This window comes from Mytilus californianus, unplaced genomic scaffold, assembly GCF_021869535.1.
Source record: "Mytilus californianus isolate M0D057914Y unplaced genomic scaffold, xbMytCali1.0.p SCAF_8, whole genome shotgun sequence".
NCBI lineage: Eukaryota > Metazoa > Mollusca > Bivalvia > Mytilida > Mytilidae > Mytilus > Mytilus californianus.
In genome coordinates, this window is record NW_026262734.1 from 110,356,194 (window position 1) to 110,479,971 (window position 123,778).

At 32.2% G+C, this 123,778-nt stretch overlaps 2 protein-coding genes across 2 annotated transcripts in view; both read left to right on the forward strand.

Moving 5' to 3' along the window:
• The window catches only part of LOC127710820 (uncharacterized), an 18,100-nt gene extending 7,029 nt beyond the window's left edge, over positions 1 to 11,071 (forward strand). The window contains exons 2-4 of the mRNA XM_052216781.1: positions 6,207 to 6,257; positions 7,525 to 7,553; positions 10,091 to 11,071. Of these exons, the coding sequence (XP_052072741.1) occupies positions 6,209 to 6,257; positions 7,525 to 7,553; positions 10,091 to 10,615 (603 nt within the window). The 5' untranslated portion in view covers positions 6,207 to 6,208 and the 3' untranslated portion in view covers positions 10,616 to 11,071. The remainder of the gene's footprint in view (positions 1 to 6,206; positions 6,258 to 7,524; positions 7,554 to 10,090) is intronic.
• A 35,779-nt stretch (positions 11,072 to 46,850) lies between these two features.
• LOC127712974 (triadin-like) lies at positions 46,851 to 100,944 on the forward strand. The gene is made up of 15 exons (XM_052219556.1): positions 46,851 to 46,908; positions 61,923 to 62,084; positions 64,043 to 64,138; positions 66,145 to 66,675; positions 67,577 to 67,633; positions 68,876 to 69,023; positions 69,851 to 69,993; positions 70,633 to 71,974; positions 74,458 to 74,637; positions 75,985 to 76,160; positions 78,456 to 78,546; positions 79,931 to 80,002; positions 80,566 to 80,592; positions 83,643 to 83,689; positions 96,751 to 100,944. The coding sequence occupies exons 1-14, from the start codon at positions 46,879 to 46,881 to the stop codon at positions 83,675 to 83,677; spliced, it is 3,090 nt and encodes a 1,029-aa protein (XP_052075516.1). The 5' UTR covers positions 46,851 to 46,878; the 3' UTR covers positions 83,678 to 83,689; positions 96,751 to 100,944.
• Positions 100,945 to 123,778: the final 22,834 nt, after the last annotated feature.

Consider the following 123,778-nt stretch of genomic DNA (forward strand, 5'->3'; position numbering starts at 1 on the left):
AATTTTATTATACATTATTTTGCATACTCAAAAGCAGACGTCCATAAACACTGACAAGATCAAACGTTACCAATAAACGGAACGAGTGCAAAATTTAATCTTAATCAGAACTTTTTTTATATTTTGGGAAATTTTTTTTGGAATTTTTTCTTTGAAAATATAACAATTTCACTAATACTCACTTAAATAACATTTTCAAGATGTAAAAGACCATATGAGCTTTTCAAATCACTTGGCGTCCGTCGTAAGGTGTAATACCACCAAATCATAGTACGTAACATCCGGATGCATACGAAAAAGGATCGGGAAAAAATATTCCCTTGAATTTGACAGTTGTAGGAAATTAATACTACATTTCATTGCAGTAAAAAATTTCGGGGTCATAAACATATATCTTGGGTGTTTCAAAGCACCATTATTTTTTTATTTGGTGTTTTTATAGATTATTTTGGAAACTTGAGGTTACATGTATACTAAAGCTGGTACATAGGTAAAAAAAGAGGTGAACATTTGATTAGTTAACTTCCAGTGATGGTTATTTTCTTATATGCAATGAAACGTTATTTAAAATTTGATCTATAGTACTGGACAGGATAAAATTTTACTCATGCCAAGTATTTTTTTTATTTGAAACAAAGATAAATTCTGCACAAATTTTTAAAAAGTGCAAATTTAACAAAGAAAATCAATGGTGGTATTACACCTCGTAAACCTATTCGAAGTTCTTCTCCTCTAAAACTTCTGTAACCATTTCAAACAAACTTATGGTGAATGATCCTGAGATAATCGATGACAAAGTGTGTGTTTTTGTATTCCAGCCAGTCAACAAACATAGCCGCCATGAATAAAATAGAACATATATTAAAAATTTAGTTTTGTCCGATTATTTGCAAAAGTCATAGAATTGGTAAAAATGCTCAGGTTGTTTAGATCTGCTTTTTTTTCAATTGACTTTAAATGAGAATGTTTGACTATTCTTTGTCCGTTCGTCGTTGACCTTTTCAAATATGTTCTCTTCTGAAACTGCTGAACCTTTTTAATTTTAACCTAAGTTAATTACTAGACAAACTCATTATATATACTAGGATTTAAATTTTGTACGCCAGACGCGTTTCTCCTACAAAAGACGCTCGAACCACAAAGTTAAAAAGGACAAACAAAATAAGAAGTTGAAGAGCATAGTACACACATGTAAATGTAGGCTTCGATCAACTTTAAACAATATTAAACAAGTGTTTTGGTGTGTGGCAACCATATCGATTATCGATAAATACTTGTTCTGCATGGAAGTACAGGTTTACAAAAGTAATACATAGATTAAAAGCAACACTATTCAGGAAAGAGTTGACGTGTTAAAACTTTTTGAGTTAAATTTGAGGTTAGTATTTTTTAACTTATTTGTATTACTATGTTTAGTTTTCAGTTAACTTTTTTGTACATAATGATAGTCTAAATGATGTATTTAAGTAAAGAATATTACAGACACCATTTCGAATGTTTTAGTGGACAAAATTTGAAAATTTTTTATAGAATATTTTGGAAACTTGAGGTTACATGGTTACTAAAGCTTGTACACAGGTAAAAAAGAGGTGAAAATTTGATTGGTTAACTTCCAGTGATGGTTATGTTCTTATATGCAATGAAATGTTTTGTGAAATTTTGTCTATAGTACTGGACAGGATAAAACTTTACTCATGCCAAGTATTTCGTTATTTGAAACAAAGATAAATTCTGCACAATTTTTTGAAAAGTGCAAATTTAACAAAGACTAATAGGGGAAAATCAATGGGGGTATTACACCTAATATGGGAAGCTGCACATGCACCTTTGTGCTCTCTTTCGGGAAATGTAATATAACCTTGTTGTAATGAAGTAAGTATGAAATTTGTCAAAGAAAGCTTTTAATTCTTTTTTTTTTAATTTGTTTTTTAACTTGAATTTATGATGCATGTCTCTACACCACATAGCATGCGAAGCGTAACAGTTGGTAAGGAGTAGTTCACAAAATAAAATCTCATTTATGCATTTGATACAGTACATTTATTATGATATATTTAAGATTCTGTTGACAGAGGAAAACCTATTGAGCAGTGATCTTTTTATATATATTTAATATGTAGATTCTAATATTTTTCACTTCAAACGATAACGTAGTTGCCAGCGAATAAAGAAGCCAAGGTAAATGGTTAATCTTTTTCTTCACAAATACTTCGAAATGCCACTTTAACATTATTCAATTAAAGCTTTCTTTGACAAATTTTATAACACCATAGCAACAAGTTTAATTTCCTTTTTTGAAAATGAGCAAAGAACTGTGTTTCTTGTAAATTAAATGCTTTTGAAATTTCTATTCACATACGCTATTCATATGTTGGTAAACACATATGATGTTCTCACTTTGTATCACATTCAATGAAGCTTTCTCCATGCAGGTTGCTGAATTGTTAATTATATTCATTGGTCTAACGCTCACATAATCTTACGATACCCAGATGGAACCGACTTCATTTATATATTTTAAGTTTGAAACATTTTAAACTAGACCTTAATTAATGTATTTAAAATTTCATCTACGAATTACTACTTGGTTATTTTAAACTGTTTCTTCAGCAAGACATTTTACACTGATCAAAAAGTTTCTTACAACGTTGAGTTGTTCCTAAAGAATATTGTAAGGATAGGCACCTCACGGACCAATTCTCACTTCTGACGCTCTCTTACCTGCACATTTTTAGAAAAAAACGAGTGTTTTCTCGAGACAAACAATCTTTTAAATTTAAATTAAAAACAATTAAAAGTAGAAGAGAGGCGAAAGATACCAACGGGGCATTCAAACTCGCAAGTCAAAAATAAACTGACAACCTCATGTCTAAAACCATGTCTAAAAAGACCAACAGACAAACAACAGTAAACAAAATACAACATAGAAAACTAAAGACTGAGCAACACGAACCCCACCAAAAACTGGGGTGATCACAGGTGCTCAAGAAGGGTAATCAGATCCTACTCCACATGTGGCATCCCTCGTGTTGCTCATGTTATTACAAACCCGGTAATAAGTCTTAATTCGGTAGGTCACATTCGGGGAAATGGGGACGGGATTGTAGTTACGACCAAATAAACATATCTGCTATTATTGGTGAAACGGTCAACCAACTCGTGATGGCGTCCGTAAAATTTAAATATCATAAGGAAACCAGAGTTTTCAAAAAAAAATCAATGTTAATTATTGGACGTATCGGATGAAGTCCAAAACCGGCTTATAGTATTGTGATATTCGTCGGTAAAGCAAATGCGGTTGTGGGCGGACGGGCTATAAAATGGATACCTAATTTTTTTTTAATTAATTTTTTCTACAGTTTGTAACCCATGTAATCGATATCGCACAAGATAAATGCATACACGTTGAAATTGTGCACGTGCGATTATGAAATTGTTTGAGGATTTGTTTTCTCATTTTTCCAGACTTTATAAACATATCACATTTACCTTCCTTTTGTAAAATACGCTCCAACAAAAGATGGTCATTGCCTCAATGTTAAGAAAAGATATTGAAACATTGACTATAAGAAACAATAAGAATGCTAACAACTTCCGACTATTTATCTATGGTTTGTACAAGATTGATCTTTCTATTAATCTGTTCCTACTAGTTGGTTAAGGAGGTCGATGACTTCTAACCAACAAAAACAAGAACAAAAAAATTTATGAATAGTGACAACCTTCAAGTGTTCTGACTTCTATTCCTGTTTAAAATAAAAATAAAAAATTATACTTCTACTACTAACTTTACTAGTATTCAATTTATCAAGCATCGTGCATTATGATTAATCATTATCACAAACTACAAACGATCAGTTATAACATAAACAAAGATCAAGATTGATCAATTATACCTTGATATGGATCACGATAGATCAGTTATAACATTATATGGATATGGATCACGACTGGTTAATAATACAATAGCACGGATGAAGATTGATATGTTATACTTAAACCATTGTCCAGCCTATGCATTTACCGTGAATTCTTTTCTAGAATCTACGCTTTCTAAATCTGTCGGTGAAATTGAATTAATTATATACAATTGTTTCTTTTGTGTGCCTAATTTCTTTAATACAATTGAGAATGGAAATGGGAATGTGTCAAAGAGACAACAACCCGACCAAACAGCAGAAAACAGCCGACGGCCACCAATGGGTCTTCAACACAGCGAGAAAATCCCGCACCCGGAGGCGGGCTTCAGCTGGCCCCTAATCAAAATGTATACTAGTTAAATGAAAATGAACGTCACATTAAACTCCAAAACATATAAATGAACTAAAATTAAAAAACATACAAGACTAACAAAGGCCAGAGGCTCCTGATTTGGGACGGGCGCAAAAATGCGGCGGGGTTTAACATGTTTTGTGAGATCTCAACCCTCCCGCTATATCTCAAGCCAAAGTTTAAGTTTGAATTTGCTAATTTACTGATTTCTGTTCACTAAAGAAATTAATTGAAAAACTAATTGAACTTTTGCAATTTGTACATGTCTTCAGTGGGAATCAAACCCCTTCTTGAAATCTGAATTTTGTACCTGACATCAACACATTGACGAAACATCTCTGCTGCCAATGGGTTGCAATTTAAATGTGTATTTTATATATATAAATGAACATATGATACATATCGGTACAACGAACACACAGGGCTTGTAACTTTATAAATACATATTATACAACAGTTTAGTATTAATTGGTAGCTGCGAGGTTAAGATCAATGAGTTATAGAGTCAATTTAGAAGCAGAGACGTGTCGGTTTAGATTCTAATCTCTGTTTTCTCTCTGTTGTCAATTTTCTTGAGTTTTTCTGTTTTTATTATTTTGTATGTTATTGTGGATTTTTATAAGAATAACTGGTTTTCCCATTTATTTTTCAAATTGGAATATTATTGGCTATTTCAGTTATATGAAAAGAAAGTATTACATTCAATTTGTCCATTTTTGTTTTATATATATAGTATGATTACATCTGTCTTACTACATTTCTTTACATGTGTTAATTCGCAAATCACTATGCGAGCAAATCGCCTAGAATTAGTTTTCTTGCTAGAAATTTCGGGAACATACTTGTCATATACACTCAGAAATAAGTTCGACATGTTCGAATATGTCTTATTGTGTAAATAACGGATAATACTCAGATGCATAATAATTTAAAATCAGACGTTTATTGACTAAATTAAAATCCATAGAATTTTTATTTCAAAATATAATAAAAAGAATTGGACACCGGGCGTTATTTCATGCTACGGGTTGTGCAATATTGTCAGATTTTGTATAAATTATGAATGGAAAACCCAATTTTGTGTGATAGTAAGAAAACTACACCACATAATTTAAAGATAAAATATGAGAAGATCGTTTTTATAATATGCTTTCAGATAAGGAAAGAAAAATTGGGCCACCGGACTCGTTTTCTTGCTACACAATAAAATAGGCAAAATCACAACACATTCTATAATAAAAATTATTTTATCTGAGTTATCTACCCTTATATCTTAGTTGCCTCTCCTTACGTGACAGCGTTGAAAAAAAGTAAATCAAACAAAAAAATCAGGTTTTTTTTTGTAAGATACAAACGTAAATACGATAAAACACATGATTTTCTATATTAACACGAAAATTGTTACACATGAATTACATACTACTCTCGAAATTTTCCCATTTCAGTAAAGATCGATCTAGCCCGATTGTTATCTACTTTTCAAAATCCAAGATGGAGCAAGACATCCCTGCCACCCTGATGCACACCGACTGTGCGATGGCTTTATAGCCAGTCGAGGTCGTTAAAAACCCAAATAAGTAAGCACCTTAATGCATCGTCGAATATGATAACATGGTTATTTCAACTCCCTTACAATACCTTCTAATTAAGAAAAGGCTTTTATTGTGAAAAGACATCAACACAATAGTTTAAGTTATGGACGCAATGGAAGAGTTCGTTGTATTTTTTCAATAATCAACGCTTATTTATTGTATCTATAATACATAAACATGGATCCATTCGCGAGAAATGTACAAATGAATACTTTATCATTACAGTTCACGATTTTTTATTTCATTTAAGTGTTTAGATTTGAAGGATATGAAAAGAAAATCATAAACAGTTTAGCTAATGTTTTATGCTTTTAATCTTAATTTACTTTATACATTAATTAGGTATGGAAGAAGGAGAAGAAGAATATGATTTATCCATTCAACAATCCGAAGGTAATAACTTCATATGTCAAGAACGATTAAAATAGAATTAAAAATATTATAACTGTCATTTTAAATTTCAAGTATGTTGAAGTACTCTTGCGGAGGCGGATAAAGATGTGTCACTGGTCAACGTGACACCATTGAGGTTGGCTAAAAATGGTGCATCATAAAGATTAAATTTTAAAATTTTGATTAATTTATCAATAGCTATCACTAGTAATTAATTTGTCCTTATGATTCAAATATAATTGATGATGCATGTTATCCCGGCTTTGGCTATACTTCATGTATTTTTTTATATATAAGCTCTCCATTTTTAATAAGATTTTTGTTTTTTAAATCTTTTGACCTCGCGCATCACTAGGGAGACATTTATTGTCAAAATGCGCATCCGGTGCTGAAAAATTGGTACTGTATATGTTATCTCAACATGTAATAAAAATTTCCTTTTAAATCGAAGTCTATTACATGAAGAAAATACAGTAGATATACAATCATTTATTGATAAAGCCATGAGCGAAGCAAATTCAACACAAGTATGTTTTAAAGTCGATCTGTAAATATTTTTTGCTATAAGGTTAGCTAAAGATTCCAATTATAAACAGGGATCATGCAAAACATGTAGCGGATATATAGTGGTTTCAATTCTAGCAACTTGCAATCAGTTATTGAAATCTAATTGAAACACAGACCGTGGACACAGGATCTACATCGTTATCAGATTATTTTAATGTTCGTGTTGATTCTGTGATTTCTTTTATCGGATGTTATCTGAATAAGCCCCCTCTCCCAAAGAACTGTACTTCTAGATCCAAAACTACCAAAAGTAAAACTGTCCCCGTTACAAATTACTGGAAGCACCCCTGCTCACTAATAAACATTTCTCAAACTTTAAATTTGTTTTCTGTTTTCCACTAACAAAACATCCCTGAAGTATTCGATAATGTATGTCATGAGGCCTAAATATTTCCAATGTGGACTTTCACTTTGAAAATTGGTGTCGGCGGGATATATTTTCAATTTTGTTTTATCAGATCGTCTTTTGTATGAATGTTCCTACTCATCAAAACAGATGATCAGTTGATATGAACCCTTTTAAATGTTGGACCTTGATTTCGTGAATGGTACTTACAGAGCAACCAAAAATATAATTATGTTGGCATGTGGTTTGTGATGTTACTCGTTAAAGTTCATTATCATCATTAATCATATTAGATGTATTGTTATCATTCTATGCTGTATTTTCCGCTATTTATTGTAATTACTTCATTTACAGTTCCTAGAAGACGAAAGTACGAAGAAGAGGTGAGATGTTTACACCTATCAATACGAAACGAATTGTTGCTTAATCATACACTTACATTAGAGCTGTCTGTTAAATCATTACAATTTCACACATGTAGAAAGATTCTCAATCTAGAGACTTTAGAGAAGTAGTTTGTAAAGCGCTGTTTCCATTTTTGAATTTTCACTCAACAAGTGGTGAGCTTGTCGTGTTGCTTATGACATGTACATATACAATGGTGAATCGATTTGTCTGTATTGTATAGGAATGAAGACAGGGATGTGGCTACGACAAATAGAACATAGCAGTGGTCAGCTTATACAAACATAATACATAACGATAAACTAAGTCGTAAAGGCGTCCAATAAATTTCATGATTTATAATAGGAAAAATAAGATCGCAGGAATCCATTTAAGGGCATATGAGACAATTACAGGGATGGTTATGACGTTGCTAACGTAAAATGATATTTTTCACGACGTCAAACTGTGACATGTCAGAAAAAGATGCATTTCACAAGTGATTTCAATCATTAGCTTAAAAACGAGGACAAAGGCCATTGTTTTTTGAAATAACATTTACCTTGACTATGTATGAAATATATTTGTTCATATTTTTATGAACAAATCACCGAAGTTTTTTTTTTTAATAAGTTAAATACATTCAATAAAAAATGCCGGTTTTTTTTTATAAAAGTATGTAAATTTGCTAGCAATAAATAATTTCCAAAGAACTGTTGCCTTGAAGCATACTTTTCTAAAGAAGATATTTTTTATCTTTGATAAAAAATCTGCATGTGTTTATCTTTTGAAACATTAAAATTAAAGTATGTTTGTCTGTCTAAACGATAGAAATATCAAAGAAAACGAAATCTTTAGTAAATGTCAAAAATTTCTAGCTCATCTATCTAAATGTAGCCCATGAAAGTTTTTATTGTTACTTATAAATAAGAAGATGCTTGAATTGACTAGATGAATAATAGCTTGTACGCAAATTTTCGTAAAAAAATCACCGTGAGATCATTATTGCATCGTATGCCATTAAGTGATAGATGTTTACTCTATGTGTTGGTTCCGCTAGACCTTTTCTATATAAAAACGGAAAGTTCACAACAGGAAAAGAACTAAGCTCTTTTGTCGAAACTATTACCCACATTTTCAATGTCTAGATTTGATTAGAGACAACAGTGGTACACCAATTTTAAAATCATTCAAAAAACAAATCAATGTAAAAACATATACCGAGGGAATCGCGTGAACTTCAAAAAAGCGAATCCGGATGCGTCGTTATGTTAGGCGTATCCTGCAATGAATGCATCAAGCCCAATCTGAATCTCCACTTAGCGAGAATGTTAAATTCGCGAAAAGGACATATTTGGATCATTTACAGATCAGAAACTTTTCTTGTATCTTAAGATAATAATCGTGAAAATATGTCAATACTGAGTTGAGGCACATGGTATCAGTCAGCCATTCATGTTAATGACCGTAAAACTTAAAAGTTGTTGATTTCGGACGTTCGACTCTGTTAAAGCATGTTCGCTTTTATCTACTCTTTTGTCGGGTTGTTGTCTATTTGACATATTCTCAATTTCCATTCTCAATTTTATTGTGTCAAGAGTACACCAATATTTATATTGTGTGAATATGTATAATTTGTTAAGATATGTAAACGCAATGGTGCAGTTGGAATGTATTTACTTATGAATTGGAAGATAACCGTTGGAAAGTTGAAATCATCATATTTGCCTTGGACTTGTGAGTTTGAATGTCCATTTGGTATCTTTCGCCTCTCTTTTAGAGTAAATCATTATGAGTTTCCTTCCACACACTAAATTTAGGTAAAATCTTAATGCATTTCACAAGTTCATCAAAAGTTATAATTATTAAGAAAAATCATCACATGTCTTGTTTAATTTAGACGAGAGAGAAAATCGATATTCCTGAGTAGTGTTTGAAACTCTTTTGAAATATTGGCTTTTGCATGTTGTACATTCCTATAATTAATTTTTTGTCTACGTTTACTTTTATTTATGATTTCTTTTTTCGTTATCATAACCATAGAAACATATATAATCAAAACAATGAGGTGATTAAACCTTCTATAAATATGCATATTGTCTTGATTTCAATACATATTCTATTCGCGTTGGAGTAATATTCGTGAATCGCACAGTAAAGTACACCTTTTGTATCACTATTGGTTAAACGCTATTCGCGCGGGTATATTTTCGCGGATTTTAAATGAACATGGTTTGAGCAAAAATTTCCATGGCTACAACATATTTTTCATTTTAAACGTTTTCAAAATCGTTCTGGCTATAAACCCGACGATGAAAGGCATACACCTCGCCGGTTTTCGTCTTCTGCTAAATTGATCTATTATAGTGTGCTAGATATTTTGCAATTGTTAAAGTCTCGGGACTATACAGACTTGATATATTGAATAGGAAATTGTCCATTGTTGAATATCTTTTTATTAACTTTGAACAAATATAAAACACTCCTCCAACTGAAAATGAATACCAATGATACTAATAAAACGAACCTGTTTTAGGAAGAGAATTCTCGTGCATATGAAAGAAAAATCAGAATAATATTAGTTGGAAGAACTGGGAATGGAAAACGCGCAGTTGGTAACTCAATAATAGGATATACCGGCTTTGGATCATGGCTAAGTCCGTCATCAATAACTCAAAAAGGGGGTCTAGCACAAATGATGTGGGATGACACAACTGTGATTGAAGTTGTTGATACACCAGGTTTTTTTGACACAGATCCAAAGAAGTTGGTTGAGAAAGTTGCACTTGAAATAGTTGAATCGTTTGGGATGATAGCGCCTGGTCCACACGTGATTCTTTACGTCCTAAGTTGTAGAGAAAAATATACAAAGGAAGAAGAACAGACGCTGAGGGATTTTCATGACATTTTCACTGGTGATGCGCTTAAACATGTGATAGCATGTTTTACTGGAAAAGACAGCTTAGTTACAAAAACCACAGCTGAGTTTATATGTGAAGTTCCAAAATGGATGAGAGATTTTCTTTACCAAATAGATAATAGATGGTTTTTTTATCGATAATACATTACAGGAAAACGAAAACCAGTGGATAGAGCTCTTAGAGATGGTTGAGAAATTGCTTACCAAAAACAAAACTGAATACTATTCAAATGAAATACTCCGCGATGTTACAGATCAACTGCAATTGAAGTGCATTGAGGCAGACACAAATTCGTCTATGGGAAATAGGAAGTGGGCAATGATCAAACGTAATATCGCTTGCCAAGGAAGTAACTTGGATTATTTGAAAGCAACATTTGTAGGAGGAGGAATCGGGTCTACAGTTGGAGCAATTGGTGGATTATTTTTTGGAAATCCTGTATTTGGAGCAATTGTAGGCGGGGCTGGAAGTTGTGTCATGAGCAATGCATCAAAGGGTGTTATAAGATTAAAGCGTAAAAACAAATGTGTCCTATCCTGAAATTGTTGAACTCAATTATCCTATTTGTAATCATGTAGTATTATGGATACAACATAATAAAAAAATCGTTCCTTTAGTATGTTTCCTCTTGATTGTATGTATGTCACGATTCCTTTTATTTCTAAATAAGCGTACGTTTTGTAATAAGTGGTAAGATTGTAAGAAGCAATGAAAGAGTCATTCGTGTTTAAATTAGTTTGAAGATTTTGATAGACTTATTGACGGCTTGTACACTTTTGAGTTTGATCCCCTTGTCATTCACATCCGTGAGTTTATTATGAAAACATTTTTTAACTTGAACCGCCGCTTCTAAACATCGCTGTGTTTTGAACGAGAAGGATCGTCACTGGAATATTATATATATATAGTAAGGTCGAAGTACAAAGGTAGAAGTAAACCCAGAAGCTTTAATCAGTAAACTTGTTCTGTTACAAAATCAAAATAGCACTTTATATACATGTGGTTCTTTCGACGTATATTTCAGCCCAGTATTCAGCACTTTTGGCATGAAATATCCTTGACGTAAATACTGTTCATAAAACGTTGAATTATTTGAATCACTAAAGTCTGCCCCTAGGTATAGTCTCTGGCATTTTTTGTTTTAAATGATCTTCAACTTCGTATTGATTTCATTACTGGTTTGATTCGGGCGTCACTGATGAATCTGATGTAGACAAAATACGCATCTGACGAACACAATCATATGACAGGTACCTTTAATGAGGTTTTACAACCATTGCGTCTAGGCAACTGCTATTTGAAATTAAGTCCCAAAGGTTAACACTAGCCCAGTAGTCAGCACTTTCGTGTTGACAGGAAATATCAAAATAAGTCTGGAATCTTTGATGGGTTTTGTCACCTTATTAGCAGCGCTTTAAACCAAGAAATTTGAAAGCAATTGATACATATATTTTGAAATTTGAGGTGGTATATGACATAAAGGGATATAAAAAAGATTTTTATTTCTTATCTTAATTCTCGAGTCCCATTGCCAAATAAAAATGTACAAAAAATGAGCAAAACTCATAAATATATGGTAAATAATAATTGTCTCAATAAATCAGTCAATAATACAAAGATGAATACATCTTTAAGACTTTTTTATATAATATTACAAATGTTTGATCATTTTTCTTTTTTTTATTTGCTATATTTGTCGAGCACAAACTTATATGGGCCATGCTAATCCTATAATAAAGACCATTCCATTGCTTCAAAAACAGTTGGAATTTCAATTTTAACTCGGCTTAAGTAAACATGACTTATCAACATAAAAAAAAAACAAGAATATCTCTTTAAATACATGATAATTAACACTTAAGCTTATAATTGATACAGTTGGTTGAAAACTTATACAACATATCTCTTCCAAATTTTGAAGACAAAAAATTAGCCAGAAAGTACGAAAATATCTACATTCAAAAAAGAGATGCTTATATGTTTCTTCTGTTTCCGTACAAGACGTGCACAGTACCTTTTCACTATATTTATCTTTCATTGGAAAAGTATTTATTCCTAGTATGACTAGTATTCTACGGTGTAATCCATATTGAAATGCCCTTAGTGGAAGAATAAGAATAAAAGAGGAACTATATCCTTCAGCCAAAATATATATCGATTCCCAGTTTTGTTTTCAATTTTCTTGTATACGAGATGGGTTTTCCTCTATTTAGTCTAGACAATTTTATAACAATGTGTTGTTACTGTATCTACTGTTTTATAGCGTTAACATTTTTTGTGACAAAATGTATTTAGTATGATAGTGACTTATGAATGAATAACATATGCAATATATATTTCTCTTTATCCAAGTATTGAAAAAAGTTGTTTTCCCACTAATCATAATATTATCATTAAAAATCAATGGTTGAGACAAGATATCAAAGAAGGCTGTGAACAGAGGTTTACAATTATATTTTGAGTTAAATATTTTTAATTCATTTTAATTTTGTTGAGTACTAATTTTGATATTAACCAAACATTTTCTTCTCCTTTCACAAGTACCATTTTAGGATGATCTGTCAATAACACCCGCCATGAAGAATAATTTAAAGGGTCTATAACTTGTTTTATTCATAGCATCTTATGTGATTCTTTAATAACTACATTTTATGTATGTTTCATACGTTATTTTGATTGGCTAACAGCTTCTCTCGTCATTCTGAAATTAACCTTCATTACATAACGAAATGTAACATTCATGGTGACACGAGCTTCCACATTGAAGTACATGCATATATATCATAAAGTTAGTCTTCTGTGCCTGATTTTATCATTTTTTACGCATCTATTTCGTAAAATCGTCCAAAAAATAGTTCACTCGGTCAGTGTTGTTGTGAAAATATGGCAGCTAATTAATGGTCGTGTTTTGAAGCCGAAATTTGCTTTTGGTAATTTTATAAGGTTGTAAAAACGTTGACCGTGCGCACATTTTAAAAATACAAAAAGTACTTCGGTTTAACACACCAATAAATTTACAAAAAGAAGCATTCAGTTCTTAAATAAACACATCATCATTATAAAGGATTCTAAATGTAGCATCTTTACACCACCATCCTTAAAATTTGAGTATATTATTTTTTATTTTAATTCTACATCTTTACTGTCCCACACAACTAAGTATAGAATGGCTTGTACTTCATTTAATACATCTAGGGATATATCTGCTAAAACAGTAGAATATTTAATTGGAATTTGCACGAGAGTTCACAACTTTAATTTTCCCATTTATTATAGGTTGCATTTTTGTAAATATAGACAATGCAATTTCCCATAGGAACTCCCTTTGCGGCTAAAACTGTGCCACTTTTACTATGAAGTTTCGTAAAAAAATATATTCTAGAATGGAAAGTTGAAATGCACTACTATTTTATTCAAAGGTCAAAACATAGGGCTGTGCGGCATATTTTCAACATCTATATGCCCCGAACTTTTTAGAGTTTAAACTTATACTTATTCTGTTCTACCCCTACCTTTACTTTGTGCCTACTTCAGAATTCAATTTTTACCGCAACAATATATTTTTATACTGGTAACATTCCCAAGTTATGTCTCTATGAGATGTAACATAGAGATCATATCTGGGAACCATTACGTAAACAAAACGAAATATCTATGAATATTATATTTCCCTCCATACATAATTACGAGAGGATATTCACAACAAAAACTTCGGCATCAAAAACAATGAATAACGTAGAGAATTATTAGCCAAAGACCATAAACATTAAATTCCTAATCCCATCATCGGAAAAACATCAGGTCACTGTTCGGTCATGCATTTAGAAGCGCATTCAAAACCTACAATGTACAATAACCTCACGGGTTTCTACCCTTTCATTTAGTCCGGGGTTGTGGATGCTTTATCTTCTCTACTCGACGATTATTATGTTATTCCGACTGACAAAGCCTCATTAGATCTATATGCATAAACTAAGCCTCGTTAGTTTTATATGCATACATTATTACTTGGAATGATTTATTATAGAATAGATCATTAATCATTAATGGAAGAGGGGTTCATTTGGTCTCTAAAAAAAGGACGATGTCAATCATTCTTTCCGCAATGAAAGATGGTCTTCAGAAATATCGAAACGATGTTTATTTAACCAGCGTTGTCAATCCTTAACAATTATAACGATTAACTCCGACATCTTCAATTACAATCTCACAGGAATATCAAAACCTTTGATTTTGTTACACCTTACACTACTATTCCTTTTGCTCTATTAAAAAGTCGACTACATAGTCTCATAAAACAGAGCTTAAAAAATGGGAAACATAGATGCAAATTCGTTGTTTTGGTCATGAAAAATCTTACTTTGTGAAGAACCACACTGATTCCATAAAACGAATACACCAAAGGTGATATCGTAAAGATTCTGAATATTTTATTTTACCTCATATATGATGAGTTTGGTGAATTGATATTTCAGTAGGTATTCCAATGAATAAGAATTGTGCACCACAATCGACTGACCGATCTTCTCAGACACATCAAGTAAGCCATTTTGCACATTTTTAAATTTCACTTTTAGATAAAAATGATGATTCTCTATCACTCAATAAGTTACATTTTAATGATTGCTGTTATCTTATATACATGTATCTTCGTTAATTTGAGATTAAGGATACAACCTGAAAAAATGTCTGTTTTATATCGTAATATTTTTGTCGAAATTGACACATATGGACGAATTTAAACTAGAATGAATATATGATAAACGTGATTTCAACTCTTAAATTGACAACGTAAAATAGAGAATGGTAATGAAAAATTTGTCAAAGAGACAACAACCCTACAAAAGAGTAAAAAACAACCGAATACCACCAATGAGTCTTCAACACAGGGAGAAAATCCAGCATTCCTTTTCTCATACCGTCTGCATCATCGTTTGCCGTTTACATATCCCAGTAAATATATTACACTCATACATTCTTACACTATTCGGACTGCAATATCAGGGGTGTTACGCTTAACATAAATAAAATGCCCAAACAGAGTTATGAGATGGAACAACTAAAATCGACACTACATAAGCTTTGCAGTCATTGTCACGAATCGGTTGATGGATACGATGTGTCGGTGTCTCAACTCACATAGTTCCCTGTCCTATACCTTTAGAGACCAGTATAGTCGTTTAATCTGTAATTTTACCAAGTTTGTTCTTTTCCCAACTGCATTAATTGTATTTGCCTAAATGTTTCGGACTTTTTGTTTATCAATGCTATTCAGCTTTGTAGTATTTTATTTGACATGACAGCTGTTTGGATTTGAGTGCCACGTATGACTCTTATGTAGACATAACGATAGTCTTGCTAATAAAATGATCAGCCTGATATATTATATGAAATTATTATGACTGAGTTTGAATTCGCATGATGGGTGATGTATGCAAAACAGAAGACGATAACACTGCGACGCATAAGGTATAGCACCTTTGGAGTTCATGCGATTCCTTCATGTTTTCTTTGTTAACTTGAATTGTGTCTTACTAATCGATTTAAAAGGTTTGAACATAAGTAAAAAGTAAAATAAAAAAAAAATACCTCCATGATAAATTCAGAACGGAAAGCCCTTTATCAATTGGAAACATCAAAAACTCAAACACATTAAACACATCAAACGAATGAAACTCAATTGTCATATTCCTGACTTTTGCAGGCATTTTCATATGTAGAAAATGGTGGATTAAACCTAGTTTTATAGCTATCTTAACTACTTCGCCTCTTACCTTTGGAACTAGTACGTTAAATATCTGGCTAGGTGTGTCGATCGAAGACAAAGCATGATTAATATTCATATATCATCAACATGCTCTCTTCGTGATATACATGTAACATCTGATACTGAATAACTGAAATTCATCGTCATCTTCAGATACTCACAAAATAATAAAGTATGTTTGTTTGAATAAAACAATATGCATATACGTCATGTACGTATATAGATCCTTTAGTACAGATAACTTGGCTAATCTTCAATCAATTCCATCTTCATGTCTACTTTATCATATACTGTGTTACAACTCAAAATTCTACTGACGAGAAAAGGTAACACTAGGCCACCGAAAGCTGAATTTTAGTTCAGTCTAGGTGGCCGAGTGGTCTAGAGCGCTGAACACAGTGCAGGAGGTGTTGTCTCGATGACCCAATAGCATGAGTTGGAATCCCGGCGAGGGAAGAACAAAAATTTGCTTCCGCAGATTTGATTTCGGACATTTTCAATTCGATGAGATCAAGAAGAACCGGAAGGACCGGTTAATCGGTATACAGATTATCTGAGTAACCGATTAGGCAAAACTACTCAATTTAACAACACTAATATAATTATATATAATGTGTTAGATTTGGTGATAATTATGCAGGTAGTGAAACGGATTCAAGCTATTGGACTGTGCCCCGTTTTTTTACATTTAGTCACGATTAGTGTGATTTATTTTTACTTACTTTACATCCAGTGAAAATAATGAGGACAAGGTTCAGAAATATGATCTAAAGAATTTGGCTTTTTATAGATTTATTTCATTTTTTATTATTATTAATATCAATCATTCGTATATAAACGAAGTTACTGCAGATTTCTGTTCGATAGATACAAACACTGATCATTGATTAATATAATGTTACCTGAAATAACGCCTATACCATTGTTAATTCCAGGACACGCTAAGAATTCTTTTAGTTGGAAAAACAGGCTCAGGGAAAAGTTCAACTGGTAATACAATAGTGGGGAAACACATTTTTGAGACTGTTGTTTCAGCATCTTCAATCACAGAATATTGCAGGGAGGACAAGATACGACGCAGAGGTAAAGATATACAAGTGGTGGATACACCTGGTTTTTTTAAAACAGATATGTCAACTGAACAAGTTAAAACGAAGATCTTAGACTGCATTTCGATGGTAGCCCCTGGTCCTCATGTTATCTTGTATGTCTCAAAGATCGGCAGATGCACAGACGAAGAGATCCAATCACTGCAACATTTTCGTCAACTATTTCCTGGAAATCCATATCCATATACCATAATGCTGTTTACTGGGAGTGATTATCTCCAGAAGACAAACGATACAAAAAAAACAGAAATTGAAGAGAAGGAAACATTGGAAATGGCATATGTAGGAAAACTGCCACAAGAATTAAAAAAAATCTTAGAAAAATGCAATCAAAGAAAAATGTTTTTTAACAACAAATTACGCGATCCCTGTAGCATTGAAAAGCAGACGGAATCCTTATTAGACCTTATTGATCAGATGAGGGAGGAAAATGACTATACATTCTACCCAAACGACAATCCTGACGATATAAAAAGAGGCACAAAGAAATGTTCTGGTGATGAAACATTGAAATTAATTGAGTACACCAGCAACTTGTCAATTGTTGTTGGGATTGCCTTGATGATAAGTGGATACGTGGAACATAGTTGGGAATTATATGGAATCCTTATTGGAATACGTGCACTGGTTGAAGTAATCAAAAGAAGAAGAAAAAAACACAAGGAAAGTAAACTTGCAAGGGTCCGTAAAATACTTAAAAAGGATCATTCTGTTTGTGTTGTTTCATAAACTAGAACGCATGATAATAACTGTATGAAATATCATGAATAACAGTTTGGTTTGAAAGAAGTTCAATGTGATTGATAAAACACTTGTATAACTATACAAAAAACTTTATTGTTAAAAATGTAATATATTTATTCGTTTATATTTTTCTGTAACAAAATTATAACTGTTGCAACATAATTCAGATAAAAAAAACACATGTATATACATGTAGGTCTTTTGATTGAGTTAAGACATTTCAATTGATATTTTATAGTGTGTCTTTCTATGTTGTGATGTTACACTATTGTTTCAGATAAGGGTGAAGGTTGGTACCTATTAAAACGTTCAAACCTGCTGCATTTGTTTGCACCTGTCCTAAGTCAGGAATCTGATGTTCGGTAGTTTTGTTTCTTGATGTGGTTCAGCCTTTTTCAACTGATTTTTATAGTTCGTTCTTATGTTGTACTGTTACACCACTATCCCAGGTTAGGGGAGGGTCGGGATCCCGCTAACATGTTTAACCCCGCCACATTCTCTATGTATGTGCCTGTCCCAAGTCAGGAGCCTGTAATTCAGTGGTTGTCGTCTATGTAATTGTTACATAATTGTTTTTCGTTCATTTTTTGTACATAAATTAGGCCGTTAGTTTTCTCGTTTGAATTGTTTTACATTGTCATTTCGGGGCCTTTTATAGCTGACTATGCGGTATGGGTTTTGCTCATTGTTGAAGGCCGTACGGTGACCCATAGTTGTTAATTTCTGTGTCATTTTGGTCTCTTGTGAAGAGTTGTCTCATTGGCAATCATACCACATCTTTTTTTATATTCATAAGTGTTTCTCGTTTCTCTTTTTTTTAATGGTATTTCACTATTCATTTTGGGGCCCTTTATAGCTTACTGTTCGGTGTGAGCCAAGGCTCCGTGTAGAAGACCTATAATGGTTTACTTTTACAAATTGGATGGAGAGTTGTCCCATTGGTACTCATACCACATCTGCTTATATCTATATAGGTACTTAAATGCATTATGGTAGGAGGCTTGCATAATTTATTATATAAATATATTTCTTTCGGAGCATTGTATTCATTCTCTATTTTTAATGTAAAGCATTATATAGTAAGTGGTCAAGATGGACGTTCCGAGAGAAAACTAGTTAGCGATGCACAGAGAAAAATGTGTGCAGCAAAAATCACAACAAATGGTGTAAGTAAGTAAGTAAGTAAGTAAGTAATTTTATTGAAATAAAATCCAGACATTGAACTATCATCAAATGAACATATACATACATGTGTTTACACAATTGAACAAAATCATTAAACAACATTACATTGAACAGATCAATTAACAATGATTCTACGGCTGAGTTCATAAAATATATTTATAAAATCTTAGTTATTTCAAAAAATTAACAGGTTATTTCCCTTATTACACAACAATGAAAATACTTTAATTCAGTATAATGTATACAGTGAATGATTATTTATTATACTTCTTCTTTTAAAAACAGATTCATATCATACATCTTGTTGACACCTAAAATACATATTTTGCATATATCTAAGTCATTACTGCTGACTATAAATTTAAATTTCTCAAATCGATCAGAAAAATCAGAATATGTTGTAATCTCACGTAGAACATTGGACCATATTTATCCCATAGCATGGCACTTGTCTCGGGTTTTGTTAATCTATCTGCCATTATCTAACACATATAAAATTATACAGATTTCACAAATCTAAGAGACAAGTATATCTACATGTGAATTCCACAAAATCTTGAGCGATAAATATTAAGGCCTACATGCAAAAGAAAAGCAACAGATACAATTTTATAAAAGCCGTCGAAGATCATTTTATTAGAGCAAGTACTGATATAGGGCATATTTGCGCAAATGAAATGTTTTTACTCATTTTCTATATAGAATTCAGACCTGTTATAATTAAAAATCTGATGTTTTACGTGAAAAGAGTCAATAAAAGAAACCTTTTTAAATTGTGTGTTTCAGTAGCGCTCTTCTTGATTCACCATGAACGCTCAAACCCCAAAATTGTAAATCTATATGACCAAAAGAGATCTTAGATAGACAGGTTCATCTAATGTCAACTTTGCACGAGAAATTTTGAAACTTATTTTCTTAATAATTTCTTAATTTATCAACGGAGGATGAGAACATGCTTAAAATAATGCTCTTCATTTTCATCCAAAACTATTCTTAAATTGATTAAACAAAACCATAAAAACATTGGAATACATTGAAAGTGGAACCATATATGTAAGTGTACAAAACATGCAATTAGTGAGATTCCAAGACACTTTCTAAGTGCTTCAATACATGTATACAAGCATTTTCAAATAACTGAGTTAGTCAGATATAAGGCCATTTGAATCTTTTAGAATAACCGTCTATACTGTTATTGTACACGAGACGCACTTGCCAAACTTGGTACATGTAAAACCCCGCCATATTCTGTATGTGCCTGTCCCATGTCAGAAGCCTGTCATTCAGCGGATGTCGATTGTTGCTGTGTATCGTTTATTATTTTGTACATAAATTATGCTGTTTTTTCTCATTTGAATTGTTTTACATTTGTCATTTCCGGGCCTTTCTTAGCTGACTATGTGGTATGGGCTTTCTTCATTGTTAAAGGCCGTACGGTGACCTATAGTTGTTAATTTCTGTGTTATTAAGTCTCTTGTGGAGAATTGTCGCATTGGCAATCATACCACATCTTCTTATTTTTATATACAAGTATAAGCCCAGAACCGTTCCGGATTAACTCTTAGGCTAAGAGAGGTTCTTTGCATTTTTCAAAACATGCATGTCTTCGTGGTTTTGTTATACCGGGGGCATATGACGCAGTTGATGCATAGGTGTCTGTAACGTTGATTTAAAACAGATAGTTGTTCGGACTATGTAAGTGCTGGGATCGTAAAACTAATCCATAAATACTAGTGCACTTTATGCAACGTTTTAAGTGGATAAGTTTTGATGTCTTTGTTAATGATGTATGATCATGAACATGAAAGCATCCACGTTTCAAGTAATAATACGTAAGAGGATGGTCTTCATCAAGGCAAACATATTGCAGTTCGATCTCTATAGGTCAACTCACTTCAGTTAAACAAGTAAAGGTGTGCTAAATTCGCGCCATTGGTAGTATAATATTTTTTAAGACAGAAAATTCAAAGACGGCAACCAAAAATCATGATTCATAAAAAAATGACAACAATATTGCAAACATTTCCACATGAGGACAAAAATCAATAACAAAACACTACACAGGAAATTCTGAGCAACACAACCCTAATAAAAAAAATACGTCAAGCGTGAGTCTATCAACAGCTATATGCGGCTAGCTTCATGTAGAAGCGATAACATGTTGGCCTTTTTTTCATTGTAAATGTCATTTGTATTTCCTTGTTTAAATACAGTAAATAGCTGTACTGTTTGGGTTTTTATGTGTGCTTTAATTATACATTAAGACAAAATGGCCGAGATGGACAAAAGGTAGGTAATTAAATGAGCAAGTACAACTGATTTTACCTCATCTCTTGCTTGCCCGTAAAAAGTCAGGCTATCTGAACCAGCCATATTTGTTCGTTGTTGTTTTTCTTTGTGTGTACCATTATTTTTTCAGAAGAATCTGGTGTTTGTGTTTGCTGTGGTATAACTACAGCAACCTATTTTATAATTTACTATCACCATACTGTTTCTATACGTCCTTTGTAAATTTAGAAGTCACATTAAGCATTTGACATTACAATTCAAGAGCATGCATGGGCGGCATAACTTGACAAGGAAATTAGAGACTTGATGGACAATTGCAACCTTCAAATACAGACTTGTTTTTGTATTGCTATACATCACAGTTCATTGCTTAATTCATGCAGTTCTGATACTTCTTAATTCTATTTAATCTATAAATTGAACTATTCTTACCAGTACAAAGGTTCTGTTTTGTGATAACTTATCAAAACTTATGGGGTTCATTCCACGAAAAGTCTTTATAATGAAATGTTCTCAAGTACAATAGACGCCTCGTTTATTTACAGGTTCCAGTATTCAATTTTGAACCATTGAATTATTTGTTTAACAGTTTATTTTTACAAACATCTATACGTATATTTATAATGCCCTGTATACTATCCACATACGTGCACTTTAAAAATTGGTTCGAATTAGATTGGGAATTACAAAAATATACGATGGTGAAATATTGATTCCAGGACCGACTTCTTGTGGTCATGTTGGCATCCAGTAAGCTGTGTATTATGCAGGTCAACACAGGTAAACATGATAAGAAATTAAAACAACTAAACCTCCAAATATTATCGCTGTTCTTTTGTTGAAACATCTAAGGGAACAAAGAGGTATAACAATTGATATAAAACCATGAAAACGAAAATTAGCAGTTACACATTCATAAGGTATGACGAAAAAAAATTAACAGTCAGAAACATAGAGTAACTAAAGACTGTAAATTTTTGTCAGATAATCCAGTTTTGCCGACTCTACTTTATGTTTTATGACATCATGCACGGACAAACAGACGCCCAACATAAGCAAGGATTTAATTGTTGGTACCGCAGGAGTACACGAATTACAATATTTCTAACCCCTAGTCATCGCATGGTGATATCTTGCAGTTAGTGGCCTTCTTAATGCGTGGAAGTTAAGTGTTGTACCAATGAAAACCAATATGTAAAAAGTAGAATAACATAAATTCCGAACACCAAGTAAAATCTAAATCGGAAGGTCCCTTATCAAATGGCAAAATCAAAAGCTCAAATACATCAAACAAATGGAAAACAACTGTCATATTCCTGACTTGGTACAGGTATTTCCTCATGTATAAAATGATTGATTAAACCTGGTTTTATAATAGCTCTATAAACCTGGCACTTTGCTTATTCGTCTTTATCTCTTTCAAATATATATAAAATATCAAAAGAAATGGTAAAAAAAAAGAAAAGCTTAAGATATCAAAGAGATATTAGAACTCATAAGTAGAAGACAGACTTACAACGCCAATGCAAAACTGTAAACACAACCAAAAGACAATAACAGTCTACGAAACACAACGTAGAAAAAAAAACACGAACGCAACCAAAACCCATGAGTAATCTCGTGTGCTAAAGAAAGGTAAGCAAATCCTATTCAGTAGTGTCGCATTCGAGGAAAAGAGGACGGTAGCGTGTTTGTCTCAAGGGCGGGATGTCGTGGGTTGGAACCACGGTCGTGTCAAACCAAAGAATTTAAAATTGATATTACTGCTTCTCCGATAAGAACGTGACATTAGGGAATACAAGCAAAGTCGACAAGTAGAGGAGCACAGTAGATTTCAATTAAAATGCCCATTGTTTGTTGAAAGGCACGCCTTCCAAACGTAACAAATATGTTCTTGTTGATAAAACAAAAAACAAGCATTTGGTTAATGTCAGAGTCAGAGAATAACTTGTTTGAATCCGAGTGGTGTTTACAAAGTATGATTGATCCCTCCCTAAAACAAAATATTGTTTATCTACGATGGTCATTTGTTTTACAATACAAAGTAAGGTCATTTCAATCAATTTGTCCTTCAGATTGAAATTAAGAATACTTGTATGAAGGGTAGAAAGTGTAAGTGTTAACAAATGAATAAAGAACAAATAGTTTAAACGAAGACGAGGGGATGGGAGTTAACAACCTTGACTACCTATGAGGGTCTTGCACGGTCAGTTCTAAATTTTAAAAATGTCTATTAGACCTTATGAAGTATAATAAAAAAGCATATATTTTAAATGCAGACAAGTATTATACATTGATTTGTGTTATACTATTGCAAGAGGAAGAGACTTATCTTGTATGAACTCTAACATAATTCTTTTTTTAGTTTCTAAATCGCTTGTAGAGAAGGTAGTTTCGCAATAATTCAATAGCTCGGTTTTTATTGATGAGACAAATTTAGTTAATATAAAAATAAGAAGATTTGCTATGATTGTTAATGAGATATCTCTCCACAAGAGACTAAAGGACACAGAAATTAAAAACTATAGGTCAACGTACGGCCTTCAACAATGACCAAAATCAATAGTTTAAAAAAATGTTTAGTTGAGCACTTGGATCATCCATCAATATACGTTGTTTGTATGGATACTTATACAATTTAGGTATCCAATACAGTGAACGACGATCCAGTTCTTCATCTTGAAATATCCAGTTGATTGAGTAATGCATGCTCACGATATGTTTGGCTTTTGGATAATATTTGATGCAGAGAAGTGTTATTTAAAGGTTCTGGTCACCAATAATAACGTTGCGAGACGGATAATATGTGAATTGGGAACTATCACATATGCCAATTGGTGTAGAAATTGTTATTATAGATGTCCTGCAACAAGTATTTGAGAATTTGAGTCAAATCGGTGAGCATGAATTTTATAGCATTTTGTTCCGTGAAAGGTTGAAGACTGTATGGTGCCCTCCCGATATCGTTTGGTTAGTTTTGTAGTTGGGTTACTGTATCATAGGCGTATACCCCCTCCCTCAGTTTCCTGTTATTCATCGTAGACATAATATGGTCCAAATAAATCAACAGGTGTATAGTTTGCTAGAAAAAATGTAAAACGAAGATTATTTTTTTACTAGCTGCTACGTTTTGCAACTCTAAGTATAGACGTCTTTAATCATTTGACTAATGACGCCGCTCACGATATCCCCGGCAGACTCCTTCATGAGCATATGGAGATAAGAGTCTAGGTGAAACAGAAGAAACGCTGTTTTTTGTAATTTATTTTATCGAATGCCAGTTAAAAAGAGCAGTGGCTATATAAATGATATCTTAGGAACACAGCTAAAGTAAAAAATGTACGGTTTGCCGATTACGCCCACCAAATTTGGTTAAAAAGGTTTTTTTTTTCTTCTTCTTAGTCAATTGGTAAATTGTGTAACTTCCTTTTTTCACAAGCGCCTTCAAAAAAACTATCAATGTTAAGGTGAAACAAATATGTATTAATTTGGATCTAAACCTTGACAAAGTTGATCAAAACCATGACGAATTTCTAGACGCTTAACTGAACCATGTCAACCGCTTAACCAAACCATACCAATTTCATTATTTTTGTTTTCCTGCGTTAATTTCTTAAAAACAATCATTTCAATTTAGATCGTTTGACTTACAATATAGATTCAAACATGTTATTTGCTTTTTATTTGCTCATTTGAAAAGAACCGAGGCAATTGTTCTGGAAAGTAACATAACTAATCCATGGCCAACTTAACAAACTATGACAAAATCACTGTACTAAACGCTCCTCGATATGACGACTTACTACCAGTGGTGTGGGTCTATAGTACAAAACAGCGTATATCCATATACATGTAAGTGCATTTTAAAATTCAGGGTTTAAATTCATGCAGTGACACTGCTTATAGTCTAAAAGTATGAAAACCATATGTGTACTGTCATGCTGACTTATTTAAAAAAAATATCTTAAAAGGCGCCATTTTAAACAAGCCAGCTCAGGTCAACTTTAAATCTTATTTTAATGTCTTTATAAATACTGATTAATTTTAACCAATATGCATGTCTCTAACATATTATCACATACCTGCCAACTTTTCAAAATGCCCATGGGGGTTTTGTGTGCAAGATGGTTCTTATAGTCCTACAAAACCTTCAAGGGGGGCTTCAAATGTATTTAAATGTTATTTTTCTGCTTCTTCATACTTTTAAAAACCTATAGCCATGGTAAAATTGATTGTTTTGTTTTAAATTGTTGACAAAATTTCAAAATTTCCATTTGGGAGCTTTCATGGGGGAAATCCCCCCGCAAATAGTGACAGTTGGTAGGTATGTTATATCATATTGGGTGGACGGCATTATCGGAGTCAGGAGAACGGGCGTAGAGGATCAAAAAACGATATCGTTATGATCGGTATTATTTCAAACGTCACGCCCTTTTTAAATTTTTGGCGAAATGCGTCCCTGCCAACAAGGGTAGCAAGCAAAAATATTACTACAAATATATTCAGACCAATTTATAACATTTTGACACGAAGAATCTTTCGGAAATGTTGTACAACAATTTAAACTTCTTTTCGAAAATTTTGTTTGGCTCTTACAAGAGCCTTTCGTTGCAAATTTGCATTGAAATTCAGAACACAGTCTTTAAACGTGTCATTTGCATTTAGGTTTCATTCATGTCAGTCTCCATCATCGTTCCTTCCATTTGCTCCGCCTTCTCAATACTGTTAAGCAGTTCTAACATTGTGTCGGCCTCTTCTCTCTTTGCTGATGCATATTCAAAGTAGACTCGACGGAGAGCATCGACAATGGCTATTCTTAGACGTAAATTGTAGCGTAAACTACGATGTCCGGCTCTCTCCGCTCGGTTGTAACGTTCCATCAATAAGTGCATCTTTTCGTTAAGCAGAATCATTTGTTTACAGGCTTTGTTGAAACAAATCTTCTTGGTCGCGATTTCCTCTTCGATGTAGTCTTTCTCCATTGCGTTATTAAACTGACAGATATCGGAAAGGAGGGACATTTTATATCATCTTCTTACCTTAATGAATTCCTTTGATCTTTATCAGGTAATGATGATTTAATTGATAGTGTTATAAATCGCTTTAGGGGTAATTTTTCACACGATAGATTAAAGGTAGTTGTTTTGACAACTCTAGACGGTTGTCTATATAAGTGTAAAAATACTATATGTAATATTGGTCCCAGATGTAATTTCTAATATGTTTGAATAAGATAGCATTATAAAGATATGATATTTGTTTTTACAGTAATTAAAATTCTCATATCATATGGCTTGGATCAAATTATTAATTGATAACAAATTATAGAAAGATACCGACAAACATATGGCATAATTAGCTAAAATGTCGATTGAATTGAGTCATAATCATCATTTCAGTAAAATATATATGTATAAATAAAATAAATTTTATTTTATTATTGTGTCACATACTGATTGAACATTATACAATGACATAATAAAAATATACATTAAAACAATCAGTACCCAGCCATAAGATTGGCTTATGAGACACATATCTACAAAACATTTCACATTTAAATATATGTAAATATAACATTTCCTAAAATTTGTTTTTTGTACAATTTCAAAAAGATTTATCATTTAAATAATTACAAATTCAATTAAAAATTCATTTAATAAATTAAATTATAAATTATATAGATAAAAATTATTATTTATTTCATTTAAATATCACATGACTTTAAAAGTAGTAAAATTTAAAGGTTACTAAAACTATAAAAATTAGTATCTCAAACTAAAAATAACTTTCGTCTCATAAAAAAGTTAAAAATACTCTTGCTTAAAAATGCTTGAATTTCAGGACAATTCATCATTTCAACTAATTTCTGATCATCGTCTAAAATAGCAAAATTTTCAATATAATTTGAACATTCAGAAAATAAAAGCCATCTCAAGTCATCATAAAGAGAACAATTTAAAAGGAAGTGTTTTTCAGTTTCAACACAATTGTTCGTACAAAGCACACAAAGTCTGTTATGAACTGGAATTGGCGGCCTGGCATACCTTCCGGTTTCGATGGCTAGCGGTAGCGATCCGGCACGGAACAGAGCCATAACGCGTTTATGTTGTCTAGGTATTAACATTGCAACATATAGTTCAGTATTTCGTTCCTGTTTAAATTGTCTATAAGTACGTAGTTTATTACCGTTTTGGTGTCCACGGTCATTAAAAAGTTCGTTATACCATTCATCATTGTCAAGAAGGTTGATCTTCTCGGTTACAGTTTTCATAACATATTTAGTATTCAAAGTAACATTACCCACTTCATCGTTTACATTTAATAAATTTACAGTTTTATTCACTTCACTTGTATAAAGTGTTATTATTTGTAAATTTTAAAATGCAAACTATTAATTATTTTACGTAATTAAACAAACAGTTCAGTTCTAGAGCAGAGTTCGAGAGTGAATATAAATAAAAAAGACCAGGATAGATCAATATAGAAAATATGTTGTTAAAATGTACTAATTAAAACAATCAAAATATAGATTAATAAAAGGAGGATTAAAAATAATATTTTGAGATTGATTAATTTTATATTTGCTATAGATAGAACAGGTGAATTAAAAAAATGTGCAAGAAAACACAAAAACAATAAATCGAAGAAAAAAACAAACAAGAAAACCAGAGATTTAAGTTTCAACAAATCAGGAAAATGCATATTACGTTTCATGCACAAATATATGGCCTTCTTTGCGGCAAATACATGGCTCTCTTTTCCTGAATGATTTTCAATAGTATTTTAAAACAATTGTCTTGCATGTAACTGTTTTGTTGTACATATATTGAAAAAAAGTATATTTTCAAAAAATTAACTGTTTAGTTGTCAATTAAGAAGGCGTTATGAAATTAATCATTCTGGCAAACACAAAACGCCAATAGCGTTTCATATTAAAAAAAAAATCAAAAAAATTCCGTGGACTTTGTCGTAAATGAAATACTAACAAACCATTAAAAGAACATTAGAACTTTATTATATAATAACGCATTATTATTATCATTAAATAAACTCAGACGCAGTAACTGCTACAAATTCTGTTTCACTCTTTAGACGTTAATATCTTTAGTAGTTTATTAAATAAACTCAGACACAGTAACTGTGCCAAAGAGCATCAATTATGATTAATACATTATAATTGCAGCAACCATTAAAATGAATTGAGACAAAATTGAAATGTAACAGGGTTTACTCCTTTACATTCTTTTCCTTTTGTCAGTTTGGGGAAAAATTATCTTATTGGCAATTATATCGAGGACTTATACATCTTACAATATACAAATCCTTGATCATACCACATCTATTTATCTTTATAGTCTTGATTTTTTGAAGGATCCGATAACCAATACAGTTTTGTTTTTTTGTTTGTTTTTTGCGGAAAAGTAAAAACTGTAGATTTAAAAAATTGATTATTGAATATGAGTTTAATCCAAATCAATTAATCTTTAAATGAAGATAGTATTATCATGATTACTGCAAATGAATATAACTTGCTTAAAATCTCAATAAGAAGGGGAAAATAGGGATACTATCGAAGTGTTTCGAATTTTTATGCGCATTTGCTTTAATTTGTATGGAAATAAATAAATGTCTAAGGTTTTAAAGAAGTTGATTCAAATAGCTGTATGATCTATTTCATAAAAAAATGATACATGCCATAAACACAAAACTGATGATCTAAAGCTACACATTAAGCGATGAATTTATACTTTTATAACCTCGCAGAAGATATCGGATTATAAACAAACAGAATTATAGACAACGAAGGAAACATCTGAAGATGAGACGAGTTCAGAATAAAACCACAGGGTCATGCTATACTGATAGGATGGCCCATCATACTAAACCACTTTTTAAGTTGTCTGTCGTAAAAGGTAAAAAATAATCAAAACATTATGAGATATGACAGCAATGACTAACGAGTTTCCTGACTAGGACAGACACATACACATGTGGCGGGGTCAAACTAGTTAGTCCACTTTAGTATAAATTCTCAGCATTTATCAAATCTTTCAAATGACCATTTTGAATTATTTTTATGCATTTAAAATGTTTTCTCATGTACAGAGATATGCCAATATGTTGTAAGACTCTCAGTTTATACACATAAAGCAGTGTTATTGTAATTTTAGTAAAATTGAAACACTTTTTCAAATGGCCCTGGCGTGAAATAAATTCAGAGGGAAATTGATCCTACCTCTTAAACAATTTTGCTGTACTTCAATGAATACAGACTGGTTTATTTTTAAAGTCTAATTAATTAAGAAGAGAAACGTTGGTCCAGAAATTTCAGCCTGGGGTTATATAGGATGGACTAGACTTTTATATTTCTCGTTTGAATTGTTCACATTGTTCATGTCGGGGTCTGTTATTGCCGACTATACGGTATGGGTTTTTCTTATTGTTGAAGGCCGTACGGTTGCCGATAATTGCTTACATACACTTGACTTGAATTTGCTTACATCCACTTCATTTGAATTCTGGTGGATAGTTGTCTTGATTTGCAATCATATCACATCTCCTAATTTTCATACGTATTGTGTTAAAACATTGGACTTCTCCTCTAACTGCACGAATTGTCTCATTTAAAACTTGCAGACAGATTTAAGAATAGTGCAGGATGGAACAATTAACATTTCTTAATTCATTCAAACATTTTTTTTCTTCTGAAAATAATATAAAGGTGTTTGAGCGCTCTCAAACATGTTTAACCCGCCACATTCTATATGTGCCTGATTCAAGCCTGGAACATATAAATCAGTAGTTGTAGTTGATTGTTGTGTGTTATATTTGTTTTTCGTTTATTGTTTTGTAAAAATTCAGACCGTTTGTATTTTTCGTTTGAATTGTTACACTTTTTGTCATATCGGGGCTTTTTATATTGCCGAATATACGGTATGGGTTTTACTCATTGTTAAAGGCTATACGTTGACATAGTTGATAAAATCTGCTTCATTTTGACTGTGTTGAATAATTATTTCATAGGCATTTATACCAGATCTCCTTATTTTATATTCATACTTTTTACTAGCTGTCACTATATTTGTTTATCGGGTGGACGTGTTTATCAACAGACACTATACACATTCATTCGATACAATGCATGAAAAGCAACCGCATGCTTCTAACTTCGATGACTTGTTACCTTGTTCACACGAAGCATACTTTAACCAAAGTCTTCTCAAGAAGAGTGGAAAGAAGCTACTATTATCCTTTAACTTCACAATCGGCAACTTAGTTGGTGTCCTGTCACTTTAGTGATTATATTGATCGCACTGACTATCCAATTGAACTTGAAGTAAAGAATACCACAGATGTACAATTATATCTGCTTCACACATTGACTTATACATTTAAATTATCAGTGGGGCCCAGCTGCAGATGAGAACTCTTTCGATAATAGATATAACTTTTAATTTTCCCATTGCGAACTTTCCATTTTTAGTTAGTAATATTCACAGTCTGAGTCATCATCTGTATTTTGACAAAACATATTGATTTAATACGACATACATGCATTCCTGAGCATGCGATTCATATAAGGGTTTCGTTGTTTAAGGATTATTTTTTAAATAGGAGGTCTTAACCAAGAGTTCTTCTTGTTAAGTTGAAGTGATTTTTTCAATACCTTAATTTACAGACGCAATCCTGACTTGCTTAACTTTTACGGAAAACATGTGTCACAGACACATTTTTAAAGACAGTAAAAAGTAGTGCATTAAAACAAACACATTTACATTAAATGGTTAAGGTCTACTACATATAATAACCTAACTTTGTAAAGTATATTTTTAACAATAGCTGATGATTTTTATGATAAAACTATAACTTCTATTTTCTACCAAAAAATCTATAAGTTCTGACAACATTAAAATGATTGAGAAAAAGATTTTGGACTTTAAAGACCGTCTTCCAAGCTCAGTATGACAACCAACATCTATAGATTTGCAGTGTGTATACCTAAATTTTTTTTTATGAATTTCATTGTGAATACTCAAATGTGGGTCGGTGGTTCTTTTCACAAAAATGTGATGACTACAATTGATCGTAAGTTATCCTGAAAGGTTCATGTCTTACGAGTATTTTTCCTGCAAGAGTTTTGTGATAATAGTACTTGCTGCATGAATCCTTGAAACATTCCCCATACTTTACAACAGCATGATAGAATCAGTGGCGGATCCAGAAATGTTCCAAAGGGGGGCCCACTGACAGCCACAAGAGGGGGAACGCTCCAGTCATGCTTCAGTTGTCCCTAAATAATAAAAAAAAATCTTCCCACAAAAGGGGGGGGGGGGGCTGGCCCCCCTCTTAATCCGCCTCTGAGAATGAATATTGTGGGCTTTGTGTTTCTTTCTTCTATTTAGAATGCTACGACAATTGAAACATGCAGAAGCTGATGAAATTGTTGTAAAAGTTTTTTGATTACTTGTAGAAAATCTATCAATAGTCTTGAGGGTGCAATATCATATATAATTGGATTTACCTAACATTGTCTAATTTATCACTGAACTAATTGAGCGATTAAACAGAGTCTCGTAAGGTTTCATATTTTGTCTGTTTGTCTGTCTGTTACAGTTATGGGTATTGAACTTTAAAATCCTACAATCGCCGCAAAGCGATTATGCCTTTTGCCGGTAACATACAAAAAAAAACCACAAATCAATCAATCAATCAATCAATCAATCAATCAATCAATCAATCAATCAATCAATCAATCAATCAATCAATCAATCAATCAATCAATCAATCAATCAATCAAATCAATCAATCAATCAAATCAATCAATCAATATAAGTATTCTATTATATGTATTGTCTGGTTTTTATCAACTTACGATATTTTTTCTGTTGGAATCTTTTCCTTTTTTTACATTTTTCATACCTTTTATCCATTCACGGAAATTTGCGCACATTATTTAGAACGTTCGAACAAAATTTAAAAAGCGTCGCCTACTTCCGGTAAATTGATTTTTCGGCTTCCAAGTTGTCAGGTAAAATATACAGGTGATAAAACGAAATTAGATATATGAAAACTAAAGCTAACTTACTCATTTTATGCGTTACTCTTTTCCGTCCTATTTTTTCACATGCAAGAACACCATTGGTTGACAATGTCACATTTACAAAACATTTATTGAGACACCTCGTCGTGTTTAGGTTCAGGACCCCTTCTGAGTTCTGTAGGCCTGTATTACGAAATTTTCAAGGTGCAAAATATCCAAAACAGCAAAAATACTGAATACTAGAGGCTTGCAATTTCGTACATATACGAAAGGGGAAAGTCCTCACAGCAATAATATTTATTGTTTCATTATTTGCATTTATTAGAAAATGGGGATTTTGTGGCAAATCAAGAAAAGATTTTTACAGAAAATCCACAAACATTATTACAGAGATTTTTCATTATAACATTTAAAGAATAGATAACTCGTTTGTTTGTCCATGTTGTTTTAGCATTTATAATTTATACAATTAAGGTCCTAAACAATCTTTACAATCCAAAAAACCTTGAGCTGAGTCCCTAGAATCAAGTGCACCCTAGAAGTAGAATAGAGAATGGAAAAAGGGAATGTAAGAGCCTAAAACAGCCCAAGGCCACCAATGGTCTTCAAAGCAGCAAGAAAATCCCACCCCCGAAGGCAGGCTTCAGCTGGCCCCTAAACAAAAAAAAAATGTTCCTTAGCCATGTTTGCTTTTTGTGTTTTTTTTTTTTCTTTTTTGCTGTGCAAGTACTGATTTTGTATCATGGATGGATACCCCATATCCTTTGTTTTTCTATTAGTTTAGCAAAATGGATGATTAAAAGTGGTGCTTGAATAGGTCCATATTTGTACTGATTTTAACTATTATCCTTATTTAAAAACTTGTTTTAGGGTAATTATTGATAGTACTGCATGCAGTAATCCCCTATCTATATAGTACCTACGGAATAGCAAGAAAGTTAAGCAAAAACTAAGAGAAAAATTTGATTTTGTGAGTTTAAGTTCCGCCATGTTTGTTATTGAAATAATTCTAGGGAGCCCTTATACATGTTACATGATGTTAAAAAAAATACAGTGATCCAGCTCAGTGATTTTGCTAGCGCTCGTCACTTTCGTAATTTACGAAACTGTTTTCAAAATGACGAAAGTATTTCAAATCAATTTCGTCACTTAAATTTGGAAAGTGTAAAAATATTTTCGCATGAAAATAATATAATTCTACCTGTCTACATGTTTCTGACAAGTTTATTACCCTCAGCTAATTAACATTTACAGGTGTTAAAAGTTGTGATTACAGCTAATCCGCTTATCGTCATCGGATGGGTCACTAATCCGGTTAATTATTTTCCCCAGTAAAATTAGTCAGTCTGCATTTTAATTTCAATATTTCTCAAGGCCAACGACCACAATTTGCAGTTGGTTTGTCATAGTTTTGTCATTTGAACAAAATTGTTTCCCCCCCCCCGGACAGTTCGCTTTTTAATTTCAATATTTCTTAAACGATCATATTTTGCAGTACGTTTGACTTAGTTTCGTCAAATGATCGTATTTTCGTCATCTTTGATATAAAACGTTCAATTTCGATTAAAAAGATAGAACTTTATTCAAAACGTTCAAAAATGTTTTCACGTTAAAAACTTCCATCATCATCAACGAGTCAAACAGGTGCTTCCTTTACGATATACTGCGCATGCCTGAAAGTATTCCTATGAATTTAAAGACACTAAAACGTAAAATACGAAATAAATTTAGTGCCAAAATAAATGAGAGAGACAAATATAGTTCTTACTAAGCAAATTGAAATATAAAAATGATAATTTCCTGCCTTTTTTTAAACACGAACCAATCCGTAGATGAATCCGGATTCATTCTGAATTTATAATCTACTTGTCACTTCCCGTTTACATTTCAATTGAAATCGAAAGTAAACGTGATCAATTTTAGATTAATTTACAATTTACTGTTATTGGAATCGTTCCATGTGAATTTGTACAAATCCTTGGTTCCAACTTTATAGAAATTAATTCAAAATATCGATTTAAACGTTTTATAAGGATAATGATTATGCAGTGTAATAGTCTTACAAAGTTCAACAAGTTCATTTATACTGTGATTCTTGGTTTTAAAAAAAAGGAACCCAACTTTTGTTGATCAGGAATGTCCCCTGAAACTAATTGAAGTAAAATTTTGAACTAGATTTTCAGATTTTATATCCTAATATTCATATTTAAGTGACACATCAGTCAAATCATGCAATTACTGCCTAGTACATTAATGCCTTAGTCCTGCAAAGTATAACAAAGATGTATAGCTTGTAATATAAATACATCCTTGGTTCCTTGCTGTTACCCAAAATAATGTTGATTTTCATGTCGCGCAAAAGTGACTAAAGCCCTCAAAATCCTAGCTTAAACCCTGAAGCTAGGTCGTTTTCATAGGGCGGTCCGCCCGCCCTTTCCCGAGTGCCGCCCTGTGCCCTTTTTCTGACGCCCTGTGCCCCTTTTAAGACGCCCTGCCCTTTTTCGTAAGTCCATGCCTTTATTGCCATAATATTTTGATGAAAATACAATTATTCTACCTGTCTTCATTATTATGAAAAGTTTATGACCCTCAGCTAATTAACATTTACAGCAGGTGTAATAAGTTGTGATTACAAATAATCCGCTTATCGACATCGGATGGGTCATTAATCCGTTAATTAAACTTCATAATTTACCATTGTAATAATTTTTCTCATTAAATTCGGTCAGTCAGCATTTCAATTTCAATATTTCTCAAAAGATGACAATTTGCGTTTGATGTATCCGTAGATCATCTGTTGTTATGTCAAAGATTTTTTTTTTTAAATTGATCTTTTAAACTAGGTTTAATCCAGAAGAAAGTAAAAACAATGCTTGACTGTACCTTTCATTGAATATCTATATCCAACTTAAATTAATTAAAGCTGTAATCCATGATCACAAATTGACTGCTTTGTTAACATTTGTTGAAAGCCATGTGCTTTTTTGGCGGGGAAAATTTGAAAAAAAAAACCCATTAACAAGAAACAGTTACATTTCATTGTTATTTATAGACAGTAAGATTTTCATTTTGCTTAACTGCTAAGATTATTTCATTAAAAATAAATACTTTCTTGGGGTGATACTGATAATACTTTAATACTCTACATCTAGGAGTGTGTAAAATGGAAAAAAAAGGGGGGGTTATATATTTTTTATATGTAATATTACAAATATAAGTTGAACAGTCTGAAAAGACATGGTTAAATGGATTTTAATTCTGAAAAACTCAATGTGGTTTATTATAATTCATTTATTATTTCTATCATAATCAGAAACACTGGGCTGACATGTATTAGGCATTTCAAACATATATTATTGCCTTTATAAGAACATTCAAGACTATTAATAAGTATGTACCTGTAGTAAAAATACCCTGGTAGGGCCTTAAAATTTCTACTGGGCCCTTGGAAAAAAGTTTTGGGATCCAGGTTGGCCCCGGAAGAAAATGTAAGGTATTGCTCCTGACTGTATTGCAGATCTAGTGTAGTATTTTAACTGACATGCACAATTCATTTCACTACTGAAATAAAAATAATTCTACAAAACGCTGCTGCGTAATATACGTCCTTGAATGGTCCCTTTAATACTGTTACCCAAAATAAGGTTGATTTTCATCTAGCGTAAAAGTGACTAAACCCCTTCAAAACTCCAAGCTGAAACCCCTGCAGTTAACATAAGACAATGTTTGACATGCCCTTTTTGAAATATCAACCATCGTGCTAAAGTGCCCTTTTCATGATTGGCTCCCTGCCCTTTTGAAATCCTAGCTGGAACACTGGTTCAAAACTAATAATTAACCTAGACATGCTAGATATCAAAATTAAATGCTTCAGTACAAATTTCTTGTTTCTTTTCATAGCATTGTATAACATAAACTGGAATCCACTTGTATGTAATGGAATGAAAAAAGTGTACAATATAAAAATAAGGAGATGTGGTATGATTGCCAATGAGACAATTATCCACCCAAGCCCAAATGAAGTGGATGTAAGCAATTATAAGCAACCGTATGGCCTTCAACAATGAGAAAACCCATACCATAAAGTAGGCTATAAAAGGTCCGACATGAAAAATATGAAACAATTTAATTGAGAAAATGATAATTCGCTCAGTTTTGGTTTTTTATACTGACGCACATGATTTGCTATAGCTAAAGATCATTCAAACATTAATGTGATGGATATATTTTACAGTATTTTACTAAAGGACAGAACTGTTTTACTTTCAAAGTTGTTTTCTAGTCAATCTATTAGGTACAGATTTTCTACACACTCTCACCGTATTTATTTTTGATTTACATGTGCTATTCTTACTACTGGTTAATGTCAAATACAACTTTCCCAATTTGACTTATCTAAACACTTCTGAAGTGTTTTAGAATCATTAACAAGTATTTTCAACATCTAGTTGATGGAAAATACTGCAAACTATCACACATGATTTGAAATTACTGGAGTTTCAATTGATGTTTCCAACAAGTTACAAAAAGTTTTTTTTTCCTGAATTTTTAGTGGCGAAAAGTGAGTGCGGACAATGTACCAGTACAGACTTTATTAGGCTGATTACAGAAAATGTCAAATATTAGAGTACAAGGCTGTGGATATTCTATAAAATTTCCAATTATGTTAAACATTGAATGAAACCACAGAAGTGTACACATTATCAACATGATCAAGAACTTAAGGGGTGATAAAAAAAAGTATTATTAATAGTACTGGCTATATTGGGTCTGCATACAGGCAGCTATTTTGTTACATAATAATAACCTCTTAATATTTTTGACTGACTCGGATCATTGACCGTGTCAAGTTTTCATGTACACACACAACTTTAATTTATTTCTTAATTTTTTCGGGTTATATGGTTATCATGGTTATCCTCAACTTTAAAGTGCCTTTTAGCATTACCGTATTTGAAGTGTATTTTTACCAACTTGAAATCAACTACTTGCATAGTATTGTATCATGTGTACATGGTGTATGAGGCATATTGACATGATTGACTTTCATTTTGTCATTTATAAATCTTATTTAATTCTTTTGACAGAAATTGTATATTCTAAGACTAAAGCAAGATAAAATATTGCTTTGACTCTTAAAAGGGTAATTTTTTCCAAAATGGAGGACCCATGTCCCCACTTGTGTATCTTCCAACGACATGATTAATTTACAGAAAATTGAGCACTTCCCCATTATGAATGGATCAAACAAAATGGAGTTTTTGAAAATGAAGTAAAAACATTTGTATGATTGAGATATCAGCAGTATCTTGTTTTTATGTAACACTTCATTTATTGCGTAAAATGGCAGGTGATGGTAAATGGTTACTGTTACTAGATCAGTAGCCTCCATATATAGATATAGGAAGATGTGGTATGAGTGCCAATGAGACAACTCTCCATCCATATGTTTACTGAACTGTATGCAGAATAACTTAAATAATTAATCTCAAGATCTTATGGTACATAGTAACATACATGTATAAGCCTAAAATGTTGTGTTTTCATAGCATTGCTTCTCTTTAAATGTATCTGTTGAAATTACCAAATGTTTTTGAATGATTACTGTCAAGCAGATTTAAGTTGAAGATGGTCAAGTTTCTCAAACCGTTCTGTAGAATGTAAAGTCAATGAAATTTTGACATTTCCAACTGCTTGATCACCACGGGCAGCCCACTCCTATAAACTCAAACTTCACCTCAGATTTCTTGTGACAGCCTAGTGATACAGTTGATGAGAACCACTTAAACCACTTGGCCACTAAGACCCCATGTATGAAATGCATCGGAAGAAAATAATGTCAAACTTTAAAAAAGTTTGATAGAAATGACCAGAACTTTAATCTTGTTATCAGAAGTGTGTTGGAGATGTGGAACCCTGTGTCTCATCTGTTTGTTTATGTCTTACACTTTATCAATTGAAAAGCCTTCATTTATGAAAATGCTGTTATGTTGTATTTCATGTATTTCAGAAGCCAACATCCTCAATTCCTTAAATTTTTTGTTGCAATCCATAACTAAAATGTACTTGTAAAATACTTGTTTGTACATTCTTCTGTTTAGATTTAAAAAAAGGATGGAACAATTTAGGAAAATTGGACTAACGAATTTGACCAATTATTTTATTTAGCTTGATGCAGGAAACAACATTTGTTTGCCTTAGATCTAACATGCTTATAAACATGTTAAACAGAAGTGTTACCCACTTATCACTATAAATACTTTTTCCTTCCGATCTATGTTTCCTGCTTAGACTAAATAAAATACAATACATATATATATATTTATACTCGTGAGTCTTGACTGATTGAGTTCAATAGTAAGTTGGAACATTTATAAATCTATATATATATATATATACAAATATTCTAACATATAATTGTAAATTAGAAATTTATACATTTTAATTAAGTTTTTAAATTGAAAAGTGAATTACAAGTATTTAACTGTGTTTATTTTCTTCCTTACTAAAACTAATTATTAATGTTGATACTGACAAGACTGAACTGCTACTGATAGATATACATGTATGTATACTTTTTTACTAATTTACCTAAAACTCCTTTTTATTCACCTCAGTTGTCTTTTGGTACATGCCTACTTTAGATGTTGGAGGTTGAGTGTTTATTACCCCGGTGGGTCTCTGGGCAAAGACTGATTGACTTTTGTTTGTATAATGTGTCTGAGTAGGGTGAAATATCCTCCTGGTGAACCCCTACCTTGTCATGCTGGTGTTGGTCTTGTACAAAGTAGTCCAGGTTTCTTGCTCTGCATCCGTGTAGATGTACCATCCAGACCTTGCAGAAACTTATGTATTGTACAGGTGCTCTCCCCATAGCCTTATAGCAGCATGATACCATGGTGCTATATTTATTAACATGGTCCTATCTGAATATAATTAATAATTGAATGTATTATAAATGTGGTGCTATTATATTAAGAAAACAGTGCTAATTCATATCCCATGGTGCTATTGTATTAGTCAAACAATGCTAATTCATGTCCCATGGTGCTACTATATTAGGAAAACAGTGCTAATTCATGTCCCATGCTGCTATTGTATTAGGCAAACAGTGCTAATTCATGTCCCATGGTGCTACTATATTAGGCAAACAGTGCTAATTCATGTCCCATGGTGCTACTATATTAGGCAAACAGTGCTAATTCATGTCCCATGCTGCTGCTGTATTAGGCAAACATTGCTAATTCATGTCCCATGGTGCTACTATATTAGGAAAACAGTGCTAATTCATGTCCCATGCTGCTGCTGTATTAGGCAAACATTGCTAATTCATGTCCCATGGTGCTACTATATTAGGCAAACAGTGCTAATTTATGTCCCATGCTGCTGCTGTATTAGGAAAACAGTGCTAATTCATGTCCCATGCTGCTACTGTATTAGGAAAACAGTGCTAATTCATGTCCAATGGTGCTATTGTATTAGACAAACTGCTAATTCATGTCCCATGGTGCTATTATATAAAGAAAACAGTGCTAATTCAAGTCCCATGGTGCTATTACGTGTATATTAGGAAAACAGTGCTAATTCATGTTCCATGGTGCTATTATATTAGAAAAACGATGCTAATTCATGTCCCATGGTGCTATTATATTAATAAAACAGTACTAATTCAAGTCCCATGGTGCTATTACATGTATATTAGGAAAGCAGTGCTAATTCATGTTCCATGGTGCTATTATATTAGAAAAACGATGCTAATTCATGTCCAATGGTGCTATTGTATTAGGCAAACTGCTAATTCATGTCCCATGGTGCTATTATATAAAGAAAACAGTGCTAATTCAAGTCCCATGGTGCTATTACATGTATATTAGGAAAACAGTACTAATTCATGTTCCATGGTGCTATTATATTAGAAAAACGATGCTAATTCATGTCCCATGGTGCTATTATATTAATAAAACAGTGCTAATTCAAGTCCCATGGTGCTATTACATGTATATTAGGAAAACAGTGCTAATTCATGTTCCATGGTGCTATTATATTAGAAAAACGATGCTAATTCATGTCCCATGGTGCTATTATATTAGGAAAACAGTGCTAATTCAAGTCCCATGGTGCTATTATCTTAGGAAAACAGTGCTAACTGAAGTCCCATGGTGCTATTATATTAGGAAAACGGTGCTAATTCAAGTCCCATGGTGTTATGATATTAGGAAAATAGAGCTAATTCAAGTCCCATGGTGCAACTATATTAGGAAAACAGTGCTAATTCATGTCCCATGGTGCTATTATATTAGGAAAACAGTGCTTATTTAAGTCCCATGGTACTATAGAAATTAGGAAAACAGTGCAAATTCATGTCTAATGGTGCAATTGTATTAGGAAAACGGTGCTTATTCATGTCTCATGATGCAATTATATTAGGAAAATGATGCTAATTCATGTCCCATGGTTCTTCTTTATTAGGAAAACAGTGCTCATTCATGTCCAATGGTGCTATTATATAAGGAAAACAGTGCTTATTCAAGTCCCATGGTGCTATAAAAATTAGGAAAACAGTGCAAATTCATGTCTCATGCCATGATGGTGCAATTGTATTAGGAAAACAGTGCTAATTCAAGTCCCATGGTTCTATTATATTAGGAAAATGGTGCTAATTCATGTCCCATGGTGCTATTATATTAGGAAAACAGTGCTTATTTAAGTCCCATGGTGCTATAGAAATTAGGAAAACAGTGCAAATTCATGTCTCATGGTGCAATTGTTTTAGGAAAACGGTGCTTATTCATGTCTCATGATGCAATTATATTAGGAAAACGATGCTAATTCATGTCCCATGGTTCTTCTTTATTAGGAAAACAGTGCTAATTCATGTCCAATGGTGCTATTATATTAGGAAAACAGTGCTTATTCAAGTCCCATGGTGCTATAAAAATTAGGAAAACAGTGCAAATTCATGTCTCATGCCATGATGGTGCAATTGTATTAGGAAAACAGTGCTAATTCAAGCCCCATGGTTCTATTATATGAGGAAAATGGTGCTAATTCATGTCCCATGGTGCTATTATATTAGGAAAACAGTGCTAATTCAAGTCCCATGGTGCTACTATATTAGGAAAACAGTGCTAATTCAAATCCCATGGTGCTAATTCATGTCTCATGGTACAATTATATTAGGAAAACGGTGCTAATTCATGTCCCATCGGCATGGTGCTACTATATTAGGAAAACAGTGCTAATTTAAGTCTCATGGTGCTAATTCATGTCTCATGGTACAATTATATTAGGAAAACAGTGCTAATTCATGTCCCATGGTGCTATTATATTAGGAAAACAGTGCTAATTCAAATCCCATGGTGCTAATTCATGCCTCATGGTACAATCATATTAGGAAAACAGTGCTAGTTCATGTCCCATGGTGCTACTATATTAGGAAAACAGTGCTAATTCTAATCCCATGGTGCTAATTCATGTCTCATGGTACAATTATATTAGGAAAACGGTGCTAATTCATGTCCCATGGTGCTACTATATTAGGAAAACAGTGCTAATTTAAGTCCCATGGTGCTACTTTATTAGGAAAATGGTGCTTATTCAAGTTCCATGGTGCTATTTGCAAATAATGGGGATAACTATGTAACAGTATTAATTGTTAATTTCTTCATGTGTCCTGCCTGAATATGCATGAAATATTTGCTACTGGACATTAAACAAGCAACAATCAATAAATCAATCAATACAATTGATTTTTAATTCCTATCTTAAGGTTTATTTTTACAACAAAGCATGTTGTGTGGGCATGTGTTCATTGTTGTACAATAAGGATATCCTATAACTATTGTCATCCTGTTTATGTGGGTTGCTGTCTCAGTGATAGTAAATTGAATAGCAAATCTAGTGAATAAAGTCATGAAAGTAAAAAGCAAAAAATTACCAATAACTTTTCATTTGTATATAAAACCCTTTAATGAAATAACACACCTATTTTACAATATCAGTCATGTCAGTGATTGACAGCTTAAATTCTGATTTTGCATGTTACATTTTTAATTAGTAGATTATGTTAATTACAAAACAATTGTTAAATAATGATAAATTAGATGTTTTATTTTTCTTTGATACTACATACATGATTCATTGATGTAAAACATGTGGGTTTCTATCAGCTGTTTCCCACAGCTATTAAAGGTGACAAGTTTACCTGTCTTGTTTTCCTGTTTTACAGGTAAAGAACAATTTTCGATGTCAAATAACATAACAGTTTGAGGTAAGTTTAAAATACTTATATATTTACTTTATATTTTGCTATTGATTCAGATATTGTCATGATTGTCACAATTGTGCAGTACTGGTACTTAAGTACTGTCAAAAGAATTTGATTTAGGGGAACCAGATCTTGTTGATTTCAGGGTTAAGAAAGCTAGGATTATAAGGCCAAATAAACCATTTATTTTTTTTTTATAGATTTTGATTGTATGAAACCACAAATTAGAAAACCTGTGAAACAATAATTTTTCTATAGTTCTGTAGAATTAGCATAATTAGAATCATTGAATAATAATACTTTCACAGTATTCAGGTATTTGTATTACAGAAAGGAGACTTCACAACATGTCTTATAGGTCACGAGAGGCTGATTGCTGGTTGGGGGAAGTGGGGGGTAGGTATGGGTCAATGGGTCCAAGTCCGCTCTTATGGAGCTTCATACATGTATATGATAATGCATTGACTTTTAACAAATATCACTCCAAGCGTTGGCTTGCCAGGCCCCCCCCCCCCCTTTTTTAAAATCCTTTGTCCACATCTGTAGGTCACTTCTTTGAAGAGATTACAAATTGTCCCTTGTATGTACTTTGTATTCAAAGAGTTTTATTCTTATGGTCTTAATATCAGAAGCATCAGATGTGTCTTGTTGTTGTTGTTGGATTGCTGTTTCACTGATGTATACCTAACATCTTATATAAAAATAAATATCAATAATAATGCAAGTTAAGAATGCATTAAAGTGTCATAAGCTATTTTTTAAATATCTTTTCCAGGAAAGGAGTGAAAATTGAAATATTGATTATTTTGATGATTCAGCTGAATTGTTGATGAGTAATCTGTAACATAACACCTGCATCTTATATTAAGTGTTTTAAATTTCACTGCAAATAAACTAATGAAAATACCATTTGTGATAGCTAAGCTACCTGGGATATATCTGGTATTTATTCCTGGAAATCTAAATATACATCCTGAAGAAGCCCTTTGTTATTATGTATTATTACTTTCTTATTATATATATATATATAGGTAGCTGAATGCGGTTTTGGAAAATAATTTTTTTAAACAGTATCAATCATGAAAAAAGTTCAAACAAGTGCATGAGCATGATGAGGGTCTGGATGGGGTTTACAGACAAATGACAGAATAGAGAATAATGGCAAAAAAAAAAATAATGAATAGAGAAAAATGAGCAAAAAATATAAAGAATAGTTATAGAGAATAATTGGGTGTTAGAGAATAGAGAATAACTCAAAAATAAAAGAATTAGGTTATAAAATACTTTTTACAGTAATGAACCCATCTTTGCTAGCCTAGGGTTACCATCCAGTTTTCTCCTGTGGAGAGGAGGGAAATGGATCGTAATCCTTTTCTAGTGACGATGAAATGAACCATGTACAGAAAAAATATATCATCTAATCTCAGAAATTTTTTTATACAAATACTATTTCATGAGAATTTTACAGAATAAGCACTATTTTTAAAGGTAAGAAAAATGCCCTAACAATAAAAAAAAAATACAGAAATTAAGGACCCCCCCCATCCAGACCCTCTTGTCCCAAGTCAGGAGCCTGTAATTCAGTGGTTGTCGTTTGTTTATGTGTTACATATTTGTTTTTCGTTCATAAATTAGGCCGTTAGTTTTCTCGTTTGAATTGTTTTACATTGTTATTTCGGTTCTTTTTATAGCTCACTGTGCGGTATGGGCTTTGCTCATTGTTGAAGGCCGTACGGTGACCTATAGTTGTTAATTTCTGTGTCATTTAGTCTCTTGTGGAGAGTTGTCTCATTGGCAATCATACCTCATCTTCTTTTTTAAACCTCTTGCATGTGTTAACTTCAAATTCCTCTCTTACCTCAGATTGTATGTCCTAATCCTTTTTGTCTCGCCTTGACGGAGTCAAAAAGCGAGACATTCAGTCATAGGTATGCTGTTTCCGGAGGCGACGGCGGCGGGGTCAACAATGTATTAGTTTGCGATTAGGTCTAATTCATGGTGAACCACTAGTGGTAGGTCAATGGTATTTGGTATGCAGTTGTATTAGCATTGGCACATCCCATTACCATGGAGATTATTTGGTCTAGACCCCTCAGTCAAGGTCTATTGACTTTGAAACTTTGCTTAGTTTACATGTATTAGTTTGTGATTAGGTCAGTTTAAGATGAACCACTAATGTTAAGTCAATGATATTTGCAAGTTTCATTTCCATGGAGATTATATAACCCCACCCCCTAATTATGGTTCATTGACTTTGAAACTTTTACACAGTTTACAAGTTACTGTTTGTGTTTAGGTTTGTTTAAAGGGAACGACTTATGAAAAGTCAATGGTATTTGGTTTGCAGTTGTATTAGCATTGGCACATCTCATTTCCATGGAGATTGTTTAGCCCTGTACCTTCAGTCATGGTTCATTGACTTTGAATATTTGCATAACTTACATGTTATAGTATTGCTATTTTAATTTCACCATTTGCATTATCAAAATAACAAATAGGGGAGACATATCTCTGTGTTAACAGTTTATTTACTTTCGTACTTTACATTTATATCCTGTTATGTTTTAAGTTAAGAGTATTTTTATAATTAGACAATTTACAAACATTGTCACGCTTTTGGTCACATATTTATTATTATATCAAAGTTATAAATAAAATTGTCCTGGAGTATATACTGGACATGCTGGACATTTATTACAAAGTAATAGGTCTGATATGTAAATGTGATAATGTCAAGAAAAGTGGTTTTGTAAAAGCTGTTGAAACTCAATTCATTTTTTGTTTGACCATGGTTAAAGAAAAATATTATTTAGGAGAGAAAACGAATATTATCCAGTAAATCTTTGACTAGAAAGGAGTTACACATAACAGTATATTTAGTAAGTGACATTACATTTTAAAATACATGTACTAATCTTAATAGTTGGAATACATGTAACTACTTGCTGATGAGTCAAATTTTATTTCAATATTATACAGTTATAATGATTACTGTAAATTCAGAAATTTGTGCATGCATTTATTATTGGCATTGTTGAACAATTTACAAAAATGCATGATAAATTTCAATTATTGCCATTTCTGTTGTTATAATGCTATACAAATTTTAAATGTGCATTTTTATTTTTGATGCATTCACAGCTCAAAATTAATGTAGAGATGTTAACTTTAATTGACCCTAATTTCTGATGAACAGTGAGTTATTACAATCCTGTAAGAATTTTGAGAGATCCACATTTGCCAATAAATAAGATATTGCAAAATGCAGTCTTAGTGGTCAACCACAGGCCCACTAGCCTAGGCTTGTAAAACTACTGTCGAGCCTATAAAAATCATCTCCACAGGCCAATATAATCTAATTAAAATTTTCTTAAAATTCAGCTTCGGCGCGCCCAGGCCTTTAGATTCCAAAGTTTATTGTGAAGACTGATTCAGAATGTAGTCAATCAATGGTGAAGATAAATGCAATTTATTTTTAAAGTAGTATCAAAGGGGGATCAAATTTGAACATGACTTATCCTAAGGAAAAATACAATTTCAATTATGTACATGTAGATATGTATCATTATTTATATATGTGAGTTCTGTTTTTATCTTGTTGTGACAAAGGCGAGACTTAGGCGTTCTGATGCAGATGCGGTGCGAACAATGTATTAATTTGTTTAGGTCTGCAGTTGTATTTGCATATCTCATTATCATGGTCTATTTACTTTGAAACTTTTGCATAGTTTACATGTTAACGCTTGTGTTAAGGTCTGTTTAAAGGGAATCATTTATGATAAGTCAATGGTATTTTGTATGCAGTTGTAATAAATGTCTATTTTGATTCATTTGTGTTGTTTGTTTGTTTATTGATGGAATACCCTTCATTTTATTTATTCATAACAATCACAAGAGCTGTTATGATATACATCACTACGTAGCAATATGATGAAAAATGTCATTTATTTTTCGTGTACAATATTTATTGCTTTATTTAATTCAATTTACAAATAAAGATGGAGGAGAGAGATATTTACATAAGAGAGGTAATATAATGTGGCATGTAAAAATCTATTTATAGCAATCAAAAGTTTTGATACACTGGTGTGAATTGACCATTAGGCACACATGATCATCAGGTTAAAATGTATACCTCTTCACTGTGTGACAATATATAGCTTGTCCCACTGCGAGAATTTTAGTAATTTTACCAACCGAAGATAACTTGTGTACATAAAAACTGAAGGGGACTTATAAACATGAAAAGAGAAGAGAAAAAATGTCTGATGATCTTCATCGATCATGTTAAAAAACAAAGCAAAATAAAAATGGCCAGCACTGCTTTTGAGAAGTGTGATAACTGCATGGGCACAAAAATATGTACCACAATGCATGGTTGTTAGCTGTAATTCAGTCTGAGTTATATAAGTTGTGTTTTTAGCATATTTTGCACATGGATTAATTTGTGGCGGGGGCATTTACTGTTACCTTTGTCTGTCCTGTCATTCCATTAGTAATTTAAAACATAACAGGTAAAAAGCATGAAATGGATTGCAGGAATCACCAAATTTACTGGTCAGTACAACTGACCATAGTAATCACCATCAAACACCTGACTCCAAATTTACTGAACAGTACAACTGACCATAACAACCACCATCAAACACCTGACTCCTCTGTGAAAAAACAACAGACATGCAAACAAAAACAAACAACAATGCACAGCATAATTGGTCAAGATAGTCTGACTTGGTACAGATTCATTATGTTTTTTTCCCGGCTTACATTAAAACTATAACATCATTATAAAAAAATAAGGAGATATATATATATATGTGGTATGATTGCCAATGTAGCAGGTTCCCAACTATCTACCTAAGAGACTAGAGAGGAGGATCTAAACAACTATAGGTCACTACGTAATTGTCATTCAACATTTATCAACATTACAATAGTACATACAATATGTACAAACACAAGCTTAAGAAAACACAAAATAAGAATTCGGTAGTAAGGAATATAACCTGATTTAAAATGTTTAGAATTGAAATGATAACAAAACATTTGACAATTGTCTGAATACAGATAATATGAACAGTTATTGAAGGGGAATAATAAGATCAAATAATCGGGGAATTTAGTCAATTGATAACATTTCAACAAACTTGGTCTCTCACCTAATTTACTGTTATTTAACTGTCAGCAGAATTTTATTCTTGATAAATGATTTGAAATTTAAAACATGGAAATTATATATAGGGTCTTACTATATTTTACTAAAGTCAAATGGTAATATTTAAATTTCTTTCAGTGAAAAATGAATTATTAAATTGTTGTATAATGTCTTTTTAATGATTTTAAGTTTCTTATGTTTGAAAATTAGCTATGTTTAAAATATTTTGAATTCATTGCATGCAGAAAAATATTTATAGGGATAATCAGTACGAAATGTTTGACACCTTATCAAATGACTATAATTTGTAATGATTATATCAATTTACCAATAAATATTTTAAGTCATATAAGCTTGGTTTGATAAAGCTTAATGTTGGTACAAAATAACTACAGTAAAATTTCAGTAGTGTACAGTTAAATACTGCATAACTAGTATTTTTAGGGTTTTGCATGATTGTTATGTTTGTATACTACCAATTATGATCCTGTCATCAACTTTAACAAGATTGTAGAGAATAACACATTCTTGTAGTACTGTTTGAATGGTTGATCAATTGCATGATATTTATCCCCGACAGCTTGACTAACAGTGGCTGTATAAGGGTAGTGAATTAGTTTTAGATTTTTTACCTCCTTCATCCACACTTTATATTATTATGTAATTCCTTATCAAGAGAGAGATTGTATTTCAATTAAACTCTCACAGAATTTGAAGTATCTACTTAGTACAATTTTATTTTTAACCAAATCGTTTTCTTTGGTTTCAATTTTCAAAGCATTTTATATATATCGGAAAAAAAAGGTAGACATCTTGCAGAACTTTGTATTGGCAACTTGTCCAGAAGCAATGACCCAATTTCAATGAAACATTAATTTTTTACGAGATGTAATGTGCATCTCCTATCCTATTTGATCTGAATACATTGTATTTTAGGGGATTTGACAAACAAAATACTCATTTTGCCGTGTCAATTCAAATATTGATATAAAATATTTAAAAAAATATCTTTGACCCAGTATAGTAACTGTAACCAAGGAGAGAGTCCTGAATGTGCAAGATAACTTGGACACAGCTGATATGAATATGGTGCAAATGATCTTTGGACTAACCAGTTCAGAAAAATTATGAGTTCAGACAGGTTTCTATGATTACAACAATCATATCCATGATATCTTTGATTTTTTAAGTGAGAACCTTCTAATCATACAAATCAGAGACAACTCTTTGTCAATGTCAAGAATTGGGAGACAATGTGACAGACTCTACCATTCTACCTAAGAATTAATTGATAAAAAGGGAAAGTTGGTAAAGCTAAGGCTTAATTTGGCCCCTAAATATAAGTATATTTGTACCAATATTTTAATTTATGCATATTAAACAACAGATGTTACATCTGCATACATATTTTATGTAATTTAAAAACATGAATATCTTGATAAAGTATAAATTACTTTATTATTTAAAAATGTAACTTGTATTGTGAAATGAAATTTATTACCTAACATAATTCTCAGTAAAATGTTGTATATTTAATTTCATGTCCTTGAACAATTTATATTTTATAGTTAATAGCATTAAAATGTTTTCTACTGGATATTAACATTAAGATAACACAGTGATAACATTTAGGATTTTAATTTTTTATGACCATTGAACATAATTTGCAATTAGCCAAAAAAAAGATATATATATATCTGATTTTATTGTCGAGCCTGCGAGTTCTGTCGCAGAAAGCTCAACATATGGATAGTGATCTGGAGGCGGCAGCGGCGTTTTCTAACTATTTAAAAGCTTTATATTTTAGAAGGTGAAAGACCTTGATGCTTCATTCTTTGTATATAGATGCCTTATATTATGAAGTTTCTGTCTGTCATATGTCCTTGACCTCATTTTCATGGTACTTGAAAAAAAAGTTAAGATTTTTTGTAATGTTAATTTCTCTCTTATTATGAGTAACAGGATAGCTATATTTAGTATGTGCGTACCTTGAAAGGTCCTCATGCCTGTCAGACAGTTTTCATCTGACCTCGACCTCATTTCATGGTTCAGTGAACAAGGTTAAGTTTTTGTGGTTAAGTCCATATATCAGATACTATAAGCAATAGGTCTACTATATTTGGTGTATGGAATGATTGTAAGGTGCACATGTCCAACTGGCAGGTTTCGTCTGACCTTGACCTCATTTTCATGGTTCATTGGTTAAAGTTAAGTTTTTGTGTTTTGGTCTTTTTTTCTAATACTATATGCAATAGGTCAACTATATTTGGTGTATTGAAATATTTTATGATGTACATGTCAACTGTCTGGCAGGTTTTATTTGGCCTTGACCTCATTTTCATGGTTCATTGGTCAATGTTAAATTTTCATGGTTAAGTTTTTTTCTTAGAATTCGTATATTCGTATATTCGTATTCGTATGTATTTCCGGTTTAGTTTATCTGACCTTGGCCTCATTTTCTTGGATCATGTTAAGTTTATGTGATACTTGTAGTAAAGCTTTATATTTAGGACTATCAACATAAAATCAATGATCAGTAAAGCAGGGGAGACATTTCAGTGTGTGCAGTCTTGTTTGTAAGAGGCATATTGTTTCTTGGGCCACCAACAGAATATTTTTTTTTGTCAATTTGAAATTTCAATTTTCATTATGTTAGAAGCACTGTGAGCAGTTTAAACTGTTAATACTCAGGAATCACAGAAAGTTTTAAGATAAGTACTTATATAAAGCTTAAACTGGATATTATCATTTGATTGAAGCTAATAAAGTGTAGGGATCGAGACAGCCTGGGGGGGGGGGGGGGGGGGGGGGGGGGTGTATTTCAATCCTTTGGTTATTACGTGAGTAGCTTAGACATTCAGTTTCCCACTCTTTTCATATTTTTGAATATTGAAAAAGATATATCCTATCATGTATTTGTTTTGCCAAAAAAAGACCTATAGCTTTTGTGATTATGTTATTTCATAGAGAGATTTAGGTGTCAGACCACCAATTCACCCAATTCAATTTAGAACATATGTAAAAGTAGCTATTCACTGACAAAAAAATAGTGCTTTTGAGGTCAAATATATGTTGACCATTTTGAGCCAAAATTTACTTGTCCATGAGTTTGCATACTATACTTATTTATGTAAAGATTTCCAAAAACCAGGGGTTATTTTTAGAAGAACTTTACATCCGAACGGTAATATTTCGCTACAAAACTTTAAACATTGGTTGAAAATTGGCATGTGGAAAGGTGATACATGTACAATTCAGGATATACCTACCTGGTTTCTATGAAGTTTAACTTGAGGTAAGTTATTTAGAAAGCTGTGAAAATTGCAAAATTTGGATGAATAGATCAGGAATTTGAATTGGTGGTCTGACACCTGAATAGATTGACAGATATCTGATGCATTTATAGCTGTGGTTTTATCACATCTATGAGAAGTACCAATATCTGTTCAGTTTTGGATACTTATGATATAATCCACAACCATATCATACATTTCAACTAAATTTCTCTCGTTTGACATATATAATATATATATACAAGTCTTAATTGAAAACAACGTTCAAACCTATGATTGCGTTGGATAAAAACCGCAATTTTTATACGTGTGCATGCAAAACAAATTTCTTGGTAGAGGGGTCTAAATACAGCACAAACAACATTTTCCAAAAGACCAAATGAGTGAAAAAGTATATTTAACAAAACGCATTTGACTAGCAGGTCGAACAACTGATGTTCTTAAACCCTGCTGACTGCCATTGGCGATTGCCAAATAAACGGATCACAAGATGTAACAAAACAGATCTTATTATCAAATTATTACCAAACAGAAAACAATAAACTTGCGGAAAAGATGGTATACCGCAAACATGAGGTGCAAAAATTTGTACACCATATCCGGATTTCGACAATTAATGTCTCTTTAGTGATGTTAGGAATCGAAACAGTATTTGGAAGGCCATATATAATTTACCTCAATTTAGGATAGACTCTTGAATTTTGAAAGAGTCAAAATAGGATGAACGGATCATATAAACCCGAAGGCAAATATAATACAAGCCCAAACATATATATATATATATATATTCAACCTTGAAATTGCTGCCTTATAAAGTAGTGGCTCATCCATACCATTCATTATATATATAGGTGCCTTTCAATTTTTTGGTTATAAAAGTAAAAAATATTAATTACTTGAAAAAGTTGCTCTGTATTTACTTTTACTCTAGTTGTTTGTGACAAACTAATTTATAGTGTAGAGTAATCCTAATCATGGAAATTGTATCTATTTAAATTTCTAAAGTCAAGATAAATTCATGGAGGATTTTTAATCACCATTTCCATTTGTCTTCCATACAATTTGGCTGAATGGTAAAAAAACGTCATTGTTTTAAATTGAAAGAAGTTTTCTGACAAGGATTTTTTAAAAGGACAGACAAACTTGTGGGAACCTTTGACGAGACAAACAAACATTATAGTTGAGTTGTACCTGCAATTAAAGGTATAGCTATTACCTATCATTACAGCATTAATAAAATAATTGACATTTTTCAGCTGTGTTTCAATTGAGTACACAATAATTTTAACCTAGATAATTGACAGGTGTACATATATATGATAGCAGATTAATTTGATCCTGATTTTTACTTTTAATAATCAGATGTTTGTATATATCATATGGTGTAAGGATAGGTATCGTGGGACGATAGGTAAGATTCTGAAAATTTAAATTTGAATGGCTGCTTAATTGTGTTTATTCAATTTTAATGGTAGCAGAGATGTGAAAAAGGTATAACAATTATGTAAATTTAACTAAAAATGATGTTGTGGAATTTTTTAATGATATAGTGTGGAAATTTCAAAGGTTTATACAGTTTTAACATGTTTAAAGGGAAGTTTTGGTATTAGCGCTTAAGAAAATCAGGAAAATATGTATTTGAAAACCAATTAAGTTTCTGTTTTAGCTAGTTTAAAATAACGATTATCGTCTTTTTTGTGCACTTGAAGACTCCATTGGAAGTTACCGTTACATACCCTTATAAGGTATTATGATATTGATTAATAATAATTCAAGGTAATATATATATACAAGTACATGCATTTAAATTTTTAATAAGTCTGATCTATATTTAAACTTTCTGCTCATGTTCTGAACTGTATATTTATTGATAACCAGCTAGCGTTATATCTTTCAATATTTTCACAAATTTCAAATGAGATTTAAAACTTAATCAGAAGCTGCGATAAGGATTTCCCTATTGTCCTGTTAGTTTTAAATTGGTTGTGATGTCATCCTGTCTTTCAAGGTAAATAACGTTATTTTTCAAATAGATTACTCAGTATTGATCAAATAGATTATTTTGTGTTGGGGTATGTAATGTACCTAAGAAAGTTTAGTGTATAATCATCCATAGAGGTAATTATTCCATTTGTGTAGTTTTAATCGTAATTTTTAATGTAAATTTAAATTTGAATATATTACTTAGATAAATATTGGAAAAAATGTATGTAGTCAACTTTAATGACATATAATTTTTGTATACCATGTTTTATGGTGGGAAATGATTAGAAGGTCATGACAGTAAAAATTTTAATGTACAGTTGAAATAGTATGGAATTAGATTTTATACTCAGAAAAATTTGAAATAAGAAGGAGCCATAGTCGTTAATTTTTTATGTTGTATACAGATTAGAAAAGAAGTTTTATTGGATTTCACTGTACATTTTGCACTTATTCTTTGAAAACTGAAATTCATATTTTAGGTTAAGGTGCAAAAATTGGGAAGTATGTTTATAATTGAATTGCTTTAAAAGTGTTCAATGTGCAAAAAGGGAATGTTTTAGTTTTGATTACAAGCAGAGCCACAATTCTACATTTTGTATTTCATTTTGATCTCACCTAAATCTTATTGTGACTATAAGTTTGAACGTTCAACTGTAAGTCTCAGAGCTTTGTAACACATATTGTTTTATATTTGTTAAGATTAGATTTACAAATATTGAAGTATAGTTTTCAAGTGGGGTTTTTATTTGTAAAAAGAAAAGATTAAAGTTCAATAAAGAACTGTAAAACATGTTAAAAGAACAAAATTTATCTCTGTCCTTTGAAATTATTTACAAGATAGATCTTAAATTAGATCATTGACCCTTAACTATTTACAACAGAAAAATTATTGGTATATATTATACATTTGATAACTTTTTTATGCCACAGAACTTTATATGAGAAGTTTTGAATAAAATATCATTATATATATGTGTGTGTGAAGATATGAAATCTTTTAACAGACACAAAAAGCTAATAAGGTTTATTGCAGATGGTCAGACAACAAAGAAAAGACTTAATTGACAAAGTGAAAAAAAGGGTAGAATTGTAAAGATGTGATTTTTGTATGAATTTATGCAAGTCTTAGTTTAAAACTGTAAAGATACTTGAGGAAAATTTTTTATTCCAGTTTTCAATCAAGCATTTTGGATAATAAGGGGTTACATATAGTGCCATTTTGACATGAACTATCTGTAATTCTGCATGTTAAATTATTCTAGTGTATGAAAACAAGTGACCTTATTTTTATTCATTACTTAATATCTTTTGCTTAACACCTAATAATTTCAAAGAAATAGATGTTTGATGTTCATGACTTTTGATTGTGTTACAATGTTTGAGCACAAATGATTTTATGCAATTTCCTCTGACAAAAAAAAAACAAGTGTACACCTTTGTCTCTAAGGATTTGAAATGTTGGTGAACTTAAGATAGAATAGATTTGAATTGAATTTTATTTCAGTTTAATGTGCAGAGAGCCTGAGTTTCTTTTTTAAAAAAAAGTAAAATAACAAAAATACCGAACTCCAAGGAAAATTCAAAACGGAAAGTCCTTTATCAAATGGCAAAAACAAAAGCTCTAACACATCAAATGAATGGAAAACAACTGTCATTTTCCGGACCTGAGAGATCTTTCGCTTTTACATTCCTAATTCATTTAGCAATTAGCTAGAAATTGTTCATTAGTAGATTTGTTTTTTTTGTGTTAATGTTTTATGGTGTTGTAGGGTTGCTGTTTAGTTGACCCTTTAATTCATATTATTTAACGGGAGTACATACATTGTGCACTTAGTCATGTTATCTATAAATGGGAGATAATAATCTAAAATCAATCAGGCTGATCACCAACATGGAGGTGTGTAATCTTGTAATAGTTGATAATGTACAGTTAATGGGTCGTTTAATTACTTACCTGACCACCTGACAAGTTTAACACTTTACCACAAATTATGTCTAGTCAATATGTCATTTGGTCTGTCACTGTTCCAAGTAGGCATCTTAAGGAGACCAGATTGTGTTCTTTTAGAAGAAAAAAAAAACTGTATTTGTAAAATATGATAGGCACATCAGTGAGTGTCTCACAGATTCCTTCCTATTGTATTTTACAACTGAAAGTGTTTTTGTTTCTGTAATTTACACAAAACATGGTCAGCGTGGATTCATTTATTGTAATTGTAATTTGACATTTTTACCTATTATGTCTGTTTGTTTTGCTCACACATTGTTGTCAATATAATGGAATTGTATGCGACTGTCATACAAGTGAGAGGTTAAGCTAGCTATAAAACCAGGTTTAATCCACAATTTTCTACATTAGGAAATGCCGGTACCAAGTCAGGAATATGACAGTTGTTTTCTATATGTTTGATGTGAACTGAGCGTTTGATTTTGCTATTTTATAAAGGACTTTCCATTTTGAATTTCCCTTGGAGTTCGGTATTTTTGTTATTTTGGTTTTTTTTTGCCCCTGCCGTAGCGGAGGGGGCATTAAGTTTTACCCTTGTCCGTCTGTATGTCCGTCCGTACATGCGTACGTCCCGTAATTGGTTTCCTTTATCTAACTTTAGTTTGCCTTAACCAAATGTTATGAAACTAATACACAATGCTTATTACCACAAAACACAGATCAAATTATAATTTGGGTGTCATCACTTTTATCTTTCTAGAGTTATAGCTTGCTGTTTCGTGTGAGCCAAGGCTCTGTGTTGAAGGCCGTACTTTAACCTATAATTGTTAACTTTTTACACATTGTGACTTGGATGGAGTGTTGTCTCATTGGCACTCATACCACATCTTCTTATTTCTATATTATGTCCCTTTACAAATGGAAAAATTGCTGAATTTTTCGTTTTTGTTTTCTATAACTTTAGTTTGCCTCAACCAAATGTTATGAATCTCATACACAATGCTTATTACCTTGGACAAAACACAGATCAAGTTTGAATTTTGGTGGGTTCACTTTTACCGTTTTAGAGGTATGCCCCTTTACAAATGGAAAAATTGTTGATTTTTTATTTCTGTTGTCTAATTTAAGTTTACCTCAACCAAATGTTATGAAACTTATGCTTATTACAATGTACCACCAAACTCAGATCAAGTACGAATTTGGGTAGTGTCACTTTTACCGTTCTTGTGTTATGTCCTTTTATAACATTATATGCAAGCAGGGGCATCATCTGTGTCCTATGGACACATTCCCTATTTATTTGTATATATTTTTTGTGAATACTTGTATGCATGGTTTTTACAAATTTAGCATACAAGTCTAGAAAATTTGTATGTTGTTCAAATAAAATTTTGGTTTGATCATAATCAAGTTCAACAAAATCTACAAAAATTTAAGTTGATAGACTACCTTCTAAAATCAGTTTGAATCCATAAAGACAATGATGACTAACTAGACTAAGCCTTCCCATCTATCTAGAGGGTACGTTTGCACCTGATAATTTGCTTTAGTTTTGCATTACTCTTGTAAATGTATTATTTTGTACACAATTTTGAAAATGGATCAATGCACCGTATTTCATAAGATCTTTAAAGATGTGAAGTGTATCGGCCATTTATTTGAGGAATGCACTTTAATTATGAAAATTGTTAAGAATCAGCTGTTTTGAATATAACATCACAGTTGACAAATATAAATGCTTCATTGGATCTTAGGAGCACTGAATAAGTAAATACATACAGGAACCATACATCTGTTTGTTGTCATTTCAGTTTTATACAGTTGACAAACTACCTACATGTACATGATCTACAGATTTAAAGGAAATGTGTAACAATTTTTAATCTTTAATACAATTAAGTTATTGATAAGGATATTCACATGTGAAACATTTTAAAACTGGGTTATTTATTTTGAGAGTAGGAAAGATACTAGAATTTAGAAATTAAATGTTTCCATCAGTTTTTTTGTGCATACGTAGTTCATACAAGATTATGTATGTTGTGGTCAAAAAGCTACTAACGCTTCCAATATGACATTTTTGGTAATTTTTAATATCTTTTCTAATGATATACACCAGACACACCATAGATTTTATTTACAAATGAAATATTCAAGTGTCAAAGTTTTCGTTATCTCCTTCAGTTTTATAATGTTATAGAACCTCTAAATATACTGCATAATGCAAAGATGCAAACAGATTGCTCTTTAGATGTCTATGAATATTTGTGTTGTTGCTGGGTTGCTGTTTCATTAATGTAAACCTCAACATCTAATTTATTCATAAAAAACAAATCTGAGTCTTGTATCTGTCCTGAGGTTACATATAAATAGATATTTTTTTTATACATATTCCACATTGTGCCCCATTTTTATATCTTTAAAACAAAAACAGGATATTTACTGAATTGTTTTTATGTTTTTTTATATGCGAAATTGGGATAGGATAGGTTTTACAATAAAAAACAATTTGCATTTTAAATTTTTGAAGGCTGCAAATTCCTCAAATCATAATAATTTATAGCACATATATTTATTCCTTGTTTAAAAATTGTCATTATAAATGCACACACATATTTCTTAATTTACATGTAATGTGTTAACGTTAGTAATAACGAATTTTCAAACTCTTCAGAGGTCTTACTTCGTAGTAGACTGCAATAATAATTGATAAGAATTTCTTTTAAATCAAAGGTCGGTGATTCTCTGTCACATCCTCCCAACAACATAACCTGGCAGCCACAATAAAGCAAGGAGTGACGAAAGTGGCATTAAATACCAATAATCAATTATACCATCAAACACATCTGTAGATCAGGATTTTGAGTCTGCAGGACAAGATACAGAAAAAAGATAAAAACGAGTGTCATTATTTTACTGAAATCCCAACAATGAATGGTGTATTACAGGATTACTTCCCTTTCCATTGTAATATAATGACCTTGTATTTTGAATAGAATTGGACTCCTAAGTAACTTTTTAAGTTGTAATTGTGTTATTATTGTAGTAAAATAGCAAAGTCAATGTGATAAAATAAAACTAGTTAAAAGTTTAGTTTTTTCCTCAGGCTTTTTACAAACATGTCAATAATTTGTACAAACTGTCTTAAATATGTAACATAATAAAATATGATCATTTTTATCATTAATCTGATACACATTAAAATTTTCTATCTCAAAGAAAGTTTTAAGGAAAAAAATTAACAAATAATATGGGAATGGTCAGATTCCAAATTGAGGTAAAAGTTGGGTTATCTTAAATACATGTTGTTATCTTGTTATATTTTTTTAAAGAAATTAGAATTAAGTTTGTAATGATTTTACTTCAGATATATCACCTACGATAGTAGAGGGGCATTATGTTTTTCGGACTGTGCGTCTGTCCGTCAGTCTGTCCGTCCATCCGTTCGTCCGTCTGTCTCGCTTCAGGTTAAAGTTTTTGGTCAAGGTAGTTTTTGATGAAGTTGAAGTCCAATCAACTTGAAACTTAGTACACATGTTCCCTATGATATGATCTTTGTAATTTTATTGCCATATTAGAGTTTTTACCCCAATTTCACAATCCACTGAACATAGAAAATGATAGTTCGAGTGGGGCATCCCTGTACTATGGACAGATTCTTGTTTCTGTAAAACTGTGAGGGTTAATGTAATCAGATATTTAGCTGATTTAATTTCTTTCCTTCTTGGATTATTTTTCTTCAAAATAAGTATAAGGTGAACTTCAGTCCAATGGAAGACATGTGGTTCTACACAGATAAAATCAAACAGACACAGACCTAAGTCCTTGTTCTTATTCCTAAATGCATTTTACTTCCAGCAAGAAGCAGAAAACCCCAAATCGTAATTTGGTTTGACACTCACATGCTGGGGACCTATCCTTCAACCTCTCACACTTGATGGGGACCTATCCCACAACCTCACACACTTGATGGGAACCTATCCCACAACCTCTCACACTTGATGGGAACCTATTCCACAACCTCTCACACTTGATGGGGACCTATCCCACAACCTCACACACTTATGGGAAACTATTCCACAGCCTCTCACACTTGATGGGGACCTATCCCACAACCTCACACACTTGATGGGGACCTATCCCACAACCTCACACACTTGATAGGGACCTATCCCAAAACCTCTCACACTTATGGGAACCTATTCCACAACCTCACACTCTTGATGGGGACCTATCCCACAACCTCACACACTTGATGGGGACCTATCCCACAACCTCACACACTTGATGGGGACCTATCCCACAACCTCTCACACTTGATGGGGACCTATCCCACAACCTCTCACACTTGATGGGACCTATCCCACAACCTCTCACACTTGATGGGGACCTATCCCAAAACCTCTCACACTTGATGGGGACCTATCCCACAACCTCTCACACTTGATGGGGACCTATTTCACAACCTCTCACACTTATGGGGACCTATTCCACAACCTCTCACACTTATAGGGACCTATTCCACAACCTATCACACTTGTTGGGGACCTATCCAACAACCTCTTACACTTATGGGGACCTATTCCTCAACCTCTCACACTTGATGGGGACCTATCCCACAACCTCTCACACTTGATGGGAACCTATCCCACAACCTCTCACACTTGATGGGGACCTATCCCACAACCTCTCACACTTGATGGGGACCTATCCCACAACCTCTCACACTTATGGGGACCTATTCCACAACCTCTCACACTTGTTGGGGACCTATCCCACAACCTCTCACACTTGATGGGAACCTATCCCACAACCTCTCACACTTGATGGGGACCTATCCCACAACCTCACACACTTGATGGGGACCTATCCCACAACCTCTCACACTTGATGGGGACCTATCCCACAACCTCACACACTTGACGGGGACCTATTCCACAACCTGAACACTTGACGGGGACCCATTCCTCAACCTCACACACTTGATGGAGACCTATCCCACAATCTCACACACTTGATGGGAACCTATCCCACAACCTCAGGTACTTAGTGGAAAACTCATTGCCTTAAATAAGACTATAGAGGCTTTTAAGATTATTTACATGTTGAATATAATCTCAGTGAAAAATGAAACAAGTGTTAGCCAAAGCAAAAAAAAAAAAATCTAATCTGATTTTATATTATATAATTTTGTTTTTTTCATTCTTTTGTTAAATAATTATTTTATTTAAAATAACAGCATACTATAATAATTGTAAAAAATATAAGGCAAAATTAAATGAGCTTTGATGATCTATAATTCTATACTATGCCATTATGGTATAAGTATAATTCTTTCAGTCAATATTAATGTACCGGTAACATCTTGCACACTAACATCTCACCACACAAATATTTCACACGTTCATTATATTTGTTTTCTCAATGGAACTGTGGTAAGCTATTTGTGAAAATATACTTTCACTTGTGGTCTGTTGATTTTTCCCTTGAAATATCCTTATTTTTGGAGTTAAAAAATATGATTCCCTGCCTACCCAATTTAAGCTCAAAATGTGGAGTCTTTTAAGTTCTATTGGATTTTTTTAAAATGATTTGTGACCAAATTTCTGTTTACTGTTTATTATTTGTGTTTTTTGGTTATCTTTAATATACATCAGCAGAAAGATCACAGACGTTGGATTTTTTCTTTTTTTTTCTTCTTAGTATCATAAATCAAAAGTGATAGTTGTTTGAAAATCATGTGACCTAAAAATGAAGTGTGCCACATGATTTTTACAAGACCTAGTTGTTACGCTATGATCATTACAAGTCAACCACATGATTGTTGTGAGAGTCTCAATGTTTAAGTATCTGTCAAATGAATATTGTATGACTTGCAATTAACTAATCAAATTTTATAAAACACAATTTTATAATTTTATTGTGTAGATTTCACAGGGCTGTATCTGGAGAAATATTAATAAGATGAATGAAAAAACAAGGAGTTGAAGTTGAATGGATATACGGGTGATGGATTAAGTTTTGTCAGGAACTTCCATTATTTTACATACAGTTTACTAACCTGAATAAAGTCAGTCGTTATATAAAGCCGATCTCCAGCTAATCTCCAATTGCTGCTTTAACGATAGGCTAGAGGGTGCAGAACTATTCGAGTTAACAGTGTACAGACTAAATTAATCCATTTAATATTTAGGTGAAATATTAAAAAAAAATAGTGGATGCTGGTGATAATTAATCACTGTGATATTATCATTAAGTGAAATTGTTAGTGAATAAATGTTAAAAATCAGCACCAAGATCGTGACTCAGTAACTGGGAAAATGTGATTCATTTATTATCGTGGGTTAATCAACTTTCATGGATTGAGGGAATATCAAATTTTTATGGATATTTGATTTCAAGGTTTTGCAAAAGTTTGCATACACGCCTATAGAAAATTTATACTTTGTGGAACACTGAAATTGGTTAGGTTCACCTATCCCAACGAAATCTACAAAAATGATACTCCACAAATAATAATGAATCGACAGTACCTGAGTCACCTTGGTTGAGCTGTTAAAGTCAAATGGAGCTTTAAAAACCTTCAGTTTACACATCATGTGACCTTGTGGTATGTTTCTGTGAGATTGATGTTTATTGTTCATTTTTTTTTCATTACAGACTTTTCCCAAAAGAAAGACTAAACCACCACTATTGACTTCAGGTCAAAGTTCAACTTCTGATGATCTAGATGATATATTGACAGACAATAACCCGATCTTAGAGGAAATATTCCAGAAAGAAGACATGGCACAAGAAAGATCAACACTCACTAAAAATAGGGTAATTTTATGGACTGGAGATGTTTTTTATTAAGAGTGGGTTTTTTTGCCATTTTGTCCCCTGTATGTCCATTAATGAACTGGAATTTCTACTAATGCCATGGATATCTTTGTAAATTCTCCTGTTTTTATAACTGGACAGACTTTACGGACAGTCATTGACAGCTGTCAGAACATAATGAAAAGTGGTTGTTATACTAAGAATAAAATTTCCAACTGAAACCAAAAAACATACAAAAATCTAAAGTCTGAAATGTACAGGAACACTTTTTAGCCCAAATTTAATTTAGATGGGAAAAAGAGAGAAAATTCCACATAAAAATTTCAATCACATTCACATGGGTTGAAACATTTATAAATCAATTTAAAAAGTAGAGGGACAAATGTCAAGGTTGTTTGTACACTTAATAACAAAACAAACTCATTTTTCAAGATGTAAAATAACAAAACAAACTCATTTTTCATGATGTAAATTTACATGTTTTAAATTTATTCAGTTCACAGTTAGATTATGTTTATACTTTTGTTCCACAATTGTGTCTTTCTGAAATAAGATTACACACAGTGTATAAATACAATTTAATATGCCATTGAATGTAGGCATGTCACAACCTAAACCATTTATGTGTGAACAATTTTTCTTGTGATCAATTCCTATTGAAATTTTACAGAGGTATAAAAAAAAAAATGCAAACCTTGGTAATTTGAATTGATCATCTAATACTGCTTGATGTAGGTAATTGTACATTTGATTTATCATGTATACTTGGAATTCAGCCTAAGCAGTTTTAATTCAATGACTACAGTATACTCAAGGAGATCTAGTAAAAAATGCTGTTGATAATATTCTGATTTAATTCTCTCGCATTTACTTATTATAATACTATGATATTTCATAGTGAATCACTTGCAATCGCCAGCATTCACAGAGAAAAATCATTACTCAGAGTGATTATTCCGTCACGTGTGTATAATCTTTAAACGATATTTAAAGTTACTTTTGCAAGTCTTTTTGTACTTTAATTTCTTGCTAAAATAAGAGTGGTTAACACAAGAATGATTTTTACTCTAACTTTTCATCAGTTTGTTGTAATATTTAAAAAGTAAATATAGGACAGTAGTTTTACAAGTGAAGTATTGTCAAGGGTTGTATATATAATTATATATTTATGTTTAACATGTAATTGTCATAATAATATTTGTTTTACTTGTATATTTGCCTACAAATCTAACAAAGCACTTTTACCTTTGTATATATTTGCAATTGTATAGACCTGTATTTCTTTGTTTGATTTGCATATAATATTTTGAAACTCATTTTGACAACAGAATGCTTAGATAGCATGAAACTTATATTATGAGATGAGAATTGTATAATATAAGATCTTTTTAAGCTTGCTTATATATATACTACAGCTTCGAAAGGGGGGGGGTCTTGCTTTTTTCGTTCATTCACATTGGTTGTTGATGCATGGTAGGTGAATCTTTTTAATAGAAGTTTCTTTAGTTTGGGCATAATTATGAGGAAACTGTAAACTTTATCAATAAAAGTAGCTTTATAAATATTTAGAAAATAAATTATGTTGAGTGCACATGTGTGGCAATGGGACTACAATCCAATAACACAAACAACACATTTGAAGGTCTTTATTGAGTTGTTGTCTCATTCAAATATATTTTCAAAATTAGACATGATAAAAAAAGAGTGGGCATATGAAGGATACTTTTTACAGACATCTGAATAAAAAGCAAAATTTACAAACTGTAGTGTAGAAAAGGCTAACTTTCCATGCATCATTTTTCCCTAAAATGAACAGAAGTTAAAGAATCCTGGAACAATTTTTTTCTCCTCAAATCAAAACATTGGGACACTGAATAAAAAATGCAAATCCAACAAATATACAGCCGGCACAGACTTTTAACCATTTTTTGTTTTGTTTTTTAAAATAATCATAATAGAAAATAGAGAAGAGTTTTGAAGACTTGTTGACTGGTCTGTCTGATGAAAATGACGATGATATTGATGATCTCGTTGATTTCGACAATCTTCCAGAGGTTTGTTTATCTATGTATATTTGATTTTAATTGTTATAAATAGATCACCATCTTAAAGAACCATGTACAAATCAAATTGTTATGACACTAGGTCACCAATGGCCTTTCTTGTTGCAATCATGTATACAAGGGGAAATTATCAGGAAGACTTTTTGACTTTTTGAAATATTCATGTGTGTCTACTGTTAATTTGGAAAAAAAAATGTATACCTTCAATTGGGTCAAGTGATTTACACTAAACACTAAACATTATACAAAAGATTTAATAGAAAAAGTGACAGAAGATAACAAATAGACAATAAAAAAATCATAAGTTGAAGAAAAGTGTATAATACACACTGGAAATAATGAAAAACGATGAAAGAGACAAAAGATAACAGGATGACAATAAAATGTCTTGAGTCAAAGAAAACAGACAATTCCAAGGCAAAAAAAATGAAAAAGAATAAGAAAAAAATTAGCAACAGGAAAAAACATACAAATTCTCAGGGTTTCATCTAAAGTGAGAAAAGTGCAAATTTGGCCTTTCCTTTCTAGCACTAAGACAAAGAAGTTTTTATAAATTAATTGGGATACTCAATAAAATCTGCAAACCTCTTATTTCTTGAAGGAAAATTTAATGCAACTTTGAACCCCTGCTATCTAAGATACCTGGATTTGTACTTCTTTTGCATGATTTTAAGAGTTTTTTACATGACATATTTATTATAGTGTTACACATGATTCCTGATTATTTCTATTTTAGTCAATGATGTAAGCATTTTATGCATGAACTATTGAATGATTTAACGTCTTGCAGAAGATATGACAGAAATATATCTGCTTTGAAATAGAATTTTAGATTTTAGTCAGTTATACATGACTTTTGTGTTGTTTTCATATGAATGTTTTTATTCCTACCAGTGTATTTACTCAGAGAACTGTCTTGTTGTCATCAAATATTTTGTTTTTAAAAAGGGGCAGAATTCAGGATTGAGCTATTTTGCATATATATATAATTTTTGGAGTAGTCAGTTATTTCTATGAGAATTCAGGATTTAATTATATACTGATTGGGGAATGGACGCTTTTTTCAAAGGAATTCAGGATTTTACATTTTTAAAATTTCTTGGGAATTGGGGATGAGACCCCCTTGTACCAACCAAGTATATATTTTAAATGAAAATTAGACCAAAAAAAATATGATTCATTGAATTATGGAAAATGTTTTATAGATCTTTTGCAGCAAAACTTAAAACAATACAGATTCTTTGAAGACTTTGAGAACTTGGCCTGCAATAAAACAGTATCTAATTTTGATTGTTCAGTTAAGAAATAGGGTGATCAAATGGTCTGTATGATGGTCCTTCTGTCTGACTCGGAATTATCTGCGGAAACGTAGCTTTTAGGTCTTTATGATATTTTTTGACAATTTGCTGATCTTCTATAGTCCGCACAAATCAGAAAACATAATAAGGACCATTAGAGTTCCGCAGCTAACTAGCTTATATAGGAATTGAACTATTTTGAGGGGTAATAGCAAAAATAAATAGTATACTCTTTTTGAATATATAGTTAGAAATCTGAAAAATGCTGAACTTTTTCCATTCTGTTTGAGAGTTTGATGAAATAAGACTGACCAGTAGCTTACAGTAAAATCAGTAGTTAACAGTCAAAACTTACATATAACAGTTTGAATGTTGACCTTCCATATCCAGATATCTATATCTACATATATATATATAAATAAAACCTACATATGTATGCATATTTTGTGTTTTGATTTGAATCACTATATTCTTTCTTTCCCAAAATCACGATTATATATATATATTTATTTCCATTGATGAGTATTAATTGATTTTAATCACACATTTTTAGATCATACATTTTATAAAATTATAGAAGTTATTTTGCAACTGACTTACTATTCTCATGCTTGAAATCTTGTATCTTTATGAGTTTGCCAATTTTTATGAAGTCATACAAGTAGAACCTACAATTAAATATTTTATTTCAAATTTTAGATGTGTTCTGATGCAACCTTGATAGCGATTACTAAGTCTAACAAACCTTACGCAAATGCAGCTTCCATGGACGATTCGTTAAGGATGTCCGAATTTGATGCCCCGACCGATTTCACATCAGAATCGTTAAAACCAAACGACTCAGATGTCTTTAGTACGGATGATTTTTTCACTGAGAAGTCAAATGGAAAGGAAGAGTTTGTAGAAAATGACAAACTAATTGATTTTGAAGAAAGTGAAGTAATAAAAACAGAAAAGACAGATGAACTTTTCGAGTTTGACTCTCATCGTGACGATGTCAAGGAAGAGGATAAATTGATAGATTTTGATGACCAAGAAGATGAAGATGATGATATAAGTGATGAAAAAGTAGAAGAGGAAAATTCCATGGGATCGAATGAAGTAGATGAAGACGATGACGATGGTGACAAGTATGAACCAAGTTTTGTTGATCATAGCAATGAGAAAGTAGATGTCATGCTTACAGATGAAACTGGTAATGAGGTTGATATTATGGATCAGGATACAGAGGTATATCTTGTTACTATGGTTACAAATATTAAGTATTTTTTATTTTCAATTTCATTACTGTAAATTTGGAAATTGTTGCGTGCATTTACAATTGCAATTTTGAAAGAATTGACAAAAATGCCAGATTAATTCTTGTAATTTCAGGAAAATCTGCATACAAATACATGTATCAGATATCAGAATGCAAGTTCTTTTTATTGGGATACTCATCCAGTGGCATTATTCGCATTAATAAAAACCTCAAAATTATTTCTGAATTTACATATAAAAATAAGAAGATGTGGTATGATTGCCAATGAGACAACTCTCCACAAGAGACCAATTGACACAGAAATTAACAACTATAGTTCACCGTACGGCTTTCAACAATGAGTAAAACCCATACTGTACATATATAAATGACTTTGTTTGTTTCTTTCAATCTTGGTGTTTGAAATTTGCCTTACAACAGTCATGTGACTTAATTGTTCATCTTATCCCAATAAGCCATATTGAAATCCAACAAAGTATGTACCCTACTTCCATGATGTTGCCTTTGACACAAAACAATTGCCAATTAATAATTTAAAAAACACTTTTGGCAAGATAATTTCACTGGTATATTCCCTTTATAAACTGCAAAATTTAATAACAATCATTTTATTAGCTTTGGATGCCATTACAAATGTTAGTGGTAGGATTAAATTCTTGAAATACATATAGATGGTCTGTTACTTTGCAGAAATGAAGGATGAAAAAATGATGTAAACAAACTTTATTGACCTAAGTACATTGTCTTTTAATTTTAAAAGGATATTATAAACTATGATTTTTTTTCTAATTTGATCAAATAATTTTAATACTGTTGCCTTTATATGTCATTTTATAAAAGCATAATTAATGGAAAATTTCTTGTTTTCAGGTAGTTGTGAATGGTTTACAAAGAGAAGAGAGCATTGATTTAGATGCCATTGTCCAGGTACTTACCTAAATGTAGTACATACATATATCACATGTACTGTGGATTCATTTATTTTCGTTGGTACCAAATTTCGTGGAATAAGGAAAACTTACATGTTCCTGGATATAGAAAATTTGTTATTTGTTGAACACTAAATTTGGTGGTTCACCTGTACCCACGAAATCCACGAAAATTGGTATCCCAAGAATAATATCATATCCACAGTATATCATTGTATATGTATTGTCTTTGAGGTTGAGAATTCAGAAGAAACAGAAAAGATTTAAAATACATAGTGTATATATGAAACAATTAGATTGTAAATTACTACTTTTAAGGAAGAAGTATTTTCTAATTATACACCTTTTTGTGAGATGTTTATGGATGAAGTCGGAAGATACCAAGGGGACATTATGATTAAATACTCATAAGTCAAAGAAAAACTGACAATGCCATGGCAAAAATAACAAAAATAACAAAGGAAGAGAAAGTCCACAAAACTTAGAAAACTAAAGATTGAACAACACAAAACCCCACCAAAAACTGGGGTGATCTCAGGTGCTCTAGAAGGGTTACCAGATCCTGCTCCACATTTGACACCCTTAGTATTACTACTTTAAGATTTGTTGATAAGTTAAAGATTTTTCTTTTATCCCATTCTTTCACTTTTTTAGTTGATTAAAAGGAGATGTGTTTTTTTTAAATGTCAATTAAACAGTAACTAATAAAGTGATAGGTGTATCAATTATCTCTGATGATCAATTGTTAATCTTAGATAAATAGTAGACGAACATACCAAAGGGTCAATCACAAAATAATTCTCAGCACCAAGGTCAATAGAAAAATGACACAACCACATAATTCCACAAAACACAGCACAAAAAACTAAAGATTGAGCAACAATAAATCCTCATAAAAAAACCAAAGGATGATCTCACGAAGGGTAAGCAGTCTTCCTCTTAAAGTGGTACCTGTTGAATTGTTCATGGCAAATAAAAATCGAGTGATGTTACATTCAGCTATGTCGCTATTAAGAAATTTACAATTTGTAATCAATATGTGTTGTATTTTTTGGAGTCAGTTAGCAGTTACAACAACTCATATATTGGTAAATAGTTAATTGTGAAGAAATATTTATAGTTATTTATAATGTTTGGGTTTGACTTCAAATTAAGAATCCATTCTGAAACAATAAGCACACTTTTTCCTTTGCCGTTAGCTTTTGAGAACGTTTAAGTTACAAATTGTTATCATTCACAGGATAATACTCATTTAGATGTTGATATTGGTAAACAGAAAACTGTCCTTAGAAAGAAAGGATCATTAGCAAAGAGGCGTAAACCCAGTAGAACAAGTATACATAGCATGGGAGCAGCTGATGAAAACAGTCGATATTCTGATTCTACAGGTACATATTTCACAATGTTCAGTTATTCTTCAAACTATTTAGCCATTTTGAACTGGAAACTTTAATACAGAAATAATTTTAAAATCCATTTTGTTTCGTTAGATCGAAATAAATTGCTGTCACAATACTATTTAATAGTGCAAGACTTATGAAAGAAATGCAATCTGAAAACGTTTTATAATACAAATTTACGGGGTTAATTGTTATAGAGTTTAAATTTTATGATTTTTTAGGACAGAAACTGTTCACAATGTATTATTTTCATGTTTTTTCTTTTCGTTAATTGTGATTTCCTTAAAGATAAAAATTATGCCAGGGAATATTATCTTAATTTTATCTTAATCACATAATAATTTCTCTCAAACCTGTTCTAGTGGCCATCTTGAATTTGCAGTGAGGTACAAGCTTTTGCTGGGTATTGAATTAATGCAGCTACTGTAAATTAAGAAATCTACGAAAATTAAAACAGGATAGGTTTGCAAAAATGAAAACTAGCATTTTTTATTATGCCCCCACCGCAAGGGGAAGGGGACATTAAGTGTTACCCTTGACAGTACGTCTTTCAGTCCTTCCATCTTACCGTCTTTCCGTCCTTCCGTCCCATTTTTGTTTGAAAAGCAAGCTTGAGTGGGGGCATTCGTGTCCTCAGACACATTCTTCTTTTATTTTGAAACATTCTTTGTATGCAGCATTTCCTGAATTTACAATAATCAATTTGGCATTTGTGTCCATAGTTCAACAATCACTTTAAAAAATGCACGAAAATTCCTGAATTTTCAGAATCCATTTCATAACTTATTATAAAGAGATCAATTTCTTTTTTGCAGAGCCAAAGCCTGTTATGCAGAATGGTCATGCAGATGAAGATGTTTTCTCACGTAACAGCAGTTCTTCCATAGATAGTGATGCACAATCTCCTCCTGCCAAAAAGCCACTTCCAGGAATGGTTGCTTTGCCTGGCATCGGAATGGTACATATTATCTATGTAACCTTTAACTATTTATATACATACTTGTTAACCCATAAAGGTTGACTGGATTAATGGTCCACACATCATTTGAGAAGTTCATATATCATTAACGGTACTGAGCAATATTGTTGTAAGAAAAAAAGATTATTATAATCTACTGTATGTACAGACATTTGCTATAAAGAGTTACGTATTAGTTCATTGCATGTTCATGTTTTTAAAGGAATCTAGCATAATTTGGTTCCTAATATAGAAATTAAAAAAAGATGTGGTAGCATTGCCAATGAGACAACTATCCACCAAAGACCAAATGATGCAGATTTAAGCAACTATAGGTCAACATATGACCATATTTAAAGTTTATTTTGATAATGATATTGAACTAAGCTAGTAGGATGATACATCTTTCCAAAATTGTTATCTTTTACTGTAAAGTCTACTTCAAATTGCAAACCCAATGATACTAATATCATTATCAAATTAGTATTATTGATACATTAAAACAATGATGCCCTCTACAGTATTGTTTTTATATTCATCCATCCATGTAGATATAATTTCAATGCCTTATGTTTTTCTAAGTCTGCTTTGACATGTTTTATTTCCATGTATATTTAAGATATAAAACTTATATTTTAGCCTATGGGATTTCCTAAGAGAAAATCTAGAGGTTCTACACCATCAGATAGTAACCTGACACCAGATGAAGCAAAAAAAGATTTTAGAAACATTGGTGTTAAACTTCCAATTCCATCGTCTCGTGGATCTAGCGAATCAGACAATCAATCTAATATAACAAGTCCAAAACTTAGGAAAACATCGGATCAGGAAGCATTGAAATCTCCCGTAGAACCTACACACCAGTTTGAAAAACCAAAGTTGAAAGCAGTTTCACGACCAGTTAGAGAACGGGAAGATAGTGATGATTCAAAAACATTTGATATGCCTGCTCTTAAGCAGGTGGAAAAATCACCAACGAAAAGTAGAGCTTCAGAACAAAATGATGATATGGATACCAAACATGTCTTTCAAACCCCAAAGTTACGAAAAGTTGATGATGCTCCTACAGAAAGTTTACGTTTTATTCACGGTAAAACAGGAGAAGACGATGATTCTGAAAGTAGAATTTCAGACGATTCTAGACATATTTTTCAAACTCCGAAATTAAAAAAGGTAGACAATCCTCCCACTAAGACGTTAAGAAACCTTCACGGTATAAGTGATCAATCAGATATGAAATTAACTTTAGGGGATCATGTGGGCGAGAGTAGTACAGATGATATAGACATTGGAATGTATTTTGAAAAGCCTCAGTTACGGAACGTTCCTAAACCAACAGAGACATTAAGAAATGTCTATAAAGAAAAGCCTCAAATCGATGTGCCGGAATTAAAAAATGTGCCAAAAATGGAATTAGAATTAAAATCTCCCACGGAGATTGACAACAAATTCAATGTGCCCCAGCTTAAAAGTGTTCATAAAGAAAGAGAGACAGATAGTCAGGAAAAAGAAGAGGGGACTTTTCAGATCCCTACTTTAAGGAGTACTCCTCTACCTAAAAGAAGAGAGCCACCTAAAAGTCCAGAAACAAAAACTTTTGATGTGCCCATGTTGAGACGCACCCCTCGAGTAAAATCTGAAACGGACACTGTCGAATCAGAAAAACCTCCAACTGGTGTATTTGAAAAACCCAAATTAAAATCAGCTAGGTCATTACAACAAGACATGGATGACTCTACAAGTAAAGATTCTCATGTGAAGCATCGGTTTGACGTTCCCTCTCTACGCAATACTCCCTCTAAAAAGGAATCAAGTGTTCAAAGGTCAGAAAGTGTCAGAAGTGATCATGAGAAGCCATCATGGCTACAAGACACCAAACTAAAACCTACTCGAGGAGCATCCATTGATTCATCTGGGGATAAAAATGAAGAAAAACCCAGCTGGTTAACATCCGATACCAGGAAAAGACATGATTCTAAAGGTATTGTTATTATTACAGAATAACTTAGCCAAGAATTTGGAATGTCAAATAATATTCAACTAGTGTCCAAAACATATTAACTTGATAGTATAATTTTATCACGAATGTCACACACTGAGATAAGTTTATAGACCTATTTTGGGGTTTTTAGCACTCCCTGGCTATAACATTGGTCAAATACACACTCTGTTTTTACATAAAGGAATAGTTAATGACAAGTCTGCTTCATATCATGACTTATACCTAAACTTTGACATAAGACAGGTAAAGGAAAGATGAGTACTTATTGATAAAGAAAGATGAATTCAATTTCCCATCATAAACTTTCCATTTTTATATAGCAACATCCAAGGAGCACATTCATATGGAGTTCATATCTTCCAGATTAATACCATTTTACAAAGCTGTCAGAGTTTGCATTTTGTATCAGAATTTTCTTAAAAGAGGGTTGATACTTACAAGGAAGCTCTTGAACCATTGGTTCTTACTGGTAAAGGTAAAGGCAGCTCTACAAATACTTTTGGAATACCATTTATAATGCATACCTGCAACCCTCCCGTTTCCAGCGGGAGTCTCCCCCGCAAACGACGAAATTCTGGAAATCTCCTGCTTGCCAGTCTAGATTTGCTCCAACACAGGAGTGTAGAATCTCCCGCTTTCGGATATTTTGACCTGGAATAACCCGCGTTCGTAATACTCTGGCTTTTTCATTAGTTTTAATGTTCGATATATATATAAGGAATCGAAATTCAGTTCTGCTATGTCAACTCTCACAAGATAGAGGTCTTTGTCTGGACCATGCTGCAGTGAAAAAAAGAAGAAATAGATAACTGCAAATCGGAATGTCAAGCAGATTTGAATGAAAGATTTTCAATTTTTACGACCAAGTTCACTTGCATTGGCAATGAATCTTTTTGCACATCATTTTCAATTAACTTTTCGATTTCTTCTGGTGGTCTGTACAATGTTTGAAAGCATGCTTAGTGCATGTAGTGTGATACTCACAACAAAATCAAAATATGGAATGTTATGAGTTTTGAGAGTCGGAGGTATTGAAAAAGCTTGAAAAAAACCCACCTTGGAAAGATTATATCCATGAATTGAAGAAATAAAGTATGTTTATTAACTCTTATTGGTGTTTTGTAGATGAATACGTAAACAGGTCATATATTTAACTTGAAAATGTCGATCGCACAAAATCCCCCCCTCAGCTGTCATAGCTGAGGGGGAGATCTCCCTCTTTTAAGGCTTCAGAGGTTGGCAGGTACATGTATGATAATGACATGAATGATTTGGTTGACTAACTGTTATTGAATGTCTGTCATAGTTGACCATTGATGTGTTCCTTTTTTGTCTTTAACCCCCAATCCTGTTCTCCTTTCTTCATTTGATTATGACATCACTGAATGTTATTTATATGTTTCACCAAATTTTTACCTGTAGTGAGTGTTTATAAAGCTGCAAAATTAACTACCACCATGACCATAGAAAATATTTTAATAACAAAACTGCCAAAAATATTAGCACTAACTGTATGTTCCTGATATTGTAGAAATTATTTTTACACAGTACAACTGTTTTCACAAAGAACATGAAGAATGTTGCAAGGTTGATTGATTGATTGATTGTTATTAGATTAACATAGAGGTTAATTATTTCATGCTTTTCTTAAATAAGAACATACTTGTTGAGGTAGGCTCTGCAACGTGGGCTGACAGGGATAAAGGGCATCATATATATATTACCTATGGAATACTGTTAACCAACTCATTTTGGCAAGTGATTTATTTGTGCACATTTCATTAGTAGAAAAATAACCCTGATATCATGAATATAAATTGTCACAAATATCATGAATATGTTAAATTGTTATCCTTTTTTGTATGAATTCACCTAACTATTTAAAATTTACAAAAATGTGAAAAATTAATGCTGCCAAGTCGGCAAGAAAGGTCTTAATGCGGAATAAAGTATCTGTGAAAATAAGTTGGTTAACATTCTACATGTTCTACAGAGAGATTTTCTGGTGGAATAACATACTATTACTAGAATTCATTATGGAAATTCAGACTGATTTTTAACAGAAGCATCTTGTGCCTATTGTTCATGTGTCCAGGCATTGTTTCCGTGTTGTTTTGTCTTAACTTTATTGGAGGAGCCTGATCTTAACTTTATTAAGGAGTCTGGTGATGGTGGTTGGTGTGGTCTGTTTACTGTTCAATGTGTTTGGTGTGGTCTGTTATCTACAGTTTTAACATTTTACCGCACCAGATGCCATTTGGACAATTGATGTCTCTTCAGTGATTATTGAATTTAATGTTGCCAAAATCTGTAGTAAAAATATTTGTAAATGATGAACATTTTCATAATATAATATCCTAAAATTTTTTGTGCAAAGAGCAACTGATATCTCAAATGAAGATGTCTGTCTACTGTGAATTCAGATATCTCACTATCTTTAACAATCTTTTCATGTGTTTCAGAAAATAGAAATGCAGATAGTAATGATTTGTCAGAAAGTACTCCAAGGAAATCTTCCACACCTCTTCAGGAGACTAAACAGGAGAATGCAATAAATGGTCATCAAACTCCATCGCGGACAAGACTTACATCAACAAGTTCAGAACATGATGATGATGATCTCAGAGCTAAAAAGAACACAGGTAATTAGAAAAAAATGGATAGAAAGAGAGTATCATATACAGGTAACATTATCTGGAATTTTTACGTTGGCTTAGTTTTTATAATATTTGTAATGCACATTTCAACACAAACATTCTCACAGAGAATTCATCATGACTTTCCATTGCATTGTCAACGAATATTGTGTATGTGGGAAATATATAAAAACTCAGCTGAATTATAATCTGAATGGTTCATGTCAATATGGCAAAAATAATTAAATACAATAATTCAGAATGGTTTCAAAAAAAAAAAAATTGGAAGCAGGATAGAAAAACATTTTTAATATATTGTATTTTACTACCAATTTCCATAAAAATGATATACAATGAATTTACATCAACCGTGTCAATGACAATACTTATTTTTCTATTGAATTTTTTGTCCTTGTTGAATGAGCAATGCACAATGTGGATAAATAAAAATATGGAGTAAACTTTTTAATATGAGATAGCAACTTAACACAACATTACAAGCAAATCCAAAATGAACGATTTTCATAGCTCATAGATACAGCAAATAAATAATTATATACCTATGTATACAAACATTTTAGCTTGATGGTTATCCAAGTGTTTTATGCATTTGTAGAATGTAGTATTTTACTGGAATTGGTTTATAATTTATATAAATTTCATGATGATGATGATAATGATAAGAAGATACAAAATATTTAAAAGATTACAACGAAGGGCCACGTATTAAGCTTTGGAAATTCATAGCTAACTTCTTCTATAATTGTTTGCTAAAAGAAAAAAAATTATTTAGACCATTGTAGACTGACCATAAGTTTTGCCATTGACTTGTAAACATTTTGTATTTGTGAAATTGAGTTATCTTTCTTAGCATGAAGGTAAAATGTGTAAGAAAAAAAAATGTAGCACAAACTCAAGACTAGATCAAGACCCACAAAATAAGGTTGTATGTAATATATTGCATGAACCATAAGTAACTTATATTTTTTGTTGAAAATATTTTTCAATAAAATTGAGAATGGAAATGGGGAATGTGTCAAAGAGACAACAACCCGACCATAGAGCAGACAACAGCCGAAGGCCACCAATGGGTCTTCAATGCAGCGAGAAACTCCCGCACCCGGAGGCGTCCTTCAGCTGGCCCCTAAACAAATATGTATACTAGTTCAGTGATAATGGACGTCATACTAAACTCCAAATTATACACAGGAAACTAAAATTAAAAATGATACAAGTTTATTAAATATTACTATTTGACAGCTGTTATATATATAGATTACCTTATTATGTTCGAAATGTGATTGCAAACTTGCTTATTTTTTCGAAGTTAATAAAAAGTATTTTGAATTTTAGGAAGAGACCAGTATGTACCTAGTTGGCTGAAAACAACAGATACCAGAGGAAAGTCTCCCTCTACACCCAATCTGGCATTTGTAACTCCAACTAAAGATACATCGGAGGTTCCACAATGGAAGAGAGAACTGGCAGAAAAACGAAGACGACAAAAAGATGGCGATGGTGCACCAACTGTAAGCTTAATGTTACATGTATCTCAACAAAAAATTTATTTTGTAGCTACTATACTTGAGTGTGCACAAAAACAATAAAGTTAAGTTTGCTAGGGGACCATGAAATCACTACAGTCAAACTTAATAGTCACCTTTTGTAAGCGTAAATCTGTCCTGACAGGTCACCTTTTATTGTCCTGCTGTAGTAATACTGACGCATTTATAACCTCAATTTATTGGTCGGCATTTAGGAGAAAGAGCAAAGACTGGTCCGCTCGGAGTCAGAATAATGTGTCAGGGTAAGGTGATACATCTTCCTGCGGACTGTTACTTGTGAACTAGCCCGTTAAAAATCCGGCTCAGCATGTCGGTCTAGTACAAAGCAGGGTTAATATTCATATTACATTAACATGTTCTCATCCTGAATATGCATATTAATTTGTTGCTGGATGTTAAGCAGCCATCCATCATCATCAATTTATTGGTCACCTCTCGTATAAAGTCACTTTTCTTTGGTCCAAAGGATGACCTTTGTATACAGGTTTGACTTTATTACCTTTATAAAAATAAGGAGATGTGGTATGATCGCCAATGAGACAACTATCCACCAAAGTTCAAATGAAGTGGATGATAGCCATTATAGGCAACCGTACGGCCTTCAACAATGAGAAAAACCCATACCGTATAGTCAGCTATAAAAGACCCCTACATGAAAAATATGAATCAATTCAATTGCGAAAACTAACGGCCTAATTTATAACAAAACAATTTACGAAAAACAAATATGACAGACATGAACCAACGACAACCACTGAACTATAGGCTCCTGACTTGGGACAGGCACATAAAGAATGTGGCGGGGTTAAACATGTTTGTGAGCGCTCAATCCTTGTACCTTTGTTTACTACCTATTAAAAGAGTAACTGTGGTCATTGCTAGGCAATCAAATCATAGGACAGGAAACAAAAGATTACTGAAAACCTATTTGATCAGTTTGTTACTACATCTATAGTTAATAAAGATTCTATGGTTCACCTACCAAACAAGCAAACTTAACTCTTATGCATTAAGTTACACACTCAAGTAGATTAGTTGCATTGGTTCTACAAATAGATATAAGAAGATGTGGTATGAGTGCCAATGAGACAACTCTCCATCCAAGTCAAAATTTATAAAAGTAAACCAATATAGGTCAAAGTACGGCCTTCAACAAGGAGCCTTGGCTCACACCGAACAGCAAGCTATAAAGGGCCCCAAAAATTACTGGTGTAAAACCATTCAAACAGGAAAACCAACAGTCTACTCTATATAAAAAACGAGAAATGAGAAACAGTTTATCTCTGGCAGAGATATCTATTAGGTTAGAACTGAAATCATGCATTTGATGCACTAATCACATTAGGAATGTTTCAGAAAAAAACACATATATGTACAATTCTTTGGGCGATGGAGCAAATAAGAAACGATCACCATACATTGTTCTCCTGAAACTTTCAAACATCTCTAGATTTTTAGTCTGAAATGTACCCTAGGAGAGTTAGAAGAATGATGGACTAAATAATATTGTTTCATCAAAATTTAAAAGATAAGCGATTTCCATTAGACATGAAATAGGAGTGGCATATATAAACTGGACCCCTGTTGTGTTCACTTATCGCTACACTGACAACAGGTACGGCCTAAATCCCGTGATCAGAATTCTGACCACGGGATTTAATAATTCAACGAGACTAGTGCATCATGTGCTATGTTTATTATGTATTATACTGATAGGAAATCAAACGAAAAATTAGCACATTTATTACCCTACTGAGTTCTTAAGGGAATGAAAGATACCGGCTCATTTTGTCAAGACATGATAGCACGCTCGTTGGTCATTTATCTGCGCTACCACCATAGGGTTAATTAACAGATACTTGTTTATTTTGCGGCATCGCAGTATTAACAATTGAGGTCAATTTCCTATCACTATAATTGGTCTATTTTATTAGCGAATCATTGAATTTGTAAGACTCGTCCAATTAATGCCAATGTGACAATGGCTCCAACCCGTTCCTTCGGTGCGAAGCTATCTAGATGTAACGGCAGACCAGTTTATGGCATATAGAGGAAGATATAAATCTCTTTACTGGAGAGTACATGTGTTATGCAGTCTTAACAATGTAACAGCAATTTGATGATTCTGAATGATGGTAGGGCAGACTCTATTTTTTTTTATGAAACTACTACTTTAAAAGAATTTAAAGATTATTTAGTGGTAAGGGATTACTTTTTGTTTTATTCCATACAATTAATGATTCTTCTTTAAAATTTCAGCCAATGAAAGCAGAGCCAGCAGGTGACAAAGAGTTACCTCCCTGGAAAGTAGAATTAGGACAGATGAAAATGAGACAAACTCCTGCAAAAGGTATAGTATATGTATGAGGCAAAATGATAATTTCTGGTGTGAATAAAAGAACAGGGAATGTTATTATAAGATAAAAGCAACTGTGTCTAGCCATGTAAACTTATCAGTGTCCAGATGTTTTTCATGTCTATAATAAATGGTTCACTAGCTTGTATTTACAAAAAAGACGGTAAAAAAGCAATAGTTACAAACTTGCATTTTTATACTTATGTTTGAACATCTGATCAAGGGGAGACAAATGACACTTTATTTTAAAATTCAATTTATATTAGAAATTTATTAGCTGAAAATGGTATGTGCTGTAATATATAAAAATACTTTTTGTTATTAATGAAATTTTATGAAAAAAGAACAAATATAATTATGACAATAAGATGACAATAATGATGTGCTGACCAAGAAAAAGAAAAATTTACATTATATGTGTATAGTCAGTTATAGATGTAAAATTGTATGTAAATATATATCCACATCACCTAGTCAACTTTTAAAAATCAGGATGTTAAGGCCACAGCAATCAATACTGTTTGTCTCACTTAATTTGGGAATGATTTTTGGTGAAAACTGAACATGTAGAGTACATGTACTATGCAACTAAATCAAGTTGAGAAATTACCCTATATACTCTAGCAAAAGTCTGTCCGCTTATAAGTTGGTTGACCTTTTCATGTCAGATATCCAAGACTTCAGCTGTGACCCTCAGAAAAGTCAGATGATTTTAGCTATTTCTTCTGATATAAAAATTGGCGGACTAATTCATTGTGACGTTACACCTTCAGTGGTATTGTTGGCAAGAGTGCCATTTTCTTTTGATTCCATCAATCAGATTTTACACAAGAAAGGCTGAAACAAATTGGAGAAAACAAATCTTTCTCTTATTTGCTCCTAAGTTACTCTAAATCTCACTTGTTGAAAATTTTTAACTACATTTATCTTGAGTGGGAAAATATAACACTCAAAACAGGGGGATAATCTATATATACTTGTGTGTATTTTGGAAAATATAGCTTTTCTCTGTTCTCAAAAAATTATTTATCGCATGCATTAATTTAACAAATTACCAATGGACAGTGATACAGGTTAATTATTATGATTTCTGGAAATGCTGAGTACAAATTATGCTATTAAAATTAAAAATGCAAGTAAGAACTCATTTTACATGTTTCACAATAATAAAAACGTTCAATACAATTCTGAATTAACAGTGAAACATTGTGTAATTGGATATTCTGTTGGGAGAATATCTACTATATTTAAAACTCTTTCAATCATAAATTTTCCTTAGAACACATATGAAAAACACACTTAAAATAAAAAAGATAGTTACTGTTATTGTTTATTTAGAAACTTGAAATTAAAATATCTTCTGATCTTTTCATTTCAGCTCAAGACACAAAGAAGAGTGCAGAACCAGAATGGAAGAAAGCAGCAGACGAAAAAAGACAGAGATTAAGAAGTAAGTAGTATCGGCTATGAAAAATATATGAACAGTTTTCTGATTAAAATAACAGCATGGTTATGTGTTCTGATTCTCTTGTGAAGTGGTTAGCTGAATAAAATACAAAAGAAAAGAGATCATATTATGGAATAAAATCACTGAAGTTAAAACACTCTGAACTTTAAAAGATAAAAGAAAGAATTGTTTTCAATGTGTTTTATGCTTTGGTTAATTTTCCTTGGAATTTTGATCATAATGTGTGTTACCTTTTTACTTATACTTTTATATAAAAATAATATCATAGAACCCTGTGCAGTCTTATTAAGTATTGGTGTTGAAATATTTCAGATATTCTATTAAATGAATTGTGTTATTAGGCATGTAGTAAACATCTTGCTGGAAAATCTATGAAAAAACATGTTGTTGATATCTTACAAGCTTATGAAATCAATAATGTGTGTTTTTAACACATGCTGTTGACATGTTACAAGTTTATTAAATGTGTGTTATTACACATGCTGTTTACATGTTACAAGTTTATTAAATTTGTGTTATTACACATACTGTTGACCGTTTTTTAGGTATAGGTGATTCTTGTTATGATGATGGTAAGTTTGACATGCTTGGTGTACAAATTTGTTGAAGGTTCATTTTACTCCTCATTTAATCACCTTTGTGTTACCCTTCAAAACATCCTGCAGACTTGTCATGTCAGCTGCGGTTCAACTTTCTTGCTGAATACAATGTTTAAGCTTTTGTGGTTCAAGTTTTTATGTCAGATGCAATGTGTAATAATAACATTAACGGTACCATTTTTTCTGCACCAGATGCACATTTCGACAATGAAAATGTCTTAAGGTTTCTTGCTAAATGCAATTTATGACCTCACATCTCAAGATTTTCATGCCTAATGCATGTGTGACCTCCTATTTCAAAGTTTTCAAACCAAATGCAATGTATGGCCTCCCTTTGTTTCAAGGTTTTCATGCCAAATACAATTTATGACCTCACGTCTCAAGATTTTCATGCCTTATGCATGTGTGACCTATTTCAAGGATTTCATGCCAAATGCAATGTATGACCTCCCTTTGTTCCAAAGTTTTCAAACCAAATGCAATGTTTGACCACTGATTTCAAAGTTTTCAAACCAAATGCAATGTTTGACCACTGATTTCAAAGTTTTCAAACCAAATACAGTGTTTGACCACCGATTTCAAAGTTTTCAAACCAAATGCAATGTTTGACCACCAGTTTCAAAGTTTTCACACCAAATGCAATGTTTGACCACCGATTTCAAAGTTTTCAAACCAAATGCAATGTATGACCTCCCTTTGTTTCAAGGTTTTCATGTAAAATACAATTTATGACCTCACGTCTCAAGATTTTCATGCCTAATGCATGTGTGACCTATTTCAAGAATTTCATGCCAAATGCTATGTATGACCACCCTTTGTTCCAAAGTTTTCAAACCAAATGCAATGTTTGACCACCGATTTCAAAGTTTTCAAACCAAATGCAATGTTTGACCACCGATTTTAAAGTTTTCAAACCAAATGCAATGTTTGACCACCAGTTTCAAAGTTTTCAAACCAAATGCAATATTTGACGACCGATTTCAAAGTTTCAAACCAAATGCAATGTTTGACCACCGATTTCAAAGTTTCAAACCAAATGCAATGTTTGACCACCGATTTCAAAGTTTTCAAACCAAATGCAATGTTTGACCACTGATTTCAAAGTTTTCAAACCAAATGCAATGTTTGACCACTGATTTCAAAGTTTTCAAACCAAATACAGTGTTTGACCACCGATTTCAAAGTTTTCAAACCAAATGCAATGTTTGACCACCAGTTTCAAAGTTTTCACACCAAATGCAATGTTTGACCATCGATTTCAAAGTTTTCAAACCAAATGCAATGTATGACCTCCCTTTGTTTCAAGGTTTTCATGTAAAATACAATTTATGACCTCACGTCTCAAGATTTTCATGCCTAATGCATGTGTGACCTATTTCAAGAATTTCATGCCAAATGCTATGTATGACCACCCTTTGTTCCAAAGTTTTCAAACCAAATGCAATGTTTGACCACCGATTTCAAAGTTTTCAAACCAAATGCAATGTTTGACCACCGATTTTAAAGTTTTCAAACCAAATGCAATGTTTGACCACCAGTTTCAAAGTTTTCAAACCAAATGCAATGTTTGACCACCGATTTCAAAGTTTCAAACCAAATGCAATGTTTGACCACCGATTTCAAAGTTTCAAACCAAATGCAATGTTTGACCACCGATTTCAAAGTTTTCAAACCAAATGCAATGTTTGACCACCGATTTCAAAGTTTTCAAACCAAATGCAATGTATGGGCTCCCTTTGTTCCAAGGTTTAAATGACAAATGCAATGTATGCTTGACCTATGTGATTTATTGATTAATTTCTAATATTTAACTGCCCCTGTTGTTTTTAGTCCATAATATCCATAAAATGATTTAGTATTAATGAAGTTAAGCTGTATTTCAGTTTTGATGATGTTTGCATTTGTCACCAGAGAGTTTTACTTGATATAAGAATCTATTATTTATCATACAGTAACTCTGGTTTGCTTCCAATCCTGTTGTCTAAATGCTGTTTATAATCCTTTGGTTAATTATCCATATCATAGTCAGGTTTATGGTTTATATGATATAATGCACCATTTGTTTGATGGTTGAGGTTATATGAATAAAGATTTTGTATATTTCGTAGCACTTAGATTATTTACCTGAGGTCTATCATCACATTTGTTTGATGGTTCGGGTTATATAGATACAGATTTGGTATATTTTCATTGCATTTAGATTATTGACTCAAATTTTCATCACATTTATTGTATATAATGTTGAGTTACTGCCAAATTAATTTTTTTGTGTTAAAACATGTTTCTTATTAAGATATCTGTAACATTTTAGATAAAAAAAATTGCTAAAAATGCACGACTCAAGAGCAAAATTAACTAGACTTTTTACATTTTTAATCTGCAAAGTTGTAAACAGTATCTAAAAAGTTGTGTAATATCAACATTTGAAAAGAGTATATCATAATTATATTTTCATCTTCAATATTAAGGATTAACTAACCTTTGACCAATAGTAAGCTTTGATTATAAATTCTTTAATTTGCATTGTTGGTAGCTAGCTAGGTGTAAGAAAAAAGTGCACTCCAACTTCTTTTTTTTTTAAAAGTTCAAATATAATTTTCAAATGATTGTGTAACAGTTAATAAAAAATGGCTGATTAAGAGCATGTAGTTACAGTGGAAATTTTTGAAAAAATATTGATGTAAAACATGAATGGTATTATGTTACTTGAACAGATCTTGGTTGATTTTGATACTTCAAGGTAAATTCTTTTATGTTTCAATTTTTGGGGTAATTTAACAGTATGAATTGGTGTAAAATATGTGAAAATTCAATACTGTGATTTCCACAATTCATTTGAAATATGATATGATAAAATATTGACCAGGCAGTGGTTGAATTATGATGCTGTTTTGTTGCACATATCTCAAGGTAAGAGGTACGTGACATGCTAAAAACTGAACAACAGAAGAAGCATGTAAAAATCTTTGAGAGTTACTTCCCTTTGAACACAAAATATATATTAACTATTTGATTTTATTTAGAAGCAGTTGATCAGGTTACACCAGAACAAGAATGAACTCTACAATAGGTATTACAACACATGACTTTTTTCCTGAGTGATCGCTTTCAATATAATCCTTGCATTATTTTCATTATCAACCCTTCACTCCTGGTTTCAGAAAATGCAGAATTTTTACTTTTGTGTATGAGAACTTTGACCTCCATCTTATTTTTAAGAATTCAGAATAAAAAATTGTTACTTGCTTAAAATGACTTGTTTGCATAGATTGGACAGATAGTTTTAAATTTATCGTTAAATGGTTTCCCCCCCCCCTCCCCCAACAAAAAAAAAAAGCAAAGAAACTTTCTTTATATAAAATTAAAATTCTGATTGATCAAATCTTTTTGATTTTTGTCGAGCCTGCGACTTCTGTTGCAGAAAGCTCGACATAGGGATAGTGATTCGGAGGCGGCGTTAACTTACTTCTTAAAAGCTTAATATTTCAGAAGGTAGAAGACCTGGATGCTTCATACTTTGTATATAGATACTTTATGATATGAAGTTTCCGTCTGTCATATTTCCATTGTCCTTGACCTCATTTTTATGGTTCAGTGACTACTTGAAAAAAAAGTTAAGATTTTTTGTAATGTTAATTTCTCTCTTATAATGAGTAATAGGATAACTATATTTGGTATGTGCATAACTTACAAGGTCCTCATACCTGTCAGACAGTTTTCACTTGACCTTGACCTCATTTCATGGATCAGTGAACAAGGTTAAGTTTTCGTGGTCAAGTCCATATCTCAGATACTATAAGCAATAGGTCTACTATATTTGGTGTATGTAATGATTGTAAGGTGTACATGTCCAACTGGCAGGTGTCATCTGACCTTGACCTCATTTTCATGGTTCAGTGGTTAAAGTTAAGTTTTTGTTGTTTTGGTCTGTTTTTTTATTACTGTATGCAATAGGTCAACTATATTTGGTTTATGGAAATATTTTACGATGTACATGTCAGCCGGGCAGGTTTTATTCGACCTTGACCTCATTTTCATGGTTCAGTGGTAAAATTTAAGTTTTTGTTGTTTTGGTCTGTTTTTTTATTACTGTATCATGTGTCTGCAATAGGTCAACTATATTTGGTTTATGGAAATATTTTAGGATGTACATGTCAGCCAGGCAGGTTTTATTTGACCTTGAACTCATTTGCATGGTTCATTGCTCAATGTTCAGTTTTGTGTTTTGGTCTGTTTTTCTTAAACTTTAAGCAATAGGTCAACTATATTTGGTGTATGGAATGATTGTAAGGTGTATATGTCTGTCTGGCAGGTATCATCTGACCTTCCCCTTTTCATGGTACATTGGTCAATGTTCAGTTTTCCTGGTTAACTTTGTTTCTTAGATACTTTAAGCAATAGGTCAACTTTAATTGATGCATGGAATGATTTTAAGGTGTACATGTCTGTCTGGCAGGTTTTATCTGACCTTGACCTCATTTTCATGGTTCATTGGTCAATATAAAATTTCCATGGTTTGGTCTGTTTTTTTTTTATTATAAGCAATAGGTCATCTATATTTGTTGTATGGAATGATTGTATTAAAGGTGTACATGTATTTTCGGCTTGGTTTATCTGACTTTGACCTCATTTTCTTGGATCATAAGTGTTAATGTGATACTTGTAGTAAAACTTTATATTTAGGACTATCAACATAAAATCAATGGTCAGTATAGTAGGCGAGACATTTCAGTGTGTGCACTCTTGTTTAAGCTAGGTAAAGGATAAAAGAAAAGATTTGATCAAGCCTAAAAGTTTTGAAGACTTTGACATTTAAGGTTTAAGAGTTAAGTCCTTGATTATAAGATTGTGTGGTAGACAAGAAGACCTTGACATCTAAGGTTTAAGACTTAAGTCCTTAATTGTCAGATTGAGTGGAAGACAAGAATACATTGACATTTAAGGTTTAAGAGTTAGGTCTTTGGTCGTCAGATTATTTGGTAGGCAAGGAACTTTGATCCAAGATCCTCTCACTCTTGATTGAATAATTAGACTCTGACATTCAAACCGAATTTCATTTTTGGTTTCTTTTTTTTTTTCTTTTTTTTTTTAAAGAATATTAAAATTTATAATACAACATACAAAACGAACAATGGCATAGAGTACAATGCTTAGATGTTTTAGTTATGATCATCACTAATCAGACTTATAACTTTCAACAGTATATTTAAATGCAGTGTAAACAGTTGTTATCCATTTCATTTGTTTGAGCATTGGTTTGACACATGTGTAATTGCACTTTTTTGTTTGTGTGGAATTTGGGAGCTGTGTTCACATTTCATAATTGAAAAAGAGTTGTAATTATGTTTTCTAAATCTATAAAATAGAATTTATGTAAATACATAGCAGTCTTTTCATAGATTCAAAGTTGGATTAAATCCTGATCTCCAGAAATCTTTGGAAAACAAAATTTGTTTACCCATTTTATGGTTTATATACACATGCTATTAATTAAATTTGTCCTGATTTGTGTACTTGGGAATTTATTTGTTAGAGAATTGCCACTTACTCCCCCTTTTTTTTGCATGCTACTGAATATTTCTGATGTAAGCATCTTATGTATAATAGATTTTCTTTCATAAATGTTAGTCATAGAACGTTCTTAATATAAATTTTCTGAATCTTTTAATGTACAAAATATATGCTTTAGATAGAAAAGTTTCTGTTCTTTTTATTCACCAATTTCAGGTTTATTGACTTTCATACCACTGATCTCAAATTTGCACCTGATAACTGAAAGACATTTGCAAAACATTCACTTTTGATCTGTGGTGTCAAACTTTTTATGCTGTGCCAAAGAAATTTTTTTTTCAAAGACAGGCCAAATTGAAATAGGTGTATTAACCATTTAGAATAGTTAACAAGATGATATTAGAATAGTTGACAAGATGATAAATGTTTTTGTTTGAAAGATTTTAATTGATGACCTTTTTTTTTAATGTATTTTATTTATGTGAAGGTCACCTCTTCATAATGAGACTCAGTCAGATCCAACCATTTATAATTTACTGCACTACAACCTGTAACATTGTTCATTCACCATGCTGTCTAAATTAGTTACCTAGTTACCATGCATAATTTGAAAACAAACCAAGGTGGCCAATGAAGCATTTCCAAAAATCTACTTTTATCATCATATAATGAAGCACAGTCTAAGCATCTCTGCAAATGAATCAGCGTTTTGATTATCAGGTTGTCATTTCCCTGTGAGGATCATTTATACCATATAACCTACAATCACCAAATAAATTTGAAAAGGTCCTGTTTCTTATTATTCCACATTTGCTCACAAATTTGCGTTTTTTTGTTTGGTATTTTAGGATTTTTTGCCATTAAAATGTAATGAAAGTGGAGGAATATAGAAAGTCACTTGATCAACAGTGACACTGAGAAACATCTAAACCAAACTCTTGATTTTATTATACAACCGCAAAATTTTTGCGACTGCAAAATTTTTGCGGTCGTATATTGGTATGACGTTGTCGTCGTCATCGTCCAAAGACATTTGGTTTTCGCACTATATCTTTAGTATAAGTTAATAGAAATCTATGAAATTTAAACACAAGGTTTATGACCACAAAAGGAAGGTTGGGGTTGATTTTGGGAGTTTTGGTCCCAACAGTTTAAGAATTAGGGGCCAAAAAAGGGCCCAATAAGCATTTTTCTTGCTTTTCGCACAATAACTCTTAGTATAAGTAAATAGAAATCTATGAAATTTTAACACAAGGTTTATGACCACAAAAGGAAGGTTGGGATTGATTTTGGGAGTTTTGGTCCCAACAGTTTAGGAATTAGGGGCTAAAAAAAGGGCCCAAATAAGCATTTTTCTTGGTTTTTGCACAATAACTTTAGTATAAGTAAATAGAAATCTATGAAATTTAAACACAAGGTTTATGACCACAAAAGGAAGGTTGGGATTGATTTTGGGAGTTTTGGTCCCAACAGTTTAGGAATTAGGGGCCAAAAGGGTCCAAAATTAAACTTTGTTTGATTTCATCAAAAATTGAACTATTGGGGTTCTTTGATATGCCGAATCTAACCGTGTATTTAGATTCTTAATTTTTGGTCCCGTTTTCATATTGGTCTACATTAAGGTCCAAAGGGTCCAAAATTAAACTTTAACAAAAATTGAATTCTTGGGGTTCTTTGATATGCTGAATCTAAACATGTACTTAGTTTTTTTATTATGGGCCCAGTTTTCAAGTTGGTCCAAATCGGGGACCAAAATTAAACTTTGTTTGATTTCAACAAAAATTGAATATATGGGGTTCTTCGATATGCTGAATCTAACCATGCATTTAGATTTTTGATATTTGGGTCCGGTTATCAAATTGGTCCACATTGAGGTTTAAAGGGTCCAATATTGAACTTTTTTTATTTGATTTCATCAAAAATTGAATTCTTGGGGTTCTTTGATATGCTGAATCTAACCATGTATTTAGATTTTGGATATTGGAATACCACAAAGGGATGGTAAGAATTGTCTTTGGGAGTTATGGCTCAAACCGTTAAGGAATAAGGTGCAAAAAAGGGGGGAAAAGGGTTTCCAGGTTAATGGACAATTACTTAAGTACAAAACATAATTTAAAAGGCAGTGTAAGGTTGGTAATTGAAACTCATTTGAATATCTCACTTAAACTGCTTTTAAATTATGTATATTGGAAATTTGCCAATTAATAAATTCCATTGGAAATTTGCCAATAACTTTAGTTTAATGAACTTCATTGGAAATTTGCCAATATAAAATGTTGCTGATGAAGCTTTTTTGTTTATCTCACCTAAACTGCTTTTAAATTATGTATATTGGAAATTTGCCAAAAACTTTATTATTAATAAATTCCATTGGAAATTTGCCAATAACTTTAGTTTAATGAACTTCATTGGAAATTTGCCAATATAAAATGTTGATGATGAAGCTTTTTTGTTTATCTCACCTAAACTGCTTTTAAATTATGTATATTGGAAATTTGCCAAAAACTTTATTATTAATAAATTCCATTGGAAATTTGCCAATAACTTTAGTTTAATAAACTTCATTGCATTTTTTCTAGTTTCCAGACAATAACTTGTGTGTAAGTGTATGGATCTCTCTAAAATTGTACTACAAGGTTCCATACCACAAAGGGAAGGCTGGGATTGAGTTTGGGGGTAATTACTCCAAGGGGGGGGGGGGGGGGATTTTTTTTCCAATTTTTTGGGGTTCATATTTTTTGCTTCAAAGTTTTTGTAATCTTCAATTGCACAGTATTGCGCAATAGCAAGAAATCTTCAATTGCACAGTATTGCGCAATCTCACAGTATTGTACAATAGCACAATATTGGGCAATAGCAAGAAATCTTCAATTGCACAGTATTGCGCAATAGCAAGAAATCTTTAATTGCACAGTATTGCGCAATAGCACAGTATTGCGCAACAACACAGTATTACGCAATAGCACAGTATTGCACAATAGCACAGTATTGCGCAATAGCACAGTATTGTGCAATAGCAAGAAAACTTCAATTACACAGTATTGCACAATAGCAAGAAATCTTCAATTGCACAGTATTGTGCAATAGCAAGAAATCTTCAATTGCACAGTATTGTGCAATAGCAAGAAATCTTCAATTGAAAATAAATACAAATCTTTTAACCAATTTCAATGGGATTAATTTAAGGTCTTTAATTTTTGGGGGTTCTTACCTTGTATTACTTTTTTGGATATTGGGCCCCATTTTTAAATTGGTCTACATTGAGGTCAAAAGGGTCCAAAATTAAAGTTTGTTTGATTTCATCAAAAACTGAATTATTGCGGCTGTATGATATGCTGAATCTTATTGTGCATTTAGATTTTTTATTTTGGGCCCTGTTTTCAAATTAGTCCATATTAAGGTTTGAAGGGTCCAAAATTAAACTTTTGATTGATTTCAACTAAAATTAAATTTTTGGTGTTTTTTATATGCTGAATCTAACCATGTTGTTAGATTTTGGATATCAGACCATTCTAGGTAAAATGAATGTCCCATTTCAAATTTTTAAGCTCTTTGACCACATTTATTTTGTGTCAGAAACCTATATTATGTCAAAAATTTTATCACAATCCAAATTCAGACAGTATCAAGCTTGAATATTGTGTCCAAACTTGCCCCAACTGTTCAAGGTTCGACCTCTGCGGTCGTATCAGGCTGCGCTCTGCGAAGCATTTTATTTAATATATCATTGTAATTAAGTTTGAAGGTATATAGCAATAAGTTTGTCTGCCCATCACTCTGGACAAAGTGTAATATTATAAAAATGACAAAAATTGGTATGATTACCATGAGACAACTACCCACCAGAGTCTAAATAAAGTAGAAGTATGCAACCGATCTGTATAAAAAGGTATGAAAGGCCCAGATATGACTAATTATACAATTCAAACGAGAAAAACAAGAGCCTGATTTATGATAAAACAATAAACAAAAAGTAAATATGACAGACAACAAACAGCAACAACCCCTAAACTTTGCCTTCTGACTTAGAACAGACACATGCACGTACCTTGAACTATAATGGTTTACTTTTATAAATTGTAATTTGGATGGAGAGTTGTCTCATTGGCACTCATATCACATCTTCCTATATCTACATACAGAATGTTGAGGGGTTCACAACTATGCTTTCATCCTTTGCAGTGGTTATTTGAACTTGGCATAAATATTAGAATTGGTTTTGAAGTGTACATCTGTTTTCATTTCTAGCATTATAATAATTGTACCTTCAACAAGCTGGTGAATTTCATTTTCATAGTTTTATTTTTATCCCAAAAGATTTGTTGTTTTAGAACACAAGGAATTTAACATGCAAGTAATTGTCTAATATACTGAAAACTTCGGTAGATAGGTAGTAAAGGAGTAGGCCCAGTAAGACCCCTTTTTGGCCCCAAAATATAGTAGTTTTACAAAATTGTTAAAATGTAAATTTTTAACTATTAATTGTTACATAAATATGGGCTGTTTTTGACAATACAATGTACATGTATCGGGTACTAGCATCATTAAGTCATGTTAAATTACTGAAATCTTTGAAATTTTAGCATTTTGGTTAATTTTTAGACGGTTTCCGTCTGAAATGGAAGTGGCCGCATTTGTGTTCATTCTTAATATTTAAATGTAAGTTGTATTTGATGATAATACATAACATATATAAAGGTTGAGAATGAACACAGATGTGGCCACTTTCATTTTTGACAAAAACCATCTGAAAAGTGACATATTATGGCATATTTGATAGATTTTTCATATTTAAGCTTGCATTTGAGCGTCTTTAATGACTAAATCAGTTCAAATCTTTCACATAAACTAATTGAATCGACTGAAGTAGACACTTAAAAGTGTTTAAAAAGTGTCCAAAATCTTTCATCAGATGAACCTGAATTTTCCTTTAAAGGGTCAAAAATGGTCAGAATATCAAGACTTTCCATTTTTACCAAAGTTGTTAGATGATTCCTTTAAAGAGTAATTGCTCTTAAATGACATGTCTTTTACACATTTCTTGCATTTTTGACAATTATCTTGAAACATAGAGAAATCGTTTACAAGAAAAATCATCTGCAAATAAAATCTTTAAAAATGTCAACAATACTGAATTTTCATTTGACTCCATTTATGAGCTTTTGCCCTCAAAATTTTTAATTGACTTCTTTAGGACTTATTGCCCTTAAAGTTTAAACAATATTTTATGTTTTTGGCTATTGTCTTGAAAACTATAGAGAAAATGTAAATAGCAAACCAATTATCAGCAAGATAAGATCCACAAAGAAATCAAATCATTGTAATTGATAATTGACTTTTTATCTGAGTTATAAATGCTCTCTGAATCATAGTCATAGAAAGAAATTTTTTTAGAAATTATTATTATTTTTTAACGTAGGCTGATTTTTATTTATTTGCGTCTTCTGTGACTAATTGAAAAGTTAAAACATCTGTTGTTATATAACAATGCACTGCACCCAGTATAAGAATAGTTCATATTTCCTGAAGTATTGTCCTTTTCATTTTATTTATGGAACTATAAAACATTTTCAATATTCATTCATAAAAATGAGTTGTTTACATGAACAATTTATATTTTTGTTTGTTTGGAATTATTCGGTTATTTTAGTATTGTCAAGGATAGGCAGTTATTTGTGTTGTTATAGAAAAAGAAAATCTAACAAATAAATAAAAGACTTGTCAAGAAAGAATTATCCTGCAAATAATTAACTTAATAAACAAACTCGTAAAAAAAAAAGAAAAATGGTAACTTTTTAATGACATTGTATAATTTGAAAATTATTTTTGTTAAGGAAATTAATTTTGAGCATGCCCTGTGGTGCATTTAGACAAAAGATTGAAGCATATGAAAAAAGTTTAATGGCTTTTAAAGTACAGATGATTTTTTTACACAGATTATACAAGAATTAAATGATTTGAGGTTTGTCAGTTTAATGGTTTTGATCACATAATTCCCGCATGATTTCTGTTTATTCGTGATCAGAAATTAGATCTGAAAATAAGTAGATTCAGAACTTGACATAAAAACACATTAAAAGAAATAAATGTAATACAGAAATTAATTTGGAAAAAGTAAATAAGTCTTCATTATAGTAATAAAACAAAAGAAAGACGAAATTACTGCTCCGTTTTTGTGTGAAATTATAGTTATTATAGACATTGGAGGTATTAGACGGCTTCTTATTACATCAAAATAGTCATAAACAATAAAGTAATCCATGGAATATTGCATGATCTTTTATATAAGAGAAGAAATTCTACGACAGTGATGTAAGAGCCTGTAGCTGTAAAAAGGTCTCAGTTGGAAAATGGTGTCAGCATTGATGGAAAGGTTATTAATTGTGTCATCCCAAAGGGAGATAATTAGACCAGTTTTAGGATTCCGCTCAAAGTAAATTTGGTAGATGTTACAATTTTTGTTCATGAAAGATGAATTCACACTGACATATTATTTTCTTTTGATTGTTAAATTACTGATGGTATTTTATGCACCAGCTACACAATGAGTTAATATTGAGACAATGAATATGAAATGAAAATGGATAAGAAAAAGCAGGAGGGGGTTTGTTAGAATGGGACACAAATTGGGGTAAAAATTTTGATGACCACAAAAATAAATGGAGAGTTGGGTAGCGTTGGAAAATTAGGCTTAAGGATCAGTCAGTCCTAGATGAGCCTATTATTAACCAATGATGCTTCAGGGTTCACTGTTCCTGTTCAAAGCATGACATATTCTACAGAGGCACATACTGGATACTTTGTTTGCATGTGTGATGTCATATTATAAAGATCATTATGATGGATTTTACCCTTTCAATCACAAAGAACATTTCAGTAAATTAGTCCTACTTTGGATTGTAGTTATGTCGGGGCACATGTACAAATAATAGTATATTCTCTTGTCATGAACATGCATTTTCAATATAGATATTTCTTGTACAACCACCTTGTATAAAGATAATATAGTGGCATCCCCTCTACTTTTTCTCAACCTACAAACTGCCCCCCGCCCCTCCCTCTCCCCCCTTATCCTGGTTGACCCACTCTTTAATGCATACTTGTTTGTATAATTATGCCCCACCTAAGATAGTAGAGGGGCATTATGTTTTTCAGTCCGTTCGTTTGTTCGTTCGTCCCTCCATTTGTCCGTCTGTCCCGCTTCAGGTTAAAGTTTTTGGTCAATAGTTATAAGAAGATGTGGTATGAGTGCCAATGATACAACTCTCCATCCAAGTCAAAATTTATAAAAGTAAACCAATAAGTCAGGTTTAAGTTTTTGGTCAAGGTAGTTTTTGATGAAGTTGAAGTCCAATCAGCTTGAAACTTAGTACACATGTTCCCTACGATATGATCTTTCTAATTTTAATGCCAAATTAGAGTTTTGACCCCAATTTCACGGTCCACTGAACATGGAAAATTTCAGGTTAAAGTTTTTGGTCAAGGTAGTTTTTGATGAAGTTGAAGTCCAATCAACTTGAAACTTAGTACACATGTTCCCTATGATATGATCTTTCTAATTTTAATGCCAAATTAGAGTTTTGACCCCAATTTCACGGTCCACTGGACATAGAAAAATTTCAGGTTTAAGTTTTTGGTCACTTCAGGTTAAAGTTTTTGGTCAAGGTAGTTTTTGATGAAGTTGAAGCTAGGTCCAATCAACTTGAAACTTGTACACATGTTCCCTACGATATGATCTTTCTAATTTTAATGCCAAATTAGAGTTTTGACCCCAATTTCACGGTCAAAAACATAGAAAATGATAGTGCGAGTGGGGCATCCACCTGTACTATATACACATTCTTGTTTTATATATGTTATCATCCTGAATGAGCATGACATTTTCCCTGGTATGTTATAAAATTAATGATACCCTTTCTTCATGTATATAGATTATATTGAAAATTTGTCTCAGCCTGGTAGGAGGCTTGGACAAAAAGTTTAAGCCTCTTGCTTCGGAGAAGCCGCATCGGCCTATGAATTTTTCTCAGCCTGGTAGGAGGCTTGGACAAAAAGTTTAAGCCTCTTGCTTCGGAGAAGCCGCATCGGCCTATGAAATTTTCTCAGCCTGGTAGGAGGCTTGGACAAAAATGTTTGAAACTTGAAAATTTTCAATGAATGCTTAATTCCAAATAACGTATGAATAAGAGAGTCAATAAAATTGTATTTAATTATAAGTATACATATACTAAGCATGCAATATAAAAATAAAGAGATGTGGTATGATTGCCAATGAGACAATTATCAACCCAAGTTCAATTGAAGTGGATGTAAGCAATTATAGGCAATCGTACGGCCTTCAACAATGAGAAAAACCCATACCCTATAGTATATACTAAGCATGCAGTTTATTTGAAAATATTTGAAAATATCTCTTACATTATGGTTTTAGTTTCATGTTTGAAATACACTCTATGTGTACAAAAAGTGATGTGGGGTAAGAAAGAGTCAATGAGGTTGAAAAAAGACACCATGCACTGCCGCTTTACAATTTCAACAAGGAAATTAATTCAATTAATGAAATTGATTCAGAAAATGAGAAACAAAATTTATTATACGAATATATTGTTATTGCTAATATTTAAGCCAAGATTTGGGATTTATTGAAAATTGAACATGTTGAAATTCAGAAGTTTTGACCTTCTGCAATAGTTACGTAATCTGAGAAATGTCAGATGTGATAAATTGTTAATCAAGGTTATTTGTTTTCTTCATATTTGAAGGTCGTATTTCTTTTCCTTTGTCGGTCAAGTTGTGTTTATTGGATTTTATCAACAATTGATAATGTGATATGAAATTGTTGTTGCAATTTCATCTGATCTAAGTCAACAAAATGCTTTAATTCATTTTTTTTTAAATCAAGTCTTTTATATTTTGAATGTTATTTTAAGTGCTGTGTTATTTGATTAATTGTTAAATCGGAAAGTAATTATTAAAAATTTATATTGTCAACATAATCTAGTGTGTTGCTTATTTCAGTCTTGACAATTGTTTTAACAATTTTCTAAAATAAAGATATATATGAAAATCAGGAATTAGAGCCCTAAATAATAAACTTAGTTCAACAAGTAGACTTAACTTTTTTTTACAGTTTTGGAACACAAATAATACAAATACTTTAGTTTCTGATCAGCTCATGTTTCCAAAGTGTGTTATTCCACTGATGAAAATAAAACTGGCAGGTTGAGGGCTTGAAAAACCAGTATAAATCCCAGCATCTTCATTTGCCTACCCCATGACAGGAACCTGGTTACTGGTTAATTTATGTGAAAGGCTCTAACATGGTGAGATCGGAACTGCCACCTATAGGGCTTTGGCTTGGCAACCTTGCAACCTGTCATCTCATTTAAAAAGACCTTTGACCTCTAAAAATGTTCAAAACCGATACTGTGAGTTATAAGTTTTGTTTTTGTTTTTTTGCATAAAAGTGACTTGTTGCTCTGAGGTAAATTTTAAATGTGATCACTGTGACCTAAAAGGGGTGTTATCCTACTGGACCCCATACTTATTTTTTCCTCTATAGGGAATTGGATGGTGATTGCAGATATTTGATAGCATCTGTTAAATTTTTTACCGTTTTTCTAAACTATATGGAATTTAGAGAGCTTGTCATATTGTACGGAGACTTGTCTTTCTTTATAGACTGTATGCAATCATCTAGATGTCTATGAAATTTAGTGTGTTTTGGTTTCAGCTTCATAAAGGATTACCAATTTTCCTGGATTATAAGCATAAAATATATTCTTGGATATTTGATTTCGTCGTTTGGCAAAAGTCTGGATACAAGCCCATAGAAAATTTGTACTTCTTTGAACATTTAAATTCATGGTTCACCTGTACCCATGAAATCCAAGAGAAATTTGGTAATCTACGAATAAAAATGAATCCACAGTTGGTGAAATTTTTACAGATATCGTACATTTGTATTTAGATCTTTATAACATAATTTGTTTTCATTAATCCTCTTCTAACATTAAAGTTTCCCTTGATTTTAATGATTTCTATGGCACTTTTTTTCTTCCACCTTTGAATATAAACCGTGTTTTAAATAGTGAGTTAAAGATAACTGTATTGTATTTGAATATTTGAACATTTTTTTTAAATGCTAGAAGAGCCTCAAAAAACAACAACTGTCTGTGACTTTCAGGTCTGAAAAAATACCAATTAAAAAAAAAAAATGAATACAACACAGCTTTTCAAATTTAAATAAAAAAAAACACCTTATTTTGGCCAAAGAGCAATTCTTAGAAAATTGAAATATTTGTAAATGAAATTCTTTCAAGTTCTCGGTAGGTGAACTATGAATCAATTACCCATTTTTGTTCAGGCTAGTTGTCCAGTCAGAATTGCTGTTAACAATGGCATTTGGTTAATTTTCATCTTGTTTGAACAAAATGCATTTAAAAAGAAAATAAAGCGAAACAAATATGACTGAAAATGGTTATTTTTTTGTTGGAAGACATAATGCATTCCAGAGTCTATCATGGTGTCTTTTATAAAAGTAGCAGAAGATTAAAAAGAAAAAAACAACAAAAAACCAGACTATTTTCATGCATTTTTATTATTTTTTTCTCATTTCAGATTCTGGACTATTAGCATCAAGAAAGACAGCCAAGTGATAGTTATATTTATTAGTTCCTGCATAGCAACATTTTAGTTTACCATTATCCTGATCAGGGCAACATGTATCTATAAAATATCATACATTATCAACAATACATCTATTCCATTGTGGTTTAAATGAACATTTAATGTTCAAAAAGGAACTATGTTTTATATTGTTTATTTACTTTTTTTGTTAATTTTTAGTTAAAGATATGTCCAGATGGGAACAGTATATTTTCATAAAAGGTACAATTTCACTTTTGTTTAAGGTGAAACAAAATAAAGTGTTAGTTTTTTGACATACAGATGTTTTTTTATCACTTCTGTTCCTTTTTGAATTTTTTTTTTATTTTCCCTTTGCTATATTGTTTAGTTAAGATATTATATGAATATTAAATTTGAAAAATATGCCTGGATCAGGCTTAGTGTATTTATATTTCCAATAAATAAGGTAAAATATTTTCAAGATTTTTGACAGTTTTTTTTTCTAAGATATCTACTGTGAATCAAATTTTTTCTCCTGCTTTCTTTAAAGTTGTAAAGACAAACATTCAGAAATCAAAATATATTGAATTTAAATAATAAAATTGTCTTTCCCTAACCAACATGATTGCAATGTTTCTGTGATAAAAAAATATTTTTTGTGATATGATATTTCAATGGGCATATATCTGATATCTATATTTTGAAATATTACTCGTCTAAAACAACGCTTACTGATGAATTGCTTGGTAAAATGCAACTTTTTCAAATAAGGTTTAATGCTTTTTTTGACAAAAATTACTTTTTCTGTCATTTATTGATAAGAGATTAGTGCTTGATAATGCATGCCAGTAAACTTGTATACATTTTTAACTAATATTTGTCCAACGATTGTCTTATTTCAGCTTTTGCAAGATGAAAGAAAAACAAATGCTCAGTAATATCTCAGTTGAGTTTGAATTAAGTTTTTTTCCTTCACCTATTAATAATGACCACTATTTGATAGCTGATTGAGACTTTTTGTTGTGTTTAGATTATTATTTTATGAAATTAACATTCCAGGGTTTTTTCCCATTATTACAGGGTGTATAATTAAAGTTCTGTATATTAATGATAAGTGATAAAAATGTATTTTTTATGCACAAATAGTGCCCTTGCAATTATATACACATTTTCATTCCTAATCATAACTGTTCTTGGTTCAGGGCTAAGAATTGAACAAATCATTCCATTTAGACTTTAACTTGAAAATTGATGTTTATATATTTTGTTTGTTATCATTTTAGTTTTCTGTTTTCATTAGCCACATGTATAATACCGGAGATATGAAACTGCAGATTCAGTATGATATTGATTCCTGAATTCCAAGGTTTTTTTCCCCCATTATTCCTTGTAAACAATCAGCTACAAAAAAATACTTGTTTACCTTATTCAAGTGTATTCACTTACGGCGATCTCAAATTTATAAGCTGTGTCTGATAGAAATTGACCTTATACAAGTGCAAGTATACATGTACATGTATAAGACTGATTTTTTTTTTCGAACATTCAAATACGAAATAAAAGATGAATTTTGGTCTGTTTTGTAGGGTTCTTATGGCAACTCAATTTTCAAACAGTTTCAGACTTAGCATAGAGACTATTTCAACTCGAAATATGTTAACAGATCTATTGATATTCATTTGCATAAGGTCGATTTCTATTAGACCTAGCTCATATATTGATATTAAATTTTGATTTATAACACATTTGTTTACAAACAATTTTAATGGGGAAGAAGTTTTGTGAAATCTTTTGTAATGGTACATGCTTGACCATGGCAGATTTATGTATGGCTGTAATGTAATGTTTCCAATCTCAGATATTATATATGTTTCTGTTTATAGGTACAAATCCATTCCTTAAGTAGAGAATAGTGCTTTCATAGTTATATTTTTAATTCATGATTATTCATTGATTATAAATAAATAGCATAAGAATTAATTTTAATATAATTTCGTATTTTGTATTTTTCTTGTCAAATTGCTGATGCTTATAATCTACACAATCTTCATATTCAATTCCACTAAAGGAACACTCAAGAGTTTACATGGGTCAAATTGGGGAAAGTGGCTGTCTGTTTACTTAGAGAATATTTTAACTTCTAATATACTGCTGCTATAAGGCGTATTGTGACAAGTTTTGTTGAAGTACATAACGATTTTTTTAAATTTCATTAATGTATATACTTTTTACTTGTACCAATCCTAACGTTGCTTAGTTTGGGCCCCCTCTCTTTTCAAAATCATGGATCTTTACATTGTGTTGACATTTGGATTGACTCCTTAAGAAGTTTTTTTTATTATTAGAAATAGTCTTATTTTTTTAAGGAATATGTTTTTGCCCTAAGCTAATAGGAATTATATACATGTATATGCCAAATGAGGTATTAGACTTATTGCTACTCTGAAATAATGTTATTTGTTAGTTTTTTTTTGTTTAATTTAATTATGTGTTTCTGACATATTGCCTTACTTTATTCAATAATATTTGAAAGTACTTTATTGGATCTGAAACAGTAATTTTGAAACTTTTGGTTGACTATTGAAACACTATGGAATGCAAATCTTTATCCAGTTATCTGATACTAATAGATATAGAGCCATATAATTTGATGTGGAAATGCATATTGGAGAGACCGACCATATGCAATACAATGAAGTACACAAGACCAATATTCAAGGCTCAGAGGTTATTATTCATTTTGTAAGATTATTTTCTAATTTTAAGTTCAGTTTTCATAAAGTAAGTCTATAATCATTGTTGGTGTCAGGCTGCGTGAAGTAAAACATGATATACTCCCACAAAATATTGGTCACTCTAACAATCATTTTATTCTTCCTGGATTTGTATAAAAATCAAGATGGTGTACAATCATACAACTTGAAGTAAGGATTTATCTGTGGAATATAGCAGCATCCACTAAAAAGTAGGTCACTTTGACCAGTGTTATATGCTTGATTGACCTAAATTAAGTTTGACTCCAAAGTTTAGATCTCAGATGATAAGTAATCTACATTCATAAAAGTTGGTGTAAGGATACATTCTGTAGGGTAAATAATTAACCTCCCCAAAAAGCTTACTCTGACCTACATTTTACTGTTTTATTAAAATGTTTGTTGGAGTACATATCTCAATTATTAAATGACTTACAATCATATAGTTTGGTGAAAATATGTGTAGTGTTGAGTATTTATATGATTCATAATAATCTTTGAAGTTATCCATAACATTTAGGGACGAGGTAAACTTTGTAAATGATCTGTGTTTTAAACCAAACACCTTCCATTATATATTGTGAAGTATTTCAGATCTACTAGTATTTTGAAGAATCACCTAGCTCCTAGCATCCAAAACTTGCCAAAAGTACACCATGGAGATAACATAAAAAGTTGTTATTACAACTTTCATTGTAAGGTAACAATGATCTAGATTTATCTAAAAATCATTGCAAAATTAATACAGATATATACTTTTTATACATTCCTATGAAGTTTAAATGATTTGAAAACAAATATGATGTAATTTATAATATATGTAATTTGACATCGAAGTGATTTAGATAGCTATAAAGCTTAATTATTTTCATGTACTACGTTGATGTTTTTTTTGCTTGCTTTTTTATAGTATAAAAAGCTGTAGATAACTCCTGTCTCAAACTAAAAACAACATAGCCATGGAAAGGGCTTTTCCTAATGATGTAAATATATCAAATGTATATTTTAATTAGTTTGACAATGATTTCACACTGTGTTACGAGTATGATTTGAGTTGACACCCTACGGTAATGGTAAATTCCAATTGTCTATAGATTCGCTGCATATATTTTAAATTTTAGTTCTATATTCATTTGCTTAATGGATTTTACCTATTTGAAATGGAAGCCTTCATCCAGGTAATTTGTAAAGAAACGGTTTAGAAGATAAACAGTTGGGTCAGTGAAAACTGTGATAGTGAGATTATTGGCATGGTATAATCAAAGCCAGAAACACTAGAAAATTGATTTGGAAGTCGACTCAAATGATACAGTTGCACAGTGTGGATTTGTAGTACTATATAAAGCACATAAACAGAGATATTTATACACTTGTTTGTACAGCTGTCTCTATTGTTTATCATTTATACAATAAATTTACTCTATTTATGATATAGATTGTTCGTGGTGATATAACTTAGTGGGGTATCATTTGACTTTCACCATAAATAAAACATTTTGTGGCGTTTTGTTCATTGTCACCTGACGCTGACCCCATTCTCCAATAACTGTCTCGGTGGTCTTGTGGTAGTGTGGTCGCCTTGAGTTTGCAATGTTTTGGGTAGCCCTGGCCGGGTGAAACCCTATTTTCATTCTCCAATAACTGTCTCGGTGGTTTTGTGGTAGTGTGGTCGCCTTGAGTTTGGAAGGTTTTGGGTAGCCCTGGCCGGGTGAAACCCTATGCTCTTTGTTAGGGAGCTATCATTTGATTTTTATGGGGGGGGGGGGGCTAGGATGAAATTTGAAAAAAATAGGCAGGACAGGAGTTTTGAGTGAAAAAAAAAGGCAGGATGAGATTATTTGCAAAAAAAAAAGGCAGGATGACAATTTATGTAAAAAAAAAGGCAGGATGACAATTTATGTAAAAAAAAGTCAGGATAAACTAAAAAAAAATACCAGGACCGAATAGAGTGAAAAATAAAAAGGCAGGACCGAATAGAGGGAAAAATAAAAAGGCAGGACAAAATTTTTCATCCTAGCCCCCCCCCCCCCATAAAAATCAAATGGTAGCTCCCTTAGTCTAGTATGTTTTTTTATATTTTGGTTCATTTATATGTTTCGGACGTCCATTTTCGCTGAACTAGTACACATTTTTGTTTAGGGGCCAGCTTAATCCCGCCTCCGGGTGCAGGATTTTCTAGCTGTGTTGAAGACCCATTGGTGGACTTGGGCTGTTTTCAGCTCTTTGGTCGGGTTGTTGGCTCTTTGACACATTCCCCGTTTCCATTCTCAATTTTACTATTAAACAAAGTACATTTTGAAATAATAAGGTGTAGTGGATTTTAACGTTTTTTTTATAACAGGAACTCAGTTCATTAGATATGACACCAAACAATTGGCCATATTTCTTTTACAAATGAGCCCTTCATAGATTTTATATTATGGTGACCGTGTGTCCTACAAAAAAATCAAAATTCATTACCAGTAATTAATAAATGATAGTTCATATCAGCATTCATTCTTTCTTTTCAAATATTTTCCATATTTATACATGTTATATTAGGACTAGAAAGGACATGCCGATAGGATATAAAATAGAGAATGAGGAGAGTTGAGGGTAGATTTCATTGTAAGTAAAGAATGTGATGTAAAGCCTGTATTTACTTTAACGTTGTTTATTAATCGTGATACTACTACACCAGGACACGTTTTATTTATTTGACCAGGAAGACCAGCTGCTTACTAAGGATATAGATCTACGGTGCAAGAATATAATTATTTTTGATATATAGATCTACGTTACAGAACACGTTACAAGAATACGTTTAATATTAAAATATAGATCAACGTACATTAAGAATATGTTTAATTTCAATATACTGATCTACGTTGCAAGATCATGTTTAATACCGGTATATAGATCTACGTAATAAGAGCATGTTTAATATATAGATCTACATTACAAAAATGTGTTTAATATATTGATCTACGCTACAAGACCATGTTTTATTCTAATATATAGATCTACGTTACAAGAATATGTTTAATTTCAATATATAGATCTACGCTACAAGAAGATGTTTAATATGTAGATCTACGTTAAAAGAATATATTTGATACATAGATCTACGCTACAAGACCATGTTTTATTCTAATATATAGATATACGTTACAAGAATATGTTAAATATATAGATCTACGTTACAAGAAGATGTTTAATATATAGATCTACATTACAAGAATATGTTAAATATATAGATCTACGTTACAAGAATATGTTAAATATATAGATCTACGTTACAAGAATATGTTAAATATATAGATCTACATTACAAGAATATGTTAAATATATAGATCTACGTTACAAGAATATGTTAAATATATAGATCTACGTTACAAGAACATGTTCAATATATATATATGTTGTGTACAAGTTATCATTTTGTACAAATTATAATTTGTACAAAAAAATTGTACAAATTATAATTTGTATTTTGACTTTGTACAAATTGTAATTCGTACAAAAAGTGCCTGTACAAATTACAATTTGTACAAAATTCGACTAAAATTCACTTATAACTTGTACAACAATTTATAGTATGGATTTTGTTATAAAAAAAGCATTGATACACACAACATATTTACAGAACATAATAAACCTTATTTACAAAATACAAAAATACCCAGAGACAACAAATGTAATTGATACATGCATGTCAGTTAATTCTGATAGCACAATAGAAATTGGGCACTGTGACAATTCTGATAGAATAATAAAAAATGGCCTCAGTGACAATTCTGATAGTATAATAGAAATTAGCCCCAGTAAGAATTCTGATAGTATAATAGAAATTGGCCCCAGTGACAATTCTGGTAGAATAATAAAAATTGGCCTCAGTCGCAATTCTGATAGTATCAGGGAAATTGGCATCAGTGACAATTCTGATAGTATAATAGAAATTGGCCTCAGTGACAATTCTGATAGAATAATAAAAATTGGGGAGCGTCTTTTTACCACAGAACACCACAGAATACCACAGAACACCAAAAATATACCACAGAACTTCGAAATATAAATACTTCAGACATTATATTATTGTTATTGTTAATTCTTTTTATAATTTGACATTTAATTTTTCTTTAGGGTCGACTCACTATCGCTACGCCCCAAACTGAGATGGCCTATTACTGGGTCTATACCAAAAACACCTACCGGTATTAAAACAATTGTAATTCTGGGGTATTTATCGTTGTAGTTGTCATTTTTGTTTAATTTTATGTTAAGAGTTGTTACAATTTGAATAAGTACATGTATATTATTAAATATTGAATAATAGTCCATGGAAAACGTTCTCTGACAACACTATAGCGGCAACTGAGATGGACATCACAAACTAGTAAATTAGTTTGGCTTTCGAAACACTGAATAGATTCTTGATACACTTGATGCAGTTCAAAACCAAATACTGTCGGCAAGTCAGATGAAACATTGTATACACATACTTTACTTGAGATGAAATAAAAGTCATAGGACAATATTTCAGATTTTTACATAATTTTGTATGCATTTAGAAATAGTTGAACTGCATCTTAATAATTAAAAACTAGCATATGAAGCATTACTATATAGATTCTATATTTTGAGTCCAAAATGATGATCTGAGCGAGTTCAACGGCACATTAAAAGAACAAAAATCTAATTAGATTATCTAATTTTGACACTGTTGTAATCACCAATTCATCAAGCCAATTAACATGTCATTTAAGTTTTCACACCTGAGACATCAAATACATTTAATTGGGTGTCTTCCTGCTATTCCTTCATTTTGAAAATAAATATTCCTTCTATTCCAATCTTTCAAAAACAATGGCAATGCTTAATACGACTATAGTGCCGTTTGAACAATATGAGTTTTAATCAGTTAAACAGAAAAGTTTTCATATGGACAGACATTATGAGTAAAAAACACAAGTGTATAAAAAATTGGAATTTTTATGTAACGAAAACATTTTCTGAGTGTAATGTAGAACATTTGTGTAACATTACAGAATATGTTCATAGTACTTCAGTTGTTAATACTATTATGTCTAAAATGTTTAGTAAATATGTTGAACAGTGGCAATGCAATTTACAGTCAGAGAAAGCTTTATCTGGTAAAGGTGGTAACAAACTTCCAACATATAACTTATTTAAGAACAGTTTTGAAACGGAAACTTATTGTGCAATTCCAATGTCATTTTCACAAAGGAGTTCTTTTGTCAAATTTCGATGTGGTGTACATTGTAGCACCACTAAGAACCGAAACAGGGAGATTTGAAAAATTACTTTTAGAGGAGCGAGTCTGTGATAGTTGTAAGGATATTTTAGAAGATGAAGCCCATGTTATTTTATCGTGCCCTTCAGTTATATGACGATTTTAGAAAAGAATTATTTGATGAAGACATACATTTTAATAGTGATTTTATGTCTTTTGATGATAAACAGAAATTAGTGTTTTTATTTGCAGATGTTAATATGATTCGTAGCTGTGCCAAAGCCTTTTGTTAGAACTTTTTGTATATTTTCTACTATTACTATTTTCAAACTGCACATTGATGAAAACTAACTCGTTAGGTTTGATTGATATTTACCTGAAGTTAATTAGCATTATGTTTTGACAATCTAATCTGATGATACCCTTGTTTATTCAACTATTCCTTCTATTCCTACATGGATTTCTTACAAATGACCCACATACAAAGTTTTAGGAGGAATAAACCATTTAATTGAATTATACCTTGCATATTAAGATGGCAACTAGAATTCAATCAATTGACAATTTTGTAAATAGTTGATTATTTTGAAATTTATTAACAGAATTGGGAGAACAAACTTAATCTTAAAAGTGTAATTGGCGCCAGGAAAATTCATCATGTCAACTTTTTTTTTTAGAAAAAAACATTTTTTTATAGAAAAACATTTATTTATAGAAAATCTTTTTTTTTTATAGAAAAACTTAGATAAATTGTTTTTAAAAGATTTTTATGAAATACAGTTTAGTATCTCTCCCTAATAACAAAAAAAGTTATGATCATTAAAGAAATTTATATCTCATCCGGTCAATCGTCCTGTCATTAGTGTAGCCCGAATTATAAAAATAATATAATTCTGAATTATTAGTTTTGCATTTGGAAAGTAATTCAATGTTCTGTGGTATATTTTAGTAGTTTTATTGTATTTTGTGTAGTTCTGTGGTATATTTTGGGTGTTCTGTGGTATTCTGTGGTGTTCTGTGGTAAAAAGACGCTCCGTAAAAATTTGCCTCAGTGACAATTCTGATAGTATACCTAGAAACTGGCCCCAGTGACAATTCTGATAGTATCATAGAAATTGGCCCCCATGACAATTAGGATGACACTGACATTGAAACACCAATCATACGTGCCAGGAACCGTGCGCTGTCTGGTCAACAGATCCAAACCGAATATCTAACCATGAAAACGAAACAGAAATTATCAGAACTTGCTGTGGGGTATAAAATCATTATACCAATTCTTCAGTATGATCGTATCCCAACTGATCCTCGAAATATCTGATGTGTAATCATTGAATCTGGAGAATTTGGGTACCGCACTGGAACTGCTGTAGGTATTTGAACAGGATATTTGTCGAGAAATCAAATTGAAGCTGTTAAAGACACATCTTTATTCGCAGCAACGGTTTCTGAGCTTCGACCTTCGCTACGTGAAGCAGATAAAAAGCTTTCAAAAACTGGTGGTTAGGGTTTTCTTTCATGTAAATGCAAAGGGGGAGCAAATGTAAATGTAAAAAGCAAATGATGTTGTGCAATTCCTGATGCCATAATTCACTCACATGCTCAAACAAATGATACAGAACTATTTTTTGTATTTTGTAAATAAGGTTTATTGTGTGGTCATGGAATACAACTTCTTTGGTGTGTATCAATGCTTTTTTTTATAACAAGATCCATAAAGTAAATTATTGTACAAGTTATAAGTGAATTTAAGTCAAATTTTGTACAAATTGTAATTTGTACAAGCACTTTTTGTACACAACATATATATATATCTACGTTACAAGAACAGATGTACATTACAAGAATACACGTAACATTTAATGTGACTTGCCTGTGTTGCTCTTCACGCCCGGTTTTTGGTGGGGTTCGTGTTGCTCTCCACCCCCGGTTTTTGGTGGGGTTCGTGTTGCTCTTCACCCCCGGTTTTTGGTGGGGTTCGTGTTGCTCTCAACCCCCGGTTTTTGGTGGGGTTCGTGTTGCTCAGTCTTTAGATTTCTATGTTGTGTTTGTATACTGTTTATTGTCTTTTTGTCTTTATCTTCTTTTGCTATGACGATGTCAGTTTGTTTCGACTTGTTACTTTGGTATCTTCCGCCTCTCTTTTGGCCCACTTATTGCAGCTCATTCAAACTTCTGACCAAATTGCAATTTGTTCAATCAAACAAAACTGTTCAACTGGTCAGAAATTTTAACCAACAGATGGACGACATCAAACTACAATCTATTACAGACGTGTTGATTTCAACTTTCCAACTCTCAGCAGTAACATACCATCTGCTCCATCGTATGACTTTTACATATCTCAGAAAATACGTTACGCTCGATGAATGGTCAGATAGTATACACTAGTATACGTACTTCATAAGTAGAGGTGTGTCAATTAATTAAAACATGACAGAGTTATGAGGAAGAATGACTGAAATTGCCACTACATAAGTGTTACGATCACCATTACGAATTGATTGAGCGATACGATGTGATAGTGTCACAACTCTCTAGCAACATGTTTTTGCAGTCTTAGATCGTAGATACCAGTACAGTTGTCTGAATGTACTTTTCCCGGTTGTGTCCTATTCCGGATTGTGACATTTTGACTTAGTCTTAATTCACCTGGCGGGTGATGCATGCTTAGCAGAAAACACGTACATGTCGACGCAACAAGTCTCGCTCCTTTTGCAATTCCCTGAGATTTTGTTAATTACATTCATTTGTCTTTTACTAATCCATTTATGAGATTTTATCATCGGTAAACTACTGCTGCATTAATACAAGGCCAATTACGACCGATAAATTAACCATGTTTTCCTAGACTAAACTATTAAGCGTTTTCTACATTAGAGACATGATAAATTAAATAAGCTGTATTTCGCACAATTTCTCGGATTATTGTGGTTTTATTGATCTAAACTTGATATTTAATTTGGCGTCCTAACTTCTTGATTTGCGCGCTTATGAAAACGCAGTCAGTGAATGAAAATGAAACTTAATTTCGCGCTTCCGTAGCACTTTTCTGGATCTACCTGCATTAGGAACGCTCTAACCCAAACATTTAAAAGCCAGGATCTACCTGCACCAGGAACGCTCTAACCCAAACATTTAAAAGCCAGGATCTACCTGCACCAGGAACGCTCTAACCCAAACATCTTAATGCCAGGATCTACCTGCACCAGGAGGAACGCTCTAACCCAAACATTTAAAAGCCAGGATCTACCTGCACTGGGAACGCTCTAACCCAAACATTTAAAAGTCAGGATCTACCTGCACCGGGAACGCTCTAACCCAAACATTTAAAAGCCAGGATCTACCTGCACCAGGAACGCTCTAACCCAAATATTTAAAAGCCAGGATCTACCTGCACCAGGAACGCTCTAACCCAAACATTTAAAAGCCAGGATCTACCTGCACTAGGAACGCTCTAACCAAAACATTTAAAAGCCAGGATCTACCTGCACCAAGAACGCTCTAACCCAAACATTTAAAAACCAGGATCTACCTGCACCAGGAACGCTCTAACACAAACATTTAAAAGCCAGGATCTACCTGCACCAGGAACGCTCTAACCCAAACATTTAAAAGCCAGGATCTACCTGCATTAGGAACGCTCTAACCCAAACATTTAAAAGCCAGGATCTACCTGCACCAGGAACGCTCTAACCCAAAACATTTAAAAACCAGGATCTACCTGCACCAGGAACGCTCTAACCCAAACATTTAAAAGCCAGAATCTACCTGCACTAGGAACGCTTTAACCCAAACATTTAAAAGCCAGGATCTACCTTCACCAGGAACGCTCTTACCCAAACATTTAAAAGCCAGGATCTACCTGCACCAGGAACGCTCTAACCCAAACATTTAAAAGCCAGGATCTACCTGCACCAGGAACGCTCTAACCCAAACATTTAAAAGCCAGGATCTACCTGCACCAAGAACGCTCTAACCCAAACATTTGAAAGCCACGGATCTACCTGTACCGGGAACGCTCTAACCCAAACATTTAAAAGCCAGGATCTACCTGCACCGGGAACGCTCTAACCCAAACATTTAAAAGCCAGGATCTACCTGCACTGGGAACGCTCTAACCGAAACATTTAAAAGCCAGGATCTACCTGCACCAGGAACGCTCTTACCCAAACATTTAAAAGCCAGGATCTACCTGCACCAGGAACGCTCTAACCCAAACATTTAAAAGCCAGGATCTACCTGCACCAGGAACGCTCTAACCCAAACATTTAAAAGCCAGGATCTACCTGCACCAGGAACGCTCTAACCCAAACATTTAAAAGCCAGGATCTACTGCACCAGGAACGCTCTAACCCAAACATTTAAAAGCCAGGATCTACCTGCACCAGGAACGCTCTTACCCAAACATTTAAAAGCCAGGATCTACCTGCACCAGGAACGCTCTAACCCAAACATTTAAAAGCCAGGATCTACCTGCACCAGGAACGCTCTAACCCAAACATTTAAAAGCCAGGATCTACTGCACCAGGAACGCTCTAACCTAAACATTTAAAAGCCAGGATCTACCTGCACCAGGAACGCTCTAACCCAATTATTTAAAAGCCAGGATCTACCTGCACCAAGAACGCTCTAACACAAACATTTAAAAGCCACGGATGTTTAAGACCGAAACACACCAATACTAAGTAATATATGACCAAAAGGGACATAAACATATAGCCAAATTTATCTAAGGTCAACTTTGCACAGGGTAGTTGGAACCTCAGTTTCTTAATGATTTCTTACTTTATCAACATAGAATTTAAGAAAAAAATTCTATAAATCAACTAAGGATTCTTGTATTTTCATTTATATTACATTATTCAAACAATAAACTTACAAAATATGAACGTATGATTAATCAGCTGAACTGGTGTTACCCTCATGTCACGAATATACATTTTACTGGACGAAGGCAGGAAAAAATTCCCGTGGAGGTTTACTAGTATATTGAATATGTGGTGTTACAATTAGCACTATATTGTGAGTCATAATTATAATCATTGTATGTAATACTTGTTTATGCATTCTTATATTTTTTTCGGCATTGGTGTAACCAATGTATCAATACAACTTTGTCTTTTAAATTACTTTTACCGTTTCTATGTAAATGTTGATATGCTCTTGGAAAGCTGTAAGTTGTAACGTTAATACCTTGATTCAACTATAATGTAACGAGGAAGTCCGAAGACTGTTTCTAGTACAAAAATTATAAGAATTGAATACTGGTTGTCGTTTGTAACTGTATATCATATTTGTATTTCGTTCATTATTTTTTGCATAAATCAGGCTGGTAGTTTTCTTGTTTTACATTTGCTATTTCGGGGTCTTTTATAGGTGACTATGCGATATGGGATTTTTTCACTGTTGAAGGCCGAACGGTGAGCTATAGCTGTTAACGTCTATGTCATTTGGTTTCTGTTGGAGAGTTGTCTCACTGGCCATTAACCACACATCTTCTTATTTTTACATCATGTAATGTGGAAGTCCGAAGACAGTGTTTCTTGTACACAAAAGATAATAATTACGTCATAGATTGTATATAGGTAACCTGATCACACATTTGTTGTGATTCTGTCTTTCTTTACCTTCAAAGACGGACACCAGTTAAGTTTTTATTGTTTCAAATATGAAAATTTGTTTAGTATCTTGCATTTTTCTGTCAGTTTGTTATGGATTTTTATTGACCAATGAAAAAGGTATGTTTAATTTGCCGAATTTTTATGCCGTTTTATAAGGTTCGCGAATTGTCATTTTTTTAAGTTGGCGTTTGTTGTGTATTTTGAAGTATTTATCATAAGTATCGATTACCGCACATGAAAACGTATTTTAAATTGTGCCAACAGTTTATGCGTATTTAACGTGTCTATTAGCAACTTTGTCTATATCATTGCAGCCAACTAACTTTTATGGACTGATTTATAATTAGACAAAGTGCCTTCAGAGAACTACAGTTTTTCAATTAAAACTTATAATTCTTGTCAATTTAGAATGGAGTCGACCACAACTCTCTTTAATAGAAATACTAATGATTTTTAGGATTCATATTACCACAATGTATATCTGAAGTTTTGTATTGCAGCCCCTACACCATGTATAAACAAGATATCAAATTTTCATGAATACGATGCGGATCAGTGTACAAACCCATTATACAAACTATTAAAATAAGATAATTGTCCAATGTTCTATGGATTATGCACTAAGTTACAAAACAGTAAGATTGTCAATTTTGGTACTTCTAGTTAAATCTAGTACACATCCATCTTGTGGCGCTATAACCCTAACAACCCTGACAAAAGAGATGATTTCAGCTTCCCAATTGTGAACTTTCTATTTCTATGTAGCAACATTCCAGCAGCGTCTGCATACGGAGTATATATCTCCCAATTGAAACGATATTCCCGGGTTTGTATTTCCTATCATGATTTCCTTGATAGAGGATTGCTGCTCACAAGGAAGCTTATAAACCAAGAGTTCCAAATGGTGAAGTTGAAATCATCCCTTCGTAAATTTTACGGACGCCATCACGAGTTGGTTGACCGTTACGGAATAACCGTTTCACAGATGATATCGGATATGTTCCTTATGTCGTAACTACAATACCCTTCCCTTTTCACGAATGTGAACTACCGAATTAGACTATTTACCGGATTTGTAATAACACAAGCAACACGACGGGTGCCACATGTAAAGCAGGATCTGCTTACCCTTCCGGAGCACCTGAGATTACCCCCAGTTTTTGGTGGGGTTCGTGTTGCTTAGTCTTTGGTTTTCTATGTTGTGTCATCTGTACTATTATTTGTCTGTTTGTCTTTTTATTTTTGGTTATGGCGTAGTCAGTTTGTTTTCGATCTATCAGTTTGACTGTCCCTCTGGTATCTTTCGTCCCTCTTTTATGTCACCATTTAGACAAGCAAACTAATTAATATAAGATTTATTTGTTCAACTACAATGTTTTTCAAATATAATTATAATAATATTGTTTGATTATGGTCAATTCAACAAGTGTGAAATCTTTAATTAGAACTGAAAATAACAATTCACTTATTATCTAAATCTTTGAAACATTTCCATTGAACTTGACCAAAAACTATTTGCTTTTGAATTTTCCTAAATGGTATACCTGGTATATACAAATTGTTTTTTCCGTATGATAAGGATAAATTTCTAAAAAAAATACCCAGAACTTGATTTTATGTTGGAATGGGTGTATCATCATGAACGGTGTTCTTTATTCACATTTAAATGTTTCTTAAGGAAATCGTTTCCCGCATTAAATGATAAGCATTTGTACTACAACCAGGAGTTTAGTTGGTGGAAAGTTATAATATAACTAGCAAGAAACGCTTTTTCGTTGTAAAAAACATGACAATCTAATTTCTGTATACCTGCAGATGGCATTAATCACATAACCAGTTAAAATCGCTATATTTGTTCAAATTATATGAAATATATATTTCTGCTAGCTTTTTGTAAGTCATTGAACAAGTAGGTTATTAATCAACATCAAAGAATGCAGGCACTAGTTTTACAAGATTATAAACATTGGATATACATTGTCTGAGTAAATCCAACAATCTAGTTCTCGATTTACACGATTTTTTTCTTATTAAAAACTCCTCTATTGAGCTAAGGGTTTCTTGTGGTAAAGTTATGGTCATCACTTCGAACGTTTGAAGGACAACATTTCGTTGACTGTTATGATGACAGGTGACCAAGGATTTGTTCCTACAGTCTAACAAGGAATTGCTTTCGAATTCCTTAATTGTGAAATCATCGCATTAAACTTGTCAGCAAGTTTGTACTTACCATGATCAACACGATGGGTACTACATGTACAGGAGGGTCTGTTTACCCTTCCGCAGCAACTGAGATTGACTCTGGTATTTGGTGTTTGTTTTACTAAGTCTTAGTTTTTCTATATAGTTTTTGATATACTGCTTTTGTCTATTCGTAGTTTTGGCGATTTCTCTTTGACTAATGAATTTGACTGTTCCTTTGGAATTTTCAGCCTTTTTTCTGGTAAATTATCTGAAACTAAGTTTTGAAAACATTTCGTTTTGAATTTGATGATGAAGCAGAGTCATTGTTAATAGCCTATACATTTTCTATAGGCTTGTATGCTGACTTTGGCAAAACCACAAAATTAGAAACCCACAATTATAAATGAATAAACAGTATAATGTAATCTAGAAGTCCAAAGACAGTGTGTCTAGTACATAAATGATAAGAACTACGTTCTATCATGTAATGAGGAAGTCCGAAGGCAGTATGTCCAGTACACAAATGCTAGGAATTGCATACTATAATGTTATTTGGAAGTCCAAAGACAGTGTTTCTAGTAAAAAAAATGCTAGAAATTACGTCAGAGATTAAATAAAGGTAACCTGATCACACATTAATTGTGACTCTGTCTTTCTTCACCTTGAAGGAAGAAAACCTATTAAGGTGTCATGGCTTTAATCATGACATTTTGATTACTGTTTCTCATTTTTCTGTCAGTTTGCTGTGGATTTTTATTGACCGATAACACAAAAATGGAGCAGAATGATTTCAGCGCAGGGAAAACCGATAATGTTTTTATTTATTTTTGGTCAAGTTGAATTATAATGCGACATAAAGAGAAGGACTCTAAACGATCTTGGGGGTCAATAAGCCAAGGTCAAGACCACATCAGCTATTAATATACTGAAATTAAGGCGAAATATCTTTTGAAATGTATCTCCAATATTTTATCCAGTTTGACTAAATTATGCGCCATTTGGGGAGGAAACAAACATTATTCTCATATAACGATATTGATTTGCCGTAATTCCAATACGAGTACAAGCAATCTAAGTCTCTTTCCTCTTGTAATAGTATTAAAACATTTGAATTTCTACCCTTTACACATTATTCCCCATTCCAAACATAAGTTCAAATTGAAAGAATGGTAGTGCTCTGTTTCATAAAAATAAATGCCCTACCACTTATTAATTGAAAGTTTTGTGACTATGTTCCCATCAAATTTGAAAAAAGGAAACAACTTAAACAGTTAGGTCTGCTTTATATGTTGACTTATACATACAAATTGACAATGAGAGTCGGTTGAGAACAAAACGTTACGACAAAAGATATAATTTCAACTTGTCAATTGTGAACTTTTCATTTATATTTTGCAGCAGCGCCTTCATATGGCGGATATATCTCCCAGTTAATAGAATGTTCCCAGAGCTTGCATTTCCTATCATGATGTTTAAGCCTTCTGTTTTTAGTGGTTTGTATTATCTGTGTATATAGTAATTTCATTGTGAGATTGTTTACTATTACTGTAAATTCAGAAATTATTGCGTGCATTTATTATTGCGACTTCGTCATTTTAGACTAAAATGCGATTTTAATTTTTGCGATATTGAGAAATTTCCTGTTTAATTCAAATAAAAAATTTCAAAATGCGAGTTTAAATTTTTGCGATTATAACCCTGTCGCATTTTTCGAAATAATAAGAACATCGCAATAATTTCTGAATTTACAGTATATTATACTTGTAACATTTTGATATGCGAAACTTCTATCGATCCTGGATATACTGGTGTTGTTGAAGAAACAACCTCTTTATCTGATAGAGGTAAATTATACTTATTTATCGTAATTTATCGATGTATTTTTATATATTCAAACACCTTCTTTGATTAGATTATCCCACACCCTATGCTCCTCGCTCATCGTTCTTTAACTATTCCCAATTATATGACATCTGCTCATTTATTAGGAATGATAGATTGATTGCTCGATGTCAAGTGACAAGTAATGATTAATATAAATAAAACGGGGACAACATTTAAAAAAAGGCTTATTTGTTGTTAATTTCTGTGTCATTTGGTCTCTTGTGGAGAGTTGTCTCATTGGCACTCATACCATATCTTCTTATTTTTATATTATTTGTATACATTCATATTTAAATATAGTTTGACCGTAACCCCTAATGTATCTCAAATATATATTTATTTGTTTACTTGAAATAATTTTGCACATGTCGTTTATGTTAATACACTTTGTTTTCTTTTAGTTTGGTGTGCAAATCCTAGTTATTAAAATGGTATTTCACCTACATGTAGCTCTTTCATCTTTTCCACTAACAAGACGTCAGGGGTCACATGTGGAAGAGGACCTTCCAGACCACGTCTGATCACCCTCTGGTTTTTGTTTTGGTATGGTTCGTGTTGCTCAGGTTTAAATTTTGTCTTTAATGCTTTGTAGACTATATTTTCATCGATTTATTTTTGCCTTGTCGTTGTTACTTTCTCTCTGACATAAGAAGTTTGGTAACAAACGCCTCTTTCTCATTGATCAATTTTCTTCTCTGAAACAACAGTGCTACATTTTTCAGAATGATTGGAACGACGATAGGGATTGTTGTTTCTTTCCTCAATGACAAATATACTAACAATATAAAAGACTGCAAGCTTTAAAAAAGTTATTTCTTTTGTTTAATGTATTCGCTTACCCTTAAATTTCCTCCTTTTCAACCAAACTTCCGCATCGAAAAACAAAATTATGAACATACAAAAACCATTGGTCATTATAGCCCTTTTCAATCTTTTAAACATTTTTATATCTGATTGTATGAAACAGCGTCTTTAAGCATTGGGTGTATTTCCATCTGGTTTGGTCTTTGAAAGATGCCTAAAGTTCATAGACTGTTTCGAAAATGCCGACGAAAGTTGAGGAAGAGTAAAACATGTTACGGATGTTATATTCTACGAACAAATTGACCAACATCAAAGTTTATCCTTGACGCACATCAAGTTTTGTAATACCTGCATCAATTAGACTCTTTAAAGATACCAGGCTAGCATTTGGTACGCCATGAGCTTGGTTCATGTACACAAGAATCATCATTGGCGCTCGAAACAAAACAACTGAAAGGCAGATTCAAATACGATTTTTAAGGACCATTCAGAATAGAAAATTCCAAAAATGTTTGCCAAATACGGCCAAGGCAATATATTCTTGGGGATAGAGAAACTTTAGTGTTTTGAATAATTCAACATTTTATAAACATTAAATTGGGCATACCAATGATACATATTTCATGTCAAAACAAAAGTGCAGACTACTGGGCAGGTGATATCCTCGTTGAGAAAACGTCCATCAGCAGCGGCATCTACCAAGTAATTGTTAAAGATCATCAAAGGTACCAGGCTACAATTTTGTACGCTAGACGCCGTTTTTCTTCTAAATGAGACTCATCAGTGGCGTTCGAATCAAAACAGTTGGGAGGCCAAATCAAATACAAAGTTGAAGATCATTAAAAAAGCCACAGGTACATCATTTCTTTTTATGCTTATATGCTAGCAATAAAATCAGATTTAATCCACCATTTTTTACATAAGGAAATGCCTGTACCAAGTCAGGAATATGACAGTTGTTTTCCATTCGTTAAATGTGTTTGAGCTCTTGATTTTGCAATTTTATAAAGGACTTTCCGTTCTGAATTTCCCTTGGAGTTCGGTATTGTGTTATTTTACTTATTTTTTCATGATAACAGGTATATAAAAACTCATATAGCATAATATAGCATTGCTCTAGCTATGTGTAGGAATAGCATTATGATTAAATTGAGAAAAGAAACCAAAAACAAACAACAATTCAAATCTGTAAGAATTTTCAAATTTAATAATAATATTGATAAAATAATAAGGAGATGTGTGATGTGAATGAAAACGAACTAACTATGATACAAAATAATGTGTAATAATTATGTTGTTTACCACTTTGCTTTGTAGTATTGGTGATGTAGGTAACAATACTTATGTTTGAATTTTAAACCACTTTATAATCTGGTCTTATCTTATCTTCAAAGCATGTTATTGGAAACTTCGGACTTGGAAGATGATATTGCTAGAGATAGTTGGTTAACCCGTAGGTCAAAACCTTTGTTATTATAACAATGCTTGTAGATTACCTCGTCCTGTTATTCCGTTTATCTTTGTTGAGTTTGTATTTACTTTATGTTACTAGGACAGTTTCCGTTTAGTGTCTGAATTCAATTATGATATATTGTTTTACTGTCGGGTATAATACTTCTTTCTTCTTTCAGGAGTATGTGAGGATCTAATAAACTGTAGACCATATCCTAAGGAAAGGATTTGCATCCGAACAAGCCCTTACTATCAGTGGGCTATTATAAGGTGCCAAGTATACTGCCAGTTTTGTGATCGTAAGTAAACAAACAATATACTTAGCTATTGTAAAGTTCCTTTTATTTTATATTATTCTTACGTTTTTAATTATCTTCAAATGAGTCTTAAATGAAGATGACAGTAATTTATCGATGTTTAAATCTCGTAAGTCGATTAAAAAGAGACAACTCAAGATTTCAAAAAAACTAGGAAATACCATAAACTCCAAAAGGAGCGGAGATTGGTTTCGTCGACAAGATAAACGTCTCCTGCAATGCATGCATCAATATGGTCTTTTCATGAGAGAAGAATGATGTTTTATATAACCAGTAGCTCTAGGTCTGTTCTACTCCACGTAGTTTTAAAGTGTAAACAAAACTGTACACTTTTAATGGATAACAACGAAAAAGATTTATATTCAGTTAGAAACAGATTTGTTTTTGAACATTCTATTAATGAAATAATTTATCTTAAATAACCTTAACGATACCAATTTTACTACACCAGCTGCTCATTCCGACAATTGACATCTATCCAATGATTCCCAAGACCAAAATATTTGAAAAGAAAACAACACTTAAGGTAGTACAATAAAAAGATTTTTTCACCCCAATCAGCCAACTTTAAACTGATGTATTTTCTTTCATCCAGCTTTAAAATTCATAAATGAGGAACCAAAAGAAAGAAAAAAGATTTATCTTTCAAATGGTGATAATTTCATTATTACATGATTATTATGTAATTAGTTGCTAGATTCTGATGTCCATATTTGAATGAAATAGTATCTTTGTTATTCATAGCATCCCAAAATTTTTGATAGATTCTTGTAAAACACAGTTTGACCTCTAAAACTGTGTCCCAGATTTTTCCTATTGTATTTCATTCTTTCATAACCCTTCAAATAGGTTAGCAACTTTATTTAATTGGGTATAAAATTTGTTCTATTGATGTTTTTGGAAATCTGTGACATGGTTTTGAAGATAACTGGTCAAGGAACAACATGTAGTAAAATCAGACATATAGGGGCTACCGTCTAGGAGCTAATGTCATTTAAAACTACATTTTTATGACAAAAATGTATGTGTCACAAATGAATAAATAAGGATTTTCCTATTTGAACCCCATTAACTTCAATATAATTCACACATGAACCATTGGAATACTTCAGGATTGGCCTTTAATCATAAATCAATTAGGTTTTGACCAGTATGAAAGTGTTCTATTTCAGCAATTCTAAATATATAAAGTAAATGCAGACCCTATGCATCAAAAACCTGATCTGACGGAAGAATTTATATCATCATTGAAACTGCTGTAAGTCAGTTGCTACTGATATGGTCAAAACTCCGCCCACCTGGATAAACATCAACCATTAATAATCTCAGAAGTTTAATTACACATTGCATTTGCTTTTGTCAATATGGATTTTTTATTCAATTAGTACATCATGTACATGAAACAATATATTTTGTTTTTAACATTTTTCTAAAAAGTAAGTTAATCATGTGTGCATAAAATGATCAGTTTGTCAGTCTAAAGGATTCTTATGGGGTATTTCTAGAATTATAATTGTGTACAATGAAAATATGGTGTTTTACACAAAGTAGAATTTTCTTTTTTTTTTGTACCTTAATTTGTGTTTTCTTTTTAAAAAGAATTCATATTTACACATTCTCCTCAGGAAAATCTGATATAACCATCACCATTAATATCAGCAACATAAATTGTTGTACAATTATATTTGTTTGATATCTGTATATTTATATTTTGATATCCTCTTTAGCTCCAAAATATTTTTTTTGTTTTTTTCTCCTGGCAGCTTCATATAGATATGTATGTTTATTTGGATTTCATTATCTTCTTTTTACTATAAATTCCTAGTTCAACCTCTTTTCTATAACGGTTATTTTTATAACTGGACAGTGGTCATAAAGCTATCAAATGATTCTATGGATTAACCACAAAGTACTGCCCACATGTTCTTATTTGTATCAGTCAGACACGTGAATTTGTTTATAAAACTAATTATCATCAAAACTTATTAACAGTGCAAGATATGGACACTTTTTCTTCTCCTGTGGTTTTGTAATATTAAGAAATAACACAAACAGCTGAAAATGAAATTTTGATAAAATTTAGTTGCTTTTGTATTGTGCTACCTTAAGGCTAATAGTACATTATTGCACGCTTCTAGCGGAATGCGGGATAAAAAACGTGTCTCGTTAGTTACGCAAGTTATCTCCCTTAATCCAAGAACGGAAAAATGGGCACACGAAAGAGAAACGACTTCGTGCGGTCAATCACGAAGGCAAACAAGTACGCCTGTTCTGTCTCAAAACCTCAAAGAAATTATCTGACCAATCAGAAATCAGAGTATCTAATTGTTAGTTAGCCTGACTCTATTACCACTGTTTTTGTGTTAGACACTCAGGAGAGGGTACACAATACGACTCGTACGCGTGTTTATATAAACAGAAAGTAAATACGCCTTACAACAAAATTATAAATAAACCAAATAAACAAATAAACAAGAGACAATTCTGCTTCTATTCGTATCAAGTCGATTAAAATCAAACCAGAATTGACCCAACAATATCTTTTTAAAATATCGTAATTTTGAATGAAATACACACAGTAACGTAACATTTTAGGCTACGAATAATTAAATGACATGTGAATTTGTGTGTTTAATTAGAAAGACAATTATTCGTAGCCTAAAATGTTACGTTACTGTGTGTATTTCATTCACACAGTAAAGTAGCATTTTAGGCTACGAATAATTAAATGACAAGTGAATTTGTGTGTTGAATTAGAAAGACGTTGGCATTTTCGTTTTTTATGCAATTGAAAATTTTAAGACATGATTTATATTTATATGAAAAGTAGGAAGATACCAAGGGAGTAATTCGACCACTAGCACAACATTTACAAGTCGAGGAACAAAGACAACAAACAAAAACAAAACATCCACCAGATTCAGTACACATAACATTAAACAGAAACTAAGAAATGAGCACTTTAACATTTGTCTTAGAATAAGTAAAAACTATGTCATTCAACTCTCAGTTTTCAACTTTATCCACAGGTGCAGAAAATAAACAGGTGCCTTCTATTCCGTCCGCAATTTATGGGGAAACTAAATCTAAATTTAGAACCATAGTTGAAACCTAAACTACACATGTATGATAAAAATAGAAAATGTCATTTCTTCTTTATCAAATTCCAATTTCAATGGGATAGCGAAATTTTCTTTCTTTTATTGTGCTTATGTGTATCATTCAGAAGTAGTGAATGCAATTTTGAAGTAAAAATTTTCTTCTCAAGTCTCAATTCTCAATTCAAGATTATGACTGAATTGAGTATAAGGTAAAATAAAAGGGGGGGGGGGGGGTCAGAAAATTTTGTGACAATTGTAACTACAATTTGATATTTGGTTGAATGAGAGGTGAAATGAGACTCTTACATTTTGATAGCATTTAAAAGACTGATTTTTGTTTTAATTTAAAAGCCAACTGTATCCAATTTTAATAAACTCTGCAGAAATACTACCAAATTCGACTACAAGGAATGTTTAACGACATTGATTGTCCATAAGGATCTCGCACGGCCAGGTCTATTCTATCACCTAGTTCAAAATTTTACAACAAGCATTCAGGATCCTGTGGTTCAGTGGTTGCTATTGGTTCATGTCTGTCACTATATTTGTATTTTGAAAATGTTTTGTTATAAAGTAGGCCGTTGGTTGTCTAGTTTGAATTGTTTCACATTTTTCACGTCAGGGCCTTTTATAGCCGACTATACGGTATGGGTTTTTCTCATTGTTGAAGGCCGTATAATTGCTTACATCCACTTCATTTTAACTGTGGTGGGTAGTTGTCTCATTGGCAGTCATACCATTTCTCCTGATATTTATATTATATTAATAAAAAAAGAAATGCATTTGCATTATAAACAGGCTATACTCGTATAGCACTACACTAGGAAAACCCGTAAAGCATTACATCATGAACAGTCTCCTTGCATTACACTAGATACATTCTTATAAAATTACATTAGGTACATTATTTAGCATCGTACTGGATACATTCTCATATGGTACATTCCTATAGCATTACACCAGTACATTTAAAGCATTACACTATACACAATGCTATGAAATAACACTGGGAATAATCCTAGCACTAGGTACGTCGATCTTAAAGTACCATATTAAGTGTATGTTTTCATCTGGAATATTTATAAGAAATGTGCTACGGGAAATTATACCAAAAACTCCGATCTGTTCTATTTTGTTAAAATTTATATGCGAGTTCTTCTTTTGACCTTATTACAGCCATAAAAATTCTCAAGATAAAATGAAAACAACACGTTATAAATTGCATGCGTCCGAAGCGCTTTTCTGGATTTACCTTCATCAGGAACTCTCCAAGCCGAATATTTGAAAGCCAAGGATGTACTTGTATAAGTACCAAAACAGTTGAAGAGCCATAATATGCAGATGCAGTTTTCTTATTTAAATTTTTGGAAGCCGTGCAATGAGATATTTAACAAATAATGGTACAAGAAATATTTTTCTTTGTTACTGAAACTCCATTAAGCAAACATTATATCATGCTTTGTCGTGTAGTTGAAGAAAAGGGAAAGCAATCGAGACAGGAAATTTTGTAAAATAAAATTGCTTAGTTGCGTCACGTGCATGTGCGTGAACCGAATAGCACCGGAAATGGTGAGGATGAAAAGATGCAGAAAATTCGGTTTACTTTTTTAAATACAAACATGCAGAAATAAGTTGAAAAAAGAGGTGTATACGCGATCCCATGGCAATAGTATAACCGATTAATTAAATTTTTATAGAATCATTCTGTCAACGCTGTGTGAACCGGGATAAATTCAAACTCGATATTTAATTCATAAAAAATAGAACAATACAAGCATTCCGAAAAGGTGCGGAAACCGGTCTAATATAGAAAACAAAATTAGTCAGTTTATTTCCTTATCAATTTATTACGCTTGAGCATTTGCAATAATTAGGAAAATGAGTGATACATACTCACGATTTTGTTACGAAACTGTACAGTATAATAGCATTATACCGTAGAAGTTGTGGCGACGTTACTGTAGACATCAATAACGTCGCCGAATATTCTTAATTTTTTCCGCTAAAAATCAAAACTTCCACAGGGAATAGCTTGAAAACAAACATGGTTTGCTATGGACTTTCTTTGCACCAATGGATTCGTCGTTCATTTTTGAATCATATATCAATTTAAAAATTCTGATTTTCCCTATGTATCCTTTGTATTTTTGGCGTATCATGCTGTTAATTTCAACAGCTCGTATCTCAAAAACGAAAACGGTTCCCCCCTTTTTTATTTTATTTTCTGGTGTGATTTTACTAGCAGAATCCGTAGTTAAATTTTTAAAATAATCTGTGGAGTTATTAATTACGTACACTTCGCATTAAAGCATACTTTAATACAAGCAAAATGGTTCAAGAAGTGAAGGTGTGACCGGACAAGAAATCAGTGCTTTGAATAAGGAATATATATTTCTTAAATTGATATGATTGTCAAAATTTTTTATAACAACTTTCAATAAAACAATATCCGTATTTTTATGCCAGTAACGAAGTAGTAGCTACTTGGCTTATGTTGCTTTCGGGTACTTACAGTCAAACAACAGAGGTATCGACAGAGTTTCATCAGTTATAACAGCAAATTAAAGCAAAAACAATATTTGTATTGTCATTCCAATACAGAAGTACTGGTTATTTGGCTAATGATATCCTCGGGGACTAACAGTCCACCAGCAAATAAATCGACACAGTGGTAGTACAAATATAACTATTGTTCATCATAATACCCTATACAGTTATCACAGATGTACTTATTATAGAAATAAGATACATACAGCCGCAATGTGCAGCTGTTTTTGATTTGTATTGCAGCGCCTTATACGCCTCAGCCATGTGTAGACAGGATATCAAATTGCCATGAATACGATGCGGATTTATGTACAAACCCTTTATACAGACTATTCAGAGAAGAAAATTGTTATAAGTTCTGTGAATTATGCACTGACTAAACGGTAACAATATATATTGTGTTGTGTTTCACTAAATCTTGTGCATTTTATCCACTTTATTGCGCACAAATCATGAAAATCCATCAATAATACCAGGGTTTTTTTTCTAATAGAAGTCTTATTTGTTTGAACTGTCATCTTAATTTATAATCAGTCTGTTTGGTTTGCTCACCCAATTTTGTCAATACAACAAAACAATAAACAACTGTCATAAAAAATTGTCATACAAGTGCGATCTTAAGCTAGCTATAAAACCAGGTTTAGCCTACCATTTTCTTCGGAAAATGCCTGTACCAAGTTAGATTTATGACAGTTGTTTTCCAGTTGTTTGTCAATTTTTATTGACTTCCCCGTTTTGAATTTGGTATTTGTTTTCTATACCCTTTTATCGAATACAACAGATAAAAGAGAGGGGAAAGATACCAAAGGGATATTCAAACTCAGAAGTCGAAAATAAACTGCAAAAGCCATGACCAAAAAAGAAGAAAAAGACCAAAAGACAAACATCAGTATACAAAACACAACACAGAACACTTAATACTGAGTAACACGAAAAACCGGGGGTGATCTCAGGTGCTCCGAAAGGGGAAGCATATCCTGCTTCACATGTGGCACCCGTCGTATTTCTCATATAAGTACAAACCTGGTATTGGTCTAATTCGGAGGGTCACATTCGGGAAAAAGAAGGACGGCATTGTTTGTACGACGATTGGAACATATCCATCGTCATCTGTGACACA

Excerpts from the sequence above, each read along its gene's own strand:
- LOC127712974 (XM_052219556.1), top strand. The coding sequence starts at position 46,879 with ATGGAGGAGAGAGATATTTACATAAGAGAG. Across the intron at positions 46,909-61,922 it reads GAGATATTTACATAAGAGAG|ACTTTTCCCAAAAGAAAGAC; the intron begins GTAATATAATGT and ends TTTTCATTACAG. Across the intron at positions 64,139-66,144 it reads ATTTCGACAATCTTCCAGAG|ATGTGTTCTGATGCAACCTT; the intron begins GTTTGTTTATCT and ends TTCAAATTTTAG.